General features: G+C 46.5%; 2 protein-coding genes and 1 long non-coding RNA gene across 6 annotated transcripts; 2 read left to right on the top strand and 1 right to left on the bottom strand.

The window, feature by feature from the left end:
- The first annotated feature begins 59,979 nt into the window (after positions 1-59,979).
- LOC137335084 (neurocalcin-delta-like) lies at positions 59,980-91,418 on the top strand. Of its 3 annotated transcripts, XM_068000189.1 has the most exons (7): positions 59,980-60,134; positions 66,041-66,122; positions 69,726-69,809; positions 75,535-75,615; positions 80,887-81,285; positions 82,542-82,647; positions 85,445-91,418. In XM_068000189.1, the coding sequence occupies exons 5-7, from the start codon at positions 80,908-80,910 to the stop codon at positions 85,540-85,542; spliced, it is 582 nt and encodes a 193-aa protein (XP_067856290.1). In that variant the 5' UTR covers positions 59,980-60,134; positions 66,041-66,122; positions 69,726-69,809; positions 75,535-75,615; positions 80,887-80,907; the 3' UTR covers positions 85,543-91,418. The 3 variants fall into 3 exon arrangements, with proteins under 3 accessions (XP_067856290.1, XP_067856289.1, XP_067856291.1); XM_068000188.1 differs by lacking the exon at positions 75,535-75,615; XM_068000190.1 differs by lacking the exons at positions 66,041-66,122; positions 75,535-75,615.
- On the bottom strand, positions 82,069-97,249 carry LOC137335085 (uncharacterized). The gene is made up of 3 exons (XR_010966327.1): positions 95,651-97,249; positions 88,652-88,774; positions 82,069-84,564 (listed from the first exon to the last, which is right to left on the bottom strand). It is a non-coding gene; the product is annotated as an uncharacterized lncRNA (long non-coding RNA).
- Positions 97,250-98,257: 1,008 nt separating this feature from the next.
- LOC137335087 (14-3-3 protein beta/alpha-1-like) lies at positions 98,258-121,498 on the top strand. Of its 2 annotated transcripts, none has more exons than XM_068000191.1 (6): positions 98,258-98,368; positions 110,545-110,846; positions 114,957-115,080; positions 116,772-116,935; positions 117,924-118,019; positions 119,240-121,498. In XM_068000191.1, the coding sequence occupies exons 2-6, from the start codon at positions 110,553-110,555 to the stop codon at positions 119,294-119,296; spliced, it is 735 nt and encodes a 244-aa protein (XP_067856292.1). In that variant the 5' UTR covers positions 98,258-98,368; positions 110,545-110,552; the 3' UTR covers positions 119,297-121,498. The 2 variants fall into 2 exon arrangements, with proteins under 2 accessions (XP_067856292.1, XP_067856293.1); XM_068000192.1 differs by lacking the exon at positions 98,258-98,368 and adding an exon at positions 102,882-102,946.
- Positions 121,499-128,945: the final 7,447 nt, after the last annotated feature.

The raw sequence follows: 128,945 nt of genomic DNA on the forward strand, positions 1-128,945 counted from the left end.
CCTGTGACGCTCACATCCTGAGAATGAGTTTTTTAAAATGTGAAGTCTCAACAAACTGTTAATCACACATCAGGTGCATGCAAGCTTTCGTAAAAAAACTGACAAGGTTCACATTGCTCCAAGACTGCTGACTCATATTTCCTCATCGTAACAAATTAGCTAATCTCAGTGAATTTATAATCTGTTTCATTGGTTTTATTTCTCCTAATAACCTATTGGCAATGATCAGATCATGGCTGGTGTGCCAAGCCTGTGCGATTTGAAAACCTAAAGGTCTAAATATCTGTGAGTGAGTGTACTGGTGGATATAAGTGCTCTGGACTTCGTGATCAAATAGCAACGCAATTCTATCACCACTGCTGTCAGTCCAACAAAACTCCAGAGCATTTACTGGGAAATATGTTTATGGGACACACATTTTCAGACCGCAGCGAATGTCATGTGACTGAATGTCATGTGACCGAACCTCCACGGTTAGATCAAATCACAGCCGGCAACCCTAAGACATCGCTGTCAAGGCCGGCATTTATTGCCCGTCCTTAGTTGCCCCTTGAGAAGGTGGTGATGAGCCTTCTTCTTGAACCGCTGCAGTCCGTGTGGTGAAGGTTCTCCCACAGTGCTGTTAGGGAGGGAGTTCCAGGATTTTGACCCAGCGACGATGAAGGAACGATGAAGTCAGGACGGTGTGTGACTCGGAGGGGAACTTGGAGGAGGTGTTGTTCCCATGTGCCTGCTGCCCTTGTCCTTCTAGGTGGCAGAGGTCGCGGGTTTGGGAGGTGCTGTCGATGAAGCCTGGGCGAGTTGCTGCAGTGCATCCTGTGGATGGTGCACACTGCAGCCACGGTGCGCCGGTGGTGGAGGGAGTGAACGATTAAAATATTTAAGTGGATGTGCTGATTGAAAAACTTGGAACTTGATTCCAAACACAAGATGCGCCCTTGATCATCTGAGTGTACAGCCCATGAAGGCAGCAATCACAAGCACAGAAGCATTTATCAGGCACCAGAGGATGTGGCATCTTCACTGGTGGAGGATGGAGGGGAGGCCATCGAGTAGCCTGAGGCCCAAGCTGAAGCACAGGGAGAAACATTAATCGATAGACCCCTTCTCCCCTGAAAACGAGAGTTTTAAAGAACCAACAATCCATCCACAATGTGGTGTCATCCATGTGTGTGGGTAACAGCAGTAGGCCCAGGGAAATTTCTGTCTCCTTGTACTGACTGATTTTGTAAGCTTATACACTGTGAATCAAACACTAATATTCCAGTAATAAAGATATCAGACGCAAGAAAAGCTTTTAAAAAATAACCAAAACACCTAAAACAATATTGTAAATAAAAATAAAATCAAACACTTTCAATCTGGTTGCCCTCCTGTCCCTATTTCCCTCCATTTCTCTCCTACTTTTATATTTTTTACTTTAATTTTCCCTTTTAATCTAGCTCCCCTATCTTTTCTAACCCTGTCTTTCCCCCCAAAAAGGAAGGTTAGGAAATTTCCCATCTCTCCTGTATTCCTCTTGGCTCCCAACTCCCAAATCTGGAGAAAAAATGAATTTTCATTGGCTGAAAACTGTTTCCAAAGACAGTTTCTTCAGCCAATTGAAAGCCTAGGTTTTGAAGAGTGGCACAGCGTCAATGCGGAGAAATCAGGCCAATGTTTGATTTGCATCTAAGTGTCGAAACGGGAGATCGGCTGACCAGTCAGATAGGTCAACAGCTGCTTCAGAGCATGGATGCGATTGAGTGACCAAACCAGCCAGCAGCACTGGAAGGGTTAAAATCCATCAGCCAACAAACTTCTAACTGCAGTTCGGAGTGGAGACGCATATAATAAAGGGGGGCGCAGTCTTCATTTAAAGGGGTCAAGGGTTCTTTGAGTGGCAACAGTCAGAAGATGAGGGTCGGTAACCAGAGGACACAGATTTAAGATAATTGGCAAAAGAACCAGAGGGGAGATGAGGAGAATGTTTTTTACGCAGCGAGTTGTTCTGATCTGGAATGCACTGCCTGAAAGGGTGGTGGAAGCAGATTCAATAATAACTTTCAAAAGGGAATTGGATAAATACTTAAAAAGGAAACATTTTCAGGGCTATTGGGTAAGAGCAGGGGAGAGTGGGACTAATTGGATAGCTGTCTTAAAGAGCCGCCACAGGCATGGTGGGCCGAATGGCCTCCTTCTCTGCTGTATGATTCTATGATAAGCAATGCTTTACTTTTATCAGGATAATGCCAATATATTTCAATGTGATTTATATCCGGGCACAGTGTGTTTGCAAACAATGTGGCGCCCCTTTTAAAGCTGCTCAAAGATCCATTGGGTTTCAATTGTCACCAGTCTCCTTCTGCTGGGAACAAAAGAACAGCTAATTAACATTATCCGTGCGCACAAGTCAAAGGGACAGCAACCTGAGAGGAACGGGAAAGAAACAAAACCATAATAAATAATTCGTTTATTTCCCAGTGTTGGTCCTTCAGCCCGGAAGGAACTGGATACAATAAATATTAAATATATTATTCACCAAAAGCACAACATTAATGGATTCTATCACACATTTAATTCATCACTTCCCAAAGCACAGCCCATCTATTTTGTCAAATTACAGTCTGTGTTTAACTCGTTAACTGAAAGTGTTCGATTGTTTCTTAAAGAGCGGTACCCTCACCTTAAATTGCTTGCAAGACAATTTAATACATAACTAAGCGAGCTCAGCAATTTTTTTGGCATATCAATGATGCTATAAAATCATTGTATTATCAGTTCTTCATATCCCAGTCATTTTTAAATCCTGCCCCCAATCCCACCCCAGCAGGGTAGGTAGATAGACTCTTTACCTCTGGGACCTGGGTTCAAATCCAGCCAGAGGAGTGATGGTATGTAATTTGTTGGGGTGTCTGTAAGGGTGAAATGAGCAAAGCTGAGCTTTGGCTCTGCACCCATAGAACTGCCTGTAGTGTACCTGATACAAAGTGCTTGATGAGACAGTATAGCAAGAAGTCTCCTACATCTGAGCTGTTGCTACTGAATGGGGCAATGTAGAGGGACCTTTACTCCATTGCCACTATCTCCCCGGATAAAGCAGTTAGTATTGATTCATTCAAATGCAAATTAGATAGGTTTCTTTCAGAAAATAACATTTTAAGACATATCATGTGATAGGTGGACACATAGGTGGATCCTCCGGTGCAGTACTGAGGGAGTGCCGCACGGTAGGAGGTGCTGTATTTCAGGTGAGACATTAAACCGAGGCCCCGTCTGCCCTCTCAGGTGGACGTAAAAGATCCCACAGCACTATTTCAAAGAAGAGCAGGGGGAGTTCTCCCCGGTGTCCTGGGGCCAATATTTATCCCTCAAACAACATCACTAAAACAGATTATCAGGTCATTATCACATTGCTGTTTGTGGGATCTTGCTGTGTGCAAAATGGCTGCCACGTTTCCTACATTACAACAGTGACTACACTTCACAATTAATTGGCTGTGAAGCACTTTGGGTCATCCTGAGGTCATGAAAGGGGCTGTATAAATGCAAGTCTTTCTTTCTTTCGAAGTGTAACATACTCGGGAGGAACAGGTGACTTTGGACCTATGGTTCCCAGAGCTCTCCACCACTGGGGGTTTTCCTCACCTCATGTCTGGGTCTGTTGGAGACTCATTGACGGAGATTGATTGCTCTGATTAGTCAACAACTCCATTATCACCGTATCATGTGACAACCAGGATGGGAGAAGGAGAACTAGACGGACCTGGGTCTTTTTTCGTCGAGCGATTCCTATGTTCCTTAATGTGGTTTGCACCTTTAAAAACAAGAGTTATACTTACCACTAGTCTCCAAAGGGAGGTACATGGAAATTTCCTGGGTATGCTCATTTGCATATCCCTTGGCACAAGCATTGGTGTAAAACCAGTTCAAGCAGCTGAAGCAGCAAGAAAGTTCTGTGCAGTAGTGTAAATATACTGTGCAGCCTGTACTATTCACCAGCTCACTGGGGAACAAGAAGGTAAGGCAGGAACACTGCTTGGCTCTTTCATCTCTCGCTCAAATTACTTCACTGCGTGGCTTATCAATATTTTTATTACACTTGGACAGAATCGTGAATATTGAAGTGCCACCTGTGCCCAGGGGACAGCAGGATCTGGTGAAAAATGCACAGCTTCACACCTTCAGATCTCCAAACCCACATGGGGGGGCATCGAAGGCAACACGCACAGACCCTTGTGTGTCAGTGCCACCAAACTGCCCAGAATTACCACTCGTGCCACCTGGAGTGAGGTGGCATCAGCACTGACTGCCAATCACCCCCCCCACTGACTGCCAATCCCCCCCCCCACTGACTGCCAATCCCCCCCCCCCACTGACTGCCAATCACCCCCCCCACTGACTGCCAATCACCCCCCCCACTGACTGCCAATCCCCCCCCCCCACTGACTGCCAATCACCCCCCCCACTGACTGCCAATCCCCCCCCCACTGACTGCCAATCACCCCCCCCACTGACTGCCAATCCCCCCCCCACCGACTGCCAACTCCCTCACCCCCACTGACTGCCAACTCCCTCACCCCCACTGACTGCCAATCCCCCCCCCACTGACTGCCACTCCCTCTCCCCCACCGACTGCCAACTCCCCCCACCCACCGACTGCCAACTCCCTCACCCCCACTGACTGCCAATCCCCCCCCACTGACTGCCAACTCCCTCACCCCCACTGACTGCCACTCCCTCACCCGCACTGACTGCCAATTCCCTCACCCGCACTGACTGCCAACCTCTTCACCCCCACTGACTGCCACTCCCTCACCCCCACTGACTGCCAATCCCCCCCCCACCTACTGCCAACCCCCTCACCCCCACTGACTGCCAATTCCCTCACCCGCACTGACTGCCAACCTCTTCACCCCCATCGACTGCCACTCCCTCACCCCCACCGACTGCCAACTCCCTCACCCCCACTGACTGCAAACTCCCTCACCCCCACTGACTGCCAACTCCCTCACCCCCACTGACTGCCACTCCCTCACCCCCACTGACTGCCACTCCCTCACCCCCACTGACTGCCAACTCCCTCACCCCCACTGACTGCCAACTCCCTCACCCCCACTGACTGCAAACTCCCTCACCCCCACTGACTGCCAACTCCCTCACCCCCACTGACTGCCACTCCCTCACCCCCACTGACTGCCACTCCCTCACCCCCACTGACTGCCAACTCCCTCACCCCCACTGACTGCCACTCCCTCACCCCCACTGACTGCCACTCCCTCACCCCCACTGACTGCCACTCCCTCACCCCCACTGACTGCCAACTCCCTCACCCCCACTGACTGCAAACTCCCTCACCCCCACTGACTGCCACTCCCTCACCCCCACTGACTGCCAACTCCCTCACCCCCACTGACTGCAAACTCCCTCACCCCCACTGACTGCCACTCCCTCATCCCCACTGACTGCCACTCCCTCACCCCCACTGACTACAAACTCCCTCACCCCCACTGACTGCCACTCCCTCACCCCCATCGACTGCCACTCCCTCACCCCCACCGACTGCCAACTCCCTCACCCCCACTGACTGCAAACTCCCTCACCCCCACTGACTGCCAACTCCCTCACCCCCACTGACTGCCAACTCCCTCACCCCCACTGACTGCAAACTCCCTCACCCCCACTGACTGCCAACTCCCTCACCCCCACTGACTGCCACTCCCTCACCCCCATCGACTGCCACTCCCTCACCCCCACCGACTGCCAACTCCCTCACCCCCACTGACTGCAAACTCCCTCACCCCCACTGACTGCCAACTCCCTCACCCCCACTGACTGCCAACTCCCTCACCCCCACTGACTGCAAACTCCCTCACCCCCACTGACTGCCAACTCCCTCACCCCCACTGACTGCCACTCCCTCACCCCCACTGACTGCCACTCCCTCACCCCCACTGACTGCCACTCCCTCACCCCCACTGACTGCCAACTCCCTCACCCCCACTGACTGCCAACTCCCTCACCCCCACTGACTGCAAACTCCCTCACCCCCACTGACTGCCACTCCCTCACCCACACTGACTGCCAATCCCCCCCCCCACTGACTGCAAACTCCCTCACCCCCACTGACTGCCACTCCCTCACCCACACTGACTGCCAATCCCCCCCCACTGACTGCCAACTCCCTCACCCCCACTGACTGCCAACTCCCTCACCCCCACTGACTGCCACTCCCTCACCCCCACTGACTGCCACTCCCTCACCCACACTGACTGCCAACTCCCTCACCCCTACTGACTGCCAACTCCCTCACCCCCACTGACTGCCAACTCCCTCACCCCCACTGACTGCCACTCCCTCACCCACACTGACTGCCAATTCCCCCCCCCACTGACTGCCACTCCCTCACCCCCACTGACTGCCAACTCCCTCACCCCCACTGACTGCCAACTCCCTCACCCCCACTGACTGCCACTCCCTCACCCCCACTGACTGCCAACTCCCTCACCCCTACTGACTGCCAACTCCCTCACCCCCACTGACTGCCAACTCCCTCACCCCTACTGACTGCCACTCCCTCACCCCCACTGACTGCCAACCTCTTCACCCCCACCGACTGCCAGCTCCCTCACCCCCAGGACTGAAGAACAAGTAGTTCCACATTCCCAACAGAGCAGGAAAGTAACACACTGGGCACTCACTCCTTTTTCTTCCATGCCCACCCTGGGCACCAGCATAATCTTCACCTTCTCAAAACAACATGTCCACGACTAACCCTTCACAACGTTCCCTGGTTAAGGGTGCATCCAATTCCCTATCCTGCACCATGACTACACAGCGACCTCCCAATGTCAGCTGTGGTTCAGTGGGTAGCACTCTCGCCTCTGAGCCAAAATGGTAGTGGGTTTATAGTCCCACTCCAGCAACTTGAACACATAATCTAGGCTGACGCTCCAATGCAGTACTGAGGGAGTGCTGCACTGTTGGAGGTGCTGTCTTTTGGATGAGACGCTAAACTGAGGCCCTATCTACCCTCTCAGGTGGATGTAAAAGATCCCATGGAAGTCTTCGAAGAAGAGCAGGGGAGTTCTCTCTGGTGTCCTGGCCAATATTTATCCCTCAATCAACATCATCAAAAAAAAATTATCCGGTCATTATCGCATTGCTGTTTGTGGGACCTTGCTGAGTAAATCGAGGGCCTACTGCCTGTTAAAGAACCCCTTTCCAAAATAAGTCGGTGATGAGCAGGGCCTGCTTTGCTCTGGATTCTTCAGCTGCCAAATGTTTTACAAACTCTTCCTGTGGAACCAGGAGGAGCAGAAGTAGCCCCCCCAACTCCACAGGCATCACAGTCACCCCCTCCACACCCGTTGCCCGCTCCGAACCATCTCTCGGGACTTAGCTGAGGGCCACAGTGATGTCTGCTTCAGCGGCACACTGCCTGAAGACACGGGGCACAGAAATTATGTTAAACTTGTATAGAACCTTGGTTAGACCACACTTGGAGGACTGCGAACAGTTCTAGTCTCCATATTATAAAAAGGATATAGTGGCACTGGAGAAGGTGCAAAAAAGATTTACAAGGATGATACCAGAACTGAGAGCTTATACCTATCAGGAAAGATTGAACAGGCTGGGGCTCTTTTCTCTAGAAAAGAGAAGGTTGAGGGGTGACCTGATAGAGGTCTTTAAATTAATGAAAGGGTTTGATAGAGTAGACATAGAGAAAATGGTTCTGCTTGTGGGGGAGATCAGAACTAGGGACCATAAATAAAAGATAATCATTAATAAATCCAATAAGGAATTCAGGAGAAACTTCTTTACCCAGAGAGTGGTGAGAATGTGGAACTCGCTCCCACAAGGAACGGTTGAGGCGAATAGTGTAGATACATTTCAGGGGAAGCTGGATAAACACACGAGGGAGAAGGGAATAGAAGGATATGCTGATAGGGTGAGATGAAGTAGGGAGGGAGGAGGCTCGTGTGGAGCATAAACACCGGCATGGACTAGATGGGCCGAATGGCCTGTTTCTGCGCAGAGATCGTTCCCCACACCCAGTTGTCGCTCTCCAATCCCGACCCCCCGTGTTTTGTAGGCCGAGGTAGATGATTTCTGAAAAATGAACAAGCCTTAAAAATGTACAGTTTTTTTTAACTATGGCCTCCTTGATGTGATTTATTGTCAATTCAACGAGTAACACAACAGCTGAGTGAGGCAGCAAAAGATAACGTAGCTCGGAAGGAAGTCTGGTCCGATTACAATAAACAGTTCCCGCCTTTTAACTTGGGAGCCTATAAAGGCGTTTCAAGGTTAATTAGGATATAATCAATCGCTTTTGTTAGGAGATAATCATTTCAGCTACCATTAAGCAGCCAACAACCAACGTTCAGATCCTCAGTAATTTAAACCTTAGGATATCAGCGCTAATCCTGATTAAGGAGATCCCTGATTTATGCGAGTCACTGCTTGTTAACCCCAACTGCAAAGCTGATTGAAAGACAGCAACTGGCAGGAAAACGGGGAGAGAAGCAGAGGTGTAGGGCACAAGGGTTCAGAACTGGAAATACTTCCCCCATTCGCCCACATGAGAAAGGAGGGCCAACACTGACCACTCAAATGCTAAGCCTCAGGACTTTCCTATGGTGCGGATTTGCGAATAAAACGGAACGATGTCTTGGACAAAACACGCCAAAGTGTGGCTTATTTACAAATTTTCAACAGGCCCTTTTTATCACAGTTATCGTGACTCGTGCACCTCTGAATTTTCCCCTCTTGTTCCTCCTAAGCTCCAAGTACATTATCCCACAAGCTCCTCATCTTCTCTGGATCCTCACCATGTTGAAATCAACAACAAAAACTTGCATTTATATAGCGCCTTTAACATAGTAAAACGTCCCAAGGCGCTTCACAGGAGCACAAATCAGACAAAAACTGACACCCAGACACATAAGGAGATATTGGGACAGGTGACCAAAAGCTTGGTCATTTATCTCATTGCTGTTTGTGGGATCTTGCTGTGCGTAAGTTGGTTGCCGTGTTTCCTTACATCACATTAGTGACTACACTTCACGCTCTCTGAAGCGCTTTGGGACATGCTGAGGATGTAAATTAAAAATACAAGTACTTTCTTTTCTGGTTTCTGTTGTTTTATGAGGTGTTTCTCCGGGTGCCCTTGGTTTGGTACGCCCAGTGCGCTGGTTGATCTGATGAGGGGTGTGGGTCAATACTCCCATTAAACCTTGTTAAAGGGATTAACACTGTGCGATGGGGCCTTACTGTTACACTATTTACATTTGGTGCCTCTTCCCTGCTCTCTCCCTGACTCCGTCTTGGGTCCCACTCTCAGCTGATAGTAATTTGCTTTCTCCCTCCAGTTTTCTCTCCTGGAGGCGCTGACTCTGGGGTACACTTCCGTTGGCACTCGCCCCCTCTGGCCCCTCACCATTCTTCACCTGTGACCATGGGAAATAAAGAGTTAATATTCCGCCCGACCTCTCTCAACCGCCAACCCTGCTCACCCATCACCTTGGACCTTCGGGCCAAACGGTGGGAAAAGCTGAAAAATTGACCCCTTAAGTATCAGCAGGCTAATTTGATTGTGGAGCACGTCACGAGTGAGATTGCTTGTGTCCTCGTCTGATGTCAGTGGGCATGTACTTTATAGCAGGGATCAATGCACAGCATCCAGGAGCAATAACCTGGTGGAATTCCCACCTCCCTGACCCAAGGGTTCTGTGGTCAACTATGACGGTCCACCAACGAGATGAGGCTGAAGACAGGCTGGGATTGGATGCGGGATTTCTCTGTTCTCTCCAGCTCAATATGACACCAGACTGTGCGTTCTCTTCTAACTGGATCTCAGCAGACATCGCTGGCGTTCATTGCCCCGAGAGGGTGGCCCTTCTTATTGAACAGTTTGATACAACTAAGAGGTTTGCAGGGCCACTTCAGAGTTCAGTTAGGAGTCAACTACTCTGGTGTGGGGACTGGAGTCACGTATAGGCCCAGACCGGGTAAGGACGGCAGGTTTCCTTCCCTATGGGAGATTAGTGAACCAGTTGGGTTTTTACGACAATCCGACAGCTTCGTGGTCACTTTTACTGAGACCAGATTTTTATTCCCAGATTTTTTTTTAAAAACTGAATTCAAATTCTCAAACGGCGGTGGTGGGATTTGAACTCACGCTCTCTGGATTAACCGATCCAGTAACATAACCAACTACACTACCGTACTCGCATTTACCCACTGAAGTGAGGACACTTGTCTCACGGATCTCTGTGTCGATCTAACGTATGAATTCTTCGAGGCTTTCAGGAGGACAAAGTTTGAGGCCCCTTCCTATTGATTTTTGCCACTGCTACAGAACAAAGCTTCAGCACTGCACTCTCTGAATGAAACAATCAAAAATTACTTTAAGTTTGTTGTGCATTTGGTGCGTTACGCACCTTTTAAAACACAGCAGGATCCCACAAACAGCAATGAGATGAATGTCCAGTTAATCTGCTTCTGGTGGTGTAGGTTGATGAAGGAACGTTGCCCAGGACGCAGGGAGAACTCCCCTGCTCTTCTTCAAATTGTGCCGAGCGATTTTTAAATGCAACCCAAACCACTAGAATAAACAGACGGTTTAACACTGCTGGGGCTCTTTTCTCTAGAAAAGAGAAGGCTGAGGGGTGACCTGATAGAGGTTTTTAAGATAATGAAAGGGTTTGATAGGGTAGACGTAGAGAAAATGTTTCCACTGCGGGAGGATCCAAAACTAGGGGTCATAAATATAAGATAGTCACTAATAAATCCAATAGGGAATTCAGGAGAAACCTCTTTACCCAGAGAGTGGTGAGAATGTGGAACTTGCTACCACAAGGAGTGGTTGAGGTGAATAGTGTAGATGGATTTAAGGAGAAGCTAGATAATCACATGAGGGGGAAAGGAATAGAAGGATATGCTGATAGGGTGAGATGAAGTAGGGAGGTAAGAGGCTCGCATGGAGCATAAACGCCAGCATAGACCAGTTGGGCCGAATGGCCTGTTTCTGTGCTGTAGTTTCAATGTAACTCAATGTAACATCTGACCCCAGAGGTTGGCAATGCAGAACTCAATTAGTAGGAAGGATACTTGGAGGGGGTGCAGCACAGAGTCACCAGAATGATACTGGGGCTTAGAGGGTTAAGTTATGAGGACAGGTTGCAGAAACTTGGCTTGTATTCCCTCAAGTCTAGAAGCGTGAGGGTTGATCTGATTGAGGTATTTAAAATGATAAAGGAATTCGATAGGGTGGATACGGAGAAATGGCTGGTGGGAGAGTCCAGAACAAGGGGGCACAATCTTAAAATTAGAGCTCGACCGTTCAGGGGTGAAATCAGGAAGCATTTTTTTCACATAAAGGGGAGTGGAAATCTGGAACTCTCTCCCCCAAAAGGCTGTGGATGCTGGGGGTCAATTGGAGCTTTCAAGGCTGAGATCGATAGATTTTTGTTGGGTGAGGGCATCGAGGGATACGGAGCAAAGGAGGGAAAATAGAGTTGAGGTACAGGTCAGACGATGATCTGATTGAATGGCGGAGCAGGCTCGAGGGGCTGAATGGCCTACTCCCGTGCCCAGTGTTCCTATGTACTGCACTGAGAATCAGCCCAGATCATCTGCTCAGCTCTTGGAGTCTGTGGCATTTGTTTAAGCTGTTCTATAATGACTAATTGAGAATTTATGGCAAACATTACACACAGAGCATATCTGCAGCCCTCGAACAGTTAAAGCTCGTGCGTTCAAAATGTCAAGTGTATTTTGTAAAGCCATTATATCCTTATCAAAGCCTTCTAACCTGCACCTTAATTTAAAATATCGTGCGAGTATCACGTTGACTATTAAACCATCTGTGTCCTCGGAGTGAGAGGTGGGTGATGAGTGTGATTGCTGTACTGTTTGTGATAGATCAGGCCTCGGTGAAGGGCTATTGCAATCTGCACAGAGTCCTAACTAACCTTCACATGACAGGAGAGATTAATGGGCATCCGTGTGGAGGGCCAGCTCGCACTGCGCGCACTCACTCACGTTTTTACTGTCTGTGGCCTGTTGATGACAGTGAGGATAGCCAGACACAGCAAAAAAAAACACACACACACACAAAGGGAAATCAGAAAGAATGGCTCCACACACCTCTTTGAGGTTAAGCTGTGCGAATCCCCACCCAACCCCTTCCCCGCCCCCCCCAGCTCCCCTCTCTTCTCCGTTCTGTGGAGAGCTCCTATTCTGAAAGTAGTTCTGTTCCGAGGAATGCACCATCTGCAGACGTACCAACTGTTAATGAGAAATCACAAAGTGAGTGGAATGGGGAGGGGGATGGGGAGCTGAAATCCGGCGACTTGTGATATTCCCCTCAGGAGGCGATGGGGAATCTTGACTTTCTTCCAGTGGCAGTAGTCGAAGGTGCAGTACCGTCCAGGCTTTGTCCACCCTCCACCAGGGCGAATATTTAGAAAAGAAAGAGAGAATTTGCATTTATATATCTCCTTTCACCTCCTCAGGACGTCCCAAAGCGCTTCACAGCCAGTGAAGTATTTTTTTTTTGAAGTGTAGTCACTGTTGTGATGTAGGAAACGCGGCAGCCAATTGGCGCACAGCAAGATCCCACTGTCTGTTTCCCAGTCCGGCCTCGCCCCCTCTCGGAGGCCGGTTTTCCCATTTTCCCCCGAGATAAAAAAAAGAAAGAAACCCGACCTGCAGAAAGCGGTCAGATTTGTTCACGGTATTGCTACACAGAGAAGACCATTACCACCACCAAATGAATCAGAGGAAGGAAATCATTACCCCTGAGAGAGTCTGAAGAAAATTACTAAAAGAAAGAAAGACTTGCATTTATATAGCGCCTTTCAACACCTCAGGACGTCCCGAGGCACTTTACAGCCAATGAAGTACTTTTTGAAGTGAAGTCACTGTTGTAACGTAGGAAACGTGGCAGCCAATTTGTGCACAGCAAGATCCCACAAACAGCAACGTGATAATGACCAGATCATCTGTTTTAGTGATGAATATTGGCCAGGACACCGGGGAGAACTCCATTGCTCTTCTTCAAAATAGGATCTTTCACATCCGTCTAAAGGGGGCAGACGGGGCCTCGGTTTAACGTCTCATCCAAAAGATGGCACCTCCAACAGTGCAGCACTCCCTCAGTACGAGCACCGGGAGTGCGAGCCGAGATTTTTGTGCTTAAGTCTCTAGAGTGGGACTTGGACCAACAGACATTCGATTTGGAGCCAAGATTGCGACCAACTGAGCCACGGCTGACACAGTGCCATCATCTTTAGCTATTCTTTCAATGCCAACTCATTCAAACCTCATTTACTTAAATCACAAGATGGAGACAGATCAGGAAACGCGAGGAATCCTTGGCCCCTTTGATCCTGGTTCCAGAAACTTCCGTCCCACGGCGATAGCTGTTGTTATTAATTACTTTAATCTCCTATTGAAGTCACCGCAGTTTCTTTGCATCGAGGAATCTCCTGCTGGAGGAGTTTTGAAATTTTTATGAGGCTGGTGCAGGCGGAAGGGAAGCAAAGGAGTTTAATATTTAACAAATGATTTCGGGCAGCTGGTTAAGGAGTGTCTTGTGCTCACACAAGCATGTGAGGCAACATTTTATTTTTATTTGCTAGTGTGAAGAAAACATACAAACATACGAACATATGAATTAAGAGCAGGAGAAGGCCATTCAGCCCCTCGAACCTTCTTTGCTATTTGATAAGATCATGGCTGATCTGATTGTGACCTCAACCCTACTTTCCCGTCTACCTGCTATAACCTTTGACTCCCTTGTTAATCAGGAATCTATCTAACTCAGCCTCAAAAATATTCAATGACCCTGCCTCCACCGCTCTCTGGGGAAGGGAGTTCCATAGACTCATGGCCCTCTGAAAGAAAATTTTTTTTTTTATTATTCGTTCATGGGATGTGGGCGTCGCTGGCAAGACCAGCATTTATTGCCCATCCCTAATTGCCCTTAAGAAGGTGGTGGTGAGCCGCCTTCTTGAACCGCTGCAGTCCGTGTGGTGAAGGTTCTCCCACAGTGCTGTCAGGAAGGGAGTTCCAGGATTTTGACCCAGCGACGATGAAGGAACGGCGATATATTTCCAAGTCGGGATGGTGTGTGACTTGGAGGGGAATGTGCAGGTGGTGTTGTTCCCATGAACCTGCTGCCCTTGTCCTTCTAGGTGGTAGAGGTCGCGGGTTTGGGAGGTGCTGTGAAAGAAGCCTTGGCGAGTTGCTGCAGTACATCCTGTGGATGGTACACACTGCAGCCACGGTGCGCCGGTGGTGAAGGGAGTGAATGTTTAGGGTGGTGGATGGGGTTCCAATCAAGCGGGCTGCTTTGTCCTGGATGGTGTCGAGCTTCTTGAGTGTTGTTGGAGCTGCACTCATCCAGGCAAGTGGAGAGTATTCCATCACATTCCTGACTTGTGTCTTGTAGATGGTAGAAAGGCTTTGGGGAGTCAGGAGATGAGTCACTCGCCACAGAATACCCAGCCTCTGACCTGCTCTTGTAGCCACAGTATTTATGTGGCTGGTCCAGTTAAGTTTCTGGTCAATGGTGACCCCCAGGATGTTGATGGTGGGGGATTCGGCGATGGTAATGCCGTTGAATGTCAAGGGGAGGTGGTTAGACTCTCTCTTGTTGGAGATGGTCATTGCCTGGCACTTATCTGGCGCGAATGTTACTTGCCACTTATCAGCCCAAGCCTGGATGTTGTCCAGGTCTTGCTGCATGTGGGCTCGGACTGCTTCATTATCTCCTCATCTCCGTCTTAAATGGGAGATCCCTTATTTTTAAACTGTGTAAACAAGCTCCTAGCAGGGGGAGTAATGGGTCGATGCTACACATATGTTTTAACCATTTTAATAAATTCTTTCCCTAATTTTTTGGGATTGGGATTGTTCTCCTTAGAGTAGAGAAGGTTAAGGGGAGAGTTAATAGAAGTGTTCAAAATTATATTGGGTTTTGATAGAGTAAATAAGGGGAAACTGTTTCCAGTGGCAGAAGGGTCCGTAACCAGAGGACACAGATTTAAGGTAATTGGCAAAAGAACCAGAGGGGAGATGAGGAGAAATTTTTTTACGCAGTGAGTTGTTATGATCTGGAATGTGCTGCCTGAAAGGGCGGTGGAAGCAGATTCAATAATAACTTTCAAAAGGGAATTGGATAAATACTTGAAAAGGAAAAAAATTACAGGGCTATGGGGAAAGAGCAGGGGAGTGGGACTAATTGGATAGCTCTTTCAAAGGCAGGCAGGATGAGCCAAATGGCCTCTTTCTGTGCTGTAAGATTCTATGATGCTTCCTATTGGCAGGGGCTCTGTGCTTCACTGGGCTTCACAGGCCCCAGCCGATCTCACCTACCTCATCTGACGGGCCATCCTTCGGGCGCGAGCTTAGAGAGTGAGGGTTGGCTATTCTACCATAGCGTGCATCACTACAGAGTCTAACCCTGTCCACTCTTCACAGCTTCCCATGAGCACTTCCCAGCCAGGCTCACCTGATAGTGTCCGGCAGCGGGAACACTCGCTGACTTTTCTTTTGCACCCCTCCCCAGCCGAGGTGAGCACGGGCCTTTTGCCACACCTCCCAACCCCCAACACCCCCCCGCCCCTGACCCCCCCCACCCCTGACCCCACCCCGCCCACCCCCACCCATCTCTCCCTCCCCAACCCCCCATCCCATTCCCCCACCTCCCAACCCCCAACCCTCCCTACCCCTGACCCCACCCCGCCCACCCCCACTCTTCTCTCCCTCCCCAACCCCCCCCACCCCATTCCCCCACCTCCCACCCCCAACCCCCCATTGAATCTTATAGCACAGAAGGAGGCCATTCAGCCCATCGTGCCTGTGCCGGCTCTTTGAACGAGCTATCCAATTAATCCCACTCCCCCTGCTCTTTCCCCACAGCCCTGCAAACTTATCACCTTCAAGTATTTATCCAATTCCCTTTTGAAAGTGATTATTGAATCTGCTTCCACCGCCCTTTCAGGCAGCACATTCCAGATCATAACCACTCGCTGCGTAAAAAAGTTTCTCCTCATCTCCCCTCTGGTTCTTTTGACAATTATCTTAAATCTGTGTCCTCTGGTTACCGACCCTCCTGCCAATGGAAACAGTTTCTTTATTAACTTATAAACAGCAGTTCAACAGAACTCCTTCTCCTGTGGTCTGGCTGGAGCTGACTGTCTCTAACCCAGTTGTTTAAGTGATACACTATCAGACGTTGATTGTTAAGGGAATGTTTCTTACTTGCATACTCAAATTGATCTCCTTCTGATGCTCCTGGGCTTTGACTGCATCGGCAGCATACGATCACTGGGACAGGGTGAGGGAACCACTCCGCCAGATTACCACCCGGGCGATGAAGGTGAGACTTACCCTCACAGTGTCTCCAAATGTTTGGCCGTGTCTGAGCTTTGATACATGCCCGGACCGACTGTGGAGTACAGCACAACAACATCTTGCATTTATATAGCGCCTTTAACGTAGTAAAACGTCCCAAGGCACTTCACAGGAACGATTATCAAACAAAATTTGACACCAAGCCACATAAGGAGATATTAGGACAGGTGACCAAAAGCTTGGTCAAAGAGGTAGGTTTTAAGGAGCATCTTAAAGAAGGAGAGAGGGGCGGAGAGGTTTAGGGAGGGAATTCCAGAGCTTGGGGCCCAGGCAGGTGAAGGCACGGCCGCCAATGGTGGAGCGATGGAAATCAGGGATGCACAAGTGGCCAGAATTGTAGTGCAGAGATCTCGGAGGGCTGTAGGGTTGGAGGAGGTTAAAGAGATGGGGAGGGGGCGAGGCCATGGAAGGATTTGAACACAAGGATGAGAAACAGTTCATAAGAAGCACTCCGCAACCAATGGCACTGCCTGCTTCTCTCGGCCTGATCTGATGGCTGTGATTTAAGTTATTATTAGTTATTGGTTTGGTCAGACTGTCTCTTCTTGTTATTATGTGGAGATGCTGGTGATGGACTGGGGTTGACAAATGTAAGGAATCTTACAACACCAGGTTATAGTCCAACTGTTTTATTTGAAAATCACAAGCTTTCGGAGGCTTCCTCCTTCGTCAGGTGAGTGTGGGATTCGGATTCCATGGAAGGTTGCCGCATTTATAGTCAGAGAACAATACCTGGTGATTACAGATAATCTTTCCAACTGCCCGTTGTCAAGGCAATCAAAGTGATCAGACAGAGAGATGTTACCTACAGGACCACCGAATACACAAACGGCCAGAACAAAAGACAGACAGAGAGAGAGAGTCTTCTTGTTATTGTTAGGGGACTGGCTTGTCTGATGTTTGTCCACCCCCCATTCCCTTCACACCACCATGGACGGCCGTGCCATCAACCGTCTAGGCCCTAAGCTCTGGAATTCCCTCCCTGAACCTCCCTGCCTCTCTCTCCTCCTTTAACACACTCCATAAAACCTATCTCTTTGACCAAGCTCTCGAACACCTGTCCGAATATCTCCTTCATTGGTTCACTGTCGATTTTTGTTTGCTAACTCTCCTGTGAAGAGCCTTGGGACATTTTCCTACGTTAAAGGCGCTATATAAATGCAAGTTGTTGTCATTGTGGTGGTGGTGGTGGAATTAGGGTCTGTCCAATTCCATCAATTACTGATCTTTGCAAAACAAGATGGGCTCGATTTTAACTCCCGGGCGGGAATGGACCCCCCCGCCACCGGAGGAAATAGTTTCTCTGTATCGACCTATTGAATCCCTTAATCATTTTAAAGACCTCGATCAGATCACCCCTCAACCTTCTGAACTCAAAGGGATACAAGCCAAATTTTTGCAACATGTCCTCATAATTTAACCCCTTAAGCCCCTTCAAAAAGCACATATATAATTTTAACGATAGACAAAATATCTTAAGTGCTTTAAGCAACAGAAATGTTCAGGCTGTTTTCTGCCTGAAGATAATTGTGAGGGTTTGGCAGGAGAGTTATTTTTTTTTTTAAATGCACCATTGCCCATGATCAGCCTCCCCTTGAGTCTGAGAGCCCCATTGGTGGGGAGAGTCTCAGATCGTCTGGCCCATCGCACTAATAAGAATCGTCTTCAGGATCATCACTGAAAGGGCAAGAGATTATGAATAAAATAGAAAGAAATAAATTATTCAATAATTTTTTTAATTAAGCAAAAAAAAAAGTAGTGAGGTATCGACAATAATCAGCAGAAACCTGCATTTTAATCAGACAGCTCTCATTTACTGAGACATTTAGACATTTGTCAGGTTTGTAAAGCTTAATATCTTCTACAAAATTATTTAATAATTCATCATTTCACTCAAGGGAGCCTGAAGCCCAGATATTTCTGTGAAATAATTTCCATTCTGGTCGAGACCTGGAAGATTATTCCTCATCAATAATGGAGCCCTTTAATCTGGAAAATTCTACGATAAAAAAGAGATCATGCTTTCTTTCTTTCTGTCTGTATTTCTTTCTTTCTTTCTTGAGTTAAGATCTCTGTCTGACCAGAGTGGACTGGAATCTTTACTCCTCCCCTCCAAAATAAAACTCTCCCAGGGCTGTGAATTTAATTTTTCTCTTGTGACCGTTGTCAGAATGCTCTGATATCATCTGTTAGCTCGACCTTGGCAACCTCTTTATGACGCATGACAGACATTTTGAAGATGGAGGCAGCTTCACTTGGTCACGTCTAGACTGGCAAAGGGGGCGATTTTAACTCAACCTGCCTGGCGGGAACTGGGCTGGCTGGGCAGTTAAAATCGCCCAGGTCACTTACCCGCCCTGGAGCCAGCGGGGGACCGACCGTTCCGAATTTTAACCTGCTCTACTGAGCAGGCGGGAAGGAGGCCCGCCCAAAGCCAGCGGGGTCCTTCTTTCCATGGGTGTGTCGGGTCCCGATGATGTCATCAGGACCCGACTGCATGCGGTCCGGGAGGTAAAATAGAGCCCGGGTCTCGTTTTTGGACTCACCTCATTACCCACCCACCCAAAACCCACCCGGAGTTGAATTCAGGGCCATATATATTTAGATTGAATTGACACCTGCGAAGCCCCCTCTAAAATGAAATGTATTTTGGTCATTCTCCTGAATCCATCCATCCAAACCAAACCCAACTCTCACACCATGTCTTATTCCTACCGTCAAATATGTCCTCATCCATTTCTTCCAATGATGTTTGTGGGATCTTGCTGTGCACAAATTGGCTGCCCCGTTTCCTGCAAAACAACAGTGACTACACTTCAAAAAATGCCTCATTGGTTGTAAAGCGAATGTGGGACGTCCTGAGGTCAGGAAAGGCGCTACAGAAATGCAAGTCATTTCTTTTCTCTTTCATCTCACTGAACAAACAATGAATGAAGGTTTATGTCATTTACACCTCCTCTAGGCCCATCTTTTGTTTCTTTACTTGTCCCATTCCCACCCCCTTTTGCCTTGGACCATCTTCCCTTTGGTTCTTTCTTCCCCTCCCCCTCCTCCTTTCTTTCCCTGTCTCTGAACTTGCTCATAAACGGTTAAACCTCGAACTTCTTCCAGTCCTGATGACTTGAAACGTAAACTCTGTTTCTCTCTCTCTCTCCACAGAGGCTGCCTGACCTGCTGAGCGTTTCCAGCATTTTCTGTTTCTATTTCAAATTTCCGGCATGCACAGAATTTCGCTTTTGTTTTTTTGGTGAAGTTTTATAGGGATCTAGTCAGTATAAAAGTGCTTAAGGCTAAATACGTTCCAGACGGTTTGATTTGTGTGGGTGTGATGGGGAAACCGAACTGGCATGGACCGGCTCACTGGGGTGTGTACAAGATATGGCAGATACACATTTTGCAGGTGATCGGAGGAGCAAAGAGACACCTGGAAAAAAAAACCTAGGTAGTAGCTGAAGCTAAGCAGAAAATTCTTTCAATCCCACATCAGCAAGAGGGCAGAGGTGAAAACCACGATAGATGCCAACGAGCTTGAGACTGAGGATGAGAGCGGAGTAGTAAAACTGAGAAGACCCTCGGAGCATCTCTCGCTCCACGTGGCAGCGAGTTCCACATTCTCACCACTCTCTGTGCAGGGAGATTCCTTCTAAGTTATTTATTCGGTCTGTTCCTCGCTATCTTATATTTGTGTCCCCACAAGTGATTTCTCCACATCCACCCTATGGAACCCCTTCATGATTTAAGAGGCTTCTATTAACCGTGACTCAGTGGGTAACACTCTCGCCTCTGAGTCAGAAGGTCAGGGTTCGAGCCCCACTCCAGAGACTTGAGCACAAAATCTAGGCTGACACTTCCCAGTGCAGTACTGAGGGAGGGCTGCACTGTCGGTAGTTGCCGTCTTTCGGATGGGACATTAAACTGAGGCCCTGTCTGGCCTCTCAGGTGGACGTAAAAGATCCCACAGCACTATTTCGAAGAAGAGCAGGGGAAATTCTCCCTGGTGTCCTGGGGCCAATATTTATCCCTCAACCAACATCACTAAAAATCAGATTATCTGGTTATTTATCTCATTGCTGTCTGTGGGATCTTGCTGTGCACAAATTGGCTGCTGCATTTCCTACATTACAACAGTGGCTACACTTCAAAAGTGCTTCTGCCTGAAAAGCGCTTTGGGACGTCCTGAGGCCATGAAAGAAACAATATAAATGCAATTCTTATCAGCTGTCCTCTTAATCATCTCCTTCTCAGAAAGAAGACCCCCAGTATGCAATGGGGTTTCTGTCGCCCCTCCGATAAAGGAAAGCCGGCAGAGTGGGAGGCATTCCGAAGGAATTTCCTGGCCTAAATATTCTGGACGATTACATCCAAGTATTCCGAAGACGAATATATGACCAACACGCCCTCCTCATCAGGGATATCCCAAGTATAACCAATGACATAACAACAACTTGCATTTATATAGCACCTTTAACGTAGTAAAAACATCCCAAGGCGCTTCACAGGAGCATTTTGAAACAAAATTTGACACTGAGCCACGTAAAGAGATATTGGGACAGGTGACCAAAAGCTTGGTCAAAGAGGTAGGTTTTAAGGAGGTCTTAAAGGAGGAGAGAGAGGTAGAGAGACGGAGAGGTTTAGAGGGGGAATTCCAGAGCTTAGGGCCTAGGCAGCTGAAGGCACGGCCGCCAATGGTGGAGCGATGAAAATCGGGGATGCGCAAGAGGCCGGAATTGGAGGAGTGCAGAGATCTCGGAGGGTTGTAGGGCTGGAGGAGGTTACAGAGATAGGGGGAGGGGGGCGAGGGCCATGGAGGGAATTGTAAACAAGGATGGGAATTTGTTTCAAACCTGTGGGGATTCGGGTTAAACTGTACGAATGGTTGAGAAGCTGGGGAGGAAAGGAGTATTTATTCAGAGAGTTATGTTGGTTGGGGTGGTGGGGGGATATACTGAGTGGGGGGGGCTCAGATCTCAGTGCTGAGACCACAACTGTTTCTAATTTAATTAAATGACCTGGATTCAGAAATCTGAAAGTTTAATAATTACATCAACCCAATACCAAGAAAAACTTGCATTTCTACAGCCCCTTTCATGACCTCAGGATGTCCCAAGGCGCTTTACAGCCAATGAAGTACTTTTGAAGTGTAGTCACTGTTGTAATGTAGGAAACGCAGCAGCCAATTTGCGCACAGCAAGATCCCACAAACAGCAATGTGATAAATGATCAGATAATCTGTTTTTAGTGATGTTGGTTGAGGAATAAATATTAGCCCAGCACACCGGGGAGAACTCCCCCTGCTTTTCTTCAAAATAGTACCATGGGATCTTTTACGTCCGCCTGAGATGGCAAACGGGCCCTCAGTTTAACGTCTCATCCAAAAGACGGCACCTCTGACAATGCAGCAGCCACTGGGAGTGTCAGCCTAGATTTCATGCTCATGTCTCTGGGGCAGGGCTCAAACCCGCAACCTTCTGACTCAGAGGTGAGACTGCTACCCACTGAGCCCAGGCTGAGCTAACTCCTTCTGGACTCTGATATTTTGCAGAGCAACGCCCTCCCCTCCTGCCGTTGTAAAATCAACAAGACACAGAATTAAAGATGATCTGGCTGACACAGGAGCGTGTTTGTACTGGGCACAGACTACAAACTTTGAGTGTCTATTTTCAATGCCCCAGTCAATGAAATGTCACATCTGGGAAGTATTCTGTGAATGAAGTGCCAGGAACTGAAGGAAATTCAATAAAGATTGTAACACTATTAAACTCCATCAGCAGCAGCAGAGTGTTTGTCGATGTTTAATGTAGAATATTATTGAGATTGAGAGATCAGAGATAAACTAGCTCAACTGTAGGAACCTTCTACATAGACCATCTCGTATCTCCTGTCATTGCCACCTCTCACAAACAATACCAATCTAATGACTTAAGGTGGCCATTCCCTCTGCCTTCTTTGTCTCTCCCCTTATCAACTTCCTCTATTTCATTCTTGGAATCTTTCTTTGAATTCAGTTTTATCTTCCCATCACCCCAATCTTTTGACTTCCTCAATTCTTCGTTCAGTATTTTTTTTTTGAAAATCTAGACTCATCAAACTAACTCATTCTTTCCCAGGATCTCTAAACTACGGAACTCCATCCTCCTCACAGGTAATTAAAATGTAAGCTTGACATCATTTAACCTCGACCTCTCGATTGGCCACGATGGGCCTGGATCGTTCTGCCTGGGTCTCTCACTGAAAAACAAAACATTGTTTCCTTTGTGTGACATAAAGCCCTGCCTTTTGTCTAAGGTACTACTTCACTGCTGAGCGGGAAAGAGCTCCCCCGTTTGTCTCAGCTAGTAAAGGCATAGACTAGTGTGATATTAAGCCACACGGAGCAGGAATGTCCATTAAACAACAACAACAACATCTACATAGCACCTTTAACGTAGTAAAAACGTCCCAAGGCGTTTCAGAGGAGCCAATGTCAAACGAAATTCGACACCGAGCCAGGTAAGGAGATATTAGGACAGGTGGCCAAAATCTTGGTCAAAGAGATAGGTTTTAAGGAGCATCTTAAAGGAGGAGAGAGAGGTAGAGAGGCGGAGAGGTTTAGGGAGGGAATTCCAGAGCTTAGGGCCTGGGCAGCTGAAGGCATGGCTGCCAGTGTCGGAGCGATGAAAATCGGGGATGCGCAAGAGGCCAGAATTGGAGCAGGGCAGAGATCTCAGAGGGGTGTAGGGCTGGAGGAGGTTACAGAGTTAGGGCACTGTTCTCAGCCACTGCCTCCCCCCACCCTTAAACCTTAATGAAACCACTAAGTGTGACTATAACAGAAATGTTAGACCCTAGGTGGGCCATGTGTGGATGTCCAGTGAAAACAGGATCAGACTTGGCCTGGACACCCCCATGGTTTAATAGGCACCCCCCATGCTTACATAGAGAACATACCAGAGTGCTACTGGTGCCCACAGAATCTCATTACAAGAGTCAGTGGGGGAGATATTCAACTTTGTTGCACCTCCTTTATGATCGTACAGGCCACTGCTAAATTCATAGGGGTTTTTTTTAAGGCTTTCCTGGAGGCCACCTGAGACGGGCCTGGGCCTCATTTCAATATCGGGACGTGGGTCCCAGTCCCGTTTCGGGATCCGTTTGCGAAATTCGTTAAGAACAGTCGGAGCTCGTTCTGCGCATTCTCCGACTGTTTTTTCAGGATCTACAGCGGCCGAACCAACCAGCGGGTCCTTAAAGAGACCACTGCGGGCGGCGGAAGAAACGGTTAGTTTTTTATACTCATTCGGTGTGGAGCCAGGAGGAGCAGGAGTGCCCAAAGTTACTCAACTTCCCTGCTAATTTCACACCACTGGCTCAGAGTAAATTTGATGTATTCACGGTTCAGATGCAGAGTTTCACATGCCGGGAAGGATGGGGGTCGCCAACTCTGGTTGGACGTATTCCTGAAGATGTCATCTCATGACCTCCTGCCTCCAACCGCTCCATCCCTACACTCCCGCCATTGGTCGCCCGACATGTCCATCCTTGTGGAACCCGCCCCACCCCCCAAACACTCCCGCCATTGGTCGCCCAACATGTCCATCCTTGTAGAACCCGCCCCACCCCCCCAAACACTCCCACCATTGGTCGCCCAACATGTCCATCCTTGTGGAACCCGCCCCCCCACACTCCCACCATTGGTCGCCCAACATGTCCATCCTCGCGGCACCCCACCTTCCCTTGGCCAATTGGAAAGCGAACAGATTCTTGGTTACCCGATTGGATGATTCTTGACTGTCAGTCAAACAGCCTTTTACCCAGCTCCAATATTTTTATAACTAGTAAACAAAAGTGCTCAAAGAAAAAGTTTTAAAAACACAATTTTGAAATGTTGTGTTAGAGCAAATAGGGAGAAACTTTCTACTGGCAGGAAGGTCGGTAACCAGAGGACACAGATTTAAGGTCATTGGGAAAAGAACCAGAGGGGAGATGAGATTTTTTTTTACGCAGCGAGTTGTTCTGATCTGGAATGCGCTGCCTGAAAGGGCGGTTGAAGCAGATTCAATAATAACTTTCAAAAGGGAATTGGATAAATACTTGAAAAGTAACACAATTGCAGGGCTATGGGTAAAGAGCAGGGCACTAATTGGATAGCTCTTTCAAAGAGCTAGCACAAGCATGATTTTTTTTATTCATTCATGGGATGTGGGCGTCGCTGGCGAGGCCGGCATTTATTGCCCATCCCTAATTGCCCTTGAGAAGGTGGTGGCGAGCCGCCTTCTTGAACCGCTGCAGTCCGTATGGTGAAGGTTCTCCCACATTGCTGTTAGGAAGGGAGTTCCAGGATTTGGACCCAGCAATGATGAAGGAACGGTGATATATTTCCAAGTCGGGATGGTGTGTGACTTGGAGGGGAACATGCAGGTGGTGTTGTTCCCATGTGCCTGCTGCTCTTGTCCTTCTAGGTGGTAGAGCTCGTGGGTTTGGGAGGTGCTGTCGAAGAAGCCTTGGTGAGTTGCTGCAGTGCATCCTGTGGATGGTACACACTGCAGCCACTGTGCGCCGGTGGTGAAGGTAGTGAATGTTTAAGGTGGTTGATAGGGTGCCAATCAAGCGGGCTGCTTTGTCCTGGATGGTGTCGAGCTTCTTGAGTGTTGTTGGAGCTGCACTCATCCAGGCAAGTGGAGAGTATTCCATCACACTCCTGACTTGTGCCTTGTAGATGGTGGAAAGGTTTTGGGGAGTCAGGAGGTGAGTCACTCGCCGCAGAATACCCAGCCTCTGACCTGCTCTTGTAGCCACAGTATTTATATGGCTGGTCCAGTTAAGTTTCTGGTCAATGGTGACCCCCAGGATGTTGATGGTGGGGGATTCGGCGATGGTAATGCCGTTGAATATCAAGGGGAGGTGGTTAGACTCTCTCTTGTTGGAGATGGTCATTGCCTGGCACTTGTCTGGCACGAATGTTATTTGCCACTTATGAGTCCAAGCCTGGATGTTGTCCAGGTCTTGCTGCATGCGGGCTCGGACTGCTTCATTATCTGAGGGGTTGCGAATGCAACTGAACACAATCATCAGCGAACATCCCCATTTCTGACCTTATGATGGAGGGAAGATCATTGATGAAGCAGCTGAAGATTGTTGGGCCTAGGACACTGCCCTGAGGAACTCCTGCAGCAATGTCCTGGGGCTGAGATGATTGGCCTCCAACAACCACTACCATCTTCCTTTGTGCTAGGTATTATTCCAGACACTGGAGAGTTTTCCCCCTGATTCCCATTGACTTCAATTTTACTAGGGCTCCTTGGTGCCACACTCGGTCAAATGCTGCCTTGATGTCAAGGGCAGTCACTCTCACCTCACCTCTGAAATTCAGCTCTTTTGTCCATGTTGGACCAAGACTGTAATGAGGTCTGGAGCCGAGTGGTCCTGGTGGAACCCAAACTGAGCATCGGTGAGCAGGTTATTGGTGAGTAAGTGCCGCTTGATAGCACTGTCGACGACACCTTCCATCACTTTGCTGATGATTGAGAGCAGACTGATGGGGCGGTAATTGGCCGGATTGGATTTGTCCTGCTTTTTGTGGACAGGACATACCTGGGCAATTTTCCACAGTGTCGAGTAGATGCCAGTGTTGTAGCTGTACTGGAACAGCTTGGCTAGAGGCGCAGCTAGTTCTGGAGCACAAGTCTTCAGCACTACAGCCGGGATGTTGTCAGGGCCCATAGCCTTTGCTGTATCCAGTGCACTCAGCCGTTTCTTGATATCAAGTGGAGTGAATCGAATTGGCCTCTTTCCGGGCTGTAAGGTTCTGTGATTCTGAGCAATGAGGCTGGCAGAAGTCCACACTTTATACCAACAATCACACCAGAAAATCTCAGCTAACGTGAATCATTTGGAGGACAGACAGTGCTGGAGGGACCAGGCCCCAGAAACAGGCTTGCACCTTCAGAGGAGGTTAGGGAGAAGATTGAAAAAGAAACGTTCCCACTGTAAGATTACAGGTAGAAATTCGAATGGGCAAAGCTGTACGAATGTTTAATGAGCCCCGAGCATACTCTCCAGTCTGCTGTTTATCCACAGACGCTAACACCTTTCTAAAAATAGCGCACAGTAGTATGACCGTACTGAGCATCAGATGTGAACTTCACGACTTAGAATTTCTACCCCTCCAGCTCAATGTTTCAATCTAGCGGCAATGTTTTTAATGTATAAATAAGGTGTCGTTGACTCTTAACTGAAGTGGCTTATCAAGTCACAGAGTTGTACCAAACCACTCCGAACTACCTTCACCACACGGACTGCAGCGGTTCAAGAAGAAGGGGAGTGGAAATCTGGAACTCTCTGCCCCAAAAAGCTGTTGAGGCTGGGGGTCAATTGGAAATTTCAGAACTGAGATCGATAGATTTTTGTTAGTTAAGGGTATCAAGAGTTACTGAACCAAGGTGGGTACCTGGAGTTGAGCTACAGATCAGCCATGATCCAATTGAATGGCGGAACAGGCTTGAGGGGCTGAATGGCGTCCTCCTGTTCCTATGAAAGCCCACCACCACCTTCTCAAGGGCAAGTTAAGGATGGGCAATAAATGCCGGCCATGCCCGCGACCCCCCAATGAATTAAGAAAAATAAGACCACCTATGACTTTATATTTTCCATACAGTCACACTTGTAAGATTCACAAACACAGATAGGACTGGAGGAAAATCTAACAGGCCCAGGTTCATTGATTTACTGGTGACAGCACTGACCCCAGATATGATTTACATTCAGTCTCTCTCCTTTTGGTAAAACGATGTTAGCCCTGACTTCCAAAATCCATTTGAACTATTAAAGCCACAAAACATAAGAACATAAGAAATAGGAGCAGGAGTGGGCCATCCGGCCCCTCGATTCTGCTCCGCCATTCACTAAAATCATGGCTGATCTTCAACCTCAACTCCACTTTCCCGCCCGATCCCAATATCCCTCGAATCCCTTCGAGTCCAAAAATGTTTTGGATCTCAGTCTTGAATATACTCAACGACTGAGAACCCACAGCCCTCTGGGGTAGAGAATTCCAAAGATTCACAACCCTCTGAGTGAAGAAATTTCTCCTCATCTCAGTCCTAAATGGCCGACCCCTTATCCTGAGACTATGTCCCCTAGTTCTAGGATGTCCAGCCTGGGGAAACATTCTCTCAGCATCTACTCTGTCAAGCCCCCTCAGAATCTTATTTGCTTCATTGAGATCACCTCTCATTCTTCTAAACTCCAGAGAGTATAGACCCATTCTACTCAATCTCTCCTCAAAGGACAACCCTCTCATCCCAGGGATCAATCTAGTGAACCTTTGTTGCACCGCCTCTAAGGCTAGTATATCCTTCCTTCGGTAAGGAGACCAAAACTGTAAACAGTACTCCAGCTGTGGTCTCACCAAACCCTGTACAATTGCTCCTTACTCTTGTACTCCAACCCCCTGTCAATAAAGGCTAACATACCATTTGCCTTCCTAATTGCTTGTGTTACCTGCATGTTAACTTTCTCTGTTTCTTGTACAAGGACACCCAAACATTTAAAAGTTTCTCACCGTTTATAAAATATTCTGTTTTTCTATTCTTCCTACCTTAGTGAATGACCTCACATTTCCCTATATTATATTCCATCTGCCACCTTCTTGCCCATTCACTTAACCTGTCTATATCCCTTTGCAGACTCTTTGTGTCCTCCTTACAGCTTGCTTTCCCACCTAGCTTTGTATCATCAGCAAACCTGGATACATTACACTCAGTCCCTTCATCCAAGTCATTAATATAAATTATAATTAGCTGAGGCCCAAGCACCGATCCTTGCAGCACTCCACTAGTTACAGTCTGCCAACCCGAAAATGACCCGTTTATTCCTACTCTCTGTTTTCTGTCCATTAGCCAATCCTCAATCCATGCTAATATATTACCCCCAACCCCATCAGTCCTTACCTTGTGTAACAACCTTTTGTGTGGCACCTTATCAAATGCCTTTTGAAAATTCAAATATACTACATCCACTGGTTCACCTTTATTTACCCTGCTAGTTACATCCTCAAAAACCTCTAATAAATTTGTCAAACATGATTTCCCTTTTGTAAAACCATGTTGACTCTGCCTAATCATATTATGATTTTCTAAGTGCCCTGTTACCACTTCCATAATAATGGATTCCAGCATTTTCCCGACGACTGATGTCAGGCTAACTGGCCTGTAGTTCCCTGTTTTCTCTTTCCCTCCGTTCTTGAATAGCGGGGTTACATTTGCTACCTTCCAATCCAGAGGAGCGTTCTAGAATCTAGGAAATTTTGGAAGATCACAACCAATGCATCCACTATCTCTGCAGCCACCTCTTTTAGAACCCTCGGATGTCGGCCATCAGGTCCAGAGGATTTGTCGGCTTTTAGTCCCATTAATTTCTCCAGTACTTTTTCTCTACTGATATTAATTACTTTAAGTTCCTCACTATCATTAGACCCTTGGTTCCCCACTATTTCTGGTATGTTTTTTGTGTCTTCTACTGTGAAGACAGATACAAAATATTTGTTTAACATCTCTGCCATTTCCTTATTCCCCATTAAAATTCCTCCTGTCTCAGCCTCTAAAGGACCAATGTTTACTTTTGCTAATCTTTTCCTTTTTACATACTTGTAGAAGCTCTTACAATCCTTGCTAGTTTACTCTCATATTCTATTTTCTCCTTTTTTATCAGTTTTTTGATCATCCTTTGCTGGTTTCTAAAACTTTCCCAATCCTCAGGCTTACTACTCTTCTTGGCAACATTATAAGCTTTGTTAAAATGGCATATGGGATCCTGGGCTTTATTATTAGAGGCATAGAGTAAAAAAGCAAGGAAGTTATGCTAAACCTTTTAAAACACTGGTTAGGCCTCAGCTGGAGTATTGTGTCCAATTCTGGGCACTACACTTTAGGAAGGATGTCAAGGCCTTAGAGAGGGTGCAGAGGAGATTTACTAGAATGGTTCCAGGGATGAGGGACTTCAGTTTTGTGGAGAGACTGGAGAAGCTGGGATTGTTCTCCTTAGAGCAGAGAAGATTAAGAGGAGATTTGATAGAGGCGTTCAAAATCACAAAGGGTTTTGATAGAGTAAATAAGGAAAAATTGTTTCCAGTGGCAGAAGGGTCAGTAACCAGAGGACACAGATTTAAGGCGATCGGCAAAAGAGCGAGAGGCGACATGAGGAAACATCTTTTTAACGTAACGACCTGTAATGATCTGGAATGCGCTGCCTGAAAGGGCGGTGGAAGCAGATTCAATAATAACTTTCAAAAGGGAATTGGATAAATACTTGAAGGGAAAAAATTTACAGAGCTATGGGGAAAGAGCAGGGGAACGGGACTAATTGGATAGCCATTTCAAAGAGCCGGCACAGGCACGATGGGCCGAATGGTCTCCTCCTGTGCTGTTCCTGCTATGATACTACGATAAAGCTCTCAGATGAGCTTCAGTTTATCAAAGTCTAGCTTAGTCCTGGAGCTGACCAGAACTCCCCAGCCCACAGCTCCGAGAGGAATCCAATCCTTCAAAACTGCTGATCTTTAGCCCAAGATTCCCGTGCATGCTGACAAGCTTTTATCAAACACAACACTGTAAAAACTGCGTAGACTCATTAACAGAAGGGTGGGATTAGCTGGCAAAGCTTTTTGCTGGACTTGTCGTTTGTTGGATATGTATTCCCTGACTCTGCTTATTTTTCTTTCCCCCTCTGCACTCTTTACCTTTATGAGTTTTGTTAACAATCAATAATTTCTTCCATCAGCCTGCACTCCACTGCACTATACGTTAAGGTAGTCGACATGCTCTTATGCAATTAGGTTTGTGCAGGATAGTGAAGGCACTAAGGCTCTTCTGTAAAAGATTATATCCAATCCGGGCACAATTGGATTTGACAAGATCACATGTGTTGTTTATACAACTCCGGTCAAAGGTGGTGAGAATCCACTGCCACATGCAGTGGTTGGAGCAGAGAGCAATGATGCATTTAAGGGGAGGCTTGATGCACACGTGAGGGAGAAGAGACTGGAGGGATATGAGGGCAAGGTGGGAAGAGGTAATTAGGGTGGGAGGAGGCTCATGTGGAATGTAAACACCGGCATAGACCAATTGGACCTGTTTCTGTGCTGTAGATTCTATGTAATTAAAGATGTAAAATGAATGTATCAGATCAACAACTTTCTAGACCAAATTTCCATTTCTATCTATAATTTAAGAACATAAGAACATAAGAAATAGGAGCAGGAGTCGGCCATACGGCCCCTCGAGCCTGCTCCGCCATTCAATAAGATCATGGCTGATCTTCAACCTCAACTCCACTTTCCTGCCCGATCCCCATATCCCTTGATTCCCTTGGAGTCCAAAAATCTATCTGTCTCAGTCTTGAATATACTCAACAACTCAGTATCCACAGCCCTCTGGGGTAGAGAATCCCAAAGATTCACAACCCTCTGAGTGAAGAAATTTCTCCTCATCTCAGTCTCAAATGGCCAGCCCCTTATCTTGAGACTATGTCCCCTAGTTCTAGACTCTCCAGCCAGGGGAAACAACCTCTCGGCATCTACCCTGTCAGGCCCCCTCAGAATCGTATATGTTTCAATGAGATCACCTCTCATTCTTCTAAACTCCAGAGAGTATAGGCCCATTCTACTCAATCTCTCCTCATAGGACAACCCTCTCATCCTAGGAATCAATCTAGTGAACCTTTGTTGCACCACCTCCAAGGCAAGTATATCCTTATTATAAACAGTCAGTGGTCACAATATTCTATTGGGATGAGGGGGAGGTGTTATGGATCAAGGTGGCTGTATTAAGGCATCAGCTGTGGCTCAGTGGGTAGCACTCTTGCCTCCTGAGTCTAGTAGATTGTAGGTTCAAGCCCTGCTCCAGAAACATGAGTACATAATCTAGGCTAGCACTCCCAGTGCAGTACTGAGGGAGTGCTGCACTGTCTGGATGGTGCCATCATTTGGATGAGATGTTAAACTGAGGTCTTGTCTGCCCTCTCAGGTAGATGTAAAAGATCCCATAGCACTATTCAAAGAAGTGACTCACATCGTTCACCTGACGAAGGGGGAAGCCTCCGAAAGCTTGTGAATTTAAAATAAAATTGCTGGACTATAACTTGGTGTTGTAAAATTGTTTACAATATTCAAAGAAGAGCAGGGGAGTTCTCCCTGGTGTCCTGGCCAATATTTATCCCTCAACAAACATTAATAAAATACAGATTTTCTGGTCATATATATCTCATTCCTGTTTGTGTTTCCTATTTTATAACATTGACAGTAGTTCAGCGGCTGTGAAGCACTTTGGGATATCCTGAGGTCGTGAAAGGTGCTGTACAAATGCAAGATGTTTCTTTCTTTCTAACTAGAGATGGGCAATAAATGCCGGCCTTGCCAGCAATTTCCACATACTGAGAACAAGTAGGAAAAAAAGTAATATTTATGATTACCTAAGTAATTCTGCAAAACCAACTTTCTCTCTGAATTAAAAAGGAAAAAGATAGAGCAGGTCATCCAGCATCTTTAAAGAGGAAAGACAGGTTCACATCCTAAGTGAGCACCCGTCATTGGAACCTCCTCTTTGAGCATGTTAACTCAAAATGTTATATTTGTTAGAGATAATTCTGAAATATTTCTGTGTCTGTCAGGCAATAAAATTAGAGGTTCATTGTTGTTTGAAATAATTGAATTACTATCCCAGATGGGAAGGTGACCCAGTTTAACTCAGCATTGACGTGGGTTTTCTCATTTTTGTAAATTGACGCAAGCAAAATTTTATTTTGAACTGCGGAATAGTTTACTGGGCTCCAAATATCGATTAAAAACCTTTGACAGCACCCAAGAGACCTACACCCCTCTGAGCAAATCTATCTATGTCCTGAACACTGTCTCACAGCACTCTGAATTTTCAACTTATTCTCTCCTTTCCACCAACAAGAAAAGAGCAGTAAATCACATAACACAATTTTTAAAAATTGTTGAAAATCTGAAATTTAAAAAACAGAAAATGCTGGAAGTTCATCAACATCCGGAAGAGGAAAAGCTTAGTTCATTTTTCAGGTATGGAGTCCCACTCCAGAGACCTGAGCTCATAATCCAGGCCAACACTCCCAGTGCAGTACTGAGGGAGTGCTGCACCGTCGGAGGTGCCACCTTTCTGACGAGACGTTAAACTGAGGCCCTGTTTGCTCTCTCAAGCGGACGCAAAAGATCCCATGGCACCATTTGAAGAAGAGCAGGGGAGTTCTCCCTGGTGCCCTGAGCCAATATTTATCCCTCAACCAGCATCACTAAAAAAATTGATTATCTGGTCATTATCTCATTGCTGTTTGTGGGATCTTGCTGTGCGCAAATTGGTTGTCGCGTTTCCTACATCACAACGGTGGCTACACCTCAAAAGTACTTCATTGGCTGTAAAGCGCTTTGGGACGCCCTGAGGTCGTGAAAGGCGCTATAGAAATGCAAGTTCTTTTGTTTATTCTACCTTGCGTACCGACTCTTACACTTCCTAGAGGCGATTAAACAAAATTCCGGCGTATTCATTCATTCATTTCCATTATTCAACTCTGATTTGCTGCTCCCCACAAAGAACATTCAACCTCCGTTCTAATCCCTGCTGCATCAGCACAGAAACACTTGTTCTGTATATGATTGGGAAGGTATAAAGTATCTCAGTGAGGCATTCAAAATGAAAAGACCTCGATGGATGATATTGTTCTCAATGTATGGTGTGTTTGTCTGACCCTTGTGAGTGTTTATTCCGTGGTCCTGTTGTCCATCTGTCTCTGTGTCTGTGATTGAGTTTGATAACACTCAGAACATCTCCACTAGACAGATGAAATTCAATGAGCAATTAGATCAATTCAGCTGTACCAGCCCATCACATACACTGTTGTCTTCAGCTACCAGTGGCTGGAGAAATGAAGAGCAAAAGGCCACTTTCTGAATCCATTAATCACCCAACAATGCGCAAGATACTTGCAAACCTATCGCAAAATCATCCTTCCTTTTCATACTTTTTAGATCATTCTTTATATATTAAAAAAAACTTCCCTAGTTGTTTTCCTTAGAGCAGAGAAGGTTAAGGGGAGATTTAATAGAGGTGTTCAAAATAATGAGGGGTTTTGATGGGGTAGACAGGGGGAAACTGTTTCCAGTGGCAGGAGGACGCAGATTTAAGGTAATCGGCAAAAAAGCCAGGGAGAAGATTGGAAGAATTTTTTTTTACGCAGAGTTGTTATGACCTGGAATGCGCTGCCTGAAAGGGCGGTGGAAGCAGATTCAATAATAACTTTCAAAAGGGAATTTGATAAATATTTTAAAAGGAAAAATTTGCAAGGCTACAGAGATAGAGCAGGGGGGAGTGCGACTAATTGGATAGCTCTTTCAAAGAGCCGGCACAGGTCTCGATGGGCCGAATGGCTTCCTTCAATAATGATTTGGTAGAACTGGGGGTGGAATGTTGGAGTTTGGGTCACGGGTAGATTCCTGAGGGGGTCGTCCAGCAGGGAAGGGAGGGTGAGGGCGGGGTCTGGCAGGGCTGGGGGGAGTGGCAGATTGGTAGGATGCAATAGAGTGAAAGCTTCGCACTATAGCAACTTAACCCCTCTTTCATTGGCTGTGAAGCGATCTGGGACATCCTGAGACCGTGAAAGGCGCTATATAAATGCAAATTGTTTCTTCTTTCCATATTTGTTGGCTGCACGTGACATTCTCTTCCTCATCTCAATCATGCAGCATCTTCAGAGCCTCCAAAGGAATTCTTGTCTTCGCCACTTTGTACGATGCTAATTAAATACTGGCAGCAATCAAGCACAGTAAAGTAAAGTGTCAGCTGTGGCTCAGTGGGTAGCACTCTTGCTTCTGAGTCAGAAGGTTGTAGGTTCAAGTCCCACTCCAGAGACTTGAGCACATAATACAGGCTGACACTCCCAATGCAGTACTGAGGGAGTGCTGCACTGTCAGAGGTGCTGTCTTTCAGATGAGACTTTAAACCAAGGCCCCCGTCTGCCCTCTCAGGTAGACGCAAAAGATCCCACAGCCACTCCAGGGCTGTTTGCCCTGGTGTCTTAGCCAATATTTGTCCCTTAATCAACATCACTAAAAAGCAGGTGATCTGGTTTGTGATTTGGCTTCTATCTTTCATTGACTTGTCCTGCATGGTGGCTGTGTCATGGTCCACAGGATGTGGACACCATTGACTAATTGAAGGATTAGCTCATCTGTCCTTTGATGACATTTCCTCCATCAGAGGGTCCTGCTCACCTCCTCCATGGGGTCATCCCCCTGGAGATGACCAGGTTACTTAACCAATACTTGGTATTGACCAGTCACAGGTATTACTGTCTACTGTTGTCATGTTAACAGGTTCTATGGTAATTGAATGTGGAACTTGCTACCACAAAGTAGCAGTTGAGGCAAATAGCATAGATGCATTTAAGGGGAAGCTAGATAAACACATGCGGGAGAAAGGAATAGAAGGATAGGGTGAGATGAAGAAGCGAGGGAGGAGGCTCATATGGAGCTGGCATTAGGTGTTTATCTTGGGCTGAATGGCCTGTTTCTGTGCAGTGCATTCTATGTAATTCTAGGTACTAACACCGAGCGAGCTCAAACCAATCATCCACGGTGCATGCAGACTGTGCCTACCACATACAATGACTTGGTTCCGATCTTCTGTTACCAATCGGGTCAACTTTGACTCTCCGTGGCCCCAAAGAGGTCCCCATTATCTGACCCCTGAAGAACGATAGTCACTTTTCAGGTTATGACTGGGACCCCTGGCTTTTTTTAGTTTTTTTGCAATGCCTTTCTGAACTATTTCTCCTCAGTTTTCAGACACGACCCAGCAACATTTGCAAGATATTTCGGAGTGACTTTAAAAAAAAATAAACAGCTCTGTGGCAGATTCGGGCTTTTAATGGGTTTGGTATCAGCAAACATAGAATGGTAACACAGCTGCTAGCTTTTTGCATTAATGTGAAGAGATTTGACTGAGGTCCCCAGAGCTGGACTGTAGCATGCTGTCTAATGATAAATAACTGCACTGAGTGCTGAGTGCTCAGGATTCCAATAATACTGCTTCAGCTTGGCAGAACCTTCAACCTCCAAAGTACAATTTGTCAGCACTAACCTACAAACTTGCCAACGGCTGAAAGTATATCGAGGCAGCGGCTTTGAATTTTTTTTTAGATTTATTCTCGGGATGTGGGCGTCGCTGACAAGCCCGGCATTTATTGCCCACCCCCTTGTTGCCCCTTGAGAAGGTGGTGGTGAGCCGCCTTCTTGAACCGCTGCAGTCCGGGTGGTGAAGGTTCTCCCACAGTGCTGTTAGGTAAAGAAAGAAAGAGCTAGCGTCTTTCACCACCTCAGGACAGCCCAAAGCGCTGTTCCAACATAGGAAACGGGGCAGTCAATTTACACACAGCAAGGTCCCACAAACAGCAATGAGATCACCCGTTTTAGTGATGTTGGTTGAGGGATAAATATTGGCCAGGACACCAGGGTGAACTCCCCTTCATTTCTTTGAAATAGTGCCATGGGATCTTTTACATCCACCTGCCAGGGCAGACGGGGCCTTGGTTTAACGTCTCATCTGAAAGACTGTACTTTCGACAATGCATAAGAACATAAGGACATAAAAAATAGGAGCAGGAGTAGGCCATACGGCCCCTCGAGCCTGCTCCGCCATTCAATAAGATCATGGCTGATCTTTGACCTCAACTCCACTTTCCTGCCCGATCCCCATATCCCTTGATTCCCTTAGAGTCCAAAAATCTATCCATCTCAGCCTTGAATATATTCAATGACTCAGCATCCATAGCCCTTTGGGGTTGAGAATTTCAAAGTACACAACCCTCTGCATGAAGAAATTCCTCCTCATCTCAGTCTTGAATGTCCGACCCTTTATCCTGAGACTATGCCCCCTAGTTCGAGACTCTGCAGCCGGGGGAAACAATCTCTCAGCATCTACCATGTCAAACCCCCTCAGAATCTTATATGTTTCAATGAGATCACCTCTCATTCTTCTAAACTCCAGAGAGTATAGGCCCATTCTACTCAACCTCTCTTCATAGGACAACCCTCTCATCCCAGGAATCAATATAGTGAACCTTTGCTGCACTGCCTCTAAGGCAAGTATATCCTTCCTTAGATAAAGGAGACCAAAACTGTACGCGTACTCCAGGTGAGATCTCACGAAAACCCTGTACAATTGTAGTAAGACTTCTTTACTGTTGTACTCCAACCCCCTTGCAATAAAGGCCATTTGCCTTCCTAATTGCCTGCTGTTCCTGCATGCTAACTTTTTGTGTTTCTTGTATGAGGACACCCAAGTCTCTCTGAACACCAATAGCTTCTCACCATTTAAAAAATATTCTGTTTTTCTATTCTTCCTACAAAAATGAATAACCTCACATTTCCCCACATTATATTCCATCTGCCACTTTCTTGCCCACTCACTTAACCTGTCCATATCCCTTTGCAGACTCTTTGTGTCCTCCTCACAGCTTATTTTCCCAACTAGCTTTGTATCGTCAACAAACTTGGATACATTACACTCGGTCCCTTCATCTAAGTCATTAATATAGCTGAGGCCCAAGCACCGATCCTTGTGGCACCCCACTAGTTACAGACAGCCAACCTTCTAACTCAGGGGCAAAAGTGCTGCCCACTGAGCAACAGGTAGAAACTAGGGTGTTTTAGGATTCTGATCCAATGACGATGAAGGAACGGCCGATATATCTGCAAGCCATGATAATGTCTGACTTGAAGAGAAACCTGGAGGTGATGGTGTTCCCATGCACCTGCTGCCCTTGTCCTTCTAGTTGATGGAGGCCACCGTATAGTAGCAGTGAGGCCTGAGAGAGGTCATTTACCACTTGGCCAGTTCATGTCCAGCTGACTGATTCTGTTGGTGCCATTAATCATCCAGCTCACGTTGTGAGGCATCAGGACAGGACCATTTGTGTAAGATTCTCAAAAATTCACAGATGCCCCAAAAACTCAGAGAAAAACCCTAAAGAAATTTGTAGGGGGTGGTGGTGTGTGTCAACTTCACCTCTGACTTCTGAGCGGTCCGAATCGCTCCCACTCCCTGGGTTCTAGACCTTGGACTTATTTGGGGGTTGTGACAAAGTGCAGCAGACAACTGGTTTTGGTGCAAGAAACTTTGACCTTTATTCAAGAGAGGAAATACAACACAACAATCTTAACACTCTAATAAAATGGGGAACACTACAGTACACGCGAGGGAAAATACAGTAGAAAGATACCTCACCCCTCCCAATCCCACTGTACTAGCTAGGTTGGACTCTAAAGGGCCAGAGATAATGCTCACCAAACGAATCCTTGACAGTAATTCACCCAGAGGTAAGTCAGAAATAGATTGTAGAGTGGAAACTTTGCGGGTCTTCGGTTTTCTCCCGAGTTGGTTCTCTTTGGTCGCGGTGGGTCAATATTACCCGGTTGGTTGGTGGTAATATTCGGTTGGTTGTTTCGTAAGGCCCTTGTTGCCGCGAGGTGTCTGACGGTCACTGGGACTGTTGCTCTGGTTTCTTCTTGTGTGTCGGCCTGCTTCTAGAGCAGTTCGACAGTTCCCCTGTCGAACTGCTTTCCTTGTTGTCTGCTGGAAACTGCTCTTCTTTCCAGACACAGGCCGAACCAACACAAGCAGCCCACCAGAGCCAGCAAGCCAGAGAGAGAGCGAGAGAGCGAGAGCTTTCGCCTTGTGGCTGTCTCTCTTACAATGGTCTGTTTAAACAGTTCTTACAAAGTTCTTTGATGGCCTTTTGATGTTCCCAATCATATTGCAAATTGCTTCTCCCAATGGGTCATTGTTTTAATTCTGATTTAGAGCTTGTCACATAAGGCTTCCTTTTGTATCCAACGTCCTAGGTGTTGATAGGTTTTGCATTAAAACAAAAGCATGGCCCCACCAGTCTGGAAAATGTTGCCTCTTTCAATGGGAGTGATTGTCGACCCCCTGCGGTCGGTTTTGCATGAAAACAGAGACATGTCTGAAGCAGTAATTCTCCCACCTTCCACGTGTGGGTTGTGGATTTCGTCTGGTGACCTCTCAACTATCCTTCCATTTTAGGATTATGGTCAATGGCCAAAGTTTTCCCATACTCAGGGTAAAGGTGAATTTCTTTAGGGTTTTTCTCTGAGTTTTTGGGGCATCTGTGAATTTTTGAGAATCTTACATTTGACCTTCAGGTCGATCAATGATGATGTAACACTGGACAGGAAGATGCTGTCGCAAATATTTTATGGAGCTATTTGTAGATTATGAAGGGATTTGATGAAGTTGATCGAGGCAATTCCATGGTGGTGGAGGGTTTGGACGCTATAGGAAAAGATAAAGAAAGATCTTGCATTTATATAGCGCCTTTCATGACCTCAGGATGTCCCAAAGCGCTTACAGACAATGAAGTGTAGTCATTGTTGTAATGTAGGAAACACAGCAGCCAATTTGCACACAGCAAGATCAGGGAAACAGCAATGTGGTAATGACCAGATAATCTGTTTTAGTGATGTTGGTTGAGGGATAAATGTTGGCCAGGACAACAGGGAGAACTCCCCTGCTCTTCTCCGAAATAGCGTCATAGGAACTTTTACGTGCACCTGAGAGGTGGATGGGGCTTTGGTTTAACATCTCATCCGAAAGACAGCACCTGCAATGGTGCAGCACTCCCTCAGCACTGGCACCTGGAGTGTCAGCCTGGAGCTGGACTTGCACCCACGACCATCTGACTGAGAGATGAGAGTGTTACCCACTGAGTCATGCCGGACATACTTATGAACCTAGCGACAGTGTCTCAGGATCTGAAAGGCTCTGCACATTCAGCTTGCTTGGTTTTATAAAGGAGGGCCTGGTACCGTTCGTGCATGACAGCCGGTGGTAATGATACCATGGTGTGACAGCAATCTCGATGTCTTGTCTGTTGCTGCAACTGAGTGGAGGGCAGAGGGGTAGAAGTTATGTTACAGCTTATATAAAGCTCTGGTCAGACCCCATCTGGAGATATTGAATTCAGTTCTGGGCACCGCACCTCAGGAAGGATATACTGGCCTTGGAGGGGGTGCAGCACAGATTCACCAGAATGATACCGGGGCTTGAAATGTTAAATTATGAGGCCAAGATTCATAGATTAGGCTTGGATTCCCTCAAGTTTAGAAAATGAAGGGGTGATCTAATTAAGGTGTTTAAGATGATTAAAGGATTTGATAGGGTAGATAGAGAGAAACTATTTCCTCTGTTGGGGGGAGTCCAGAACAAGGGGGCAGAACCTTAAAATTAGAGCCAGGCCGTTCAGGGGTGATGTCAGGAAGCACTTCTTCACACAAAGGGGAGTGGAAATCTGGAACTCTCTCCCCCCAAAAAGCTGTAGAGGCTGGGGGTCAATTGAAAATTTCAAAACTGAGATTGATAGATTTTTGTTGGGTGAGGGGATTAAAGGTTACGGAACCAAGGCAGGTAAATGGAGTTAAGATACAGATCAGCCATGATCTAATTTAATGGTGGAACAGGCTCGAGGGGCTGAATGGCCTCTTCCTGTCCCGATGTTCCTACGTAACTCAGCTGTCTGACTAAGTAATGTAGCAGTAAGTTGACATCTTCAACATCACCAGCTGACGAGGGACAGAATTGGGAGCAATGACTCAGCTGTCAGTTTCACTGTCTCGGTCTGGTCCTCCAACTGCATTCCCGGATGTGAATCATTATAAACCCGTTCACTGATGGTGAATGGCTGCTGTTCTTTATTATAAAAAGTCCCAAAGCCTCTCATAATCAAAGCATGTTCCCGCGTGCCTTTCACCATGTAGTGCTCAGTGATCCTGATATCTTTATGTATTGCTGAGAGGCAATGTCACACGGGGCCGAGAATCGGTGTGTGGGCCCGCGACAGACATGGACTCAAGTCCCACACTCAGTTCCCAGCCTGAGCCATGCCAAGCAGTAAGGTGGTAAAGAGGGCAGCCCTGCTCGGAAGGGAGGGAGGATCTGAGGGAGAGTCCTTTCTGAGCAGTGTAATGCCGATTATCTGCTGGAGAAAGGAAGGAAGTCTTGCATTTATATAGCGCCTTTTCACAACCTCAGGACGTCCCGACACGCTTCACAGCTAATGAAGGACTTTTGAAGTGTATTCACTGTTGTGATGCATGAAACACGGCAGCCAATTTGCGCACAGCAAGATCCCACAAACATCAATGTGATAATGACCAGATAATCTGTTTTAGTGATGTTAGTTAAGCGATAAATATTAGCCAGGACACCGGGGTGAACTCCTCTGCTCGTCTTCGAAATAGTGGCCGTGGGATCTTTTACGTCCACCTGAGAGGGCAGACGGGGCCTCAGTTTAATGTCCCATCTGAAAGACGGCACCTCCAACATTGTAGCATTCCCTCAGTACTGCACTGGAGCGTTGGCCTGAAATATGTGCTCAAGTCACAGAACTGCACTAATGTTGCATTGTACAAAAAGTTAGCATGCAGGTACAGCAAGCAATTAGGAAAGCAAATGGCATGTTGGCCTTTATTGCAAGGGGGTTGGAGTACAAGAGTGAGGATGTCTTATTACAATTGTACAGGGTTTTGGTGAGAACTCACCTGGAGTACTGTGTACAGTTTTGGTCTCCTTACCTAAGGAAGGATATACTTGCCTTAGAGGCGGTGCAACAAAGGTTCACTAGATTGATTCCTGGTATGAGAGGGTTGTCCTATGAAGAGAGGTTGAGTAGAATGGGCCTATACTCTCTGGAGTTTAGAAGAGTGAGAGGTGATCTCATTGAAACATATAAGATTATGAGAGGGCTTGACAGGGTAAATCTGAGAGGTTTCCCCTGGCTGGAGAGTCTAGAACTAGGGGGCATAGTCTCAGGATAAGGGGTCAGCCATTTAAGACTGAGATGAAGAGGAATTTCTTCACTCAGAGGGTGGTGAATCTTTGGAATTCTCTACCCCAGAGGGCTGTGGATGAGTATATTCAAGGCTGAGATCAATAGATTTTTGGACTCTAGGGGAATTAAGGGATATGGGGATCAGGCGGGAAAGTGGAGTTGAGGTCGAAGATCAGCCATGATCTTATTGAATGGCGGAGCAGGCTCGAGGGGCCATATGGCCTACCCCTGCTCCTATTTCTTATGTTCTTATGTTCTAATGTTCAATCACACTGACTCACAGTCAAACAGTGACGCTCCCAATGTATCAGCTGTCCTTTCAAATGGAAAATATAAATTTTCCTTTTTTTATTGCAGGCAGCTAATCAGCCCGACTGTGTATTTATGGTGTGTCAGTTTCTGATATTAAGCTGTTCCATATTTCTGTTTCACTTTATTAACCTCTCTATTAGTTACATGTCAGTAAGGAGTCCCAGGGGAACACTTGCTTGGGATATCGATCTATGTCCAGGAGGGAATTATTGAGCAACACAATAGAGAACTGCAGTGACAAAAGGAAGGGAGGCAAGCAGGCCCAGATCCATGCCCAGATCCAGGCTCAGATACAGGCCCAGATCCAGGCCAAACCCAGGACCAGATACAGGCCCAGGCCCAGATACAGGCCCAGATACAGGCCCAGTTAGAACATAGATAGTTACAGGCGCAGGCCCATTTACAGGCCCAGGTCCATGCCCAGATCCATGCCCAAATCCATGCCCAGATCCAGGCCCAGATACAGGCCCAGATCCAGGCCAAACCCAGGCCCAGATACAGGCCCAGACCCAGATACAGTCCCAGATACAGGCCCAGATCCAGGCCAAACCCAGGCCCAGATACAGGCCCAGATCCATGCCCAGATACAGGCCCAGATACAGGCCCAGATCCAAGCCAAACCCAGGCCCAGATATAGGCCCAGGCCCAGATACAAGCCCAGTTAGAACATAGATAGCTACAGGCCCAGGCCCATTTACAGGCCCAGGTCCAAATACAGGCCCAGATCCAGGCCCAGACACAGGCCCAGGCCCAGATACAGGCCCAGTTAGAACATAGATAGTTACAGGCGCAGGCCCAGATCCAGGACCAGCCAGCTTCCTCCAGGGCACCGGGAGTAGGGGTTGCCAATCCTCCGGGATTGCCCTGGAGTCTCCAGGAATTGAAGAGTAATCTCCAAGTAACCGCAGCAAGCAAAAACCCGGGAGAAAAATCGTGGGAGCAATAAACAAAATTGTGTTTTTTTTTTCCAATTTCTTTGACCATTTTCCTTTATTAGTTATAAAAATATCGGAGATGGGGGGGGGAAAGGTTGTTTCACGAAGCGTCAAGATTAATCTACTTGGGTAACAAGGAGTCTGTTCCCTTTCCAATTGGTCGCAGGAAGGCGGGACGTCTGGAGGATGGACCAATGGTGGGAGTGTGGGGGGGCGGGGCAGTACAAGGCTGGGGGCGGTGGGGGCAAGTGATGAAGCCTCCAGAAATACACCCAACCAGAGTTGGCAACCCCTAACTGGGAAGCGTGTATCAGGACACAGAGGGGCTGGAATCGGTCGGATCCAATAAGACGAAATGGATTCATAGCAAATCTCCAGCTCATTTTACATCGCGGCCAATTTTCTATTCGATTGACTTCAATGGGGAAAAAAATCAGGGTCAGTGTAAAACGGGCCATCGATTCGCTGTCAGCCTGTTTCACGATACCAGCGTAACCAGATTTCATCCCCAGAGTTGGAGCCAGCCTTTGGCTCAGTGGCAGCCCTTCCTACCTCTAAATCAGAAGGTGCAGGGTTCAAACCCTCGCTCCAGACAGTCCCCAGGGAGCGGAGGCATGAGCTCCATACAGCCCTGGGGAGCGAAGACCGGATCACCGGACAGCCCTGGGGAGCGGAGACCGGAGCTCCAGACAGTCCCCAGGGAGCGGAGGCCAGAGCTCCATACAGCCCCAGGAGTGGAGACCGGAGCTCCATACAGTCCCGGGGAGCGGAGACCGGAGCTCCGGACAGTCCCGGGGAGCGGAGACCGGAGCTCCGGACAGTCCCGGGGAGCGGAGACCGGAGCTCCGGACAGTCCCGGGGAGTAGAGACCGGAGCTCCGGACAGTCCCGGGGAGCGGAGACCAGAGCTCCATACAGTCCCGGGGAGTAGAGACCAGAGCTCCGGACAGTCCTGGGGAGTAGAGACCAGAGCTCCAGCCCTGAATTCCAGGTTGACATCCAGCGGGATTCTCGTGTCCGGTGGGTGTGGGTGGTCCCTCCCCTCATTGTATGGGTTGTGGGAGCCCATAAAACCCTCCTGCCAGTACAGGACTAACCCCCCCTATTGGCCGGTGTAAAGATGGTGACAGCCATGGAAGGAGTGTTCACATCACAGCCTGTCAGACTGTTAATCAGCCTGCGAATCCTCCCACTGCCTCTCACTATTCACCAAGGGAAGAAGTTCTGATTGTTCTCTTTAGAGCAGAGCAGAGAAGGTTAAGGGGAGATTTAATCGAAGTGTTCAAAATTATGTTGGGTTTTGATAAAGTAAATAAGGAGAAACTGGCAGGGGGGTCGGTAACCAGAGGACACAGATTTAAGATAATTGGCAAAAGAGCCAGGGGGGGAGATGAGAAATTATTTTACGCAGCGAGTTGTGATGATCTGGAATTCACTGCCTGAAAGGGCGGTGGAAGCAAATTCAATAATAACTTTCAAAAGGGAATTGGATAAATACTTGAAAAGGAAAAAACTGCAGGGCTGTGGGGAAAGAGCGAGGGGGAGTGGGACTAATTGGACAGCTCTCTCAAAGAGCCGGCACTGACGCGACGGGTCGAATGGCCTCTTTCTGTGCTGTACGATTCTATGATTTTACTGGATGCACTTGTCTGCTTAAAGACTCCACTGTGCACTTTAACTGACCTCACTACATTAAACTGTTTGTAGCTCTTAGCCCTTTATATAATTAAACAGTCTCCAATTTGACAGTCAGTTCCAAAGAGGAGGCACAGACAGCGTCCCACTTTAAATGGAGAATTACAGAGATCCTGTCACAGGCTCTAGTTAAAGTTCTTTGTAGTCTGGGTAAGTGCTCACGCCAAACGATCGTTAAATATCGGCTCGAAATGACTGGAGCCGCGGATTTTTTTTTTGGCCTCCCAGTATTTAGATTTCTGAGTTTCTCCCCAAAAGTTAGACATTCCTTCTCCCGTTCCCATCAGGGTTTAACTCCAGCCCAGGATTTCTTTGCAAGAAATTGGTTGTCTCACTTGAGACTGAATTATCCGTGACAGGAGCTGTAATATGTGTCAGCCTTAGATCAGTGGCAGCACTCTCAACTCTGAGTCAGTAGGTTTTATATATATATACACATAACAACAAAAACTTGCGTTTTTATAGCACCAATAACATAGCAAAAAAAAAAATCAAGGCGCTTCACAGGAGTGTAATCGGATTTAAAAAACAGACACCGAGCCACATAAGAAATAGGAGCAGGAGTAGGCCATACGGCCCCTCGAGCCTGCTCCGCCATTCAATCAGATCATGGCTGATCTTCGACCTCAACTCCACTTTCCCGCCCGATCTCCATATCCCTCGATTCCCTTAGTGTAGAAATATCCATCGATCTCAGTCTTGAATATACTCAACGGCTGAGCATCCACAGCCCTCTGGGGTAGAGAATTCCAAAGATCCACAGCCCTCTGAGTGAAGAAATTTTTCCTCATCTCGGTCCTAAATGGCCGACCCCTTATCCTGAGACTATGCCCCCTAGTTCTAGAGTCTCCAGCCAGGGGAAACAGCCTCTCAGCATCTACCGTCAAGCCCTCTCAGAATCTTATATGTTCCAACGCAATCACCTCTCATTCTTCTAAACTCCAAAGAATGTAGGCCCATTCTACTCAATCTCTCTTCATAGGACAACCCTCTCATCCAGGAAACAATCTAATGAACCTTCCTGCACCCCCTCTAAGGCAAGTATATCCTTCCTTAGGTAAGGAGACCAAAACTGTACACAGTGCTCCAGGTCTGGTCTCTCCAGAGCCCTGTATAATTGCAGTAAGATCTCCTTACTCTTACACTCCAATACCCTTACAATAAAAGCTAACATACCATTTGCCTTCCTAATTGCTTGCTCTACCTGCATGTTAACTTTCTGAGATTCTTGTACAAGGACACCCAAATCCCTCTGAACACCAAAATTTCTCAGTCTCTCACCTTTTAAAAAAATTTCTGTTTTTCTACTCTTCCTACCAAAGTGAATAATCTCACATTACCCCACATTATAAGCAATCTGTCACCTTCTCGCCCACTCACTTAACCTCTCTTCAATCCTTTGCAGTCTCTTTGTGTCCTCCTCACAGCTTACTTTCCCACCTAGCTTTGTATTGTCAGCAAACTTGGATACATTACACTCGGTCCCTTCATCCAAGTCATTAATATAGATTGTAAATAGCTGAGGCCCAAGCACTGATCCTTGCGGTACCCCACTAGTTACAGCCTGCCAGCCTGAAAATGACCCGTTTATCCCTACTCTCTGTTTTCTGTCTTTTAACCAATCCTCAATCCAGGCTAATATATTACCCCCAATCCCACGAGCCCTAACTTGTGTAACAGCCTCTTGTGTGGTATCTTATTAAATGCCTTTTGAAAATCCAAATATACTACATCCACTGGTTCCCCTTTATCTACCCTGCTAGTTACATCCTCAAAAATCTCTAATAGATTTGTCAAACACGATTTCCTTTTGTAAAACCATATTGACTCTGCCTAACAAATGCCCTGTTTCTATATCCTTAATAATGGATTCCAGCATTTTCCCTACTACTGATGTCAGACTAACTGGCCTGTAGTTCCCTGTTTTTTCTCTCCCTCCTTTCTTGAATAGTGGGGTTACATTTGCTACCTTCCAATGCACTGGGATCGTTCTAGGGAATTCTGGAAGATCACAACCAATGCATCCACTATCTCTGCAGCCACCTCTTTCAAAACCCTAGGATGTAGGCCATCAGGTCCAGGGGAATTGTTGGCTTTTAGTCCCATTAGTTTCTCTGGTACTTTTTCTTTACTTATATTAATTACTTTAAGTTCATCACTCTCATTAGGCCCTTCGTTCCCTATTATTTCTGGTTTGTTTTTTGTGAATTCTACTATGAAGACAGGTATAAAATATTTGTTTAATGTCTCTGCCATTTCCTATACCCCATTGTAATTTCTCCTGTCTCAGCCTCTAAGGGACCAACGTTTACTTTTGTTACTCTCTTCCTTTCTACATACTTGTAGAAGCTCTTACAATCTGTTTTTATATTTTTTTACTAGTTTACTCCCATATTCTATTTTCTCCCTCTTTATCAATTTCTTGGTCGTCCTTTGCTGATTTCTAAAACCCTCCCAGTCCTCAGGCTTACTACTCTTTTAGGCAACATTATAAGCCTCTTCTTTTAATCTAATGCAATCCTTAACTTCTCTAGTTAGCCACGATTGGATCATTTTTCCCGTGGAGCTTTTATTCCTCAATGGAATTTATCTTAATTGACAGTTATGAATTATTTCTTTAAATGTTTGCCCTTGCTTATCTACCGTCATATCTTTCAATCTATCTCACCCAACTCACCCCTCATACCTACGTAATTGGCTTTGTTTAAATTTAAGATCCTAGTTTCGAACATAACTACATCTCTCTCAAACTCAATATGAAATTCTATCATATTATGATCACTCCTCCCCAGAGGATCCTTAACTATAAGATTACTAATTAATCCTGTCTCATTACACAACACCAGATCTAAAATAGCCTGTTCCCTGGTTGGTTCCTTGACATATTGTTCTAGAAAATTGTCTTGAATGTATTCCATGAACTTGTCCTCCAAACTACTTTTGCCAATTTGATTTGCCCAGTCTATATGAAGAATAAAGTCCCCCACGATTATTGCATTACCCTTGTTACATGCTCCTCTAATTTCATGATTTCTGTCCAACACTATAACTACTGTTAGGGGGCCTCTAAACGACTCCCACCTGTGTTTTCTGCCCCTTGTTATTTCTTAGCTCCACCAATATTGATTCTACATCCTCATTTTCTGAGCTAAGATCCTTTCTCACTAAGGAGATATTAGGACAGGTGGCCAAACGGTTGGTCAAAGAAGTAAGTTTTAAGGAGTGTCTTAATGGAGGAGACAGAGGTAAAGAGGTGGAGAGGTTTAGGGAGGGAATTCCAGAGATTATGGCCTAGGCAGCTGAAGGCACGGCCGCCAATGGTGGGGCGATGAAAATCGGGGATGCGCAAGAGGCCTGAATTGGAGGAGCGCAGAGATCTCAATAATTCTACGTAATTGTCCGTTGTCTCTCATCTTGCAAAGGTGTAAGAAATGATCACACCTGTCATGCGATGTTCTGAAACAGAGTGCAGTCCTGAGGGAGTGCAACAATGTCCCATAACTCTGGACATACCTGCATCCTTGTCTGAGTACTACACTGACAGAGACACTGCCTTTCAGCTGGTACGTTAAACTGAGACCCTGCCTCTGTTCCAGTGTCATCCGTGGCTCAGTGGGTAACACTCTTGCCTTTGCGTCAGAAAGTCCGTGGGTTCAATTCCCACACCAAAAAACTTTGAGCATAAAATCTAGCTGAATACCATAGTACTGAGGGAGGAGCCATCTTTCAAATGAGAAGATAAACCGAGGTCCTGTCTGCTATCTCAGATGGATGTAAAAGATCCCTTGTCATTATTTTGATGAAGAGCAGGGGAGTTCTCGTTGGTGTCCTGGCCAATATCTATCCCTCAACCAACACCTCAAAACAGATTTATTTTTATTCATTCATGGGATGTGGGCATTGCTGGCGAGGCCAGCATTTATTGCCCATCCCTAATTGCCCTTGAGAAGGTGGTGGTGAGCCGCCTTCTTGAACCGCTGCAGTCCGTGTGGTGACGATTCTCCCACAGTGCTGTTAGGAAGGGAGTTCCAGGATTTTGACCCAGCGATGATGAAGGAACGGCGATATATTTCCAAGTTGGGATGGTGTGTGACTTGGAGGGGAACGTGCAGGTGGTGTTGTTCCCATGTGCCTGCTGCCCTTGTCCTTCTAGGTGGTAGAGGTCGCGGGTTTGGGAGGTGCTGTCGAAGAAGCCTTGGCGAGTTGCTGCAGTGCATCCTGTGGATGGTACACACTGCAGCCATGGTGCATCGGTGGTGGAGGGAGTGAATGTTTAAGGTGGTGCATGGGGTGCCAATAAAGCGGGCTGCTTTGTCCTGGATGGTGTTGAGCTTCCTGAGTGTTACTGGAGCTGCACTCATCCAGGCAAGTGGAGAGTATTCCATCACGCTCTTGAATTGTGGCTTGTAAACAGTGGAAAGACTTTAGGGAGTCAGGAGGTGAGTCACTCACTGCAGAATACCCAGCCTCTGATCTGCTCTTGTAGCCACAGTATTTATGTGGCTGGTCCAGTTTAGTTTCTGATCAATGGTGATCCCCAGGATGTTGATGGTGGGGGATTCGGCGATGGTAATGCCGTTGAATGTCAAGGGGAGATGGTTAGACTCTCTCTTGTTGGAGATGGTCATTGCCTGGCACTTGTCTGGTGCAAATGTTACTTGCCACTTATCAGCCCAAGCCTGGATGTTGTCCAGGTCTTGCTGCATGTGGGCACTTCCTGAGGGGTTGCAAATGGAACTGAACACTGTGCAATCAACAGAGAACATCCCCACTTCTGACCTTATGATGGAGGGAAGGTCATTGATGAAGCAGCTGAAGATAGTTGGGCCTCGGACACTGCCCTGAGAAACTCCTACAGCAATGTCCTGGGGCTGAGATGATTGGCCTCCAACAACCACTACCATCTTCCTTTGTACTAGGTATGACTCCAGCCACTGGAGAGTTTTCCCCGATTCCCATTGACTTCAATTTTACTAGGGCTCCTTGGTGCCACACGCGGTCAAATGTTGCCTTGATGTCAAGGGCAGTCACTCTCACCTCACCTCTGGAATTCAGCTCTTTTATCCATGTTTGGACCAAGGCTGTAATGAGGTCTGGAGCCGAGTGGTCCTGGCGGAACCCAAACCAGGAAATTGTTGGGGCCAATAGCCTTTGCTGTATCCAGTGCACTCAGCCGTTTCTTGATATCACGTGGAGTGAATCGAATTGGCTGAAGACTGGCTTCTGTGATGGTGGGGATATCGGGAGGAAGCCGAAATGGATCGTCCACTCAGCACTTCTGGCTGAAGATGGTTGCAAACGCTTCAGCCTTGTCTTTTGCACTCACGTGCTGGACTCTGCCATCATTGAGGATAGGGATGTCCACAGAGCCTCCTCCTCCCGTTAGTCGTTTAACTGTCCACCACCATTCACGACTGGATGTGACTGGACTGCAGAACTTTGATCTGATCCGTTGGTTGTGGAATCGCTTAGCTCTTGTCATGTTGCTTCCGCTGTTTAGCATGCATGTAATCCTGTGTTGTAACTTCACCAGGTTGGCATCTCATTTTTTGATACGCCTGGTGCTGCTCCTGGCATGCTCTTCTACACTCCTCATTGAACCAGGGTTGACTCCTGGCTTGTTGGTAATGGTAGAGTGAGGTTACAGATTGTGCTGGAATACAATTCTGCTGCTGCTGATGGCCCACAGCGCCTCATGGATGCCCAGTTTTGAGCTGCTAGATCTGTTCTGAATCTATCCCATTTAGCTCGGTGGTAGCACCAACATAATACGATGGACGGTGTCCTCAATGTGAGAACGGGACTTCATCTCCACAAGGATTGTGCAGTGGTCACTCCTACCAATAAGGTCATGGACAGATGCATCTGCAACAGATAGATTGGTGAGGACGAGTTCAAGTAAGTTTTTCCTACCACCTGGCAGCTATGTCCTTCAGGACTCAGTCAGTAGTTATAGCTACCAAGACACTCTTGGTGATGGACATTGAAGTCACCTACCCAGAGTGCATTCTGTGCCCTTGCTACCCTCAGTGCTTCTCAACATGGAGGAGGACTGAATCATCAGCTGAGGGAGGGCGGTAGGTGGTAATCAGCAGGAGGTTTCCTTGCCCCTGTTTGACCTGATGCCATGAGATTTCAGGGGGTCCGGAGTCAATGTTGAGGACTCCCAGGGCCACTCCCTCCTGACTGTATATCACTGTACCGCCACCTCTGGTGGGTCTGTCCTGCCGGTGGGATGATGGAAGATTCTGGGACGTTGGCTGAAAGGTATGATTCTGTGAGTATGGCTATGTCAGGCTGTTGCTTGACTAGTCTGTGGGACAGCTCTCCTAATTTTGGCATAAGTCCCCAGATGTTAGTGAGGAGGACTTTGCAGGGTCGACTGGGCTTAGTTTGCCTTTTCTGGTGCCTAGTCGTCCATCCGGTTTTATTCTTATTATGACTTTTTGTAGCTGGATGTACAACTGAGTGGCTTCCTCGGCCATTTCAGAATCAGCCACATTGCTGTGGGTCTGGAGTCACACATAGGCCAGACCGGGTAAGGACGGCAGGTTCCCTTCCCCAAAGGGCATTAGTGAACCAGATGGGTTTTTAATGACAATCCAGATGTTTCATAGTCACTATTACTGATACTAGCTTTTTAGTCCAGATTTTATTTAATTAACTGAATTTAAATTCCCAGCTGCCGTGGCGGGATTTAAACTCATGACTTTGGATCATGAGTCCAGGCCTCTCAGATTATGAGTCCAGTAACATAACCACTATGCTACCGTACCCGGTAATATCTGATCATTATCACCTTGCTGTTTGTGGGATCTTGCTGTGTGAAAATTGAGTGCCGCATTTCCTACATTACAACAGTGACTACACTTCAAAAAGTACCTCATTGGCTGTGAAGCGTTTTGGGAGAATCTGAGGATGTGAAAGGCGCTATATAAATGCAAGTCTTTCTTTTACTCAGGAGGACACAAAAATACATTTGCACTATTTTAGGAAAAGCAAAAGACCTCTCTTGGTGTGCTGGCCAACATTTATCCCTTAGCCACCAGATTAACTGTTCAATTATCCCACTGCCGTTTGTGGGATCTTGCTGTGCGCAAATTGGCTGCCGCGTTTCCCGAAAGCAGTGACTACGCTTCAAAAGTACTTCATTGGCTATAAAGCACTTTGAGATGTCCTGAGGTCATTATATAAACGAGAGCCCTTTTATTTCCTGCTCCAGCATCACCTTTGCTTTTAATAAAATAAATTCAGCAACTCAAAAGGGATGTTACAGTTAATAAGAGTCCCCTTTACATCTGATGCACTTTATGAGGGGCCCAAGTGGCAAGACTTCCTGTGGGTGAAATATTCTGAGTTCAGAGGCCTGACCCTGGGAGAGTTTACGCCCATTAATCACTGCGCTCTTGAACTAAGTCTCCTGATTGCAGCTCAGCGTCACATTTTCACTCCCAGCCTGTGCTGATTCTGTTCATAGACGACATCCCAGATTGTACCAGTGTCGGAGAGACAGTCATTGGTGTTTGCGTTCCGCATTCACGGAATAGAGCTGATCAACAGCTCATAGAAAAATGGGCAGGGATATGGGGATCGAGCTTGGGGGAAGTGGGACTAATTGATAGCTCTACAGCCACAGGCACAAAGGGTCGAATGGCCTCCTTCTGCGATTCTAACTTCACCTCATCCAGCGGACGGGCCTGAGAAAGTCCCACTCTGCTGTATCATGGGCTGGACATTCTCTGGTGAAGGCGGTGCTTTAATTGTGGTGACAAGGGTCAGGATTTTGATAACGATTTATTGGTTCTGCAGGATTCTTTTAAAGACGTGATTTACCAAGATAGCAGAGGCAGAAATAAAAGCTCCAAATCTGCCCTCTTGTGCATCCCTGATTGTCATCGCTCCACCATTGGCGGCCGTGCCTTCAGCTGCCTGGGCCCTAAGCTCTGGAATTCCCTCCCTAAACCTCTCCGCCTCTCTCTCCTCCTTTAAGACGCTCCTTAAAACCTACCTCTTTGACCAGGCTTTTGGTCACCTGTCCTAATATCTCCTTATGTGGCTCGGTGTCAAATTTTGTTTCATAATCGCTCCTGTGAAGCGCCTTGGGACGTTTTTACTACATTAAAGACGCTATATAAATGCGAGTTGTTGTTGTTCTTGTTGAGTGTGCCCAGCATTTTTCCGGTTTTATGACAGAAATAATCCCCACTCTCTCCCCGTTGCTTCTATTCTGGTCAATCACACACAATTGTGCAGTCAATAAACCATTAACAGAATCACTGTCAGCACTGCTTTAATCAGCTTCCAGTCCCTCAAAAGACTGAAGTTGCCCGAGGCTGTCACTTAATCCAGGGCCGGCCCACTGGGGGAGAGAGTGTCCGTCTCTGTTCGATCGTCTCGGGGCCGGGAGTGTGCGGTTCCTGCGGATTCAGGCCTCTCTCTCACACAGCACCGCAACGAATGACCATTGCCCATTCCATTTAATAATCTACTCGACCGGGACCCACTTACTCATGGGAATTCTTCTGTAGGAACAGGAGGAGGCCATTCAGCCCCTCGAGCCTGTTCCGCCATTCAATTAGATCATGGCTGATCTGTACCTCGACTCTATTTACCCTCCCTTGTTCCATAGCCCTCAATGCCCTTACCCAATAAAAATCTGACGATCTCAGTCTTGAAAGCTCCAATTGACCCCCAGCATCCACAGCCTTTTGGGGGAGAGAGTTCCAGATTTCCACCGCCCTTTGTGTGAAAAAATGTTTCCTGAACGACCGAGCTCTAATTTTAAGATTGTGCCCCCTTGTCCTGGATTCCCCCACCAGAGGAAATAGTTTCTCCGTATCTGCCCTATCGAATCCTTTTAACATTTTAAACACCTCAATCAGATCACCCCTCAATCGTCCACACTCAAGGGAATACAAGCCAAGATGAGGAGGGGAGGGGAGAAAATTGGGGAGGTGGGATGGGGGACCCTATTTATAGCAAATGATGCCAAAGCAGTTGACACTATTAATTGGAGTAAAAGATCTGAGAGTTTTGTGTGTGTGTGGTGTTACTGCCCTCCCCTGGATGGTTCCGATAACGCAGCACACATTCCACCTCGGTCAATCCCCACCTGTACCCAGGCTATCGTCACCCTCTGGTGCCTCAGTTCTGGGTTATTTTTATTTACGTTTTTTTTAAGTGAAGAGCAGAGTAATTAACACAGTCTCCATCCAGGGACTTCATACGACGCAGGCTTTATTTTGATGCCTCGTTTTATTCCCAACACTACACAGTCGACTCTTGTCCATTTTGAATTGTCCACCAATTTGGATTGAGCGGCTTCAAATCGGCAGAAGTGTCGTTACTGTTATTGTTATTATTCATCCTCAATACTTACGGAATCACGATCATGTCCCTTTAGGGGAAGGAAACCTGCCGTCCTTACCTGGTCTGGGCCTATATGTGACTACAGTCCTAAACCAACGTTGTTGACTCTTAACTGCCCTCTGAAGTGGCCCAGCGAATCACTCAGTTGTATTGAATTGCTACAACAGGGCAACTGGGGATGGGCAGTAAATGCCAGCCTTGCCAACATCCTGAGAATGAAGAAAGAATTTTTGTTTTAGATAATATGATGCATCAAAAATTCCTGTATTGTAAGAGCGAAGTCCCTGACTGGAGACTGCAGGCTGTACAGAGTGAAGGGGAGCTGAAGGGGTCGATTTCACCACCCAAACCAGGCTCGGCCACACTCTGGGCCAACGTGTTCATCGCGGGCGGCTACAGTCTCTCACCTTCTGGTGGCAAAATTTCCCCCAAGCCACAGCAGGACCAGTCAGGAGAGAAACCACCGACTCCTTGTTAGGGGGTGAAGGAGGGGACGCAGGGAGATACAGCGTCTCACTGTGAGATAAATGTCCAATTCCCCAGTTAGACCCCGCTGAGTGATGTGCTGCTCGTAATCGTAACCACAGAGACACTGGAAAGCACCTCACACGATGAATTATTCCGTCTTGCAGTGGCTGCTGTTGCGTGGGTAGGTAACACTGCCACTTTGTGCACAGCAAGATCCCACAAGCCATCGGATGAATGACCATCCTCTTGTTCTGTTTTTAAGGTGGTGTTAGGTTGAGACAGGAATGTTGGCCCAGGACAACGGGGAGAACTCCCCTGCTCTTCTTCAAAACGCTGCCATGAGATCTTTAACCTTCATCTGAACAGGTAGACGGGACCTCAGTTTAATATCTCCTCAGAAACTGAAAAGATTAAACGACCTTGAATTAGAACTGAGTGGCCTTTACATTACATCAGTGTATTCTTGAAGCCACAATTGTCTTTTCTGTATCTGAGATCAAGGTTTTTTTCCTCAGTAGGTGCAGAGAAGGACAATCTTTTCATCCAGCTCCTACTTCAGGGCTCAATCTGTTCCATTTTCATCCTTTTCCTGCATCAATCTAACATCCCTCTACTGCCAGTGGAGTCAGGAATTGATCCAGTTTTTTTCCCCCAGTGTTTCAATTGAGTTAACATCCATTGCACTAGGAGGCACTGGGAGGCACCGGGAGGCACTGGGAGGCTCCAGGAGGTACCGGGAGGCACTGGGAGGCACTGGGAGGCTCCAGGAGGCACTGGGAGGCTCCAGGAGGTACCGGGAGGCACTGGGAGGCTCCAGGAGGTACCAGGAGGCACCGGGAGGCTCCAGGAAACACCAGGAGGCACTGGGAGACTCCAGGAAACACCAGGAGGCACTGGGAGGCTCCAGGAGGCACCGGGAGGCACTGGGAGGCTCCAGGAAGCACCAGGAGGCACTGGGAGACTCCAGGAAACACCAGGAGGCACTGGGAGGCTCCAGGAGGCACCGGGAGGCACTGGGAGGCTCCAGGAAACACCAGGAGGCACTGGGAGGCTCCAGGAGGCACCAGGAGGCACTGGGAGGCTCCAGGAGGTGCCAGGAGGCACTAGGAGACTCCAGGAAACACCAGGAGGCACTGGGAGGCACTGGGAGGCTCCAGGAAACACCAGGAGGCACTGGGAGGCTCCAGGAAACACCAGGAGGCACTGGGAGGCTCCAGGAGGCTCCAGGAAACACCAGGAGGCACTGGGAGGCTCCAGGAAACACCAGGAGGCACTGGGAGGCTCCAGGAAACACCAGGAGGCACTGGGAGGCTCCAGGAGGCTCCAGGAAACACCAGGAGGCACTGGGAGGCTCCAGGAAGCACCGGGAGGCACCAGGAGGCAGTTTGGTCCTCGGGCCAATGGCTCTAGGCAGGAGGAATCTACAATTTATCCAAACTCCGGCTCGTGTCATAGAATCATAGAATCATAGAATCATAGAAGTTACAACATGGAAACAGGCCCTTCGGCCCAACATGTCCATGTCGCCCAGTTTATACCACTAAGCTAGTCCCAATTGCCTGCACTTGGCCCATATCCCTCGATACCCATCTTCCCCATGTAACTGTCCAAATGCTTTTTAAAAGACAAAATTGTACCCGCCTCTACTACTGCCTCTGGCAGCTCGTTCCAGACACTCACCACCCTTTGAGTGAAAAAATTGCCCCTCTGGATCCTTTTGTATCTCTCCCCTCTCACCTTAAATCTATGCCCCCTCGTTATAGACTCCCCTACCTTTGGGAAAAGATTTTGACTATCGACCTTATCTATGCCCCTCATTATTTTATAGACTTCTATAAGATCACCCCTTAACCTCCTACTCTCCAGGGAATAAAGTCCCAGTCTGTCTAACCTCTCCCTGTAAGTCAAACCATCAAGTCCCAGTAGCATCCTAGTAAATCTTTTCAGTGGAAGAAGACAGGAGATAGAAAGTACGATACCACATCTTCATTATTGTTTCCTTTAAATACAACCGCCCGTGAGTTTCTGGCATCTGGCAGGAGTGACACTGGAAAATCGAGTGCCTCATAAAATGGGCCTGTGTCTTAAATGTAAAGTGAGGCTATTTAGGGGGGAAATCAGGAAACACTTTTTCACACAAGCAAAATGGAAATCTGGAACTCTCTTCCCCCAAAAGGCTGGGGGACAATTGGAGCTTTCGAGACTGAGATCGATAGATTTTTGACGCGTCAGGGTATCGAGGGATTCGGAGCAAAGGTGTGTAAATGGAGTTGAGGTACAGATTAGCCATGATCTGATTGAATGGCGGAACAGGCTCGAGGGGCTGAATGGCCTCCTCCTGTTCCTTTATTCCAATCCAATTAGTCCCATTCCCCTGCCTTTTCCCCATAGCCTTGCAAATTTTTTCCCTTCAAGTATTTATCCAATTCCCTTTTGAAAGTTATTATTGAATCTGCTTCCACCGCCCTTTCAGGCAGAACATTCCAGATCATAACAACTCGCTGCGTAAAAAAAATTCTCCTCATCTCCCCTCTGGCTATTTTGCCAATTATCTTAAATCTGTGTCCTCTGGTTACCGACTCTCCTACCACTGGAAACAGTTTCTCCTTATTTACTCTATCAAAACCCCTCATAATCTTGAACACCTCTATTAAATCTCCCCTTAACCTTCTCTGCTGTAAGGAGAACAACCCCAGCTTCTCCAGTCTCTCCACATAACTGAAGCCCCTCATCCCTGGTATCATCATGGTAAATCTTCTCTGCATTAATGAATCATTAATGGAATCACTGTCAGCACTGCTTTAATCAGCTTCCAGTCCCTCAAAAGTCCGGAGTTGCCCGAGGCTGTCACTTAATCCAAGGCCGGCCCACTGGGGGAGAGAGTGTCCGTCTCTGTTCGATCGTCTCGGGGCCGGGAGTGTGCGGTTCCTGCGGATTCAGGCCTCTCTCTCACACAGCACCGCAACTAATGACCATTGCCCATTCCATTTAGTAATCGACTCGACTGGGACCCACTTACTCATGGGAATTCTTCTGTGGGTCATTCGATGATTGCAGCCTCACACAAAGACGTAATATTTGGCAAGTAATCATTGCATTTACAAATTAAAATGATGCCACGTGGGCCTGTAACAATAGATCCAGGGTTAGAGCCTAAATCTCCAGCTGGAGATCTGAGAACCCCAAGAATTGGACAGACAGCTGATTTTCCAAACTACACCCACTTCCTGCAAAATCAGCCCTTCCAAATACCCGTGTGCTTGCCTGTGTCTGTGTGTGTGTGTGTGTGTGTGCCTGTGTGTGTGTGTCAGTGTGTGCGTGCGTTCGCCTGTCTGTGTGTGTATCAGTGTGTGTATGTGTGCCTGTGTGTGTGTCAGTGTGTATATTTGTGCCTGTGTGTGTGTGTCAGTGTGTGTATGTGTGCCTGTCTGTGTGTGTGTATGTGTGCCTGTCTGTGTGTGTCAGTGTGTGTGTCACAGAGTCTGAGTGTGACATGTGTTTGTGTGTAGTACTGTGTGTAGCAGTCTGTGTGTGTGTCACTCTGTGTTTGTGTGTCACTGTGTTTGTGTGTCACTGTGTGTGTCACTCTGTGTGTGTGTGTCACTCTGTGTTTGTGTGTCACTCTGTGTGTGTGTCACTCTGTGTTTGTGTGTCACTCTGTGTGTGTCACTCTATGGGTGTCACCCTGTGTGTGTCACTCTGTGTTTGTGTGTCACTGTGTGTGTCACTCTGTGTGTGTGTGTCACCCTGTGTGTGTCACTCTGTGTTTGTGTGTCACTCTGTGTGTGTGTGTGAGACCCTGTGTGTGTCACTCTGTGTTTGTGTGTCACTCTGTGTGTGTCACTCTGTGTTTGTGTCACTCTGTGTTTGTGTGTCACTGTGTGTGCGTCACTCTGTGTCTGTGTGTCACTCTGTGTGTGTGTCACTCTGTGTGTGTCACTCTGTGTGTGTGTCACTCTGTGTCTGTGTGTCACTCTGTGTGTGTGTCACTCTGTGTCACTCTGTGTGTGTGTCACTCTGTGTCACTGTGTGTGTCACTCTGTGTGTGTGTCACTCTGTGTCACTCTGTGTGTGTGTCACTCTGTGTGTGTGTCACTCTGTGTCACTGTGTGTGTCACTCTGTGTGTGTGTCACTCTGTGTCACTCTGTGTGTGTGTCACTCTGTGTCACTGTGTGTGTCACTCTGTGTGTGTGTCACTCTGTGTCACTGTGTGTGTCACTCTGTGTGTGTGTCACTCTGTGTCACTCTGTGTGTGTGACACTCTGTGTCACTCTGTGTGTGTGTCACTCTGTGTCACTCTGTGTGTGTATCACTCTGTGTGTGTGTCACTCTGTGTCACTGTGTGTGTCACTCTGTGTCACTGTGTGTGTCACTCTGTGTCACTCTGTGTGTGTGTCACTCTGTGTCACTGTGTGTGTCACTCTGTCTGTGTGTCACTCTGTGTGTGTGTGTCACTCTGTTTGTGTGTCACTCTGTGTCACTCTGTGTGTGTGTGTCACTCTGTGTGTGAGTCACTCTGTGTCACTCTGTGTGTGTGACACTCTGTGTCACTCTGTTTGTGTGTCACTCTGTGTCACTCTGTGTGTGTGAGTCACTCTGTGTGTGAGTCACTCTGTGTCACTCTGTGTGTGTGTCACTCTGTGTGTGTGAGTCACTCTGTGTGTGAGTCACTCTGTGTCACTCTGTGTCACTCTGTGTGTGTGTCACTCTGTGTCACTCTGTGTGTGTGTCACTCTGTCACTCTGTGTGTGTGAGTCACTCTGTGTGTGAGTCACTCTGTGTCACTCTGTGTGTGTGTCACTCTGTGTGTGTGAGTCACTCTGTGTCACTCTGTGTGTGTGAGTCACTCTGTGTGTGAGTCACTCTGTGTCACTCTGTGTGTGTGTCACTCTGTGTCACTCTGTGTGTGTGTCACTCTGTCACTCTGTGTGTGTGAGTCACTCTGTGTGTGAGTCACTCTGTGTCACTCTGTGTGTGTGTCACTCTGTGTGTGTGAGTCACTCTGTGTCACTCTGTGTGTGTGAGTCACTCTGTGTCACTCTGTGTGTGTGTCACTCTGTGTCACTGTGTGTGTCACTCTGTGTGTGTGAGTCACTCTGTGTCACTCTGTGTGTGTGTCACTCTGTGTCACTCTGTGTGTGTGAGTCACTCTGTGTCACTCTGTGTGTGTGTCACTCTGTGTCACTCTGTGTGTGTGTCACTCTGTGTGTGTGTCACTCTGTGTCACTGTGTGTGTCACTCTGTGTGTGTGTCACTCTGTGTCACTCTGTGTGTGTGTCACTCTGTGTCACTCTGTGTGTGTGTCACTCTGTGTGTGTGTCACTCTGTGTCACTCTGTGTGTGTGTCACTCTGTGTCACTCTGTGTGTGTGAGTCACTCTGTGTCACTCTGTGTGTGTGTCACTCTGTGTCACTCTGTGTGTGTGTCACTCTGTGTGTGTGTCACTCTGTGTCACTGTGTGTGTCACTCTGTGTGTGTGTCACTCTGTGTCACTCTGTGTGTGTGTCACTCTGTGTCACTCTGTGTGTGTGTCACTCTGTGTGTGTGTCACTCTGTGTCACTCTGTGTGTGTGTCACTCTGTGTGTGTGTCACTCTGTGTCACTGTGTGTGTCACTCTGTGTGTGTGTCACTCTGTGTGTGTGTCACTCTGTGTCACTCTGTGTGTGTGTCACTCTGTGTCACTCTGTGTGTGTGTCACTCTGTGTGTGTGTCACTCTGTGTCACTCTGTGTGTGTGTGTCACTCTGTGTCACTCTGTGTGTGTGAACAGCCCCCTGAGACCCAGTGCAGTATTGCAGTGTCACTGAGCTGCAGCTTTTAATCCTCGGTAACTTCCTCTTCCTTTATTCCTTTTAAGGTCTGTTCTCTGATGTCATTCGGTTTCCTGGGGTTCCGGGGCAGTTTGCCGCGAAAGTGGCTTCTGTTTCGGGTCTGAATCCAGGCTGGGACCGGGGACCGGGACCGGGGACCGGGGGGACGCGGCTCCGCAGAGATTCCCCGAGCGGTCAGTGTCTGTCGGCGAGCCCGGAGCCCGGAGCCGGTGGTCGGTGGTCGGTCAGTGAGTTTATTGTCGCGCAGATTGTGGTCGGAATCGAGAATTAAAACAAATAGAAAAACACGAGACAAAAGGAAACGAAACCGAGAAGTGCCCTAGTGTGAAAGCAAGTGTGCAAAAGTATAAGATGGGTGTGAGGGAATCCGAGTGTGCAAGAATGATTGTGAGTCAGCCAGTGTGAGTTTGGAAGACCGAATGAGTGAGGGAAAAGATCAGTGTGAGAGAATTAGCGTGTAACGGCGAGTGTGAGAGAACCAGTGTGTGCAAGAATGAGAAGCAGGGTACAAAAGTAAGTGTAAGAGAATCAATGTGCAAGAGTGTGAGAAAATCAGAGCGGAAGCGAATCAGAATGTGCAAAAATTAATGTGAATCGGTGAGTGTAATTGGGTGAGTGAGAATCAGTGTGTAAGAATGAATGTGCTAATCGGAAATTGTGAGAGTGAGTGTGAATGTGTGTGCAATGAGTATGCATCAAAATGAGTGTGTGAGAATCAGAGTGAGTGATTTTGAGAGAATCTGCATGAGAATTGGAGTATGAAACAATCAGTGTGTGAAACCAAGTGAGAGAATCAGTAAGTGGAAGTGTGTAAAAACAAGTGTGAGAATCAGAAAATGTGTGAGTTTTAGAGTCAACAAACAAGACCAAGTGAAGGAATCAGTAAGCGTGAAAAAAAATCAGCGTGCAAGGATGTGTGAGAGTGTCAGAGTGAGAGAATCAGTCTGAGTGTGTAAGAGTGCAAGGGGCAGGGGCAAAAGCTGATTGTGGATCTGTGAGCTGCCCTGGTATTGCTGGGAAATCATGGGCTGCTAAGTCAGTGTTTATGGTTTTTTTATGGTCACTATTTAGGATCTGTGCAGAGATTTATAGGGTTAGTGTTTAGGGTCGGCGCTGTTGCTTTGGGTATTTGGGGTCAGTGCCCTATAGATAGTGTTTAGGTTTTAAAAGGAATCCATAGCCTAGAGGTACTGAAACAGCAATCTAGAGGGTCGTGAGGTCAAATCCCACTGTGGTAAGTTCTGAAACTGAATTCAACAAATCTGGTAAATTGTAGTATTTGGGTCAGTGATGGGGTTTAGGGATCAGTATTAGGGTCAGTGTTTAGGGTCAGTGATGGGGTTTAGTATTAGGGTCAGTGTTTAGGGTCAGTGATGGGGTTTAGGGTTTAGTATTAGGGTCAGTGATAGGGTTTAGGGTTTAGTATTAGGGTCAGTGATGGGGTTTAGTATTAGGGTCACTGTTTAGGGTCAGTGATGGGGTTTAGGGTTTAGTATTAGGGTCAGTGATGGGGTTTAGTATTAGGGTCAGTGTTTAGGGTCGGTGATGGGGTTTAGGGTTTAGTATTAGGGTCAGTGATGGGGTTTAGTATTAGGGTCAGTGTTTAGGGTCAGTGCTGAGGTCGGTGATGGGGTTTAAGGTTTAGTATTAGGGTCAGTGTTTAGGGTCAGTGCTGAGGTCGGTGATGGGGTTTAAGGTTTAGTATTAGGGTCAGTGTTTAGGGTCAGTGATTTTCAGGTCGTTGGGTCTAATTTCCAGGATGTGCCGGCAGGAAATTCCAAGTCTATGAGTGAGTGTAATGGGAAAGAGTCTCACATTCAATAGGGGAAACAAGAAAACAAAGATCTTGCATTTCTACAGCATCTTTAACAACCTCAGGATGTCCCAAAGTGCTTCATAGACAATTAAATACCTTTTTTACAGTGTAGTTACTGTTGTAATGTAGGAAATGTGGCAGCCAATTTGTGCACAGCAAGATCTCACAAACAGCAATGTGATAATGACCAGATAATCTGTTTCAGTGATGTTGGTTGAGGGATAAATATTGGCCCCAGGACACCAGGGAGAACTCCCCTGTTCTTCAGATAGTGGCTGTGAGATCTTTTATATCCACCTGAGAGAGCAGATAGGGTCTCTCTTTAATGTCTAATCTGAAAGACGGCACCTCTGACAATGCAGCACTCCCTCGGTACTGCATTAGAATGTCAGCTTGGATTATTTGCTTAAGTCTCTGGAGCGGGATTTGAACCCACGACCTTTTGCTTTAGGGGCGAGAGCATTACTCACCGAGCCACAGCTGACACAAAGAGAAGAATATCCTCTGACTACATTAAGTAATTTCTAGAGTTAAAAGAACTTACTTCCCACACATTTGACTCCCAGCAAAACTGACAACGTTGTTCAATTGACTCCTTCAAAAAGGGGCTGCATAAATTTCCGGTCGGGAACAGGTGTGTGATTCCTGTGCTGCAAGGGTGGAGGGAATACCGTCTTTCGGGGCTGCAGAGTGGGGTTGAATAACGGAGATGCGAGAGTGGATGTTGCTTGTGAAATCAGGCTTTAAATACACAGAACTTTTTTCCTTGGGGAGGTTGAATGGGTGGGTTGATTCCGCACACAGGACGGATTGTACAGGTTCTATGAAAGAATCAGCGTTAAAAAAAAAATGCAAAGAAACTCTCCCAGTTGCAAGCATCTGCATTGCAGCAAACAGGTGCAGCACAAACTCCCCTTCTCCAATACCCCAATGTCAACAGGACATGGGTGTGAGTTTCTCCATGGATAACTCGCAGGCAACACTAAAGCCCACTCCTCCCCCCCCAGAGGTTTAAATCAAAATGTTTCCTTTCTGGGATTGTTCGCCTTGGAGCAGAGATGCTTAAGGGGAGATTTAATAGAGGTGTTCAAAATTATGAGGGGTTTTGATGGAGTAATTAGGGAGAAACTGTTTTCACCGGCAGGAGGGTCGGTAACCAGAGGACACAGATTTAAGATAATTGGCAAAAGAACCAGAGGGGGAGATGAGGAGATATTTTTTTTACGCAGCGAGTTGTTATGATCTGGAATGCGCTGCCTGAAAGGGCGGAGGAAGCAGATTCAATAATAACTTTCAAAAGGGAATTGGATAAATACTTTTAAAAAGGAAAAATTTGCAGGGCTATGGGGAAAGGGCAGGGGGAGTGGGACTAATTGGATAGCTCTTTCAAAGAGCCGGCACAGGCACGATGGGCCGAATGGCCTCCATCTGTGCTGCATGATTCTATGATTCATTGTCCAGTCGTTCGGTTCTGTTGCCCTCTTTCACGCCAATGCTAGTGTCATTCCGCTAAGTAAAGATGAAAATAGAAAATGCTAGAAACACACAGCACCAGGGAAAGAAATGACAGATTTAAGATTTTGGATGGAAACCCTTGAACTGAATCCCAACGTTATCGCTCAGGTGCTGGAGGATCTGTTGTGTTTTTTGGCGGTTTTGTATCTGCACTGTATTCTATTGAAATTGCTCGTCTAACCGGATCCGTTTTTGTAACATCTAATTTTTCTCCTGCCGGTGTAAGTCCACTGTCAGGAAGCAGCTCGATTGACACTTTCGAGTCATTGCAAAGTGTCTCTCAATGTGAATCAGTCCAAGATGGCAGCATAAGTGAGGAGACAATGGTGCAAATTCGATCCCCCGCGAGCTGTCTCTCACCCGGTTTGAGTTAGCACCGAGTGCAGTATAACTCCAGCTCAAAGTACACAGGACTGCTGTTGATGGGTCCTCTGTGGGTCCTCTGTTAAGTGGGCAAGAAATAATGTGGAATCGATGCAACACTTCACAGATCTGCACTGTAAATAGCTGAGACTGCAAACTCAATGGACCCTTCATGTGTTAGGTGCTGTTTTTGCACTGTGGGTTCGGTAGCCTGGTTATTATGGTACTGGACTAGCAACACATGTGGGTTCAAATCCCACCATGGCAAGTTATGGAACAGAATCTTTTTAAAAATCTGGTAATCTGTGGGTAGAAAGTAACCATGAAAAGCTGCCAGATTGTTGCAAAAACCCAACTGGTTCACTAATGTCCTTCAGGGAAGGAAACCTGCCGTCCTTACCCGGTCTGGGCTACACCTGGCTCTTAAAGAAAGAAAGACTTGCATTTATATAGCGCCTTTTATGACCTCAGGACGTCCCAAAGCGCTTTACAGCTTTACGGACACAGAGGCGAGAGTGCTAACCCACTGAGCCGTAGCTGCCACTGTACCCTCAGGGCAACAAGTGATGGGCAGTTGTCTTGCCAGTGTCGCCCATGTCCCAAGAACAAACTTTAAAAATGAAAAAGTAAAGGGATTCTTAAGTGTTGTTACTGGTGGTGTGTCTCGGTGTTTAGTGGGTATGTCTCTGTCTGTCTCAGTGTTTAGTGGGTGTGTCTCTGTCTGGATCAGTGTTTAGCGGATGTGTCTGTCTGTCTCGGTGTTTAGTGGGTGTGTCTCTGTCTGGATCAGTGTTTAGTGGATGTGTCTCTGTCTGTCTCGGTGTTTAGTGGGTATGTCTCTGTCTGTCTCGGTGTTTAGTGGGTATGTCTCTGTCTGGATCAGTGTTTAGCGGGTATGTCTCTGTCTGTCTCGGTGTTTAGTGGGTATGTCTCTGTCTGTCTCGGTGTTTAGCGGGTGTGTCTCTGTCTGTCTCGGTGTTTAGTGGGTATGTCTCTGTCTGTCTCGGTGTTTAGTGGGTGTGTCTCTGTCTGGATCAGTGTTTAGCGGGTGTGTCTCTGTCTGTCTCGGTGTTTAGCGGGTGTGTCTCTGTCTGTCTCGGTGTTTAGCAGGTGTGTCTCTGTCTGTCTCGGTGTTTAGTGGGTATGTCTCTGTCTGTCTCGGTGTTTAGCGGGTATGTCTCTGTCTGTCTCAGTGTTTAGTGGGTGTGTCTCTGTCTGGATCAGTGTTTAGCGGATGTGTCTGTCTGTCTCGGTGTTTAGCAGGTATGTCTCTGTCTGTCTCAGTGTTTAGTGGGTGTGTCTCTGTCTGTCTCGGTGTTTAGCGGGTATGTCTCTGTCTGTCTCAGTGTTTAGTGGGTGTGTCTCTGTCTGTCTCGGTGTTTAGTGGGTATGTCTCTCTGTCTCGGTGTTTAGCAGGTGTGTCTCTGTCTGTCTCGACGTGTAGCTGCGTGTCTCGATGTGTAGCTGCGTGTCTCGATGTGTAGCTGCGTGTCTCATCGTGTAGCAGTGTGGCAGATTGCCGCACACCTGGTCTGTCACCTCTTCTCTTTGCTCTTTTCCTGAAGCAGCTTGTGTGAGACAGCTTGGAACTGGGCAAGAGACACAGGCCGGGGCAACATGACTGGAGAGTGGCCCCAAGGCTTGTTTCTAGTAATGTTGTACCCACCACGTTAACAGAGGCAGAAATACATTGTAACATGAGGTTTCCTCATCGGGGTCATGGGAATTTTGACCATGGCTATCAATTCCTACAAGAAGCAGGAACTGATGAGAACCCTTTGTCTGTATGTTTTGCTGTTTGTGGGATCTTGCTGTGCGCGAATTGGCTCTCGCGTTTTCCTACATTACAACAGCGACTAAACTTCAAAAATACTTCATTGGCTGTGAAGCGCTTTGGGATGTCCTGAGGTTGTGAAATGCAAGTCTTTATTTCTATTTTAATTGGTTATATATAAATGGATTTATCCTTAATATTTGTTAGAAAAAAATTATCTCCTCCCCCCCCCCCCCCATATATATCAGATTAAATTATTAAAAGTTTTTGTGCACAGGCAGATGGTTTAATGCCTCATCTGAAAGACGGCACCTCTGACAGTGCAGCACTCCCTCAGTACTGGCACCGGGAGTGTCAGCCCGGATTATGTGCTCAAGTCTCTGGAGTGGGACTTGAACCTTCTAAATCAGAGACGAGAGTGCTACCACGGAGCCAATGCCAGGGTTCCTGCTCCCGATCACAATTATTATTAATTATTAAGTGTATTAACTAACAGCTGTTTTTTGTTGAAGAGAGATAATTGTCAAGATGGAAATGGTCCACTCGACAAGGACGTGTTTGAGCCCCAGCAGTGAAGTACGAGAGGGTTGAGGGTACTCCTGTTCAAAGACCGTAAACTTGCCGTGCCTGTTTTTATAATGTGCAACCTTTTCAATTTCAGTCGCCTTTCTCTGAGCCGTTCCACTGAACCATTGGATTTGCAGCCCCGTTGATTTTTGCAGCAGGAGTGACACTTTACCGAGGTAACAGGAAGTTTAAAAATAATTATAATCTGAAACCAGATCGTGATATTGTCTGGGGCAGGGCTGGTAACTCTGCACTCTTGTCACATGGCAGGAAGAGTGCACTTACCGTACTTCCTGTTTCAGGGTTCTAATGCTCATCCAAATTTGGATTGAATGCGCATCCCCCAATTTCCTTCACCCTGCCATTGGCGGCCGTGCCTTCAGCTGCCTGGGTCCTAAGCGCTGGAATTCCCTCTCTCTCCTTTAAGACCCTCAATAAAACCTGACTCTTTGATCAAGCTTTTGGTCACCCTTCCTAATGTCTCCTTTTTTTTTGGCTCTGTGTCGATTTTTTGCCTGATTCCGCTCCTGCGGAGCGCCTTGGGACGTTTCACTACGTTAAAGGCGGTGTAGAAATGCACGTTGTTGTTGTTGTAGTACGTGTTGGGCGACCAATGGCGGGGGACTGGGGGCCGGGGCAGATGGCGGTGGGAGATCGCGTGATGAAAACCTCCAGGAACATGTCCAACCAGAGTTGGGCAACCCCTGCGGTAGATCTACCGTACCTTGGCTAATCTATATTGACATACACTGATAATACCTGCTGATAAAAGTGGGCTTTGCTCAATAAGCAGGGCTATATTAGTCAGTCAAATGTGAACAGAAGGGAGAGGTGATAGCAGACAGCTGTTGCTTTAGGGAGAATAGATGATTATACATCTCACATTAGTTCATCAAAGCATGCAAATAACGTGAAGTAACTTGAATTAGTTGAAATTTCAATATGTTTCTACCTGTCTCTAAGGTCCTTTGATTTTAAAATTTGTTTTGCTGAAATATTAAGTCGCCTCCCCTGTTTTTTTTGTAATCGCCTGTTATTTTTGCCATTGTTCTGGGGCCTCAGGCTCTAGTCTCTAGTTGATGGCATCTGTGTGGGTATCTGTGTGGGTATCTGGGTTGCTGTGTGGGTATCTGGGTATCTGTGTGGGTATCTGGGTATCTGTGTGGGTAGCTGGGTTACTGTGTGGGTATCTGTGTGGGCAGCTGGGTTGCTCTGTGGGTATCTGTGTGGGTATCCGTGTGGGCAGCTGGGTTGCTCTGTGGGTATCTGTGTGGGTGTCTTTGTGCAAATGAAAACATTCACCCCGTGCCAACCTCAGACAGTGCAGTGGAGACGGGAGGCTCAATAAGTAGGGTATGGGGGGTATGATTTAGCAACCAACCTCTCCCTCGTAAAATGAGGCAGTTTTTTAGTGACACTCTACGATTGCCTATATCTCTTGTTCTGTTCTGAGCAAGCTGCACTGATCCCATTGGGAGGACAGGCCAGGGTGTTACATACAGGGTAACACACGAGGCTGGAGCATGTTACACACAGGGTAACGCATCGGCTGAAGCATGTTACATACAGGGTAACACACACACAATCCAAGCATGTTACATACAGGGTAACAGACAGGCTGGAGCATGTTACATACAGAATAGCACGCAGGCTGGAGCATGTTACATACAGGGTAATACATGAGCTGGCGCATGTTACAGGGTGACACATAGGCTGGAGTAATGTTACACACAGGGTAACACACATGGTATGGTGTGTTACATAGAGAGTAACACACATGGTGTGGTGTGTTAGATATAGGGTAACACACAGACTGGAGCTTATGTACAGGTTAGCATGTCAGTGGAGGTTTAAAGGAGCGTCTTAAAAGAGGAGAGAGAGGTAGAGAGGTTTAGAGAGGGAATTCCAGAGCTTAGGGCCGAGGCAGCTGAAGGCACGGCCGCCAATGGTGGAGTGATTAAAATCGGTGATGCGCAAGAGGCCAGAATTGGAGGAGTGCAGAGATCTCGGAGGGTTGAAGGGCTGGAGGAGGTTACAGAGATAGAGAGGGGCGAGGCCTGGGAGGGATTTGAAAACAAGGATGAGAATTTTAAAATCGAGGCGTTCCCGGACCAGGAGCCAATGTAGGTCAGCGAGCACAGGGGGTGATGGGGGAACGGGACTTGGTGCGAGTTAGGATACGGGCAGCAGTGTTTTGGATGTGCTCAAGTTTACGGAGGGTGGTGGGTGCATAGTGAGATGCAGGTGGTTGTAAGTGGCAGACATGTCTAGTTCAGTGATAATTCCTCTTACCTTGCCTGACCTGGTGAGATCATTAAAGTTTTTCTGGCCCTGCAAAGAGGTTCATGGCGGCCCTCCATAGGCACTGAGCACTCTGGCTACCTCCTGCGACTGCTGCTGTGTGGTTCTCCTTATGGGGAGATAGCGCAAGAGTTCCAAACAATGCCTCCCTCATCTGACTAACTTCACTGAGACTCACCACCAGGCCTGAATCACGTTCTGTCTTTTTTTCCCCAGGTTTTTGCCTGAGTGGAATATTTAGGTTTGAGTTATTAATGATGCTGAGCTGTCACAACTGTTAATACTCGGGGAGAACTGATTCATCCAACATCACTATCCATTGTAAAACCTTGGGAGGGCTCTCGTGCCTTTTAATAGGCGTCTTCCTGTGGAACAGCTTTCAGAACTGCTTCAAATGGGCATCATTTTTTCTTGGTGCGGTGTCCCTTTAAGCTGCTGCGGGCCTTTAAATCCTGCAGCTGCACACAATTTTCCACTGGTGTTTCCCACACCCGAGGATCGGCCTCATTATGTTAATTTGACTAACCCCAGAAACTGGCGCTGACACAGTGGGGTTACCACAACTCTCAGCACCAGAGTGAATCGACTTGCATTTATATAGCACCTTTCATGACCTCAGGACGTCCCAAAGCACTTTACAGTCAATGAAGTGTGGTCAAAGTTGTAATGTAGAAAATGTGACAGATAATTTACCTACAGCGAGGTCCCACAAATGCCAATGTGATAAATGATCTGATAATCTGTTATTAGTGATGTTGATTGAGGGATAAATATTGGCCCAGGACACCAGGGAAAACTTCCTTGTTCTTCTTCATGATAGTGACATGGGATCTTCCTCGTCCAGCTGAGAGGGCAGACGGGGCCTCGGTTTAAAGTCTCATCTGAAAGACGGCACCTCCGACAGTGTAGCACTCCCTCAGTACTGCACTGGGAGTGTCAGCCTAGAGTGCTGCCCACTGAGCCATGGCTGACACCAAGATGGCCACTAGAAGCACCTACTTCCAGTGAAGGGAAGAGCAGTGTGGTGTTTTTGTTTTGTTTTTTGCAGTCATTGTGTAAAGAGTGCACTTTGTTTCAGTGAGTGTGTGCGTGTGATGCGTCAGCGATGGCTTGTGAACAAGCTTCTGAAATTCTGCCTTGTGGGTTTGTAGACTTCAATAGATTCCTCTGTGCAGCTGTACCAAGCTTCCTGTCAGGCCAACTACAGAGCTCCACAAATAGCCAGCACGGATGTGGTTGCAGAAACATGACATTGAGCTTGTTGTGTTACACTCACTGCTGTGTTTGCTGTGCAGCAACGGAAAGACAAAAAACCTCAAACCGCAAGGAAGCCTAAGAGTGCTGGGAGGCACAGCTCATGGTACACCTAAAGTCAACATAAGATATTGAATGACTATAACTCGGGCAGAGATAGCGGGAGAGTGAAGGGGGCAAGTCTGGACCAGGCAAGAGGTAACATTGATGTGTTTAACTTGCAGGTTCTCTCTGCAAACTGTTTCCACCGGCAGGAGGGTCGGTAACCGGAGGACACAGATTTAAGGTCATTGGCAAAAGAACCAGAGGTGAGACGATGAGAATTTATTTAACACAGCGAGTTGTGATTGTCTGAATTGCACTGCCAGAAAGGGCGGTGGAAGCAGATTCAGTAGTAACTTTCAAAATGATATTGGATAAATACTTGAAAAGGAAACATTTGCAGGGCAATGGGGAAAGAGCAGGTGGGTGTGGGACTAATTGGAAAGCTCTTTTAAAGAGCCAGCATAATGGGCCGAATGGCCTCCTTCTGTGCTGTAAGATTCTACGATACATGCTGGAAATATTTTGTGTTTTGATTTTTTTTTTCTTTACCTCAGAATCTCCTTTTCAGCCTCTTTCTCGGTGGGTTTGTTTCGTCTTTAGTTGCAATTGAGCCCGAACCGAAAGACTCGACTTTTTCACTCCTTGTGGCCGTCCCTGCCCTCGCCACGTGAATTTCAAGATCCCCAGAATCGATCGAGCCACCTCTGTTTGGTGCCCGTTAACTCATCTGCTCCGTACCGGTTACGTGAGTGAGTGAGTGAGTGAATGCACCGCCCCGGTGAGGGGTGCTGGCTCGATTCCCCAATCTTCGCCGAGTTAACTGGCCTCAGCCAGAGCAGTGTTAGCCGTGGCTCCGAGGGTGGTGCTCTCGCCTCTGACTCAGGAGGTCGTGCGTTCATAGTCCCACTCCAAAGACCTAAGAACATAATCCAGGCTGACATTCCTGTGCAGTAATGAGGGAGTGCTGCACTATCGGAGGTGCCGTCTTTCGGATGAGATCTTAAACCGAGGCCCCGTCTGCCCTCTCAGGTAAAAGATCCCATGGCACTGTTTTGAAGTAGAGCAGCGGAGTGCTCATCCTGGGCCAATATTTATCCCTCAACTGACATCAGTAAAACAGATTATCTGGTCATTATCACATTGCTGTTTGTGGGATCTTGCTGTGCTCAAATCGGCTGCCGCGTTTCCTACATTACAACAGTGACTACACTTCAAAAATACTTTGTTGGCTGTAAAAGCGCTTTGGGACGTCCTGAGGTCGTGAAAGGCGCTATAGAAATGCAAATTCTTTCTTTTCGCCCATGGATTACCACTATAATTAACCGCAGCATCCTGACCCAGATAGGGTAAAGATCAGTCAGGGTTTCTGCCCCTGATCGCTATTCACTGACCCCTCCAGATGTTTAAAAAAATAGCGCACACAGGAATTTAGAGCGAGAGAGGTAAGCGTTCATCTGTGAACCTGCAGATCAGTTTCTATCTTCATGCAAGACAGGATTGGGCTTGGCTGTGATGCCTCCACAGTCGAATACCCTGCTGATGCTGGGAGGAGGGGTGGGGATTTTCAACTTGGTGGGCGGAGCAGCCCACCTGAAGCCGGTGTTGGGGAGATTTGGACCATTTTCAGGGTCGGGTGTCACTTGAATGCAGCCGGTGGGCAGCAGGCCCCAAAAGGGAGCTCTGCTTACACAGGTCTACTGAGCCTGTCGGCAGTTCGGGCCTTGTGGCTCGGAGCGGGAGGGGAGGAGGAGGCAGTGGTGGCGGGGGGGGTGGTGGGAGCAGCAGGTCACAGTATCTTTTTGGAGGCAAGAGGAGCACCCCTGCTCCTTTCGGGCCCCACACAGCCAAAAGAGAGTTGGGGGCCCTTTTTTGCAGAGAGGCCATATGAAGCCCCTTTAAGGATTAAGGATAATTAATACAAAGGAAGAATGAGTCCAAATGCAAGAGGAGATTAATAAACTTGCTGAATGGGCGTGTAATTGGCAAACGAGTTTCAATATAGATAAGTGCGAGGAGGTGCATTTTGGTAGGAAGAGTAAGGAGGCCACATACTGCTTGGATAATAAGAGTCTGAACAAGATAGAGTAGGTAGAGATACCCAAAGGGATCTCGGGGTATAGATTCACAAATCACTGCGATGCAGGTTAATAAGGCCATAAGAATGGCAAATTAAGCACTGGGGTCATTTCTGGAGGGATAGAATTGAAAAGCAAAGAAGTTATGTTAAACTTTTATAGAACCTTGGTTAGACCACACTTGGAGTATTGTACAGAGTTCTGGTCTCCATATTATAAAAAGGATATAGAGGCATTGGAGAGGGTGAAAAAAAGATTCGCAAGGATGATACCAGAACTGAGAGGCTATCCTTATCAGGAAAGGCTGAACAGGATGGGGCTCTTTTCTACGATACTCAGCTTGTATGAGAAGAACCGCCTTCGTCCATGATGAGTTACATCGAAACTACAGCAGAGAAAAGAGAAGACTGAGGAGTCACCCGATAGAGGTCTTTAAGATAATGATAGGGTTTGATAGGATAGACGTAGAGAAAATGTTACCACTTGTGGGGAGTCCAAAACTAAAGGGCATGAATCTAAGATAGTCACTAATAAATCCAACAGGGAATACAGGAGAAACTTCTTTACCCAGAGAGTGGTTAGAATGTGGAACTCACTCCCACAAGGAATAGTTGAGGCGAATAGTATAGATGCATTTAAGGGGAATCTAGATAAACAAGTGAGGGAGAAAGAAATAGAAGGATATGCTGATAGGGTGAGATGAAGTAGGGAGGGAGGAGGCTCGTTTGGAGCATAAACACCAGCATAGACCAGTTGGGCTGAATGGCCTGTTTCTGTGCTGTACATTCTATGTAACTCATTATCTTGTATTTATACAGCACCTTTAACATAGTAAAACGTCCCAAGGCGCTTCACAGGAGCGATTATTAAACAAAATTTGACTCCAAGCCACAAAAGGAGATATTAGGACAGGTGACCAAAAGCTTGGTCAAAGAGTTATGTTTTAAGGAGCGTCTTAAAAGGAGGAGAGAGAGGCGGAGAGGTTATGGGAGGAAATTCCAGAGCTTAGCACCTAGGCAGCTGAAGGCACGGCCGCCAATGGTGGAGCGATTAAAATCGGGGATGCGCAAGAGGCCAGAATTGGAGGAGCGCAGAGATCTTGGAGGGTTATAGAGCTGGAGGAGGTTACAGAGATAAGGATGGACGAGGCCATGGAGGGATTTGAAAACAAGGTTGAGGATTTTAAAATCGAGGCGTTCCCGGACCGGGAGCCGATGTAGGTCAGCGAGCACAGGGGGTGATGGGCGAACGGGACTCGGTGCGAGTTAGGAGACGGGGCAGCAGAGTTTTGGATGAGCCCAAGTTTGTGGAGGGTGGAAGATGGGAGGCCGGCCAGGAGAGAATTGGAATAGTTGAGTCTAGAGGTAACAAAGGCATGGATGAGGGTTTGAGCAGCGGATGAGTGAGGCAGGGGCGGAGACAGGCGATGTTACGGAGGTGGAAGTCGGCGGTCTTGGTGATGGAGTGGATATGTGGTTGGAAGCTAACTCATGGTCAAATAGGGCGCCAACAATAGAACAGTTTGGTTGAGCATTAGTCGGTGGCCAAGGAGAGAGATGGAGTCGATGGCTAGGGAATGGAGTTTGCGGCAGGGACCAAAGACAATGGCTTCGATCTTCCCGATGTTTAGTTAGGTACAAGTTGAGTATCATACTTAATTCCAGGCCGACCTCTCCCTTTTGGTTGCATGTTTCAGCTCCCAGAATAATAAGTCTGAAACTGGTCCCTCCCAGCAAGTTCCAGCTTTCATTATTGACGTTATTCTGTCTAGGTCTCCAAATAGTATCTCATAGGAATTGCTTGACAAAAAAAAACGACCAAGGTCCATCTAGTTCACCTTCTACCGTCCTGGTAGTCACATATGGAATTTACAAGTAGTTGAAGTGAATATCATAGATGCCTTTGAGGGGAAGCTAGATAAGTACATGAAGGAGAAAGGAGTTGAAGGTTGTGCTGATAAGGTGAGATGAAGTAAGGTGGGAGGAAGCGCATGTGAAACATAAACACCAGCATAGACCGGTTGGGCTGAATGGCCTGTTTCTGTGCTGTAAATTATATGTATTACGATAATGGAGTTGTTGACTATTCAAAGCAATCAGTCTCTATCAATGAGTCTACAACAGACCCAGACATGAGGTGAGGAAAACCCCCAGTGGTGGAGAGCTTTGGGAACCATAGGTCCAAAGTCACCTGTTCCTCCCGAGCCTGTTACACTCTCCACAAGTCATGTTTCAAATTACAGATTGGAGATGGGGTCTTTCCGGCCAACGTTGAAGGCTTTTCTCAATGGTCTTGTGTAGGTGCCGTGTAGTTTCTTTTCCCATTTCTTAGTAAATGGACAACAGGGCCGGCAGCAAGTAAGTGGCTTTGGAACGAGAGCGGTCAGTGACCCGCATTCACTGTTAGGTACACACAGTATGGCCATCAGGAGGATAGAAGAACATTAAGTATGGGAAAGCTGTAAGAGAGGAAAAAGAGAGATGCACGACATTTCAGAGCACGTTCAGAAGAGCTGACCACAGTCCGTTAGAGCACAAGTTCATGGTGGTGGCAGCTACACATCAGGAAACAAGATACTCGGAGGGGGATAAGTGATGCACGTAGGACTGGTTAATGATAACGCATGGAGTGAGCACCAGGGCTAGTGATCAGAAACTGGGGGATGATAGTGAGCAGTGTAGGGCTGATGCTGAGAAACTGGGGGATGATAGTGAGCAGTGTAGGGCTGATGCTGAGAAACTGGGGGATGATAGTGAGCAGTGTAGGGCTAGTGGTGAGAAACTGGGGGATTATAGTGAGCAGCATAGGGCTGATGATGAGAAACTGGGAGATGATAGTGAGCAGTGTAGGATTGATAGTGAGCAGTGTAGGGCCGGTGGTGAGAAACTGGGGAATGGTAGTGAGAAACTGAGGAATGGTAGTGAGCAGTGTAGGGCTGGTGGTGAGAAACTGGGGAATGGTAGTGAGCAACTGGGGAATGGTAGTGAGCAGAGTAGGGCTGATGGTGAGAAACTGAGGAATGATAGTGAGCAGTGTAGGGCTGGTGGTGAGAAACTGAGGGATGATAGTGAGCAGTGTAGGGCTGGTGGTGAGAATCGATGAGAGTGGCAACATAATATTACCGAACAGTTTAAATTAAACAACAAAGACATAAAGAAAACCTGAGATTATTGGACGTTTGAAATAAGAATAGAAATTTCTGGAAATACTCAGCATCTGAAAGAAGAAGACACATTAATGTTCCCAGTGGGACCAGTTTAGTTTCTCACACACAATCTCTTTGAGATGTCCATCAATCTTGCTCGACATCACCGGCAATTTCTGTTTTTATACAGTGACGAACAGCTGGAAATCTCATTTAAGGAAGCTGGGCTCATGTGCAAATTCAGATGAGTTAATTATCTGTTGTGTATAAATCTCTCGAATCCAGACTGACCCCTACCCACTTCAACTGTGGTCTTCAGTTTAATGAATTGTTTTGTTATTTGTTCTCAGGATGTGGGAAATGCTGGCAATGCCACATTTATTGCCCATCCCTGGTTGCTATTGCGACTGATTTTACGAGAGCAAAGCACAGATGTAGGCCAGGCCAGATCATGGTGACAAGTTCTTTTTCCTGAAGGACGTTAATGAACCAGTTGAGTTTTTAATGACAATCCTGCAGCTTTCATGGTCATTTGTTCCTTTTTCTTTATTCATTCTTGGGATGTGGACGTCGCAGGCAAGGCCAGAATGTACAAGGCCAGAATGTGGTGGTGGTGGGCCTTCTTTATAGTATCATAGGTATAGCGGAGGCCATTCAGCCCATCGTGCATATACCATGCCAATTAGGGACCATAAAGGGGATCTACTCATGGAGGCAGAGTGGATGGCCGAGGTACTAAATGTGTACTTTGCATCTGTCTTACCCAAGGAAGAAGATGCTGCCAGAGTCTCAGTAAAGGAAGATATCGTTGAGATACTGGATGGGCTAAAAATTGATAAAGAAGAAGAGGTACTTGAAAGGCTAGCTGTACTTAAAGTAGATAAGTCACCCGGTCCGGATGGGATGCATCCTAGGTTGCTGAGGGAAGTAAGGGTGGAAATTGCAGAGGTACTGGCCATAATCTTCCAATCATCCGTAGATATGGGAGTGGTGCCAGAGGACTGGAGAATTGCAAATGTTACATCCTTGTTCAAAAGAGTGTACGGATAAACCCAGCAACTATAGGCCAGTCAGTTTAACCCCAGTGGTGGGGAAACTTTTAGAAACGATAATCCGGGACAGAATTAGCAGTCACTTGGACGAGTATGGATTGATTAGGGAAAGCCAGCACAGATTTGTTAATGGTAAATTGTGTTTAACTAACCTGATAGAGTTTTTTGATGAGGTAACAGAGAGGGTAGATGAGGGCAATGCAGTTGATATGGTGTTTATGGACTTTCAAAAGGCATTTGATAAAGTGCCGCATGGTAGGCTTATCATCAAGATTGCGGCCCATGGAATAAAGGGGGCAGTAGCAACATGGATAAAGAATTGACTAAGTGTCAGGAAACATAGAGTAGTGGTGAACGGTTGTTTTTTGGACTGGAGGGAGGTGTACAGTGGTGTTCCCCTGGGGTCGGTGCTGGGACCACTGCTTTTCTTGATGTATATTAATGACTTGGACTTGGGTGTACAGGGCACAATTTCAAAATTTGCTGATGACACAAAACTTAGAAGGGTAGTAAACAGTGAGGAGGATAGTGATAGACTTCAAGAAGATATAGACAGGGCTGGTGGCATGGGCGGGCACATGGCAGATGAAATTTAACGCAGAAAAATCCGAAATGATACATTTCGGTAGGAAGAACAAGGAGAGACAATATAAACTAGAGGGCACAACTCCAAAAGGTGTTACAGGAACAGAGAGATCTGGGGGTATATGTGCACAAATCATTGAAGGTGGCAGGGCAGGTTGAGAAAGCGGCTAAAAAAGCATACGGGATCCTGGGCTTTATAAATAGAGGCATAGAGTACAAAAGTATGGAAGTCATGATGAACCTTTATAAAACACTGGTTCGACCACAACTGGAGTATTGTGTCCAGTTCTGGGCACCGCACTTTAGGAAAGATGTGAAGGCCTTAGAAAGGGTGCAGAAGAGATTTACTAGAAAGATTCCAGGAATGAGGGACTTTAGTTACGTGGTTAGACTGGAGAAGCTGGGGTTGTTCTCCTTGGAACAGAGAAGATTGCAAGGAGATTTCATAGAGGTATTCAAAGTCATGATGGGTCGAGATAGGGTAGATAGAGAGAAACTTTCCCATTGGCGGAAGGGTCAAGAAGCAGAGAACATAGATTTAAGGTGATTGGCAAAAGAACCAAAGGTAACATGAGGAAAAACTTTCTTACACTGCGATTGGTTAGGATCTGAAATGCACTGCCGAGGATTCAGGTGGAGGCAGATTCAATCATGGCCTTCAAAAGGGAACTGGATAAGTACTTGAAAGGAAAAAATTTGCGGGGCTACGGGGATAGGGCGGGGGAGTGGGACCAGCTGGATTGCTCTTGCATAGAGCCGGCGCGGACTCGATGGGCGAATGGCCTCCTTCTGTGCTGTAACCTTTCTATGATTCTAGTAAATCTGTTCTGCTCCCTCTCTAAGGCCTTGACATCCTTCCTAAAGTGTGGTGCCCAGAATTGAACACAATACTCCAGCTGGGGCCTAACCAGTGTTTTATAAAGGTTTATTATAATTTCCTTGCTTTTGTACTCTATGCCTCTATTAATAAAGCCCACGATCCCATATGGTTTTTTAACAGCTTTCTCAATTGTCCTGCCACCTTCAAAGATTTGTGTACATTAACCCCCAGGTCTCTCTGTTCCTGCACCCCTTTAAAATTGTACTATTTAGTTCATTTGCCTCTCCTCATTCTTCCTACCAAAATGTATCACTTCCCACTTCTCTGAGTTAAATTTCATCTGCCATGTGTCTGCCCATTTCACCAGTCTGTCTCTGTCCTCTGGAAGTCTGTTACCGTCCTCCTCACTGTTTACATTATTTCTGAGTTTCATGTCATCTGCAAACTTTGAAATTATACCCTCTATACCCAAGTCCAGGTCATTAATATATATCAAAAAGAGCAGTGGTCCTAATACTGACCCCTGGGGAACACCCTCCAGTTTGAAAAACAATTGTTTACCACTACTTCCTGTTTTCTGTCCCTTAGCCAGTTTTCTATCCATGATGCCATTGTCCCTTTAATCCCACAGGGTTTAATTTTGCTATTCTTGATGTAATTTAGTGACTTGCAAGGCCACTTCGTAGAGGCAGTTAAAAGTCAACCACATTGGAGTCACATATAGGCCAGACCGGGTAAGGACGGCAGGTTTCCTTCCCTAAAGGGCATTAGTGAACCAGATGGGTTTTTATGACAGCTTCATGGTCACTTTTACTGATACCAGATTTTTTTTTTTAAAACTGAATTCAAATTCTTAAACCACCATGATGGGATTTGAACTTATGTGCTATCGGATTACTAACGCAGTAACTTAACCACTACACTGCCTTACCCAATGGGTACCAGATTTTACTGAATTTACTTTCACAATATGCCGTGGTGGGATTTGTACTCATAAAGGAAGGGTATATGGACCTTGGAGGGGGTGCAGTGCAGATTCACCAGAACGATACAGGGCTTAAGAGGGGTTAGATTATGAGGACAGGTTGCACAGACTTGGTTTGTATTCCCTTGAGTTTAGAAGGTTGAGGGGTGATTGAATTGAGGTGTTTAAAATGATAAAAGGATTTGATAGAGTTGATCGGGAGAAACTATTTCCTCTGGTGGGGGAATCCAGAACAAGAGGGCACAATCTTAAAATTAGAGCTAGGCCGTTTAGGAGTGAAATCAGGAAGCACTTCTTCACCCACAGGGCAGTGGAAATCTGGAACTCTCTCCCCCAGAAAGCTGTGGATGCTGGGGGACAACTGGAATTTTCAAGACTGCGATTGATAGATTTTAGTTGGGTCAAGGTATCGAGGGATCGTGGAGCAAAGGCGGGTAAATGGAGTTAGGATACAGATCAGCCGTGATCTAATTGAAAGGCGGAACAGGCTGGAGGGGCTGAATGGCCTACTCCTGTTCCTCTGATCCATAACCTCTGATTCTCTAGTCCTACTGTTCTACGGTACCTGATAATTCAGAGATAGGAGGGGAAACTGGAATCCACAGCCTAATCCAGCAGCCTAAGGTAACAGGCTCGAGAGGCTCCGAGTTTTGTGCGAGAACAGTGATTTCTTTCTATTTTCCATCAATATTTCTTCACGTGGTGGGTGGCGTGACCGGGGGGGGGGTGGGGGCAGTGCCGCGGCGGGCGTGACCGGGGGGGGGTTGGGACAGTGCCGCGACGGGCGTGACCGGGGGGGGGTTGGGACAGTGCTGCGGCGGGCATGACCGGGGGGGGTTGGGACAGTGCCGCGGCGGGCGTGACCGGGGGTGGGGGCAGTGCCGCGGCGGGCGTGACCGGGGTGGGGGCAGTGCCGCGGCGGGCGTGACCGGGGGTGGGGGCAGTGCCGCGGCGGGCGTGACCGGGGTGGGGGCAGTGCCGCGGCGGGCGTGACCGGGGGTGGGGGCAGTGCCGCGGCGGGCGTGACCGGGGTGGGGGCAGTGCCGCGGCGGGCGTGACCGGGGTGGGGGCAGTGCCGCGGCGGGCGTGACCGGGGGTGGGGGCAGTGCCGCGGCGGGCGTGACCGGGGTGGGGGGGGGGGGGGCAGTGCCAGCTTGTCAAACTATTCCTTGTACAAACAGGAAGGCAACAAGAAAATGAATGTCAGATTAATCCAAGTAACCCGAGGGTAGATTATTTCCTTCACCGACTGGTCGATAATCTGGTGGAACTGATTGCTCGCCCATTATAGAACCCATCCGATTTTTATTCCATTCAATTCTACCCACCCCACCCCCCCCCAGTGTTTATCTTAATTACACAGAGAGGAAGTGAGGGCCCTGGAGTCGGCTCCGTTATTAATGTCACTTCTTGTTTCACTAACGCGGGACCGGATGTAAAACAGGAAGTGAAGAGTTACTGAACACTTTCATTTGCTCTCCTCGTTTTGCCCTAACCCCCCGCCCCCCCTCCCAGAAACAGGAACTTTCAGGATCCAGTACTTCTGTTTCGGGGAGGGGGGGAATAGTGTATGGGAAAGTGGGGGGAGGGGGAAGATTCTTAGAATTATTATTTAATATTTTTTGTGCAAATGAAAACGTCAGGAAAGAATTCCCATGAGGATTCTCCTGTTCATCCGCGGTAAGTGTCACGGGAATCCTGAAAAAACAGGGTGATCGTTGTTTGCGCCATTTTTGGGGGGTTTTTAGCTCTTCCACTAAAATTACAGCAGACAAGTGAGGGATCCCCTGCGGAAATTTACCCCCACCCCAACTGCCTGGTCCTCTTTTCTAATGTGGTGTCAGCAGTGCCTCAGTGGGTAGCACCCTTGCCCCTAACTTATGAAGGTTGTGGGTTCGAATCCCACTCCGGAGACTTGAGCCCATAATCCAGGTTAACACTCCAGTGCAGTACTGAGGGAGTGCTGCACTGTCGAAGGTGCTGACTTTCAGATGAAATGTTAAACCCAGGCCCCATCTGCCCTCTCGGGTGGACGTAAAAGATCCCACAGCGCTATTTTGAAGAAGAGCAGGGGAATTCTCCCCAGTGTCCTGAGGCCAATATTTATTCTTCAACCAACACCTCCCAAACCCACGACCTCTACCACCGAGAAGGACAAGGGCAGCAGGCACAAGGGAACACCACCACCCGCACGTTCCCCTCCAAGTCACACACACCATCCCGACTTGGAAATATATCGCCGTTCCTTCATCGTCACTGGGTCAAAATCCTGGAACTCCCTTCCTAACAGCACTGTGGGAGAACCTTCACCACACGGACTGCAGCGGTTCAAGAAGGCGGCTCACCACCACCTTCTCAAGGGCAATTAGGGATGGGCAATAAATGCCGGCCTTGCCAGCGACACCCACATCCCATGAACGAATAAAAAAAAAATCACTAAACACAGATTAACTGGTCGTTATCTCATTGCTGTTTGTGGGATCTTGCTGTGCGCAAATCGGCTGCCGTGTTTCCTACATTGCAACATAGACTATACTTCAAAAAGTACTTCATGACGTCCTATGGGTGCGAAACGCGCGATATAAATGCGAGTTATTTCTTTCTAACGCCAGAAGTAGTTCACTCTTGTGAAGCAACTCTGACACGGCAATATTGCTCTTCTCTCCTTCCTATTTCAGACACGCTGTGGGACGGTGAGGATGGGAAAACAGAACAGCAAGCTGCGGCCTGAGGTGCTGCAGGATTTACGGGAGAACACGGAGTTCACGGAGAATGAGATTCAGGAATGGTACAAGGGATTCGTGAAGGACTGTCCCAGCGGCTACCTGACCATGGACGAGTTCAAAAGACTCTATGGCAATTTCTTTCCCTACGGCGACGCCTCCAAGTTCGCGGAGCACGTTTTTCGTACCTTCGACGCCAACGGGGACGGCACGATAGACTTCCGCGAGTTCATCATCGCACTGAGCGTGACCTCCCGAGGGGGCTTGGAGCAGAAGTTGAAGTGGGCTTTTAACATGTACGATGTCGATGGGAATGGTTTCATCAGCAAATCAGAGATGTTGGAGATTGTCCAGGTATGTGATTCCACGACAAAGAAAGGGGATTTACTTTATCTGGATCTTTCCCGCTCTTTGCCGGTTCCTTTGTTTTCCTTTCTTTGCTGCTCCCTTTCAGAATAGCTCAGATTCCACACTGAAGTTCCCACCTTTTCCCTAATCCGGTACCAAGAGGGAGCAGGGCACAAGGTGGGATCACTCTTTGGGGTCTAATCTACGCTACATTGATGTAGAAACTGTTTCCAGTGGTGGGTGGGTTAGTGACCAGCCGTGGCTCAGTGGGTAGCACGAAGGTCGTGGGTTCAGGTCCCACTCCAGAGACTTGCACACAAAATCTAAACTGACACTCCCAGTGCAGTGCTGAGGGAGCGCCGCGCTGTCGGAGGGTCAGTGCTGAGGGAGCGCCGCGCTGTCGGAGGGTCAGTGCTGAGGGAGCGCCGCACTGTCGGAGGGTCAGTGCTGAGGGAGCGCCGCACTGTCGGAGGGTCAGTGCTGAGGGAGCGCCGCGCTGTCGGAGGGTCAGTACTGAGGGAGCGCCGCGCTGTCGAAGGGTCAGTACTGAGGGAGCGCTGCGCTGTCGGAGGGTCAGTACTGAGGGAGCGCCGCACTGGTCATTTATTTCATTGAGGTTTGTGGGAGTTTTCTATGCTCACATTGGCTGTCTTGTTACCCACATTACAACAATGACTACTTGTGCATCTTCATAAGATCTTTCCAAAGCCTCCTCTCACTAATTAGCTCTACCAGGATTAGAATTAATGTACTTTGATTACAGTCACAGTTTTTGTAAAGTGAGGTTTATTTCAGTAGGTTTACTAAAGACAAACCCTACCAGGTGAAGGATAATTGTAACTACGTCTCTCCGGTCCCATCTTGTCTTCTGTTGTTCCGTGTGTTGGTCAGCAGGAGGCGCGCTCTCTCGCACGGCGAGGCTGGATTAAGGATTCTTGGGGCCCTGGGCTGGTATTGGTTTCAGGTGTAACCGCTGGACAATTTTGGGCGCAGTAACCAATTGGCCACGCAGCTCTCTCCCGCCGCAGAATCGAGCGCGCCGCACTCCGTATTGGACCCTTCCGCGCGGTTTTTTCGCCCTGCGCGATCCGATTTCTGGGCTGCCGCCTTCAAGCGAGGAAGAGGTTTAAAAGAAAAATTAAAAACCCTCTCGGCAGTTCGAGCGGGAGCGTGCGCCCCAAGCTGCCTCGCCAGTCGGCCGGGAGTTTTCGAACGGTGGGGATCTTCAGTACTGACAGACTTGATTTGTTCTCCTCGGGCAGGCCATTTACAAGATGATTTCGTCGGTGATGAAGTTGTCTGAAGATGAAGCGACCCCAGAGAAAAGAACGGAAAAAATCTTCCGTCAAATGGACACCAACGCAGATGGTAAGTGGAGATGGCATCAGTGAACTGTTCTTTACTGTCATTCGGCCCATCGTGCCTGTGCCGGCTCTTTGAAAGAGCTATCCCAATCAGTCCCACTCCCCTGCTGTTTCCCCGCAGCCCTGCAAATTTTTCCCCTTCTAGTATTTATCCAATCCCCTTTTGAAAGTTATTATTGAATCTGCTTCCAGCTCCCTTTCAGGCAGCGCATTCCAGATCATCACAACTCGCTGCGTTAAAAAAAATGCCTCCTCATCTCCCCTCTGGTTCTTTTGCCAATTACCTTAAATCTGTGTCCTCTGGTTACCGACCCTCCTGCCAGTGGAAACGGTTTCTCCCTGTCAAAATAGGAGCGAGCAGCCCCAGGATACACAAATTTAAGAGGAACCAGAGGGTCATTTTAACTTTAATCGCTGAGCAATAAACGGGTGCTAGTGAATCGATGGGAAAGAAAATCAGGCAATGTTCATGTGGAGCATAAACGCAAGCATAGACCTGTTGGGCCGAATGGCCTGTTTCTGTGCTGTAAGGTTCTATGTAATTCTATGAGGTGTAAAAGAGGAGGCTGATTCGCTATCCCTCTGGCAATAATAGGTGAAGAGAGTGGGGGTCATTTTAACTAAAAGTGTTTGGCAGAGAAAAGAACGGCTCATCATTATTGTCATCTTGACTTCATGTTTCAACATGATTTACTTCCATTTGTTTATCAAACTTACTTTCAATTATTTGCATGTCTTTTTTTTTCCGTGAAGATGGTGGGTCTTTAATGGGGCGTTTTTCTCTGGAAAAGAGAAGGCTGAGGGGTGACCTAATAGAGGTCTTTAAAATTACGAGGTGGTTTAATAGGATAGACGGAGAGAAGATATTTCCACTTGTGATGGAGATCAAAACTCGGGGGTCATATATGTAAGATAGTCACTAATACATCCAATAGGGAAGTCAGGTCTTTACCCAGAGAGTGGTTAAAATGTGGAACTCACTACCACAAGAAGTAGTTGAGGAGAGTAGTATAGATGCATTTAAGGGGAAGCTAGATAAACACATGAGGGAGAAAGGAATAGAAGGATATGCTGATAGGGTTAGATGAAGAGGGGTGGGAAGAGGCTTGTTTGGAGCATATACACCAGTATAGACCAGTTGGGCCGAATGGCCTGTTTCTGTGCTGTAAGCGGAGATGACTTCATCCTAGACGCAGCTTCATTGACCAATAGTGTGGCTGGGCAGTATTCAGTCTTCAGCTTCTTTTTAAAAGAAGGAGTTACGAAGATATAATGAGACGGTTTCTATGGGTTTCTAAACTCCTCTAACAGCTCAGTAGGTACATACACTGCTGAATATGTAATTGAGCTAAATGAAGTGGGAAGATCCCAGGTTCTAGCTGGGCTGAGTGTTCTGCGCTGTACCTGTCACCTGATCTAGTCAGGGGCCCCTAGTGGAGCCAGTCAAAGGACCTACACAATGGTAACAGCTGAGCCCTGATCATTTTGTCGACTATTTTTACATTATCTATTGCAAACACACCTTTTCACAATCATACTCGTGTGGATCTAACACCAGATGGTCGCATTTAATATCATTGTCTAGTAAAATGTAGGCGCCCCAAACCCAACCTTTGCACGGGGTCCCCCGCAGGGCATAGGCCATCCCTGTCTGTCACTGATCTCAGCGGTAGGCTAGGCAACAATTGGCCTCCGTGCCCTTGTGTTAGGCAAGGACTAACGCCAGCCTGAGTTCCCATTCCTGATCACTTATCCAGTAATCCCTGCTGGAAAGTCGGTGTCTTTGGATGTCGGTGAGGACAGGATGGGGATTGGGTGCGATGCTGCTCGTGGTTGAATATTTATCCTCACTCATCGCGTTAGCACGCAGATGAAGAATGGGCACCCGGGAGCAAAATCATAGCCTCGGAGGAGTCAGCACCTTCAGGAGAGAAGAGAAGTAAAGGTCATTTTTCTAGGCATCGCAGAATTAACCGGCTTTGAGTGCTAACAGATTATATGAATGCCGTTCTAATAGAGACCGTGGGAGTGACTTTCCATGGGAGTTCTCTAATGGGAGTAGACCCCCTCCATAGGGTAACAACATGCAAGACGAGTTTTCTAAGATTCTTTTACAGATTTTTGTCAATGGAAATCGTAGAATCCTACAGCACAGAAGGAGGCTATTCGGCCCATCGTGCCTGTGCCAGCTCTTTGAATGAGCTATCCAAATAGTCCCATTCCCCTGCTCTCTCCCAAAGCCCTGCCAAATGTTTTCCCTTAAAGTATTTATCCAATTCCCTTTTGAAAGTTACTTTTGAATCTGTTTCCACCGCCCTTTCGGGCAGAACATTCCAGATCATAACAACTCGCTGTACAAAAAAAAATTCTCATCTCACCCCTAGTTCTTTTGCCAATTACCTTAAGTCTGTGTCCTCTGGTTACTGACCCTCCTGCCAGTGGAAACAGTTTCTCCCTATCTACTCTAACAAGTTGGTTGGAACTTTTTCACCCAAAGTGTAATAGAGTTGTGAAATAAGTTACCAGGGAAGGACATTGGAGCAGATGTTAGGAAGGACATTGGAGCAGATGTTAGGAAGGACATTGGAGCAGATGTTAGGAAGGACATTGGAGCAGATGTTAGGAAGGACATTGGAGCATTGGGCTCAAGAGGCAGTTAGTTGTGTTTGTGAAGGGAGGGCGAAGGTGGGTAGGTAGGGTCGATCGATCAGGAAGAGTCAAGCTGGTTGGAGGGTTTGTGGCATTTTCCTGTTCCTGTAAATTCTCATCCTTAACATGTCCACTATTTGTTTTTTTTTTAGGCAGACTTTCTCTAGAAGAGTTTATCAATGGAGCAAAAAAGGACCCAACGATCGTCCGCCTCTTGCAATGCGACCCCAGTACCGCGGGGCAGTTCTGAGACATTGCTGGGGACACATTTGGCTACTCCGGGCCATTCCTGTCAATGGCGACCCAGAGTGCAGCGGAGGAAAGTGAAGTTATGCTCAGGCAAACGGAACACTAGCGTCTGCCAAAAACTGAGCATCTTTCCTCGTGATGAAGAAACTGCATGAAGAAACAGATTCACAACTTATAGTACAGTAAATCAGTTCTAGATGTGTAGATGTGCCATAATAAGGGGAGCTCAGCTGTTCGACCAGAAGAAAATATTGTATCATCTTTATTTGTGCCAAACACTGTTGTGGATATAGTGTAACTCGACAACAGAGCAGAGAGGGCATGTTTTATTAGGACTTGCCTGGTCCATTGTTTGCTTTTTACCGGTGAATAGTGTATTTTTTTTAAATTTTAACTGCACTGAGTTCTAGTTTGTACTTGACAAAACCAGGCACAGTGAGGACCAAAATTTGGTGGGTTAATGTTTACATTTATGTATCAAGGACGTGAGAAAGCCATCAGGTTCCTACATGCTTCTCCCCATCCTTGGCCGATTCCATCCCCCATGTACCAACTCTCCCCTACCCCGTACCTCCAGGGATCAGCAAATAAATCTATCGCCAATCCAGTAGTTCCCTGTGAAAAATTCCTCTCCAACCCTCCATGGGTGATCGATCAGCAACTCCCCAGGAAGCCCCAAACCCGTTGTTGTTACCCAAAATTATTCACTCCCACCTTCCATTAGATGTGATGGCCCCTTTTCCCTAAGTCCATCTATCGCCTTCCTGAAGGACAGTAAAGAATCCTTCTTCACTCTAGAATCCTGCTCTACCCTCTGGGAAAAGTAAAACTTCAAGAGCTGAAACCTCACTCCCTGCTTGCTCAGTTTCTATGGGTGGCCTCTAGTTCTACCTTTCCCCCAATCACTTCACACACACTATCTACAGTAACCTTTAACAATCTTAAATATCTGGATCAGGTCCACTCCAGGTCTCTCCAGTGCGTACATAACCAAGGCATCAAGTATATCTTTGTAGCTCAATGCTGTCAGGCTGTTGTCCTTGTGTCTCTGCACTTTCTCCAGAATAAAAACGTCTTTCCTGAATTGGGCCCAAAATATGCCAAATGGTGTCTTCCCAAAACCTTCTATGGCTCAATTATTGTCTTCATTGTTCCATAATGAATGGCCTGGGCAAAAGAGCCCAGGAAACCTGTTTGCCTTTGACTTTGGCTTCCTGAAACCTAAGCAACTTTCCATCATCTTGCCCACCACAGAGGGTAAACTCACTGGTCTACAGTTCCCTAGGGACCACATCTGCATTCCTCCAGGCCTCTGGCACTACCCCAGTTCTCAGTGAGCTGATGAAAACATCTGCCACAGCATCATGCAAAACCTCCGCCACTTCTTCCAGCACCTTAGGATAAATTAAGTCTGGCCTCGCCTCTTTTTTTTCTACCTTGACCAACTAAGTTTCCCCTTGGGAAAAGCAAACAGTCTCTCTGGGATTTAGTCCAATCTGCTGGACAAGGGGCAGATTCAACCTTCTCATAATTGAACACAAATACAAAGTATCTTCTGTCATGCCTTAGTCATCGTTTAGAACTGTCCTCAAGTCATCCTGCAATGGTCCAATTTGTTTCCTGACTGATCTTTGACTCCTAATATAAACACATCAGGGTGAATTTCCTGGGGTGGGGGGTTCTTCCACTCATCCACTGGAAGAGCCGCAGAAACTCCGGAGAAACACCGTTCACCCCCAAAATGATTTCCCATTGGCCTATTTTCCACAAGCCTCTTCCCTAGATTCATTTTAGATCACCTGTCCAACAATAAGCATTTTTTCATTTACTAATTAAAAATGCAATTAGCCACATCTGGATTACCAATTAGCCAGATGTGGCTGGTGGCTATCGTATTGGACAACACTATCTTAGTCAGTGCTAACTGCTTTTTGTACCTTATTCTGTCTGTAGGATTATTACTTGTAGTTTCATAGTAGTAGTAGTATGGTACAGCACAGAAGGAGGCCATTTGGCCCATCGTGCCTGTGCCGGCACTTTGAAAGAGCCATCCAAGTTTCACGCCCCTGCTCGTTCCCCATAGCCCTGTAAATTATTTCCCTTCAAGTATTTAGCCATTTCCCTTTTGAAGGTTTCTATTGAATCTGTTTCCACCACCCTTTCAGGCAGAGCATTCTTCATGTCGCCTCTGGTTCTTTTGCCTGTTACCTAAGTCTGTGTCCTCTGGTTACCGACCCTTCTGCCGCTGGAAACAGTTTCTCCTTAATTACTCCATCAAAACTTTACCCTTCATGATTTTGAACACCTCTATTAAATCTTCCTCTTAACCTTCTCTGCTCTAAGGAGAACAATCCCAGCTTCTCCAGTCTCTCCACATAACTGAAGTTGTTCATCCCTGGAACCATTCTAGTAAACCTCTTCTGCACCCTCTCCAAGGCCTTGACATCCTTTCTAAAGTCTGGTACTCCATTCAGAACTCCTAAAATACCTCATCTTTAATGCCAATTGCCAAGTCAATTCCCCATGTAGCCATTGTGCCTTTCACCTATTGTATGCTCTGCCGCTTCCCTTCATTTCAGGATTTTGTTAGAAGTATCCATTAAGTGAGGTCAGGGATATTACAGATTGGGTTTGTTACACATTTAAGAAATGAATATGCCACTGTGGTATTAAAGAAAACAAAGACCTTCCCACAGCCGTTCTCCCCCCACCTCAAAATGTCTCATTACTGAGGAAGCTATCCTGCCCCAAAATATATAAAAAGTGTTTCCATTATCACAGTAGGTACAGCGCAGGTGGAGGCCATTCGGCCCATCGTGCCTGTACCGGCTCTTTGTAAGAGCTATCCAATTAATCCCATTCCCTTGCTCCTTCCCCATAGCCCTGTAATTTTTTCCCCTTCAATTCCTTTATCTGTCCAAGATCTCAGTCTCATAACAAAGCATCGCTGGTGGTTTTCCTTCATTTTACCCCTATAGTGTCTGAAACACTCCAATTGGTGTGGTAATAACTAGCTACTTTTATTTCCAGACCCTCTAGAATATTTCATCAAAGAATAACAAAGTATTACAAGAGAAGACATTGAAGTCCAATTGCTACAATGTGCTTACCCCAATGTCAGTGGCAGCCACCACTTATGCTCCAATTGCTCAGCTTGTTGATCTCAGTCTGCCATGTGCTGCTCCTCTTCATCCCAAAGCCAGTCACTGAGGCTCAGATTATTCTATCCTTCACTATAACACAAGAAGAGTGTCTTAACAAAAATAGGATTCAGCTCTCTCACTGCAGTAACAGCTAGGGTTGCCAACTCTGGTTGGACATGTTCCTGGAGGTGTCATCACATGGCCTCCAACCACCCCACACTCCCGCCATTGGTCACCCAACACGCCCATCCTCGCCTTCCAACACCAATCGGAAAACAAATAGACTCTTCGTTGCCTGATTGGATGATTCTTGACTATCAGTGAAACAGCCTTTTTCCCATGTCTGATATTTTTGTAACTAATGAACAAAAATGTTCAAAGAAAATTTTTTTAAAACAATTTTTTAAGCCCCTATGATTTTTCTCCCGAGTTTTGCTCCCAGCGGTGTCCTGGAGATTAATCTTTAATTCCTGGAGACTCCAGGGCAATCCTGGAGGGTTGGCGGCCGTATTAACATTCCCACTTCTGAATTCATAACTTTAAACGTTTATTCAGTGCTCTGAATTAAGAAATGTTCTGTGGTTCTGTACGTTTACCTGATTCTACATTTCAATCAGAATTAGAAACTTACAGAAATTAATTTTGTAGAGTATGAGGAGTGTATGAAAGATGAGAGTAAAACTTTGAAAATGGATTAATATATAAGGGTCAATGTTCACCCTCATTCCTTAGTAGAAACTAAGCAAGAATAAAAACAATTGCAGCGGTAACAACATTCCCTGAATAAAATGCCTCCATCATTTATTTTGTCTGAGCCAAGTCAAAAGAATATGATTACTGCTGGACTTTGGAGGTGGTTAAAAGTCAACCACATTGGGTCTGAAATTACTGTATTAAACTTAAATAAGGGCATTTATAAAGAATAATAAAGAGGGAGAAAATAAATTATGAGAGTAAACTAGCAAGAAATATAAAAACCACAAGACACTCTGTTCCTTCATCCAAGTCATTGATATATATTGTAAATAGTTGAGGCCCCAGCACTGATCCCTGCGGCACCCCACTAGTTACAGATTGACATTTTGAAAATGACCCTTTTATCCCAACTCTTTGTTTTCTGTTAGTTAGCCAATCCTCTATCCATGCCAGTATATTACCCCCAACACCATGAGCTCTTATCTTGTGCAGTAATCTTTTATGTGGCACCTTATCGAATGCCTTTTGGAAATCCAAATATACTGCATCCATTGGTTCCCCTTTATCCACCCTGCCCGTTACTTCCTCAAAGAACTCTAATAAATTTGTCAGACATGATTTACCCTTCATAAAACCATATTGACTCTCCTTGATTGTATGATGAGTCTCCAAATGTCCTGCTACTACTTCCTTAATAATGGATTCTAGCATTTTCCCGATGCCAGATGTTAGGCTAACTGACCTATAGTTACCTGCTTTCTGTCTCACTCCCTTCTTGAATAGGGGTGTTATGTTTGCGGTTTTCCAATCCGCTGGGACCTTTCCAGAATCTAGTGAATTCTGGAAGATTACAACCAATGCATCCACTATCTCTGTAGCCACTTCCTTTAAGACCCTCGGATGCAAGCCATCAGGTCCAGGGGACTTGTCAGCCTTTAGACCCATTAGTTTACCTAGTACTTTTTCTCTAGTGATTTCTTTCCCTTGCTATTTCTTACCTCCACCCAAATTGATTCGACATCTTGATCTTCTGAGCCAAGATCATTTCTCACTATTATACCAATTTCATCCTTTATTAACAGAGCTACCCCACCACCTTTACCTTTTTTCCTATCCTTCCGAAATGTTAAATAACCCTGAATATTTAGCTCCCTGCCTTGGTCACCTTGCAACCAAGTCTCTGTAATGGCCATGAGATCATGCCCATTTGTTTCTATTTGTGCCGTCAATTCATCTATCTTATGACTGCTGCGCGCATTCAGATAAAGAACCTTTAATTTTGTCTTTTTACCATTCTCTCCTACCCCGGCCCCATTTGTTAATGCACTCTTATGTTTGTACGCTCTGTCCCTTCCTGACTCACTGTGTTTATCATTACCCCCATCACTTTCCTGTACTACTTCCTTGTCTTTTCTCTTTATCAATCTAAACTTCGCCCCACCTGAGCCCTCCCCTCCCTCTATTTAGTTTAAAGCCTTCTCTACCGCCCTAGTTATTTGGTTTGCCAGAACACTGGTCCCAGCATGGTTCAGGTGAAGCCCGTCCCAACGGAACAGCTCCCTCTTTCCCCAGTACTGGTGCCAGTGCCTCATGAATCGAAACCCACTTCTCCCACACCAATCTTTGAGCCATATTTGATGGGACAGATTTTCTAAGACCGTCTGGAAGAAGATTCAGTCTGGAAGTGGCAATGATTCTGCGCTTATTTTGTTCAACCGATTTCCCCAAGAATAACATGTTTCTGCAGAGTTCCCGCTGAAGAATTTCCAGTTTACTGTGGGATTAAAACCTCAGGTTTATGAAGAGAAAAGAACTGATCAGTTTGTTTAAAGTTTAACAGTAGTCATTAATATTTAAATTGCAATTTTTTGGTATTTGTGTGAGTTGTTTGTTTGTTGACTTGTCCAATCTCAGACTGGATCTGCTGTGTATTATTTACTTCATAGAGTCAGTGTCCCCCTTAAACGTCAGAAAGGGGTAGTAATGTTTTTTTTTTGCCTTGATCCAAGTAAAAATTAAAACTGTACAAATCACCTAACCAGGTACGTCTTGGGAGTCATTTTTTATAAAGTGCTATTGTTTTCATTCACTCTCGAGATGTGGGCGTCGCTGGCAAGGCCGGCACTCATTGCCCATCCCTAGTTGTCCTCAAGAAGGTGATGGTGGGCCTTTTTGTGCAGCCTTCAGCTGTCTAGGCCCTAAGCTCTGGAATTCCTTCCCTAAACCTCTCGCCTCTCTCTCCTCCTTTAAGATGCTTCTTAAAACCTGCTTCTTTGACCAAGCTTTTGGTCACCTGTCCTAATACCTCCTTATGTGGCTCGATGTCCAATTTTTTTGATAATCGCTCCTGTGAAATGTCTTGGGACATTTTACTATGTTAAAGGTGCTATATAAATGCAAATTCTTGTTCTTGTAAACCAGTCATTATACTGTGAAATAACAATCGTCATTCCTGTAATGTCATGTTTTCTCAGAGAATCTTTTAGAAGAAAGTAATTTTCTTAATCCAGGAACAGGTGCTCACCATGAGGTCCAACAAGCCCATCTGCTCACCTCACCAGACAGCATTAGCTGTGGCTCAATGGGCAGCACTCTCGCCTCTGAATCAGAAGCTTACGAATTCAAGTCCCACTCCAGAGACTTGAGCACAAACCCTAGGCTGACACTCCCAGTGCCAGTGATGAAGGAGTGCTGCACTGTCGGAGGTGTCGTCTTTCCGATGAGACATTAAACCAAGATCCTGTTTGCCCTCTCAGAGGGACGTAAAAGATCCCATGGCCACTATTTCGGAAAACAGCGGGGGACTTCTCCTGTGACGCCCCCCATGGTTGTATAGTCTAAAGCTAAGCAAGAAGAATGGCTGCTTGGGCAAGCTACTCGAGGGCAGCAAGCATGTTGAAACTCAGCAAGAAGTCCAATCCTTCAGGGAAGGAGCAGGGAGAATCTAACAAAAATGTTGGGTGTTGCCACAAAATGATGAAAAAGGGTGTAGCTGATTTCTTTTGTATACCAGTCTCACAAAGTATGGAATCTCCACCTCGAAACTTGTTTTTTTTTTGTGCACAAGTGACATGCTAGGATTTGCAATCGATGTTGGAGTCAAAGGTTGGAGAAGTGTTCTGTGCATTCAATGGAAGTTGGTCAGGAATTTCCCTTCAGACGTCGGTGGCTCGAATCCTGGGTATGTGAACGGGTCACTGCAGTCAGGTGGATTGTTGCCGAACCCAAGAGAAATTAAGGTTGTGAAAAAAACTAGTGAGCACAGGAGCTATCCAGAAAGTAAAACCTGAAACAGCAAATTTTCCCGTCCTGCTTATTACCATTTGCAAATAGTTTGTTCCTTAAATCAGGCATTAAACTGTTTTATTATACCTAGGAAATTGAGAACGAAAAAAAAGAACTTGCATTTATGTAGAACCTTTCATGTCCTCCCATCAAACAATTAAGTACTTTTGAAGTGTAGTCGCTGTTGTAATTAGGGAAACGTGGCAGCCAATTTGCACACAGCAAGATCCCACAAACAGCAATGTGATAATGGCCAGATAATCACTTTTTAATGATGTTGGTTGACAGATAAATATTGGCCAGGAAACCAGAGAGAATGCCCCTGCTCTTCTTCAAATAGTGCCGTGGGATCTTTTAAGTCCACCTGAGAGTGCAGACAGGGCCTCGGTTTAACATCTTATCTGAGAAATGGCACCTCCAACAGTGCAGCACTCCCTCAGTACCGCACTGGTACTGTCAGCCTGGTCAAGTCTCGAGAGTGGGACTTGAAACCACGACCTTCTGACTCAGGCAAGAGTGATACCCACTGAGCCACAGCTGACACCTTAATTTACATTATCTGATCATTTTAATTTTTAAAATAAAACCGACTTTGAATTATTAAGAGTAGACTGTGTTGTATTTTCAATATAGAAAAGTGTGAGGTATTACATTCTGGTGGAAGAATAATGGGTCACATACTGCTTGGATAATAAGAGTCTAAATGGGGCAGAGGGATCTGGGGGTACAGATACACAAATCACTAAAAGTAGCAACGCAGGTTAATAAGGCCATAAAAAGGCAAACCAAGCACTGGGGTTCATTTCTAGAGGGATAGATTGAAAAGCAGAAAAGTTACGTTAAACTTGTATAGAATCATGGTTAGACCACACTTGGAGCACTGTGCACAGTTCTGGTCTCCATATTTTAAAAAGGATATAGAGGCACTGGAGAAGGTGCAAAAAAGATTCACTAGGAATGATACCAGAACTGAGAGGTTATACCTATCAGGGGAGATTGAGAAGGCTGGGTCTCTTTTCTCTAGAAAAGAGAAAACTGAGGGGTGACCTGATAGAGGTCTTTAAGATTATGAAAGGGTTTGATAGGGTAGACGTAGAGAAGATGTTTCCACTTGTGGGGGAGACCAGAACTAGGGGCCATAAATATAAGATAGTCACTAATAAATCCAATAGGGAATTCAGGAGAAACTTCTTTACCCAGAGAGTGGTTAGAATGTGGAACTTGCTACCACAAGGAGTAGTTGAGGTGAATAGCATAGATGCATTTAAGGGGAAGCTAGATAAACACATGAGGGAGAAAGGAATGGAAGGATATGCTGATAGGGTTAGATGAAGTAGGGAGGGAGGAGGCTCGTGCAGAGCATAAACACCGGCATAGACCTGTTGGGCCGAATAGCCGGTTTCTGTGCTGTACATTCCATGTAATTTTTATTTATCTCCTCCCCTCTCCCCAGTTTTCTTCCGTCCTCCCCTGAAGATGCTGAATCTCAGTGGTTCCATGCCCAGGTGCCACCCAGCAATTGTCCAAATGTCCACTCTTTACGTATCATCCTAAACAGCCAGTGTCCGCAGGGTCATTTAACCTTGAGGGGAGTCGCAGCCGAATCCAATCCCACCCTCTGATTTCCTGCACTCGCTTGGAAATGAATGAGCACCATAGGAAGCCGAAGAAATGACCGAGGCGGGAGGCTTTCACCCCATTAGTCATGGGGCTGGGTTCAAACTCACTGAAAAAGCAGTGTTCTTGCTCACTGTGACAGTCTATCCCACATTCCATTCATTTTTGATGTGTATGGGCATGAAATTCAAACCCTCCCTAGGGCTGGACCTCCTGTGACGTTCCAACAAATTCTTGTAAAATCAGCAAAAAGAAAAAACTGCAAGCACTGAAACAGAATTCGAGCAACTTTTTGATTCAAACTTTCAGAAGTGACCACTGCGTATTTTCTACTTTCATGTTACACTGCGATAATAGTTAGTGCCTTACAAATAGCTCAGTACTGCAAACAAGAACATCTCTCACCTCAGAGAGCAGGAAATCAGATCTCAGGCACTTCCCCTAATGCAGGAAAGGGTGTGATGCATTCAGAACAACTTTTAACCCTTCGAGATTTCTGCGCTCCTCCAATTCTGGTCTCTTGCGCATCCCCGATTTTCATCGCTCCATCATTGGCGGCCGTGCCTTCAGCTGCCTAGGTCCTAAGCTCTGGAATTCCCTCCCTAAACCTCTCCACCTCTCTCTCCCTTAAGACGCTCCCTAAAACTTACCTCTTTGACCAAGCGTTGGTCACCTGTCCTAATATCTCCTTATATGGCTCGCTGTCAAATTTTGTTTGATAATCGCTCCTGTGAAAAGCCTTGGGACGTTTTAATACGTTAAAGGCGTTATATAAATGCAAGCTGTCACTAATAAATTCAATAAGGAATTCAGGAGAAACTTCTTTATCCAGAGAGTGGTTAGAATGTGGAACTCGCTATCATAAGGAGTAGTTGAGGTGAATAGCATAGATGCATTTAAGGGGCAGTTGGATAAACACATGAGGGAGAAAGAAATAGAAGGATATGCTGATAGGGTGAGATGAAGTAGGGAGGGAGGAGGCTTCTGTGGAGCATAAACACCAGCATGGACCTGTTGGGCCGAATGGCCTGTTTCTGTGGTGTACATTCTATGTAATTCTAAAGCCTTAGCCATTCACATGTGCTTTAGCCATTCATACGATCTTTAACCAGTCACATGCATGTTCTTTGGTTTTTTAATGCTTCTGTGCATTACTTGACTGAAATGATCTGCTTCATCACCTGACAATCAGTAAGAATTGGGCCTACTACATCCCTTCCGACATTTCAAACCCGTTTGAGAATCTATCGAACAAGAAAGAACTTGCATTTGTAAAGCGCCTTTCACATCCTCATGATGCCCCAAAGCGCTTCATAGACAATGAACATTTGACCTTTTCTCCTGGCTTATGGCTGTGATATAACTCACCGGGTTAATAGGCTGCATGCCTCTGTCTGCTGGTTTGAGTGCAGGCTGGCACTGATTCTTCCTTTTTCCAGCCTCAGACTGGTGCTGGCTCCCTTTTTCATCAACCTCATACATGCATTGTTTCTCCTTTTCTTCTTCCTCTGCTCAGTCTTCTTTGTTTCATAAACAGAAAAAGAACTTGCATTTATATAGCGCCTTTGACAACCTCAGGACATCCCAAAGTGCCTTAAAGCCAATTAAGTACTTTTGAAGCGTAGTCACTGTTGTAATGTAGGAAGCGCGGCAGCCAGTTTTCGCACAGCAAGATCCCACAAATAGCAATGAGATAATGATCAGATAATCTGTTTTTAGTGATGTTGTTGAGGGATAAATATTGGCCCAGGACACCAGGGAGAGCTCCCCTGCTCTTCTTCGATTAGTGCCGTGGGATCTTTTACATCCCAAGAGGGCAGACGGGGCCTCAATTTAACGTCTCATCTGAAAGACAGCACCTCCAACAGTGCAGCACTCCCTCAGTACTGCATTGGAACTGTCAGCCTAGATTTTGTGCTCAAGTCTCTGGAGTGGGACTTGAACCCACGACCTTCTGACTCAGAGGTCATGAGCTAAATTCCCACATTGGCAAATTGTGAAAATGGATTTCGTAAATCTGTGGGCTGACACCAGGAAAAAAGTTATCCGTCTGGCTTACATGTGACTCTACACTATGTGGTTGACTCACAGAAACAGGAGTAGGCATTCAGCCCTTCGAGCCTGTTCTGCCATTCAATTGAGGTTGATAGATTTTTGTTAGGTAAGGATATTAAGGGATATGGAACCAAGACAGGTGAATGGAGTTAAGATACAGATCAGCCATGATCTAATTTGAAATTTTCAATTAACTCCCAGCCTCAACAGCTTTTTGGGAGAGTGCCAGATTTCCACTACTCTTTGTGTGAGGAAGTGCTTTCTGACATCACCCCTGAACGGCACCAGAAAAACAGTCTTCATTCTGGCCTATATGTGACCCCACACTATGGGGTTGACTCTTAATGCCATCAAGGCAATCAGGGATGGGCATTACTTTGGCAGAGTGGCAAAAACAAATGAAATGGAAATGAAAAAATGAGGACTAAACGTAAAGAAAGGCTGGCATTCATATAGCACCATTAGCAACCTTAGGAATTACCAAAGCGCTTCACAGCCAACTAAATACATTTGAAGTATAGTCATTGTTGTAATGTAGAAAACACAGCAGCCAATTTGCGCTCAGCAAGATCCCACAAACAGCAATGAGATAATGCTTAACCATTTCCATATTTAAGAAACGACATACTTGCTCTCGAGGCAGTACAAAGAAGGTTCACTCGGTTAATCCCGGGGATGAGGGGGCGGACATATGAGGAGAGGTTGAGTAGATTGGGACTCTGCTCATTGGAGTTCAGAAGAATGAGAGGCGATCTTATTGAAACATATAAGATTGTGAAGGGGCTTGATCGGGTGGATGCGGTAAGGATGTTCCCAAGGATGGGTGAAACTAGAACGAGGGGGCATAATCTTAGAATAAGGGGCTGCTCTTTCAAAACTGAGATGAGGAGAAACTTCTTCACTCAGAGGGTAGTAGGTCTGTGGAATTTGCTGCCCCAGGAAGCTGTGGAAGCTACATCATTAAATAAATTTAAAACAGAAATAGACAGTTTCCTAGAATTAAAGGGAATTAGGGGTTACGGGGAGCGGGCAGGAAATTGGACAAGAATTTAGATTTGAGGTTAGGATCAGATCAGCCATGATCTTATTGAATGGCGGAGCAGGCTCGAAGGGCCGATTGGCCTACTCCTGCTCCTATTTCTTATGTTCTTATGTTCATTCTATGATTCTAACGACCAGATAATCTCTTTTAGTGATATTGAGGGACATATATTGGCCCAGACCAGGGAGAACTCCCCTGCTTTATCTTTGAATAATGGCCATGGGATATTTTGCATCCACCTGAGAGCAGAGAGGGTCTCAATTTAACATCTCACTGCAAAAACAGCATCTGCGACAGTGCAGCACTCCCTCAAGTACTGCAATGGAGCGCCAGCCTAGATTTTGCGCTCAAGTCTCGGGGGGGGGGGGGGGGGGCTTGAACCCACAACCTTCTGACTCAGAGGCGAGAGCGCTACCCGCTGAGCCTCGGCTGCCGCCTACGACTTAAAAATGGGGCCTGGATTATGTCTGCGGGCCCTGCTACAATTGCCCCATTCCTCCACCCCCCCCCCAACTTTGCTTCATCTGAAGGCCACAGAATTAACGGCTGTTCAACTACAGGAGGCTGCACATTAGGGCGTCGCCTTCACTGGACACGCGCGGTAACCTTCGGGCCTTCCAGCCCACTCTCATGGGCCTTGACTTAGCCACAGGCGGTTGGGTGTTCCCTGCGGTGGGGCCCAGTGCCAGATGCACGGAACCGCGCCCCCCGCCGCCGCCGCCGCCCGGTCCGAGGCCTCTCATTCACTCCGCCGCTGGAGGCAGCGCCCTGCCCTGCCCGCCTGTCCCCAGTGCGCAGGCGCGCTCCGGCGGCGGCTGGCTCGTTGCCGCAGCAACGGTGACGTCACGGTCCTTGCGAATCCTCCCGGAGACCCCGTTTCGAGCCGTTGCCTGGGCGACCCCGAGGGGGGGGGGGGAAAGGAAGGAGGAGGAGCGGAAGCGAGCGGCTGTGGAGACCGAGTGAAGAGAGCGACAGCGACCGGGGATACCGTGAGTGAGAGGCGGGCCCGGGGGGCTGGGCACGGCCGGGGACCGGGGCGGGGGGAGGGGAGAGAGTGAGTGGCTCCGGTCGAAGCGTGTACAGCAGGGCCGCGGAGCGGGACGAAACGGCAGCGGCGTGACGGGGCCCGCGGGCTGGGAGCAACACACGGGCGGTCGCTCACCTCCGGAGCAAACTTGCAGCGCAGACACCGGAGTAATAAGGCAGTGACTGGAGTGAGATGGGAGTAATATGGGAGTCGCAGTGAGATGGGAGTCGCAATGAGATGGGAGTCATATGGGAGTCGCAGTGAGATGGGAGTCGCAGGCAGATCAGAGTAATGGACTAACTGACTTGAGTAATAGAGGCGAGTAATAACAAGTAGAGACCAGAGTAATGAGGGAGTAACAGAGGATGAAATAATGGAGTAACAAGGAAAGACTAGAGTAATATGAGAGGAAAGGGCAGAGATTAGAGTCATAGGGGAGGAAGTGGGAGAGGCCAGAGTCACAGGAAAACATTGGAATAATGAGACTGGAGTAATAGGCAAAGACTGGAGTAATGGAGAGTAACTGGGAGAGACCTGAGTAATAAAGGAATAATTTTTTTTATTCGTTCATGGGATGTGGGCATCACTGGCAAGGCCAGCATTTATTGCCCATCCCTAATTGCCCCTTGAGAAGGTGGTGGTGAGCCGCCTTCTTGAACCGCTGCAGTCCGTGTGGTGACGGTTCTCCCACAGTGCTGTTAGGAAGGGAGTTCCAGGATTTTTGACCCAGTGACTATGAAGGAACGGCGATATATTTCCAATTCAGGATGGTGTGTGACTTGAAGGGGAACGTGCAGGTGGTGTTGTTCCCATGTGCCTGCTGCCCTTGTCCTTCTAGGTGGTAGAGGTCGCGGGTTTGGGAGGTGCTGTCGAAGAAGCCTTGGCGAGTTGCTGCAGTGTATCCTGTAGATGGTACACACTGCAGCCACTGTGCGCCGGTGGTGAAGGGAGTGAATGTTTAGGGTGGTGGATGGGGTGCAATCAAGCGAGCTGTTTTGTTATGGATGGTATTGAGCTTCTTAAATGTTGTTGGAGCTGCACTCATCCAGGCGAGTGGAGAGTATTCCATCACACTCCTGACTTGTGCCTTGTTGATGGTGGAAAGGCTTTGGGGAGTCAGGAGGTGAGTCACTCGCCGCAGAATACCCAGCCTCTGACCTGCTCTTGTCGCCACAGTATTTATGTGGCTGGTCCAGTTAAGTTTCTGGTCAATGGTGACCCCCAGGATGTTGATGGTGGGGGATTCGGCAATGGTAATGCCGTTGAATGTCAAGGGGAGGTGGTTAGACGCACTCTTGTTGGAGATGGTCATTGCCTGGCACTTGTCTGGTGCAAATGTTACTTGCCACTTATGAGCCCAAGCCTGGATGTTGTGGAGAGACTTCAGTAAATGCATTATTGGAGTAACAGGCAAACATCGGAGAAGTGAGGAGAGACTAGAGTGATAAGGAAATAACAGGGAAACGGTTGAGTAATAGTGCAATAACATAAGGAGAGTGGAATAACAGTCCAGAAACATTGGGGTAGATTGGAGTAATAGTGCCACTGCCTACAAAGACTGGAGGAATGCAGCAACTTGGTGATGGGTGGAGTATTAATGCAGTAATACACTTCAGTAATATTGAGAGAGACTGGATTAACGCAGGAACACGAGAGTTTGGAGCACTCCAGTGACATGGGTACACTGGAGTAATGGTGCATTAATATCAGAGACTGGAGTAATACTGTAGTAACAAGGGAGACAGGAGCAATAGCACAATAAAATTGGGTGACAATAGTAATTGTGTAGGAACATTGGGAAGAGTGATGTATTAGGAAAAGAATGCAAGGTGAGATTGCATTAAATGTGCAAAAAAAAATCTTTGTTGCACTTACTGTAGTCACCCATGAGGAGAGTGCAGTAATGGCACAGAAATGGAGATTGAGACTAGAATAATAACAGTACCACGGGAATAGTGCAGTAGCTCTGGGGAGACTAGAATAGCAGGAGTGGTAGCACCGGATGAGACCGGCATAATAGGGTAATGAGACTGGAAACTGGTGTGATGTCGTAAAAACGGAGCTAGACTGGAGTAACAGCACAGTAGTGTTAATGAGACTCCGATAACAGCACTGAGACTGGAATAATAGTGCAGTAATATGGGATGACTAACCTAATAGCACAGTAACTACAGGAGAGAGTGGATTAGCAGCCTAGTAACACGGAGATAGACAACAGTAACACTAGTGTGATGGTGCAGTTAGAAAGGAAGCCTGGAGTAGTAGCCCCGCGACATGGGGTCAGGCTGGAGTAGTAGCCCCGCGACATGGGGTGAGGCTGGAGTAGTAGCCCCGCGACAGGGGGCGAGGCTGGAGTAGTAGCCCCGCGACAGGGGGCGAGGCTGGAGTAGTAGCCCCGCGACATGGGGCGAGGCTGGAGTAGTAGCCCCGCGACATGGGGCGAGGCTGGAGTAGTAGCCCCGCGACATGGGGCGAGGCTGGAGTAGTAGCCCCGCGACATGGGGCGAGGCTGGAGTAGTAGCCCCGCGACATGGGGCGAGGCTGGAGTAGTAGCCCCGCGACATGGGGCGAGGCTGGAGTAGTAGCCCCGCGACATGGGGCGAGGCATTAGCAGTAGGGAGTAATATAGGAGAAGGCATTAAGAAGGAAGAGACTGAAGTAGTAATACGATAACATAGGATACTGTTGTAATAGCACAGTAAAATGAGAAGGAAAGAAAGAAAGACTTGCATTTATATAGCGCCTTTCATGACCTCAGGCCATCCCAAAGCGCTTTATACCAATGAGGTACTTTTGAAGTGTAATCACAGTTGTGATGTAGGAATCACGGCAGCCAATTTGCACACAGTAAGATCCCACAGACAGCAATGAGTAGTTAATCTGTTTTGGTGGTGTTGGTTGTGGGGCAAGTTTTGGCCAGGACACCAGGATAACTCAATGAGATTGTTTCCCTCCACCAGGGAGGCCAAACGGGGCCTTGCTTTAACATTTAATTTGAAAGATGGCACCTCCGACAGTGCAGCACTCCCTCAGTACTGCACTGGAGTGTCAGCCTAGATTATGTGCTCAAGTACTGGAGTAGGGCTTGAACCCCCAACCTTCTGACTCTGAGGAGAATGCAACCACTGAATCATGGCTGACAGCAAATAAATAGCTAATAAATAGAATAGAGTCAATAAAGGACTGTATAGTTCAATGAAGGATAATACAGGCAATACCGAGTGGAATCAATCCAGATAATGGGTTCTGGGAGAGATTGGCTCTGTAAGGATTGTTTATTCAAAGTTGTTAAAATTAAATTATCAGATAATTTGAATTATTGTAGCATTAATTTCCACTGTTATTTTGTTGCCAAATTCAAATTATTGGATAATTTAAATATTTTAAATTAATTATCAGGTAGACTATATAGGGATAATTGGTCATCTGCTGTTGAATTACATAGAATTTACAGCGCAGAATCAGGCCATTCAGCCCAACTGGTCTATGCTGATGTTTGTACTCCACACAAACCTCCTCCCGCTCTAATTACCTCTTTTCCCCTCTGCCCCCGTATCCCTCTCTTCCCTTCTCCCCCATTTGCAGGGCTACGGGGATAGGGTGGAGGAGTGGGACTAGCTGGATTGCTCTTGCATAGAGCCGGCACGGACTCGACGTGCCGAATGGCCTCCTTCCGTGCTTGTAATCTTTCTATGATTCTCTGTGTGCATCAAGCCTCCCCTTAAATACAGCAATGCTAATCTGCTTCAACCACTCCATTTGGCAGCGAGTTCCACGTTCTCACCACTCTAAAGAAATTCCTCCTAAATTCTCTATTTGGTCTGTTAGTCACTATCTTTACGACCCCTTGTTCTAGACTCGCCTACAAGTGCAAACAGTTTCTCCACATCCACCCTATCGAACCACTTCATAATTTTAAAGATCTCTATTGGGTCTTCTCTTAGCCTTCTGTTTTTCCAGAAAAAAAATCCCAGATTCCTCAATCTTTCCAGTTTGTTGCATCCTCTCGATTCTGGTAACTTCCTTGTAAATCTTTGCACTTTTTTCAATGCTTCAATATCAAGAAACTAGTTCAGCAATATAAAAGTGCCTCTTATTGGTTCACAGCACTACAGTGACTGACCTGATCAGTTTGAGCAATTTAAGCAGTTTGTTTAATCGAGGAGTTGATGCAGGCAGGAATAAGTACAGCAAAGTGCACCTCAAATGGTACTGAGCCATAGGGAGAGCAAGGTCCAGCCTGAGTGCAAATATTTAGCTCCCCAAAAGCAGCATGCTGGGTGCTTTGCTTCTGAGCTGCTGGTGGGTTCTCATTTGTAATTCTGAGCCTTACAGGAGTTGTAGCGACTTGTTTACTCCGAGTGGGAGTACCGGTCAAACCAGTTTAATGAAACAAGTTGCATCATAAGCTAAGTGCTTTTGTGTTCCTGCTTGTGGGAGAAGCATCTCCTTTCTCATTTTGCCCAGCGAACAGGTTGCTGATCAAGTGAAGAGAGCTGAAGCTTTACCTACGTAGACATCATTGCAAGTTAATGAGTAGGTAAGAGGGTTGTCGAGGATTCTAAATGGTTAGGCAGCATGATGGTAGTGACCTTAAACTGAGGGATGAATGCTGGTACATTTAGTGGCAGAGTGTTGGATCACTGGCTTCGACAAACTCTCAAATTGTAACATCAGAAAATCAGATTTTTTTTTCCCTTTTTGTAATTTTCTAGTGTGAAGAGCAAATATTCTTTATTGCAAGAACCAGTTTCAGAATGGTGTTGCTATAGCTAAGTTAGGATCTGTTAAATTGGTGGAATATTAACTATTTCTGGTCTTATAACAAGACCCTCAGTTTTTGTATTTCTCATGGTTGTGGGTCTTCCCATCGCTAGGCAACCACTTCCTAATTATCTCTGGTGCTACGTTGAAACCTGTCCGTAAACCTGAGCTTATCCAAAACTCTGCTGACCACATCCTAACTCGCACCATGTTCCGTTCACCCATCACCCCCGTGCTCGCTGACCTACATTGGCTCCCAGTCTAGCAATGCTTCGATTTTGAAATTCTCATCTTTGTTTTCAGATCCCTTCATGGCCTCGCCCCTCCCTGCCTCTGTAACCTCCTACAGCCCTCCGAGATCTCTGCGCTCCTCCGATTCTGGCTTCTTGCGCATCCCCGATTTTCATAGCTGCACCATTGGCGGCCGTGCCTTCACCTGCCTAGGCCCTAAGCTCTGGAATTCCCTCCTTAAACCTCTCTGCTTCTCTATCTCTCTGTCCCTCTTTTAAGACACTCCTTAAAACCTATCTCTACCTGTCCTAATATCCCCTTATAAGGCTTGGCGTCAAATACTGTTTGATAATCGCTCCTGTGAAGCGCCTTGGGACGTTTTACTATGTTAAAGGCGCTATATAAATGAAAATTGTTGTGCTTCCTGTGGCTTTTCTTCACCACCTCCCCTTCACTAAGACTGAGAATTCATTGTGGTTGGGGAGAGGTCATGGGAATAAATTCTCTGGTGCAGAGTGGTGAAAGTTTGAGTCTGGCTCAGCTCCTGCCGAGACTTGTGTAAAAGTACTGTACACTGCTGTATTACTTCATGGCGATTGTACAGTATTAGTGCACTACTCTTATCCTGTTCTAAGATGATGGCTGAATACTACAGGGTGACTCTTGATTTCATTTAACATTACAAACTTGTATTTTGTGAATTTGTGCTTACTAGTGGCAGTGCTGTGCAATGGAACATTCCCATTTGGGCACAAAGTCCTGCTTCCCGCATTCCCAGGTTTCTTTTGGTCTTCCACGTATTGACATGCACGTACCCCATCATCACCAAGCTACTGAGATCTACACCTGTAGAATTCTTGTTTGCCTGATACCACAGTGCACTCTCTCTCGATAGGAGTAAAATTCACTTAGGTGTAACTTTGTGCTGTGGGCCAGTCCTCAGTAGAAGCTGAGTTGGGTCTGCCACAAGCTTATTTCACATAGCATACTCTCAGGCAACAGACAAAAGTTTCCACTGGCAGGAGGGTTGGTAACCAGAGGACACAGATTTAAGATAATTGGCAGAAGAAGCAGAGGGGGGATGGGAATTTATTTTACGCAACGAGTTATGATGATTTGGATTGCACCGCCTGAAAGGGTGATGGAAGCAGATTCAATAATAACTTTCAAAAGGGAATTGGATAAATACTTAAAAAGGAAAAAATTGCAGGGCTGTGGGGTACGTGCAGGGGAGTGGGACTAATTGAATAGCTCTTTCAAGGAGCCGGCACAGGCAATGATGGGCTGAATGGCCTCCTTCTCTGCTGTATGATTCTATGAAAAGTAACTTTTGTGCCAACAGTTTGGTATGGATTCAAACCCAGGTTTAGAGATGAAGACAGTCTGCTATCAAGGGGTAGCTTACTGCCCTCTTCCCCCTTCAAACTTAATGTTAATTTAAATTTTCCCCGCTGAATGTGGGGAAGCCATGCTCGACTTTAACTCGGCACCTCCCTAAACACCTGGCACTCTTCATGTGGTGAGTCATAGGTGTGATCCTGCTTTCTGTCTCTTGGCACAGCGCTATCAGAATAAAAGTGCCCCACCCTAATGGAAGCATCTTACTAATGACTGAAGTGACCAATCAATCTGGATATTAAAAAAAAATTATAAAAGAATGTAATCTAAAAAAGAGGCTGCTCATACTTGAGCTAAAACAAAAATAGAAGCTGCAAATCATTAGGAAAGTGGGAAAACGGGCTCTGACAGTGGCTCAGCAAGTTTACCCGGTGTTCAGCTACGCTACGTAAATCAGGAAGCTTCTGAATTCAAACCTTGCTCTGTATTGAGTTAGCTAGAGATTGGCCTCTGTGACTGGGTTAGGAAGCAAAAGCCAACCAGAGTTCCTGCTCACTATCCAGGGGGGGCCCTGCTGGAAGTGTATACCTATGTATGTTGGGTGAGGGCAAGATTGGGCTTGGCTGAGAAGCCCCCCAGAGTCAAATAGCCGGTCACCCCTCACTGTCGAGGTTCGCACTTGAATGATGGCCATGTAGGTCAGGCAGCGAAGAATGGTCTGTGTCCGTTGATCTGTATCCCAGCAAAACGTCAATCTTCAGGAGTTTTTTAAAAAATCGTGGAACAATAGAGTGGTGAAAGAAAGTTTAGTGGCATCATTTCTACCTGTGGAAAGCACCTGGAGCCCATGTGAGAGCAGAGTTAAAGTTTAATGTCAGAATTGCTCAAGCAGTGTTGTTACTTGGCATATTACACCAACGCACTATGGGTGGGGGAAAAGCTGCACCTGAGTCGGTAAGTTCTATCATTGCGGAGTGATGACTTTTATAGCACCAAACTGCAGGTGATGGCACACACAAGTTTCTCTCCGCATTGGCTGCATTTAGAAATATAAATTGCCCAACTGTTAGAATCATAGAATGGTTACAGCACAGAAGGAGGCCATTCGGCCCGTCGAGCTGTGCTGGCTCTCTGCAAGAGCAATCCAGCTAGACCTACTCCCCCACTTCACTGGTGACTTCTCCCTCTAGTGACCCACTTCTTTTGTGGATCTCGTAAACCGCCGCCAGATTCACCAGGCTTGCTAGTAGTTCGGGTCTGATGGAGATGGGCAGCAGGTGGAAATGTAAACTGGGGAGAATGGCACGAGGAGGCCTATATATCATCACTCGCATTAAACCAAGTGCAGCAATATAAATGTGCCTTTAACTGGTTCCCACCATTATAAGCACCAGTGACAGGCCTGATGGCTACCAATACTTCACTTAGTATCCATTGTTCTGACCCAAATGCTCTATGGCCACAAAATATATTACAAATCTTATGTCTGATTGCACTTAACTTTGTGCATTACAAATTCCTATCCGATCTGATTGAATGGTGGAACAGGCTCATTGGGTATCCCTAGATACCCTTAACTAAAAAAAATCTATCAATCTCAGTCGTGACAATTTCAATTTCCCAGCGTCCACAGCCTTTTGGGGGAAGAGAATTCCAGAATTCTACTACACTTTTTCAGATGAAAGGCTTCCTGATTTCACTCCGGAATGGCCTAGCTCTAATTTTAAGATTGTGCCCTCTTATTCTGGATTTCCCACGAGGGGAAACAATTTCTCTTTATCTACCCTATCGAATCCCTTTACCATTTTAAAGACCTCGATTAGATCATCCCTCAACCTTCTAGACTCAGGAATACAAGCCAAGTTTATGCAACCTGTCCTAAGTTAAACCTTTAAGCCCTGGTATCATTCTGGCGAATCTGCATTGTACCCCTTCCTAGGTCAATATATCTTTCCTGAAGTTTGCCCAAATGAGAATGTTCCCCGTTTTTTTCCCCCTCCCAATGTGCAAAAACCCTGCTCTTATTTGTCTTGAATTTCATCTGCCCGAGTTTTGCCCACTTGTACATATTGTCTAAATCTTTCTGCAATTCCATGGCTGCTTTTTCCAGATATAATCTGCCCCTGGGGATTTACTGGCTTAGAGCCTGCATAGGATGTCTACATAATTGATATCAAAATCATTAGGTTTAGTTGAGGAACCTCCTACTATGTGAACTCCTATCTCCTTCAGCTGTGCTGATTTCTGGTTTCCTCTTTTACCCCTCTGACTGCTTTCTAAATTATTTATTGGGAGGCTTCTTTACTCATCCCAGCAGTTTCCGTTACTTTTATTCCAACAGCCTTTGCAGAATTTGTTTTCTTATTTCTTTTTATATTGTCTTATCTGTTTAGTCTTGCTTCTTTAAACTTCACTTCTGCGACCTTGCTATATACTTACCCTGTAGATATTGTGTTTGTCCTCAACTGAAGTTTTGTTGAACCACTACCCCTGCCCCAGTATATTTACACAAGCTCTTCCCTTGTAATGTTGAAGCTGGTCCCTTTTAAAGTTGTATTGCTGTGATGGCTTATCCCATTATTTAATCTTGTTGTAGTCACTGTTGCCCAAGGGTGAGTTTACTTCTATCCCCTGTTTGCTATCAGGGTCACTTGCCATTTCCAGGCTGAGATGTGGGTTACCATCCTAAGGCATCCCTAACAGGCTAAGTCAGAAAGCAATCCTGAATTATATCCACTAACTTGGATCTTAAACCACTGGGACATTCATAATTTATATTGAATTGGTTAAAGCCCCCACCCCCCCTTAGCTTGAAGCAAGAAAGCTTGCATTTATATCGAGCCTTTCATGTTTGTCCCAAAGTGCTTCACAGCTGACGAATTACGTTTGAAGTATTGCTTTGGCAAAGGTGGCAGCTAATTTGTGCACAGCAACATCCCATGGACAGCAATGAGGGGAATCTCCAGTTTTCTGGTGGTGTTGGTTGAGGGATAAATGTTGGCTAGGACCCCAAGACAATTCCTCTTCTTCAAACAGTGTAATGGGTTTTTTGGGTCCTTTCTGTTTGCATATACTTTCTTATGGCAACCTGTCCTTTTTGTTGTGACCCTGCAGACCCCCTTTTTTTTATTCGTTCATGGGATGTGGGCGTCACTGGCGAGGCCGGCATTTATTGCCCATCCCTAATTGTGTGGTGAAGGTTCTCCCACAGTGCTGTTAGGAAGGGAGTTCCAGGATTTTGACCCAGTGACGATGAAGGAACAGCGATATATTTCCAAGTCGGGATGGTGTGTGACTTGGAGGGGAACGTGCAGGTGGTGGTGGTCCCATGTTCTAGGTGGTAGAGTTCGCGGGTTTGGGAGGTGCTGTCGAAGAAGCCTTGGCGAGTTGCTGCAGTGCATCCTGTGGATGGTACACACTGCAGCCACAGTGCGCCGGTGGTGAAGGGAGTGAATGTTCAGGGTGGTAGATGAGGTGCCAATCAAGCGGGCTGCCTTGTCCTGGATGGTGTCGAGCTTCTTGAGTGTTGGAGCTGCACTCATCCAGGCAAGTGGAGAGTATTCCATCACACTTCTGACTTGTGCCTTGTAGATGGTGGAAAGGCTTTGGAGAGTCGGGAGGTGAGTCACTCGCCGCAGAATACCCAGCCTCTGACCTGCTCTTGTAGCCACAGTATTTATATGGCTGGTCCAGTTAAGTTTCTGGTCAATGGTGACCCCCAGGATGTTGATGGTGGGGGATTCGGCGATGGTAATGCCGTTGAATGTCAAGGGGAGGTGATTAGACTCTCTCTTGTTGGAGATGGTCATTGCCTGGCACTTGTCTGGCGCGAATGTTATTTGCCACTTATCAGCCCAAGCTTGGATGTTGTCCAGGTCTTGGTGCATGCGGGCTCGGACTGCTTTATTATCTGAGGGGTTGCGAATGGAACTGAACACTGCATTCATCAGTGAACATTCCCATTTCTGACCTTATGATGGAGGGAAGGTCATTGATGAAGCAGCTGAAGGTGGTTGGGCCTAGGACACTGCCCTGAGGAACTCCTGCAGCAATGTCCTGGGACTGAGGTGATTGGCCTCCAACAACCACTACCATTTTCCTTTGTGCTTGGTATGACTCCAGCCACTGGAGAGTTTTCCCCCTGATTCCTATTGACTTCAATTTTACTGGGGCTCCTTGGTGTCACGCTGTGTCAAATGCTGCCTTGATGTCAAGGGCAGTCACTCTCACCTCACCTCTGGAATTCAGCTCTTTTGTCCGTGTTTGGACCAAGGCTGTAATATTTCCGGCTCATTAAATATTTCTAGCTGCTTCATCCTTTTCTTGACTTGTTTTTAAACTGTCCCAGACTTCTGTGCATCGTCTCTGCTGCTAACAGGTATGTTTTTGCAATTCATTCAGTGTATTGAGCCAATAGAAGCACAACATGGACTCCTAGATCAAAAAACAATAGGTTTCTTTATTTTGTGTTGGCAGGTGGAATTGAGTGAGATAATATTTCAGTTTAGGAGATAGTAATGGGACTCAAATTAGTTTTGCTCATAAAACAGCCCAGGGGCCATTTGTGACCTTTGACAAAGCTGCTCCTCTGTATTAGATTACAAAAATAAGACCAAGCTCTCGAAATCTGACTCACTAACCCCATCAGGGGACTACAGCCCCACCAACCCTGATATAAAAACAGCTTTTGTTCCGTTTTTTGGATTTTTCTTGCCTTTCTGCATTAACTGTGCTTGCTTCTTTTCAGCATTGTATTTGTATCTAATACTTTATTTAGCAATTGTGTGGGGTCAGTATACAATTGGAGGGCTAATAAGCTGGATCGTATGATGCTTCAGTCCTATTATCTCTGCTCAATGCCCCAGTACAATACGTGGAGGCGGCCTTTATTCATTTGCAGCTGTTTGTTGTGTTCGGTGACAGCATGGATTTAACTACACCAATTAATGGCTAAAAGTGTTATTAAAACAACTCCGTTACTGCAAAAAAGAGATGTGAAATCTACAAAGCTGTAGAAGTATCTGATGTCTATACCAGTCACGGCAAATGACTGTAACTTATGTGAGCAAGCATGACAGTGATTGTTAGCTTGGAAATAATGAATAGGAAATAACATGTAAAATTATATTCTTAAAAGATATAAAGCCTTAAAATCAGAATTTTTTGCATGGGCTAATTGGTCCCTCTGCCTAATCCTGTATAGTTTTACATAGAATTATATAGAATGTGCAGAACAGAAACAGGCTATTCGGCCCAACTGGTCTGTGCCGGTGTTTATGCTCCACACGAGCCTCCTCCCACCCCTCTTCATCTAACCCTATCAGGATATCCTTTTATTCTTTCTCCCTCGTGTGTTTATCTAGCTTCCCCTTAAATGCATTGGTGCAAGTCGCCTTAACTACTCCTTGTGGTAGTGAGTTCCACATTCTAACCACTCTCTGGGTAAAGAAGTTTCTCCTGAATTCCCTATTAGATTTATTAGTGTCTTTCTTATATTTATGACCCCTAGTTTTGGATTCCCCCACAAGTGGAAACATCTTCTCCACGTCTACCTTACTAAACCCCTTCATAATTTTCAAGACCTCTATCAGGTCACCACTCAACCTTCTCTTTTCTAGAGAAAACAGGCCCAGCCTGTTCAGTCTTTCCTGATAGTTATAACCTCTCAGTTCTGGTATCGTCTTAGTAAATCTTTTTTTGCACCTTCTCCAGTGCATCGATATTCTTTTTGTAATAAGGAGACCAGAACTGTGCACAGTCCTCCAAGGTGTGGTTTATTAAAGATAACCTCTTGTGTCCGTGCAGTCCTGAAGATGGATAAAGTTGAGCTGGTCCACAAAGCGAAGCTCGCTGAGCAGGCCGAGCACTATGACGACATGGCGGCCGCGATGAAAGCCGTCACAGAGAAAGGCGATGAACTCTCAAACGAGGAGCGGAACCTGCTCTCCGTGGCCTACAAGAACGTAGTTGGAGCACGCCGGTCATCCTGGCGTGTCATCTCCAGCATCGAGCAGAAAACCGAAACCGACCAAAAGAAGCAGCAGATAGCAAAAGACTACCGAGAGAAGATAGAGAAAGAACTTCAGGATATCTGCAACGATGTGTTGGTAAGACCCTGCGCTTGCTGTGGGATAGGGATTGGTTGTCGAGGGTGCTATTCTCTTTTTTTCTTTCTCCCTGTTGTGTAAATGTCCATGTTCAAGGTTGAGAGGCATGTGGGCCTCTCACGCCTCCTTCAGTATCTGTTTCAGAAACCGTTTCCACTGGCAGGAGGGTCGGTAACCAGAGGACACAGGTTTAAGATGATTGGATAAAGAACCAGGGAAGGAGATGAGGATTTTACGCAGCAAGTTGGAATCTCTCTCTCTCTCTCTCTCTCTCTCTCTCTCTCTCTCTCTCTCTCTCTCTCTCTCTCACACACACACACACGAAGTGGAATAGTTGAAATCAGGAACTCACCGTGTGGTAAATTGCATGTGCAAGCTGTTGTACCTTCACCAATGCATTATCCTACTGTAATGCATACTTGTGGGGTTTTTGTTTTAGGAGTGGGCTTTCTCATTTTCCAGTTTAATTGGTTCTGAAAATCAAATCCATGTCATATCTTGATGGTAGTAAACTTGGGGGTGGTTATTTAGTTACATGTTAATCTGTTTATTTCTCCATGCTGACTTGCTGCTTACAATGCAATTATTCCCCCCCAATTGATGGAGCTCGGGACTCAGCTAAACACTCTAGCTTTGTGTTGGGACCTGGCGCTAATTGGGATCGAGTGTCTCAAATGTGGCTTTCTTGTTTCTATGGCTATAGTGTCTAAGCTATTCAGAGTGCTTTCTGGGTGAAATCTGATTTTTATCGTTCAGAGCCTGTGAGCAATGTATTCTGTAGCCTAATAAAAACTAAACTTCCTTGCACCTCGTTAAGCTTGAATTGCAGGGAAGGAGCTGTATAAGATCTTTCACTCTGCCATATTCCCGTTGCGAGATGTATGATCAAATCAAACCCCAATAAACAGAATAAGTAAGCATTGGATGCCAGTGAGCTCCCAGCAAGTTAGCTCAGCACCTTTACTGCAGCCTAATCTGTTGGCCAGGGCCGCCTTTTACCGATGCAGTAGTCAAGGGGTTATAGTACTGGCTAAGGGGCCCATCGGCCATGGTGCCGAGTGATGAGCAAATCCTGCAACCCTCTATTCCGTAGGCAGGATTGGATTCAGCATCCACAGCTGGAATGGCATTCGGCTGATGCTATGATTAATGTGTGGCGTCGGCTTCCAGATCTGGATCTTCCCTCGTCTGCGATGAAGATTGTACTTGGTTCTGGAGAAATGTCCTCTGACCAGCCAAACTGCAGTGGCGAGCATCTAGGTCTGTCGTGCCTACCGAGAATAGCTGCAGCACTTGAGAAGAGGCTAACGCTCAGTTCTAATTGAATACATGCGACTGCAATCATGATCTTTCATCGGTCATTAGCGTCAGGTCCAGTAGGTTCTCGTCCCTTTGTGTTTCCCTTTATCATAGAATGGTACAGCACAGGAGGAGGCCAAACGGCCTATCACGCCTGTGCCGGCTCTTTGAAAGAGCTATCCAATTAGTCCCATTGCCCTGCAAATGTTTCCTTTTCAAGTATTTTTCCAATTCCGTTTTGAAAGTTATTATTGAAACTGCTTCCACCACCGTTTCAGGCAGCGCATTCCAGATCATAACTACTTGCTGTGCAAAAAAAGTTTCCGCATGTCGCCTCTGGTTCTTTTGCCAATTACCTTAAATCTGTGTCCTCTGGTTACTGACCCTTCTGCCAATGGAAACAGTTTCTCCGTATTTACTCTTTCAAAACCCTTCATGATTTTGAATACCTCTAAATCTCCCCTTAACCTCTGCTCTAAGGAGCTATGTGGAGATTATATCCAGGTAAATCTCCCTTGTTTCCTAACCTGGATGTTATCCTTAAACTCAATGTATAATTTGAAATTACTTACTTGAGAGACAGCACCATTAGTAGTCTTAGCTTTAGCTTACAGGGCTGGTAGGCTGCAGGCCTTGGTTGTCCCTGTTTGAGTAGAAATGAGGATAAGTGTACCTCTCGGTTCCTGCAGTTTTGTTTGAGTCAGGGCATTAATTTGCCCTCTTTTATTCGACGTCTCCATCAACTGGATGAGAATCATAGGTTTCGCTGTAGACGAGTGCAAAGTATTTTGTTTTTAATGTTCAAACTTTAGGAAGTCCCAGCAGTTTGTTGGGTCATGCAGGAAAGTGATCTTGGGTAACTGTTTGGGAAACCAGCAGATAACGAAACTGCTAAGGAAGTGTCTCTTCCATTTAGTCAGTGAGCATCCAAGAAGTCCAGTTAAGAGTCATTCTACTCATTCTCTGGTGACTGCCCAGTCTCCTATGATTTGCATTGACCGTGTCTGTAGAGCAACTGCGTGGAGAACCTCTCACATTTACCACACATTACTGTTACTAAGTCCCGTTCATCCATCACCCCCTGTGCTCACTGACCTATAATGGTCCCCGGTCCGGCAACACCTCCATTTTAAAATCCTCATCCTCGTGTTCAGATCCCTCCATGGCCTTGCCCACTCCCTATCTCTGTACCCTCTTCCAGCCCTACAACCCTCCAAGATCTCTGCGCTCCTCCAATTCTGGCCTCTTGCGCATCCCCGATTTACTTTGCCGGCCTTCAGCTGTCTAGGCTGAAGCTCTGGAATTTCCACCCTAAACCCCTCTTTACAACCTACCTCTGTGACCAAGCTTTTGGTCACCTGTCCTAATATCTCTTTACGCAGCTGAGTGTCAAATTTTGTCTGGTAACGCTCCTGTGAAGCACCTTGGGACGTTTTACTGCGTTAAAGGCGCTATATAAATGCAAGCTGTTGTTTAAATTTGGCCAACAGCCAAGACATCTTTTTTCCAGCAGATCTTTGGCAGCAGGTGTGTGGCCTCCCTGCTAGAGTCTTCCTGCTCCTGAATCTACTTTGGTATGACTGCTATAGTATGTGATGGGTGCCTGAAAGTGTAAAATAAGATTGCCTACTTTGTAAGGTCTTGGTTATCTTCAAATGATGACAGCCTTCACTACCATCCCCTCGGGCCCTGCATGGGGCCTCGTTGATGGTTGGGTAATTTTTAGGCAAGTTGCTTTAGATAAACGTAGATTACACAGCAATACAACTCGTATACTAAATGAGTGCGTAATAGCTATTATGTAAGAAATTCTACAAAGCAACACATAGTATAATATTCGTGCACATTGGTCATCTGGTAACGTTCTTCATCTAACAAACTATCCATAAACTAAACCAATTGATAATGACCAAATCTGGGAGGCACCAGAAGATGTTCCACCTTTACTGTAGCTGTCAGCTTCCTTATCCCTGGGGTGCAGACTGAGCTACGCTGCTAGCTGTCCCTCTACTTCAGTCCTGAAGCTGCAGCCCAGAATGACACTCTCAACGCACCTGCCAATTAAAGCACTGTGCTGAAGGAAAGTTGCAAAAACAAACTACCTGAAGTGGTAACATTAGTGGACCAATAAAGGCCGTCTATCTAATTGAAGGAATGTTACCTCCTTACCACCTGACTGCATTCCTTCCAAAGGGGTGGCCTTATAGGATTGTTTTTGTAAAAAGGCGTAATTAGATGGCTAGTGTTATACAGTTCAAGACTCTCAATGATCTGCATAGTATTTTAATTCAAAATCTGATAGCCTCTATCTTGAACATGCAAGTATATAAAATAAAGTGGATCTGTGGTGGTTGTTTTCTTTCTAAATCTAATGTACTATGGGAGGAGGGAAGAAAGAGGGAGCAAATCATTGATGGATTGTGATAATTGCTTCCTCCAAACTCTGAAATGAACCTGCCACCTTTACCTGGTTCATGCTACACGGTTGACTCTTGTTGCACTCTGAACTGGCCTTGCAAACCATTCAATTGGCCGTCCTAGATGACACCTGCTTATGGCAAGTAGGGACAAGCAATGAATGCAACATGTCCGCATTGTCCATACCCACTAAAAACAAACGTATATTAAAAAAAAATACTGGTGCTTACAGGTTTGCTGGTGGAAGAGGCAAATAAGAAGTTTTATTAGTATAGTTTTTGTTTTTTTGGTATAGTGCCTTGACACCCATACTCTAAATAACGCTGATGCCAGGGCTGGTGTTTTTGTACATTATCTGATGTCTTTGTTTACTATCTTTTCGTTTTCATTCAGGGACTCCTGGACAAGTACCTTATTGCCAATGCAACAGTGGCTGAGAGTAAAGTCTTCTATCTGAAGATGAAGGGAGATTACTACAGATACCTCTCCGAGGTTGCAGTTGGGGACAAAAAGAAAGGTGTGTTTGGAAATTTGATCACTTATAGACCAACTCTTTACGCCTCCCCCCCCCAGAACATCGTTGGAGTTTGTTATTTTACCTACAGGATTCCCCCGCAAGTCGAACAAACTGTTCTTCTGGGTCCCCATCTGCGGGTCCATGAATCGTTCAAGATTTGGAATCATTGCAAAGACATGTACCCACAAGATTACTCCTATCTCAGATGGGAACCCAAAAACACAGCTCGAAGGACTTACGGCAAACTTAATGTTTGTATTTTTGGAAGACAATCTTAGCTGTTAAAATTTTTAAGGGTTTATGTATGCAGTTCCATTTTCTTATTGCCCTCTCTTGTTTTGGTAAATTTACAAATCCATTCCAAAAAACAAAATTATTTCCTAAAAAGCGCTGAATAATCACCCTGTAATTTCCATCCAAAACAAGTCTACACATCACTTTTCTTCACTCTACTTCTTAATCAGTGAATGAATTTTTTAAAATTATGTTTTTATTATTTCCTGAAAGCATCTGATCTTGGCAAAAAGCCCGGCTTTTTTCCAAAGGCCCCGATATACGTTTACAGGCCACTAAAAGACTCAAAGGGACGAGTTCAATTTTATAATTCAGACTAGTCAACGTTGGCAGGTCCCCAGATCTGTGACTTTTCTTAAGGATACCCTTTGTTTACAATCAAGTGTGTTTACAACTCCCACCAGTTCTTGAAGTGTGAGATTCTACTCACTGTTAGAATGTGGAACTTGCTACCACAAGGAGTAGTTGAGGCGAATAGTATAGATGCTTTTTAAGGGGAAGTTAAATAAGAGAGAAAGGAATAGAAAGATATGCTGATAGTGAGATGGAGGAGGCTCATGTGGAGCACAAACACCAGCAAAGACCAGTTGAGCCGAATGGCCTGTTTGTGTTTTAGATTCTATGTTAGAGAGTCATCTGTTGCAGCAGTGGTTTCTGTATGCAGTGAGTGGGTTGTAATTTGTAAATGAAACTTTGTTACTCTTGATTTGTACCTCCACCTCTAACATCGCCAGCCTTTGCCCCCAGCCCAGCTCATCTGCTGAAACCCTTGTCCATGCCTTTGTTACCTCTAGACTTGACTATTCGAATGCTCTCCTGGCCGGCCTCCCATCTTCCACCCTCCATAAACTTGAGCTCATCCAAATCTCTGCCCGTAATCTAACTTGCACCATGTCCCGTTCTCCCGTCGCCCCTGTGCTCACGGACCTACGTTGGCTTCCGGTCCGGGAACACCTCGATTTTTAAAATTCTCATGCTTTTTTTTCAAATCCCTCCATGGCCTTGCCCCTCCCTATCTCTGTAACCTCCTACAACCCTCCAAGATCTCTACGCTCCTCCAAATCTGGCCTCTTGCGCATCCCCGATTTTAATCACTCCACCATTGGCGGCCGTGCCTTCAGCTGCCTAGGCCCTATGCCCTGAATTCCCTCCCTAAACCTCTCCATCTCTTTATCTCTCTCTCCATTAAGATGCTCCTTAAAACCTACCTCTTTGTCCGAGCTTTTGTTCACCTGTCCTAATATCTCCTTATGTGGCTTAGTGTTGAATTTTGTTTGATCGCTCCTGTGAAGCGCCTTGGGACGTTTTACTACATTAAAGGCACTGTATAAATGCAAGTTGTTATTTGTGTGCACAAGTGTATATCACCAGCAATTTCTCCCCTCTTCCTTTTGAAGCTACGGTGGATAACGCACAGCAGGCCTACCAGGAGGCGTTTGAAATCAGTAAGGCCAAAATGGAGACAACACATCCCATCCGACTTGGTCTCGCTCTCAACTTCTCTGTGTTCTACTACGAAATCCTGAACTCTCCAGAAGAGGCGTGTCACCTGGCAAAGGCAGTGAGTTTAAAAAAAACAAAGGCGTCATTCGCGGTGTGGCTGAATCCATGCACTGGTGCCAACATTGTAAGCTGCCTGCAGATCTCATCTTGTCCCCTGCTCCTAATTGGGGTTTGAGTAGACGATATCGTTAGGATTCATTTTGTTTCATTCATTTTTTACAAAAAAAAATGTAGGGTGTATTTTTATTCTCTTCCACTCCCTCACCTTACATTTCTGCCTTCTTTTCCAGATAGTGCAGATTATTGCTGGGAGATGTGCTTCTGGGTCTGAGAGGAAGAGAGGTACCAACAGGCTGTCCACCACTACAGCCTTTGCTGTTGCATTGGGGAGGGGCAGGTCTGCAGCTCACCTTGGTCACCAGGGCTACTGACAGGGTCTTTGAGTGGCGAGCTCATTTAACGGCCAGCGTTCATCTCTCCTAAGTTCCCCGTCTAGCTGGAGTGGGAGCCACTGCTCGCCCGGCAGCGGAGGGCCAGCGGGTTCAGTGAGCAACATACTCAGCCCTTTCTGCTGCGTGAAGCCACTGTTTGTTTTTTTTGAGAGGGCTGGTAAGTTGTGGATCAGCCGTGGAAGCATTAGCTGATCCTCCTGGCTGGCACGTTAGAGGTGAATGCAAGTGAATAAGGGATTTTGCACTCTGCTCATTCCTGGATACCGAGCTTGCAGCAAGAAGGGGGTTCTTGTGATTGTCGGGCCGGAGGAAGTCTTGTGAGGAAGCAGTGGAAGAGAAGCTACATATTTTGGGTTTGGAACTGGGGAGGGTATTTCCTACCTTTTTGCTTGGGTTCCTGGTCGACGTGTTTTTTACTGGATTGCCGGGGCAGTTTCAGGCTGAAACCTGCATTTGGTTCCAGAGCTGACAGCCTAGGCAGTTTTCTGGGCCACGGCATCACCATAACAGGTGTTTTAACTGGCTGACTGTGAGATGCAGAGCAGCTTGTTGTGCATTGAACGAATGAACCTCACCGCTGCCTTCTATTTGCAGGCATTCGATGACGCAATTGCAGAGCTGGACACGTTGGCTGACGATTCGTACAAAGACAGCACGTTGATTATGCAGTTACTACGGGACAATTTAACTGTATGTATCACTGAAAGGGAAAAACTTCCGAAGATTAAATTAAATTGCAGTCCCTTTTATTTTTAAAAAAAAATTGCCATTAGTGCATTTTCTATTTAAATCGGTTTTCTTAAGCTTTCCAATTGACGAGTGTGAAATGCTGGCCTTGCCAGCGACATCCACATCCCCATGAACGAATTTTTAAAAAAATACTGTCAGTGAGCTAAATCATCACCTACTTTCACGCCAATGATTCTGAGCATTTTATAACAGTCTGTTTTCAAGCAGCTCTGTCCAGTGCTCTGTATAACGGCAGTAGACCCTTCTTGCTTTTCCATTCTAAACCCCCTGTTCATCTCTTTAGCTTTCTTTCTTCCCCCCCCTCCCCCACTACAAGCTACCGTTTGTTCATCGACATTCTACATCTGAAGTACACCACACTACATTAAACTGCATCTGCTATCAGTCTGCCCACTCACCTAATCTATGTCCATTTGCAATTTTCTGCACTCTTCACAGTAGATTAGGTGAGTGGGCAGAATTACCGTAGATGAACAAAAGCTAGCTGGTAGTGGGGGGAGGAAAGATATTAAGGAGGTTTAGAATGTAAAACAAGAAGGGTCTACTGCAGTTATACAGAGCGCTGGTCAGACCTTGTTTAGCATATAGTATTAAATATTGCGTGGGTATAGTAGCGCAGTGGTTATGTTACTGGACTAGTAATCCAGAGAATGTAAGGAAGGATATATTGACCTTGAAGAAAGTTCACCAATGATTTACCAGAACGGTAGGTGGGATAGAGTGAAACTATGATGCACTTAGTAAAAGTTGGATTATATATATTGGATTGGGTTAGGAGGGTATCTGATTGAGGTGAAGGGAATTGGAGGAAGAGTCTAGAACAAGAAGCCAGAATCTTAAGAGCCCGAGGATGAAAAGTCAGTCGAGGTGTTTGAGGGATAGTAAGGATATGAAGGGCAGGGAATTGGGATTAAAAAGATAGAGCTGCCATGGCTAACCAATGTATGACCACTTCCTGTTCCTATGTTCCAGCGCAATGACGTCCATTTTGTGTATTACTTCTGAAACTACCCATCAGTATTCTGAAATTATTATTTTCTTGATTGAGATGTTACAAACTTTTTTTAAATAGAAAACTGTTCTTACCAATGTTTGGTTGTAATGAGCATTCTTTGACTTTTTACTCGTTTTTTGTGTGTTTTTTTTTCCTTTTTCTGCAGTTATGGACATCAGACAACCAGGGAGACGAAGGGGAGGCTGGCGAGGGGGAGAACTAAAAACCACCTGCTACACTTCCAACTTTTCCATTTATTCACTTTCACCTGCTCCTGCCTGGCCAAACTGCTCCACTGTCCTCTCTTTTTTTCCTCCTCTTACTCTTCTCCAACATTCTTTTAGGCAATGCACACCACAGCCCCTTGACCCCAGGATCACCTGCACCGAGCTTCACACCAGCATGCTGCATTCTGATGCACTGACGGGCACTCGGAAGGGAAGAGTCTGACCAGCAGTGGCTCTAAACTGCGCTGCTTGTTGCAATTGTTGGCTTCATGTGGATAGCTTGATGATAAACCAACTGGCAGACAGGTCGGAATTTCTTTAGACACCAAACCTAGCCCGTGTTCGTGTTGATGGGGGAGAGGAAGGTGCAGGAATTGCATTCTCCGAGGACGACTAGGTGAAGGACTCGCGGGGGGGGGCTTGTTAAATTGGTTGCCCCTGGATGGCAATCCTTAATTGTTCCTGCTTTGCGGCTGCCCCTCCTTAAGTAACCTGCGGTTTGCATTTCTCACTCCTTTTGCCTTATTGCATGCTTCCGATGGTGATCCCATTCTCCGTACCCTCCGTTCCTGCTTTGTGAGCACGCTCTCGTGGAGGTAGTGTCGCTGGGTGCAGTCAGTGCTATGCGGATGAATGCTCAGATGCTGTAGCTTTGGGAGGTGGGGCGGCTTCTCCAGTAATCATGGGAATCGACAGGAAAGAAAATGGTGGACTTCTATCTCGTCAGGCAGCCTTAATATTGGGGCCACCTTTTACAAGACCTGAATGCTGATTTCGCCAGTGTTTGTCCTGCAGGTGTCGGTGCAGTTCTGTCTAAAACTCAAACACTTTTTTTTTTCCCCCTTTTTCTCCCACACAGGCAATTGTAGGGCACTAACCAGTTTCCGAGTCCTGGCTATGTTAATGTTCTGTACCCGGCGTGTGGAGCAGTGCTCGATTAGCTCTGCTCTCTCCGTTCATTCTGCCCTGGGTGGTTTTTTTCCCCTACATTCCCAGTTAGAGTTGAAATCGTATCACCAGAACGGGGACTGCTGCGTGGTTGCAGCAACTGTGTTACTCTTCCCTGTCTTGCATACACGTGCATCAAAATTTTCCTGATATTTTTGATATTGTACTTGCACAAAGTTCAATCACGTGGCGTAATAACTGGTACCTTCAGCAACCCCTGTCCCCCAACTATCCTGTTTTAATTCTAATCAGTATTTGAATAAGTGCATATGAGGTATTTTGATATTAAACTATTAAGTTTCTTCAGCTGATGTATTGCACAAGTCCAGACCTTTCCCTGTAACTTTCTGCCTGTAAAACCGTGGACCCTTTTTGGGGATCTGCATGATGCCATTTCATTTAGTAGTTTCTTTGCCTCTGAGCAGTGCTGTTTTTAAAAGTTTCCCAAAGTTAGACCCACGAGCACGAACGAATATGACATGAAAATGTGTGCAGACTTCAATGATGCAGTCTGAATCAACCTCTCCCTCTGGCAGCCCAGTTAAAATACGGTTTGTGCCCAAGTATGAATTTCAACAGGACCACTGTAACTTTAGTTGACTTCTTCTCTGAACGGTAAATGCAGACTGTCAGTGTCTGAATGATGAGCTTACTCTCGGCCATGCGCTGCTCAGTGTAGTAACGTGGTCCAGTAGGTTCTAGGAATGTGGCCCCTGAGTGAGCTGATAGTTGTCTGTTAACACGGCTGCTAATCTGCACAGCTGGGGGAAAAAAACTGACACTATTCTGAAACAAAGGAAAAGGTCTGGGGCGGGAATTGTAGAAAAATGGTCAGTGTGTTTCCTGTTTTTTTTAAAAAATTACATTCCACGGATGTGCAACTCATCTGTGTGTCCACTGAAAAACACTTCGCGCACTGAAAAAAAAATTGAAATTACTTTCAGCTGAACGAACGTGCAGTTGAACTCTTAATGACCTCTGGTAGTGAACGTGAAGCGGACTCCCGTCTGTATAATCTCGTAGCTGCCTTCCTGCTTCGTTTTCACTGACCAGTATTCTGCCTCCAGTCGCTTCTGTGACCGTTGTAGCACGCACGTGATTGTGTAACAGTAGTGCAAAAGATATTAAAGAAAACTTGGTTATTGATGTATGATTAGATTTGTGTAAGTCTTTTTAAATGGACAGCGAGAAAATAAATCCAGAACATGTACAAGACAGTTCAAAATGAAAATAAAAGTTTTATCGGGTAATTTGTGTGGTTGTTGTCTTGTGATGTCTCATTGGGGAACTTAATGTTGACCACTGATCCCTAGGGGAAGATATATAGAATGCACAGCACAAAAACAGGCCATTCGGCCCAACAGTTCTATGCCGGTGTTTATGCTACACAAAAGCTTCCTCCCACCCCATCAACGTATCCTTATATTCCTTTCTCCCTCATGTGTTTATCTAGCTTCCCCTTAAATGCACCAATGCTATTCACCTCAACTACTCCTTGTAGCGAGTTCCACATTCTAACCACTCTGGGTGAAGAAGCTTCTCGTGAATTCACTATTGGATTTATTAGTGACTATCTTATATTTATGGCCCCTAGTCCTGGTCTCCCTTGCAAATGGAAACATCTTCTCCACGTCTACCCCATCAAACCCTTTCATAACCTTAAAGATGTCTATCAGGTCACCCCTCAGTCTTTGTTCTAAAGAAAAGAGCCCCTGCCTGCTCAATCTTTCCTGACAGGTATAACCTCTCAGTTGTGGTTCTGATATGTGATGGCTGGAATTTCACGTGATAAATAAACCATGGAGAAGGTGCAGAGGAGATTTACTAGAATGGTACCAGAGATGAGGGACTTCAGTTATGTGGAGAGACTGGTGAAGCTGGGGTTGTTCTCCTTAGAATAGAGAAGGTTAAGGGGAGATTTAATAGAGGTGTTCAAAATTATCAGGGGTTTTGATAGAGTAGACAGGGAGAATCTGTTTCCACTGGCAGGTGGGTCAATAACCAATGGACACAGATTTAAGATAATTGGCAAAAGAACCAGGGGGGAGATGAGAATTTCTTTTACACAGTGAGTTAAGATCTGGAATGCGCTGCCTGAAAGGGCGGTGGAAGCAGATCCAACAGTAACTTTCAAAAGGAAATTGGGTAAATACTTGAAAAGGAAAAACTTGCAGGGCTATGTGGGGGGAGTGGGACTAATTGGGTGGATCTTTCAAGGAGCCGGCACAGGGACGATGGGCCGAAGGCCGCCTTCTGTGCTGTAAGATTCTATTATTCTAACTATAGATGGGATTTGGTCCATTCTTAGCTTATCCATTTAAAAAAACAGTCTTCTCCCAACAGAGCATCCAACATTGTTTTAAATGCTTCCAGTTATTTGCCTCTGCTCCTCCATTCTAAGTGTTAATGAACCTGCATTTTAAAAAAATTCAGTGCTAAATTTAATCAGTTTGAACCTGTGCCCACATGGTCGTCTGTGATAGCTTGCCTTTAGCTATACCATTTACTGCCATGTATACCTCTCTAACCTCCTGTGAAAACTGAAGATCCCAAGTTTCTCCAGTCTTTCCTCTGACACTAGGGATCATCCTTGTGGCTACTTCCTTCCGGGGTTTAAAATATTTCCTGCTTGTTCTAGTGACTAAATCAACACACTTCTCGTGCTGCAGTCTGCCCAAAGCACAGTACGGTTCCAATGTAACGTTCCCCAACTGGTGCCCTGATTTGGCACAATTCACCAGCAGATGGTGTAAATGTGTTTTAAGCTCTGACTCTGGATGAAAGGATATAACAACTTGCATTTATATAGTGCCTTTAACGTAAAATGTCACAAGGTGCTTCACAGGAACAATTATCAAACAAAATTTGACTAGTGACCAAAAGCTTGGTCAAAGAGGTAGGTTTTAAGGAGCATCTTAAAGGAGGAGAGAGGGGATGATGTGGAGATGCCGGTGATGGACTGGGGTTGACAATTGTAAACAATTTTACAACACCAAGTTATAGTCCAGCAATTTTATTTTAAATTCACAAGCTTTCGGAGGCTTCCTCCTTCGTCAGGTGAACGATGTGAAAATGAAAACCTCGAAATGAAATCGCATTTATAATTCACAGAACAATGCTTGGTGAGTACAGACAGTTTTTTCAACTGCCCGTTGCCAAGGCAATCAGTGTGCAGACAGACAGGTGTTACCTGCCAGGTCTCACAGAATATACAAATCACCAAAAAAAAAACAACAAACAAAAAAAAACAGAGATAGAGAGGTAGAAACATAGAAAAGACAGCAACTGACCCGTTATATTAAAAACAGATAACATTTGCTCGCTGGTGGGGTAACGTGTAGCGTGACATGAACCCAAGATCCCGGTTGAGGCCGTCCTCATGAGTGCGGAACTTGGCTATCAATTTCTGCTCGACGATTTTGCGTTGTCGTGTGTCTCGAAGGCCGCCTTGGAGTACGCTTACCCGAAGGTCGGTGGATGAATGTCCATGACTGCTGAAGTGTTCCCCGACTGGGAGGGAACCCTCCTGTTTGGCGATTGTTGCGCGGTGTCCGTTCATCCGTTGTCGCAGCGTCTGCATGGTCTCGCCAATGTACCATGCTCTGGGGCATCCTTTCCTGCAACGTATGAGGTAGACAACGTTGGCCGAGTCACAGGAGTATGAACCATGCACCTGGTGGGTGGTGTCCTCTCGTGTGATGGTGGTATCTGTGTCGATGATCTGGCATGTCTTGCAGAGGTTACCGTGGCAGGGTTGTGTGGTGTCGTGGACGCTGTTCTCTTGAAAGCTAGGTAATTTGCTGCGAACGATGGTCTGTTTGAGGTTGGGTGGCTGTTTAAAGGCGAGTAGTGGAGGTGTGGGGATGGCCATAGCGAGGTGTTTGTCCTCATTGATGACATGTTGAAGGCTGCGGAGAACATGCGTAGTTTCTCCGCTCCGGGGAAGTACTGGACGACAAAGGGTACTCTGTTGGTTGCGTCCCGTGTTAGTCTCCTGAGGAGGTCTATGCGATTTTTTGCTGTGGCCCGTCGGAACTGTCGATCGATGAGTCGAGCGTCATATCCCGTTCTTACTAGGGCGTCTTTCAGCGTCTGTAGGTGTCCATCGCGTTCCTCCTCGTCTGAGCAGACCCTGTGTATTCGCAGGGCCTGTCCATAGGGGATGGCCTCTTTGACGTGGTTAGGGTGGAAGCTGGAAAAGTGGAGCATCGTGAGGTTGTCCGTGGGCTTGCGGTAGAGTGAGGTGCTGAGGTGCCCGTCTTTGATGGAGATTCGTGTATCCAAGAAAGAAACTGATTCTGAGGAGTAGTCCATGGTGAGCTTGATGGTGGGATGGAACTTGTTGATGTTATCGTGTAGTCTCTTTAGTGATTCCTTGCCGTGGGTCCATAGAAAGAAGATGTCGTCGATGTATCTGGTGTATAGTGTTGGTTGGAGGTCTTGTGCAGTGAAGAAGTCCTGCTCGAACTTGTGCATGAAAATGTTGGCGTATTGGGGTGCGAATTTGGTCCCCATGGCTGTTCCGTGTGTTTGGGTAAAGAACTGGTTCTCGAAGGTGAAGACATTGTGATCCAGGATGAAGCGGATGAGTTGTAGGATGGCGTCCGGAGATTGGCTGTTGTTGGTGTTGAGTATTGATGCTGTCGCAGCGATGCCGTCATCGTGGGGGATACTGGTGTATAGTGCCGAGACGTCCATCGTGGTGAGAAGTGTTCCTGGTTCAACTGGTCCGTGGGTACTGAGTTTTTGTAGGAAGTCTGTAGTGTCGCGACAGAAGCTGGGGGTTCCCTGTACGATGGGTTTCAGGATGCCCTCGATGTATCCAGAGAGGTTCTCACACAGGGTTCCGTTGCCTGATACGATAGGACGTCCGGGTGTGTTGGCTTTGTGTATCTTTGGGAGGCAGTAGAAGTCTCCCACGCGGGGAGTACGTGGGATGAGAGTGCGTAGGATGCTTTGAAGGTCTGGATCGAAGGTCTTGATCAGTTCGTTGAGCTGGTGGGTGTGTTCTTTGGTCGGATCTGCGGGTAACCGTCTGTAGTGTTCCTGGTTGTCCAGTTGTCGGTATGCTTCTTTGCAATAGTCCGTTCTGTTCTGTATGACTATGACTCCTCCTTTGTCCGCTGGTTTGATGACGATGTTGCGGTTGGTCTTGAGAGCGTTGATGGCGTTGCGTTGTGCTCGGGTGACATTCTGGACTGTCTTCTGAGTGTGGCTGATGAATCTGGCATTGATGCATTTCCTGACAGCTTGAGCATACATGTCCAGCTGAGGGCAGCGACCCTCCGGAGGAGTCCAGTTTGACTCTTTCCTCTTCGGTTGCTGTAGGATAGAGGGGTTTAGGGAGGCAGTTCCAAAGCTTAGGGCCTAGGCAGCTGAAGGCACAGCCGCCAATGGTGGAGCGATTAAAATCGGGGCTGTGCAAGAGGATATAATTGGGGGAGCGCAGAGATCTCGGAGGGTTGTAGGGCTGAAGGAGGTTACAGAGATAGGGAGGGGCGAGGCCATGGAGGGATTTGTAAACAAGGATGAGAATTTTAAAATCGAACCAGGAGCCAATGTCGGTCAGCAAGCACAGGAGTGATGGATGAACGGGACTTGGTGCGAGTTAGGATATGGGCAGCAGAGTTTTGGATGAGCTCAAGGTTATAGAGGGTGGAAGATGGGACGCCAGCTAGGAGAGCATTGGAATAGCTAAATCTAGAAATAACGAAGGCATGAATGAGGGTTTCAGCAGCAGATGAGCTGAGGCAGAGACGGGCTATGTTATGGAGGTGGAAGTAGGCGGTCTTGGTGATGGAGCAGATATGTGGTGATAAAGCGAATCGTTTTTTAAAAAAAACACTTTGCCACAGTGCATTCACACGATCCTTTGATCTCTGTAAGCTGGGTTCAATCTGGCAGAGACAGATGGGATGAAAGTCCGCTGTCAGTGCCTGTATGGGACAGCCTCACCTTGGTTAACCTTGCAAAACTGCCCATAAGTCAGCACTAAGAATAACAACATTTGACATAAGGGTGATGGTGAATGGAAATGTAGCACTGGTACAGGCATGATGGGGCTATGATACTTTCGGCCTGTGCTATACCTCACCTGGCAGTGGTCGGCGGTGATATTGGGTGCCAAAAGTAGAAAGGTTCCCTCTTCACCTGCACTGACCTCGGTTTGAGCTCTTTTTAAAAAAAAAATCAGCATGGAGCTTTATTTATTGGTGGGTTTTTTTCTTGAGAAGTCAGCCATTATTGTCCCTCATGGTGTACAACTGATAGTGAAGAAAAAAATGGCTTCCATTTATATACCACCTTTCACAACCTCAGGACACCCCAAAGCATTTTATAAAGTGTAGTCACTGTTGTAATGTAGGAAATGCAGCAGCTAATTGCGCCCAGCAAGGCCCTACGTGTGATAATGACCAGATGATCTGTTTTAGTGATACTGGTTGCAGAATAAATATTGGCACCAAGGAGAACTCCCCTGTTCTTCTTCGAAATAGCCCCATAGATCTTTTATGTTCACCCAAGAGGGCCTCAGTTTGGCATCTTATCTGAGAGATGGCACCTCTGATAGTGCAGCACTCCCTCAGCACTACACTGGCATATCAGCCTAGATTTTGTGCTCAAGAGTGGGGCTTGAGCCCACAACCTTCTGGCTTAGAGGTGACAGTGCTACCCACTGAGCCACGGCTGACTTAAGTTTGTTACGGAAATTAGTTTAAGAAATTGAGAGTCTACAATGGGCCTGTCAAGTATTACTGATCAAGTGACTATCCTTGGGGATGGTAAATGGGGTTTCTCCAAGGTTCCACACCTGGTAAGGGAAGTCTCAGTCATCCAATACCTCAACCAGGCAAGTTTTCAATACTCCAGGACACCATTATTGATTGACCAGCCAGCCTGGCTCATTATTGGGATGTCATAGGGGCTGATCATCCTCCCACTCTGCTCCCAATAGACCTGCAAGCCGATGCCCTAATAGGTAAGGTGGTCCTACGCTGGACAAGCAATGGGAAACCTACCGGTGCTCGGCGCTGATAGTCACTAAGCCTTGGCTGTTGTCAAACTGTGCTTAAGCGCTCTGCACTTGGATAGGTTGGTGTGTCCCAATAAGTGGGAGAGTGTGCACTCTATATTGGGCAAACAGAAACTCAACCTGCGTAAATTTCTCACTAGTTTGGTTTGACAACTCTTGCAGAAACCTGTGTTATACACCCAACTAACCAAAAAAGCCTCACATATACAGATTTAAAAATGCAACCTATTTTAATGTATCTCAGTCCTAAAACTAAACCCAACTCTATATATTTTAATGAGTTTGTACTACCTTGCTCTTTTTGATTATGAATTTCACTCCTAACATTTTGCCAATCAGTGTGGTAAGATTTTTGTGAAAGGTGTTTAGCTACTATGGAACAGAACAACTTACATTTATACATGAAATATCCCAAAGTGCTTCATAGGGGAGGGAGAGAAGAGAGTGAGTGATGAGCAGGAGTTAGGGGAGGTGATGAGGTCAAAAGGGTAAGTTTTAAGAAGGTTTTTGAAGATGGGGAGTGAGGAAGAAGAGGTTTGACATAGACAAAAGAACTTGAATTTATATAGCGCCTTTCGAGACCTCAGGACATCCTAAAGCGCTTCACAGGCAATACTTTTGAAGTGTAGTCATTGTTCTAACGCGGCAGCCAATTTGCGCACAGCAAGGTTCCACAAACAGCAATGAAATAAATGACCAGATAATGTGTGTATTAGTGGTGCTGGTTGAGGGACAGGACACCGAGGGGAACTCCCCTGCTCTTCTTCAAATAGGGCCATGGGATTTTTTAATGTCCACCTGAGAGGGCAGACGGTCTAATGTCTCACCTGAAAGAAAGTACTGCACTCGGAGTGAATAGAAACAAAAATATAGTAAGAGTGGTCAACTGGGGTCACTCTTTAGCATTGCACGTGGCCCAAGAAGGCTATCTGTCTGATCCAAAAAAGGTGAAGAGATGGTTTACAATTTTTCTTTTTTGTTTGAGTATCAAACGGTGTGATGTTGCCCATTCTTGCCAACACTGATGATCTCTGGTTACACCAAAGTAAATGGAAAGTAAAAAGTTACAGTAAGTGTGAGTGGGTTCTTTTTGGAGTGGATTCATGCCCTTTTGGACCCTGTTGCCATAGGAATGAGGTAAAACCATTGGCAAGAGACAGAAAGCAGAGAGTGGTGGTGAACGGTTGTTTTTCAGACTGGAGGGAAGTATACAGTGGTGTCTCCCAGGGATCGGTATTAGGACCACTGCTCTTTTTGATATATATTAATGACCTGGACTTGGGTATAGAGGGTATAATTTCAAAGTTTGCAGATGACATGAAACTCAGAAATAATGTAAACAGTGAGGAGGATGGTAACAGACTTCAGGAGGACATAGACAGACTGGTGAAATGGGCAGACACATGGCAGATGAAATTTAATGCAGAGAAGTGTGAAGTGATGCATTTTGGTAGAAAGAATGAGGAGAGTCAATGTAAACTAAATTATACAATTTTAAAAGAGTTATTTGAACAGAGAGACCTGGGGGTGTATGTACACAAATCTTTGAAAGTGGCAGGACAAGTTGAGAAGGCTGTTGAAAAAGCATATGGGATCCTGGGCTTTGTAAACAGAGGTATAGAGTACAAAAGCAAGGACGTTATGCTAAACCTTTATAAATCACTGGT

The sequence above is a fragment of the Heptranchias perlo genome, chromosome 19 (assembly GCF_035084215.1).
Source record: "Heptranchias perlo isolate sHepPer1 chromosome 19, sHepPer1.hap1, whole genome shotgun sequence".
NCBI classification, from domain to species: domain Eukaryota; kingdom Metazoa; phylum Chordata; class Chondrichthyes; order Hexanchiformes; family Hexanchidae; genus Heptranchias; species Heptranchias perlo.

Excerpts from the sequence above, each read along its gene's own strand:
- LOC137335084 (XM_068000189.1), top strand. The coding sequence starts at position 80,908 with ATGGGAAAACAGAACAGCAAGCTGCGGCCTGAGGTGCTGCAGGATTTA. Across the intron at positions 81,286-82,541 it reads AGATGTTGGAGATTGTCCAG|GCCATTTACAAGATGATTTC; the intron begins GTATGTGATTCC and ends CTCCTCGGGCAG. Across the intron at positions 82,648-85,444 it reads AATGGACACCAACGCAGATG|GCAGACTTTCTCTAGAAGAG; the intron begins GTAAGTGGAGAT and ends TTTTTTTTTTAG.
- LOC137335087 (XM_068000191.1), top strand. The coding sequence starts at position 110,553 with ATGGATAAAGTTGAGCTGGTCCACAAAGCGAAGCTCGCTGAGCAGGCC. Across the intron at positions 115,081-116,771 it reads AGTTGGGGACAAAAAGAAAG|CTACGGTGGATAACGCACAG; the intron begins GTGTGTTTGGAA and ends TTCCTTTTGAAG. Across the intron at positions 116,936-117,923 it reads CGTGTCACCTGGCAAAGGCA|GCATTCGATGACGCAATTGC; the intron begins GTGAGTTTAAAA and ends TTCTATTTGCAG.